At 35.4% G+C, this 144179-nt stretch overlaps 8 protein-coding genes, 2 long non-coding RNA genes and 2 pseudogenes across 14 annotated transcripts in view; 5 read left to right on the forward strand and 7 right to left on the reverse strand.

Annotated features, from left to right (window-relative positions):
• Nucleotides 1-16310, reverse strand: part of LOC118348722 — a 17828-nt gene extending 1518 nt beyond the window's left edge. The window contains exons 1-2 of the long non-coding RNA XR_004801705.1: nt 16238-16310; nt 16109-16155 (exon numbers count right to left, since the gene is read on the reverse strand). This is a non-coding gene — a long non-coding RNA (uncharacterized LOC118348722). The remainder of the gene's footprint in view (nt 1-16108; nt 16156-16237) is intronic.
• On the reverse strand, nt 1757-12108 carry LOC108987629 (probable protein phosphatase 2C 12). The gene is made up of 10 exons (XM_018960564.2): nt 11933-12108; nt 11191-11484; nt 10151-10322; nt 9501-9654; nt 9360-9423; nt 5084-5191; nt 3277-3402; nt 2908-3143; nt 2512-2714; nt 1757-2415 (listed from the first exon to the last, which is right to left on the reverse strand). The coding sequence occupies exons 2-10, from the start codon at nt 11386-11388 to the stop codon at nt 2390-2392; spliced, it is 1287 nt and encodes a 428-aa protein (XP_018816109.1). The 5' UTR covers nt 11389-11484; nt 11933-12108; the 3' UTR covers nt 1757-2389.
• Nucleotides 16311-25109: 8799 nt separating the features above from the next.
• On the reverse strand, nt 25110-30278 carry LOC108987634 (putative dihydroflavonol 4-reductase). Its single transcript, XM_018960569.2, has 6 exons — nt 29775-30278; nt 29484-29612; nt 28128-28292; nt 26579-26884; nt 25852-26002; nt 25110-25385 (listed from the first exon to the last, which is right to left on the reverse strand). Exons 1-5 carry the CDS (start codon nt 30048-30050, stop codon nt 25862-25864), a joined length of 1017 nt encoding a protein of 338 aa, XP_018816114.1. The 5' UTR covers nt 30051-30278; the 3' UTR covers nt 25110-25385; nt 25852-25861.
• Nucleotides 30279-36090: 5812 nt separating this feature from the next.
• On the reverse strand, nt 36091-39971 carry LOC108987630. Its single transcript, XM_018960567.2, has 7 exons — nt 39573-39971; nt 38629-38686; nt 38185-38265; nt 38015-38050; nt 37530-37769; nt 37306-37447; nt 36091-36864 (listed from the first exon to the last, which is right to left on the reverse strand). The coding sequence occupies exons 1-7, from the start codon at nt 39749-39751 to the stop codon at nt 36377-36379; spliced, it is 1224 nt and encodes a 407-aa protein (XP_018816112.1). The 5' UTR covers nt 39752-39971; the 3' UTR covers nt 36091-36376.
• A 5615-nt stretch (nt 39972-45586) lies between these two features.
• LOC108987612 (origin of replication complex subunit 2) lies at nt 45587-48430 on the reverse strand. Its single transcript, XM_018960546.2, has 6 exons — nt 48192-48430; nt 47999-48105; nt 47419-47551; nt 46898-47186; nt 46069-46296; nt 45587-45989 (listed from the first exon to the last, which is right to left on the reverse strand). Exons 1-6 carry the CDS (start codon nt 48336-48338, stop codon nt 45790-45792), a joined length of 1104 nt encoding a protein of 367 aa, XP_018816091.1. The 5' UTR covers nt 48339-48430; the 3' UTR covers nt 45587-45789.
• A 2432-nt stretch (nt 48431-50862) lies between these two features.
• LOC108987631 lies at nt 50863-52882 on the forward strand (annotated as a pseudogene).
• Nucleotides 52883-64036: 11154 nt separating this feature from the next.
• On the forward strand, nt 64037-66866 carry LOC108987632. Of its 3 annotated transcripts, none has more exons than XR_004801645.1 (3): nt 64037-65123; nt 66380-66727; nt 66778-66866. It is a non-coding gene; the product is annotated as an uncharacterized LOC108987632 (long non-coding RNA). The 3 variants fall into 3 exon arrangements; XR_004801646.1 differs by having other exon boundaries at nt 64037-64228; nt 64314-65123; nt 66380-66839; XR_004801644.1 differs by having other exon boundaries at nt 66380-66839.
• Nucleotides 66867-68128: 1262 nt separating this feature from the next.
• On the forward strand, nt 68129-69346 carry LOC108987614. The gene is made up of 2 exons (XM_018960548.2): nt 68129-68509; nt 68678-69346. The coding sequence occupies exons 1-2, from the start codon at nt 68339-68341 to the stop codon at nt 69140-69142; spliced, it is 636 nt and encodes a 211-aa protein (XP_018816093.1). The 5' UTR covers nt 68129-68338; the 3' UTR covers nt 69143-69346.
• Nucleotides 69347-70384: 1038 nt separating this feature from the next.
• Nucleotides 70385-72813, reverse strand: LOC108987625 (succinate dehydrogenase subunit 5, mitochondrial-like). The gene is made up of 4 exons (XM_018960558.2): nt 72571-72813; nt 71254-71564; nt 70981-71166; nt 70385-70707 (listed from the first exon to the last, which is right to left on the reverse strand). Exons 1-4 carry the CDS (start codon nt 72737-72739, stop codon nt 70651-70653), a joined length of 723 nt encoding a protein of 240 aa, XP_018816103.1. The 5' UTR covers nt 72740-72813; the 3' UTR covers nt 70385-70650.
• Nucleotides 72814-77347: 4534 nt separating this feature from the next.
• LOC108987628 lies at nt 77348-83700 on the forward strand (annotated as a pseudogene).
• A 1260-nt stretch (nt 83701-84960) lies between these two features.
• Nucleotides 84961-91746, reverse strand: LOC108987627 (co-chaperone protein p23-2). Of its 3 annotated transcripts, none has more exons than XM_018960563.2 (7): nt 91574-91746; nt 88889-89043; nt 88039-88222; nt 86318-86477; nt 85897-85928; nt 85754-85799; nt 84961-85278 (listed from the first exon to the last, which is right to left on the reverse strand). In XM_018960563.2, exons 2-7 carry the CDS (start codon nt 88927-88929, stop codon nt 85226-85228), a joined length of 516 nt encoding a protein of 171 aa, XP_018816108.1. In that variant the 5' UTR covers nt 88930-89043; nt 91574-91746; the 3' UTR covers nt 84961-85225. The 3 variants fall into 3 exon arrangements, with proteins under 3 accessions (XP_018816108.1, XP_018816104.1, XP_018816106.1); XM_018960559.2 differs by having other exon boundaries at nt 84977-85278; nt 85754-85802; nt 91574-91745; XM_018960561.2 differs by having other exon boundaries at nt 84977-85278; nt 85754-85802; nt 91548-91745.
• Nucleotides 91747-115904: 24158 nt separating this feature from the next.
• LOC108987610 (probable carboxylesterase 2) lies at nt 115905-121821 on the forward strand. Its single transcript, XM_035690583.1, has 2 exons — nt 115905-115975; nt 120583-121821. The coding sequence occupies exon 2, from the start codon at nt 120623-120625 to the stop codon at nt 121604-121606; it is 984 nt and encodes a 327-aa protein (XP_035546476.1). The 5' UTR covers nt 115905-115975; nt 120583-120622; the 3' UTR covers nt 121607-121821.
• Nucleotides 121822-144179: the final 22358 nt, after the last annotated feature.

Genomic DNA, 144179 nt, shown 5'->3' on the forward strand with positions numbered 1-144179 from the left:
CTCCTAAACAAAATAATCCTCCTCTAGAGAATTTGCCAAAAGATCCCAATGCAAAGACTAAGAGTCCTATTTATAAGGATTACAATTTGAAAACTCTCAATAGGTCCCTTGGAAAATAAATAATTAAAATAAAATAAACAATAAGTAATAACATAGTTGGCATGGGCCAAGTTGACTCATGACATGCATGAGCCCATGCGTGGGCTAGGCTGGCCCATAGCATGGGCCATGGGCATGGCTGACATTGCTAGCAAGGCTGCTGGCATGTGACTGACATGACTAGTGGCTTGGCCATGAGCCACAAAACATAGGGTCCTACCATTATTCTCCACTAGTGCCATGTATCGACCGCGAATATTTGAACATCACTGTGCTATGAAGTTGCGATTTCCCTCCCTTGCCATGGTGTAGAAGTCTTTTCTTCCTTCCTTTAGACATTCTTCCAGAGTTTTAGCAACCCATTGCACCATGGGCAGCCCCAACCTCAACTCCTTCACCACCTTCCAACTTTTCTCAGTAATACATAGAGAACTCCCTTCGTTCGATATTGAAAAAACCTTGGAGTCTATCACTACATGTTTAAGGAATCCCATTATGAAAACACCTATAACTCTTAAAAACAATCACAATCTCACCGTTGTAATCACCAAAACGTTACCAGAAAAAATAACTACCATTTTTCAACATCAAACTCATGCAATTTATCATACATTTTGGTTGTTCTTTATATCTGGGATTCAGTCTTCACCAATTGTAAATTTTTTTATCTTATTTTAATACAACATAATGCTATTTGCCTAGAAAATAAAAAGGAAGCAAGCTTGGTATCGTATTGGTTGTGTCAATTACTATAACATTACATAATTATGGAAGTAAAAAGCTTTGCTCTTGTTCATCCCCATTTGGTTATTAAACGAAATTAGTATAATACATACATATATATATGTAATGAAATTAAAAGTTATATAAGTTGGTAGTTTTCATTTAAAATTAGTAGAATCTAGTTTTCCCAAGTGTATATTTTTGGTTTTCTCAAACCATGCCTTCTTAGTTTGTAATGAACTTATTCATAGAGTTCTTTTTTCTTTTCTTTTTTTAATCTCTCTTCAATCAAACAACGTTTGTGAAACAAAAGAGCAATTGAAAAGAAGAAAAACAAAAGGAATGACAAGAATTTTGAGGATAGTAAATAAACATGACGAGCTCAAAACTCCGAGATAGGTGACTCTTCTTGTATACATGGATGTGTATTTTCACTGGTTGATGAGATTTTAGTACTTATAAAAAAAAATGGGAAGAGAAAATCTAAGTGCTTAACCGTATTTTGCATTGATGGTCATTTAAATGTTCTAATTATTGTATAATTGCTCACAATATGCTAATTTGGTTACATATGGTATTTATCATATAATTAGCTATTCCAGTACAACTAGGGTAGCTACAATAATATGAGAGAGAGAAGAGAGAGAGAGAGAGAGAGAGAGAGAGAGAGAGAGAGAGAGAGAGAGAGAGAGAGAGGACCAACTAGCTGGTTTGAGTGCCTTGACAAAGTGTGGTCCAATCAAACTTGTCAATTGATCCAAACAGTTATTTCATTAACAAATTAGGATAACATTTGGTGGCTCACTTTGAATTTGATGGTGGCAAGAAAATCAAAGAGACAACTACTGTCAATTACAAAGAAAAGTAAACAGATATCTATTTTAGCTTTTAAGAGTATTCAAGTCAGTTATAGATCTATCAAAACAAAGAAAAGTTAGCAATGAGCAAGACATTTCTCTTCCAAAAAAATCAATGATAATTTTCTATTCCACAAGTTCACCTTCCTACTTGTCAAAGAAAGGATGAAATGTTATGCTACATGAACCCATTTCCTTCAGAAAGCTGGTGAAACAAGTTTCCCAAATTTGGAATGAGTCTATAAGAGGTCTCATCAAACTTCCTATATAACAATATATAACAATATTACAGCAAAGGCTCTTTCTTTAATTGTTACTCTATGAAATGGCAGAACTGGCATAAAGGAGAATGGATTCAGAAAGAAACGAATTACCTCCAATGCATCGGCTATGCACTGGTGAATTTATCAAAGCTTCCATAACTCTTTTAACGGAGGCAGGCACTAGAAAAGTTGTTGTGGAAGTCAGAAAACAGGTCTTCAGAAAAGCAAACACCTCTAACTGTGATCTGCTGACTTGAAGGAATGAAACATTAAAAAAGTGGTCCAAAAAGATTCTGAAGTGAATGCCGAATGGACCCAAGAGCCGAACACCCTCCATGAGCAATTGAAGGGAAATAATATTTTCAGGAAGCTTCAACTTTCCGTTAGGATCAAATTTGAAACAATTGTTAGTGATCTCAAAATATAAATATGGCTGAGGAGAGTTGACTAGTCACTTCCACTACTATGTCCATCTGAAAAAGAACAAAGCAAGATTTAAATTTAGAAGCATAAATGCTGTAAATTTTTTAAGCAATGTAAAGGATGAGGAAGATGGAGAGCTGTCATACCTCCTGATTGTCTTTTCCCTTCCATGGCTTCTTTCTTCTCTTGGCAACTTAAGCAAAGAAAAGGGCCATCCCATGGACGAAACCTTTGTGGGCTTGATGAGGCAGAATGAATTGAAATACCCTCTCCATGCTTCATCTCAACTTGACAGACTGCACATGTAAACAACCTAAACATGTTGCAGAGTGGGTACTTCGTATTTAACCTGCATTCCACATAAGCATATTTTGCGTAAGAAGCTATAAATTTACATGAACACTTAAAAGTGATTGTGCCACCATACTACACTTGTATGACAAAAAGGACAAAAAAGGAAAGCATTAAATGACCACTGGTCACATGATGCCTGACATATAAGCACAATTCAGATTAATAATCAGGGTTTTCGTAGCACCAACCTCTCTGAAAGCATAGCAGATCCTTCCTCAAATATTTCCTCCACCATATCTGGCTCAATGTATTCTTTTTCAACACAAGAAGATGATTCCGAGGACTTCCTACGAAACATAGACTTGAACACACCTTTTCCCAGTTTCTTTGATGGTGGCAAGGGAGCAAGAGGCTTCTCCTGTGGCAATATGTCAATTACAATGCAGGTTGTATCATCACGTAGTCCTTTTGCTTGTAATGATTCCTGAAATGGAACAAAAAAGAGTAAGATAAGCAGTAAAAGTAGGCAAGCAGGCATAGTCTGAAATGTAGGAGTCAGTGATGCATATACTGTGGTCTAGAGGGGGAAAAAAGTTTATATTCTAGTTGTAGCATACTTTAACAATTTGCGCAGCTGCAGCATCTGGCGGCATCCCACGACAACATTCAAAAGCTGTCTCTGCAGACAAAGCATCCCAAACACCATCGCTTGAGAGGATAAGCCTACCACCCGCCGTAGATAGCTGCAAAAAAAGGATTTAAAAATTATGAAAAAGAAAAGGTCATAAAAAACTGAACATCTCGAGAATTACTGGCAGATCACAAGAGAGTTGGTATCCATGTTCTTTCATTGTGAGCTTGAATGTTGCAAGGTGACCTTGAGCCGAGATTCTGATATTCTCATTCGACCTTAAAACTTTCTTGTACAGTTGTTTAATTTATTGTATTTCCTTAAAAAGGAAATTTCCAATGGTAATAATTACTGCATTGCAATGAAAGTGAATAATAATTCACCAGGGTACCAGAGAATTGGCGTGAACTCTACTTTCTCCTAAAGCTGTCTCTTCTAGTTCATGTTGTGGGGAGAGAAAAAGTAATCCCCCCAAAATTTTTGTGTTTGCTCAAGTTGATAGAATTGACTGTCTCGCCTAACAAGGTGCATATCTAATCCCATTGTTTTCAACAAGCTGTGTGAAGGAATGCAGGTGAGATTAACCACCTAATATGTATACCATGCTCTAAAGCTCAATTTGAATGCAGTTACATAATAACTTTAGTACAACTTGCATTGAAAGCCAAAAAGCAAAAACTAGCAGCACAAGTAACGGTAATGTACTAGTCATGAACATCTAGGGAGCATATTCAGATGGCTACACGAAGTTCTGAGAGAATTAGATTCCAATAATTTCTAATAATTAAAACAAGAGGACTCAAATAGTCTAAATATTAAAAATGTTCATGGTGAGCAACGTAAATCCTCTGCACTACGCCCATTCAAGATGATTATGTGCCTTATCTACCCAATAGTTGATGTATGACTAAGCACCAATCCCTAGAGAGCAACTCAAGGAAAGCCATGTTTAGGGGGTTTTTTGTGGTGCACTGGTGAATGTAGATAAAATTAACAGTAGGGTTTTGAGGTGAAAGCAAAAGGAAAATGCAAGTTTTGAACTACTGTTTGTTGTACTGAGAACTATATAATAAAATTTCCTGTAGTTTAGAAGCTAATTGAAGGACAATTGCTAGTTTCTTAAAAGGAAAATAGAAATAAAAGCAGATAAATCTAGGCGTCATGTCTACTTTCCTAAAAAATGGACACAGGGTAGGTCACCGTCATTCCTCAGAGAAGGATTGCAGTACACAAACTTGAGCAAAATTCTGCAAAAATTTCTCTCTGTTGAATTGGAACCCTTGCAACAACACCTATAGAAACTACACTTAATCTTGTAAGGACTTGGATTCCATGCACTTTCACTACTAAATTAAAACCAGCTGCTAACAGCCTGTGTTAATAGTCCAACAAAACCTATTTCACTTCAATCGACTTCAATCTCTATCTATCTCTCATTTGCTTCTCAACCTCCCCCCTCCACCCTCCCCCCTCCTCCCTCATCCTTGGGACATCTTGAGTGAATCAACACCCAGAACTTTATATTGCAATAGTATGCTGCAAACAAGGAAGTTCAAATAAGAAGTTGCACAGAGGGTAGATCCTCAAACATAAATTATACGATTGGAAATTTCCAGAAGTAAAGAAAAGATATGCTTACATGTACAATGGGATGCAAGAAGATTGTAATTACAAATGGGAATGTAAATGTGAATGTAAAGTCGTCACAAACCATGCAGTAAATATTTATAAAAAAGGAAATTGGAGTGAAAAAAGAGAGGAAGATAAAGAAGAAGAGAGAATACAACACAAACCTTCATTTGCTTTACATAAGGAACAGGAACAATAAACTCGCCAACATCCATATCACCAATTGATCGAGAGAGACACAAACCACCAGGCCAACACCTCAAAGGACCAATCTAAAAATGAATCATTAAAACAGTTATTTACCAGCTTTATTTCATGGATTAAATAAAATGAAGAATTATTCCATGTGAATGTTTGAAGATTCCAAAAAATTCAACAGGAGGAGAATCGATCTATCATCTTATACAGGCAGATCAACATCATCGGTTTATCTAAACAGAAAATATTATTGGGAAAGTTTGTAAAAGATTCAATAATCAAATCTGCTAAAATCTAGAGATACATCATCCTAAAATTCACATCAATCTTAACCAAAACAATCTGGTTCTTTGGGCAGAATTCCCATGTTTTAAAAAATTATTAAAGTTGACCTGGTTTTCATTCAGATTTTCACATCTGGAATCAAAATAATGGACAACAAAAACAAAGAATTACGATGCGAAGGAGGGGAGGGGAGTTGTGTGCGGGAGAGATTGAAGGAAGGGGGGGGGGGGGGGGGGGGTTCATTTTTCTTTTGAAGCCTAAGATCCTATCTTGGAATGCCCAAGGGCTTAGTGATCTCAATAACTGCCTTCAGATTAAGTCTATATTGCATAATTGGAAGGTTGATATCGTGTGTTTACAAGAAATGAAGTTAAGAATTATTGACAGAAGAATTATTCATAGTTTGTGAGGCTATTCATATGTGGGATGGTCTTATATGGTGTCTATGGGAGCTTTGGGAGATGTTTTCTTAGGCCCCATTTGGTTGTTAAACTCATCTAAGTTCAACTCAGTTCAATCTAATTTTAAGCTAAGTCTAACATCCAAATACCCAACTCTCAAATTACTAAATTCATCTCAACTCAAAACCTCTTTACACATGAGACCCACAGCCTTTTTCAACTTCCCATAAATACATCTAAACTCATCTTAACATCCAAACACATTTAAACTCATCTCAGGTGGACCCCACAAAACTCATTTTACCATCTCAACTCACTACTATTCATAAAGAACTCAACTCAGCTCAATATCCAAACGCTACCTTAATGTGGGATAGAAGAGTGGGGGATTCCATCAAGGAGTGTATTGGGAACTTATCGGTTGCTTGCACTTTCAAAAATGTTGAGGATGGGTAGGGGTGGGCTTATGTGGGTTCTTACAGGCCAAATTTGGTGGACAGTAGACTTTTGTGAGAGGAGCTGGTGGGCTTGTATTATCAGGGGATTTGCTGTGATTTATGAATGGGGATTTTAACATTACTCTCTTTCTGAGCGAGAGATCATTGAAGAATGATTTAAAGAAGTAGAATGTGGAAGTTTTTAGGAATCTTGATAGTCAGAAGAATTCGCTTATGGAGGGGAGGTGCATGACTTGGATAGTAGGGAGGAGAATGGGGTTTTTTCTTGAGAAGGTTTTGTTGAGGAAAAGTTCGGTGGCTGCTGAACTTGAGAGGTTGTTGTTGATGGAGGAGATTTCTTGGAAGCAAAAATCCAAGCCACTATAGTTGAGAGAGGGTATAAATGTACTAAGCTTTTTCATAGTGGTTAATTCCCATCGGCATAATAATGCTGTTGAGATGCTTCATTCAGGCAATCATGTGCTAACCCTTTCGAGATGAAGGACCATATTGTGCACTATTATGAGAATCTTCTTACCCAACAAGCTACATGGAGGCCAAATCTTGATGGTTTGGCTTTTGACTCTTGATCCCCATACCACGAGATGGTTGGAAAGACCTTTTGACGAAGATGAGATTCATCCCGTGATTAGTGGGATGACAAAAGACAAAGCTCCCAGTCCTGATGGCTTTTCTACGGTGTCTTTCTAAGCTTGCTGGGAAATTTTGAAAGATGATGTGATGAGGGTCTTTCATGAGTTTTATTCTTTCAAGTTCGAAAAATGCCTCAATGTAACTTTCATTGCTCTCATTCCAAAGAAACCTTGGCTTTGGGGGTTAAGCATTTTGTCCTATTAGTCTTGCTAGTGGGGTTTACAAGATAGTTTCAAAGGTTCTAGCCAACTGTATGAGTACGGTAATGGAGCATATTATTTCCAAGCATCAAAATGAATTTGTTCGGGAGAGACAAATTCTTGATTCGATACTCATTGCGAATGAATGCTTAGAAAGTAGAATAAGAGAAGGCATTCTAGGAATTCTTTGTAAGCTTGATATGGAAAAGGTGTATGATCATGTGAATTGGGAATTCCTCATTTATATGCTTGGGAGATGTGGCTTTGAGGAGAGGTGGTGTTTGTGGATCAGGCGTTGTCTCTGCTGCTCGGTTTTTGGTGTTGGTAAATGGCATCCTTGCTGGGTTTTTTAATATCTCTCGTGGTTTGAGGCAAGGAGACCCTTTGTCCCCCTTTCTCTTTGCTATTGTCATGGAGGCACTTAGTCGAATGGTGGAGGCCCCTGTTGGTGGAGATTTTCTCTCTGGTTTCCTAATGGGACATCCTAATTTTGGTTTTCTCATACTTTCTCATTTTTTTTGAAGATGACATGACACTCTTCTTTTTTGTGACGAGGACCATGGCCAATTCAAGCATTAAGGGCCCCTTGTTACGTTTTGAAGTTGTTTCCAGTCTCTAGGTGAACCTTGGAAAGTCTGAGATGGTCCTGGTTGGTGTGTGCACAATATTAATAGCTTGGTGAGTCTTTCGGGTTGTAAAGTTGCTTCCTTGCCTATGAAATATTTGGGTCATCCGTTGGGGACTCATTTCAAGGCTAAAGCCATTATGGATGGGGTTGTTGAGAAAACTGAGAGAAGGTTGGCAGGGTGGAAAAGGATGTATCTATCAAAAGGGGGTAGAATCACTTTAATAAATAAGACTCTCCACAATTTCCCCACTTATTTTCTATCCTTGTTTCCTTTGCCTACAAGGGTGGCCAATCAGATTGAGAAGTTAATTTGTGCTTTCTGTCCAATTTCTAATGGAAGTTTGGGGGTTCGTAATTTGAGGATTTTTTTTTTTTTTTTTTTATATGAGTTATAATTTGAGAATATTTAATAAAGGTCTATTGGGGAAATGGTTAGGGAGGAATCAACTGGAAGGGGAGTTGCTTTGGAGGGAGGTAATTGACAATAAATATGGAAGTACCTTTTCTTTTTTTTTTTTTTTTTTGGGGTTGGTTCTAGTGAGGTGAGGGTATGGTGTGGATTTATGGAAATGTTTGAGTGAGTTTAGCCAGTCAATTATGTTTTGCACTTGGAGAGGGTTCTAGGATAAGATTTTGGCATGACATTAGGTGTGGTGATTGCGCTCTCAATAGGGTGTCCTGGCCATCACCTTGCTTCTGATTGGGATGCCTATGTGTCAGATCTTTTGATCTATTCTAATGGTTCTCATCAGTGGGATGTTCGTTTTACGCTGTTCATGATTGGGAAAATGAAGATGTTTCTGCATTTTTCAGTCTCTTATATTCTATGAGATTTGGTAGCAATGAAGGGGATAGGATGTTTGGAGGTCCAATGGGAGCAAAATGTTTACAGTTCGATCTTATTACAAGGTTTTGGCATCACAGAGTCGTATTTCTTTCCCTTGGAAGTGTATTTAGAGGAGTAGAGTGCCTTCCAAAGTAGCTTTCTTCATTTGGACTGCTGTTCTTGGGAAAATCTTGACTATGGACAATTTGAGGAAGCGTGGTCTCATTGTCATGGATTGGTGTTACATGTGTAAGAAGAATGGTGAATCTGTGGATCATTTACTTTTGCATTGCAAGGTGGCAAGGGCATTATGGGATGAGATTTCTAGTAGATCTGGCATTGCTTGGGTAATGCCTTCGAGGGTGGTGGATCTCTTAGCTGGAAAATGGTCTTCACAGTTGTTCTCAGGTGGCTATAGTTTGGAGGATGATTCCTTCGTGCCTTATGTGGTGTATTTGGATGGAAATGAATGATCGGTGCTTTTAAGATAGACAGCGCCCTTTAGATTAACTTCGAAATATTTTTGGGTACACTACTACACCTTATTGCTTTGGTTTTCTGCCATTGTGCTTAATGGAACTAGTGTTCATGATTTTCTTGTTTCATTTTCAGGTTCCTAAAATGAATTAGGTGTTTTCTTTCATATACCCCATGTACGTGGGCAACACCTATTTCATTCTTATTAATAAAGTTTTTTTACTCATAAGAAAAAACAAAGAATTACCACTTACGCATCTTGATGTATTTACAACCTACTCACTGGTTAGTTAAGTTCAGAAATTAATTCAAAACGAAGTCAGACAAGATGTACCTCTGCACCACCACCAGTATTAAGCCGACCCACCTCTCCCCCACTTGCAGTGATACGCTCCCTCCTAATAAAATTAAAAAGGTTAGGCCTAAGACGGTCATCATTAAGTGAGTCACTACACATATTATATTAATAACTTACTCTTCTTCATTGCATTCAAGTCTGTGATCTGCCGACAAATAATAAATACCACCTTCAGCAGGTTCAAGTATGCAACGGGAATCACCAACAGATGCAACAGTTATGACCCATCCTTCTATCATCACAAAGGTGACTGTTGTTCCCGATGTTTGTGCTGAGGTCAACATAACAAATATATCAAAAGCGTGCATGCAAATTGTAGCACAAAATATATAAAATAGGGATATTATAGTATGAGATATAAAGCTACATAACAACTGTCCGACACACAGACCTTTCTAAGAAGAAAAAGAAAGTTAATAGTTGTTACTGATCTTGTTGCACATGCATACATTAGCCACCAAACCTATGCAACTTGAACAATTAAATAGAACACAAATATAAATACAGGATTCCAGAGCCTTTTAAAGTGAGGAGGTATGCCTACATAAAATGCTCCACAAGCAACAAATATGGAAAAACCTGAACTTGCAAACTTGACAAGAGTGACAAAGGCGTTGATTCATAGTGTTAATAAATAGGGTTAAATTGCAAAAGCCAACTTGATTATATGCTGAACTTGGATGAATATTAAAAAAATGGACACTATGCACACTTATGAATAAAAAGAACCCCGCAGAAATTTACATTTGAATTAAAAATACGCATACCTCTGTCTTGAAAGTCTTTATCTGTTTTAACAAAGCCTGCAACCAAAGCCCTTGGAAGTGCTGAAACCCATTCATCTCTGTTAAGATCCAAAGGAATAGCACCTAGCACATTATTGAGGAGATTCTCCTTAGAGTATATAGCAGCAGCAGATCCATTATGTCCATCAAATAGCTGTAAAAAATAGTTTATTAAAAACAGCCCATAAATGATGAAGTAGAATACAACCAGTACAATAACATAAACGGAATGCAGCCACCAGTGTTCCAATGGTTTTCAAACTTTAAATAACTTTAATGGCAGTGAAAAGACACCAATAAACCAAAATAAGCCAGATACCACAAATTAACAAGAACAAAAATGGATGAAATATGAAAAAAAACTCGTGTAAAACTAACTGATGAATACTTTGGCAAAGCCAAAAGGCAAACCTTTGAATGCCTTTATGGCTTATGATATTGCGAAGACCAAGTCAATCTTTGGTAGAAAGTAAAAACCCTAGTAACCGAAAATTATCCATCCCAGCTAAGAGCCAGAACGAGATGGACCTAACCTTGGCTTTTCCAAGAACTTCCCATGATTAAACTCTTTATTCCAGTTCCTTTGAGCTATCAAGTAGCAGTCATATAAATCGAATCTAGAAATGAACGTAATGGGATTTGACACTAAGAAATTAAGGTCAACCAAACTAACCAATGAACTTGATCAAAACAGTAGCAATACCATTATTTTCCCTGATTCCGAGTAACCGTTTTTAAAGTTTTAGTGGCTCTAAATATTTGGTTTCTAAACATCCTTACTCCTGCCTTTTATAAACCTGTATTCCATTCAAACTGCTAAAAAGATCATTTGTTGACATCTTGAATGTAATCAACCCACATCTCGAATGTAGTCAACTGACAGATTATACGAAACTAACTCGCGTTATTTTTTGAAGGCAAGCACCAATCAATCAACATATCAAACAAGAACTAGAAATTTTGATGCAATCCATCACAGTGGAAATAGTCAACACCGATACTTTAAAACGGAAAAACCATACCCCAAAAACGGAGTAAGTAGAGACCCCATCTCCAACCATCCTTTGGCATTCCGTTTTCAGTAAGGTAAAATCCTCCCCTTTCTTGCTCTGGCTGGCCTGACCATGGATAATTTCCGGCCTCTCAATCCTCTCGTTCGCCAATTCACGCTTGAGCAGCACCGAAAGCGGCACCGTGTGATGCTCACTTCTCGAGGACATTGTTCTCTCCGATAAAATCCCAATATAACTTCTCGCCAAAGAATGTACCCCCTCCCTCACCAACCTCTAATCCTCCATGCGTTATTAGACAAAGCCCTGAAAAAACCAGCCAAATTTTCGAAAGTCAAACACTTTACATAAATAACATTTTCCCAAGATTTCCTACTTCGATCGGTAAATCACCGATTTCCATAGCTTGACAGCCATGACAGAGACGAAATTGATCTTCCAAAAAGATGGAAAAGCATAGAATATGGACCAAAGGAAAAAAAAAAATACTACGATCAGAGATTTTATTCATTGCCAAAAGTAATTTTCCATAACGAAACAAAGTAATCCATCGTGCACTGATCGCATAACGCAAATGAGAAAATGACAACGAAAACCCACGTAATGTGGACAACGTAAAATTCAAAAAAATATTGAAACAGGCGAAAAATCACAAATCCTAATGGATACAATCATAGAATCGAGAAGATGAGAACGAAACGAGGAAGAAAAACACCAGAGAAAGAAAATGAGATGAAAACCAGACGATATTTACGGGAAAATGGGAATATCAGCGACGGGAAGCAAGATGCGATTAATCGAAACAGTTGCTGTGATCGAGAAACCCGGATCCCGGCGTACTGCAAAAATTCTATTGTCGAAGAAGAAGCTAACAAAAAATACCCACGAAACGCGCCAACGGAAGCTGTTCTTCTCTTTTTATTTTTATTTCTTTTATTTTTATTTTTATTTTTTATTTTTATTAAGAAGCTCACATGGCACTTAAGTTCTTAACGCAACGTTTCAAGCTTGCTCGGTGCCTCCGAGCTGAGCCGAGCCAAGAGTAGTGGGCTCCACTCAACCCCACTGTCTTTGCGCTTGCGTATGCTGTACGTTTTAAATATAGATTAGATTATGATGAAATAAGAATAATTATAAAAATAAACGAATTGTAATTAATTTTATTAATAAAATATTTATTGTAAAAAATATATATTTAAAACGTATAGTATCAATCAATATAATTAAAGACAATAAATTTTGAAATTAAGAAAAGTATTCCTATAAAAGTATTTGACTTTATAAATGAGATGAGTTGAGATTAAAGTTAAAAGTTGAATAAAATATTATTAGAATATATATTTTTAATATTATTTTTTATTTTTAGATTTAAAGAAGTTAAATTATTTATTTATTTTATTTTATGTGAGAATTTTAAAAAAATTATAATAATTAGATTAAATGATTTTTTTTAACTTATTTTATAATTATAACAAACAATATCAACTTATAGTGTAAATATTGTTAAAAAATCAGATCCTAAAAAGAGTAATTAAGGTTGGGACAGTTATGGTTGTCGGATTGGTGTTAATTAAATTGAGAAATGGGTTGGCGCAACGCGTGTTTGATTTTTTCTAATGTCCTTGTAACGTGTTGGACACATTGTGTGGAAAGGTCAACTTGACTCAGTCCCATTTCTTTCTAAATAATTTTCCACCCCTTAGATGACGGCAATTAAGACATATAATTTAGAAAGCGATTTATTTTTAAAAACAAATATTAAAATAAATAAATAAAAGATATCATAAAATAATTTGTATAATATTTATTTAAAAAAATTATTCTCATCAGCTACTATTCACTCATAGAGTATGAAAATAAGTAGTGACTGATGTATAATATTTTTTATTTAATTATCTCTAAATAATTCACACAGAAATAAATAAATAAAAACTCATAAGCACTTATTAACTATAAAAACAGAAGATATTTTGATTTATAAATAAATAAACACTATCAAATTTCAGTGAAATAAAGAAAGATCTTATAAATATTATTAAATATATATTTATTTTTATGTATATATTTCTCTAATTTTTGTAATGGACAAGTTTATAAACTTATAGTGTCTCATTTGTATTTAAAATTCACTTCAACTAATCTCAACTCATCTTATTTTATCATTATAATTTTTTAAATTTTTACACAAAATATAATAAACAATTTAACATTTTCAAATTCTAAAATAATATTTTCAAATTTCTATTTAAAATATAATAAATAATTTAATTTTTATTTTATTATTCACAGATCATTTCAACTCATCTTTAAATCCAAACTACTCCCACACACAGGCCCACATGCAGTCATGAACGCGCATTGATAAGTTCTACTTCTACGCATAACAAGTCGAAAAACTAGCATGCAGTCAAGAATACGAAAAGATTCTAGACGACTAGAAGCTGCGACGCTCCCTCGAGTCGATTACTACAACTGACCGCAATCCCACCACGAAATTTAGAGTTATTTTGGTTCACGAAACCAAAATATCTAATCTCACCTTATTTTATTACGTATAATTGTTACAATTTTTTTAAATTTTTACATAAAATATAATATATAATTTAATTTTTTAAAATTTTAAAATAAAATTTATATTAAAAAATTATATTATAATAATATTTTATTCAATTTTTAACAAAACATCTCATCTAAACTGTGTAACTAAACGAGACTTAATGATTGCTTAAACAACTAATACTAATGGAATATTTAGAAAATTTTCATTTCATATCATCCCATCTTATTTATTTCTTAAACATCATTTAAATATAAATATTTTTAAACTAATCATTACAATTTTTTGAAACTAATCATTACAATTTTTTTAAATTTTTAAATAAAAAATAATTCAATTTTTTTTAAATCTTAAAAAAAATATTATAACAATATTATAACTTTATAATAATTTTTATTCAATTCTTTCACTAATTTTCTTTTTTAAAATCTAATAAATACTTAATTTTATTAAACTATAAGATAGTTTAATAAAATTATCATCTTATCTTATCTCATCCTTCGAATATCTGCTTAGGATAATATATATCTGTTTTCAGAAAACTCAGAATGTAGTACGTGTCAAACCATTTGGGAGTAACCCAAAAAATCATTGAAACACCGCCTTGGTTCTCCTAATGGTTATTATCAGACAAAGCACTTGATTAAATTATTTATGCATACATATACGATGTAATATTATATCAAACGACTTTAAATTTTTTTTAAATATAGTTCGTTAATATTTGAATTAGAAAAATAATAAACACATATCACTTTTTACAATATATTACATAATTATGTTTAAAATAAATAGTATTTTAGTAAAATATTATATAAAATTTAGTAAAATATTGTATAAAAATAACATCACTTTAAAAAAAAATAAAAATAATACTTCGCCCACTTCATTTACCTCTTCATTTTGATACCTTATGTATTTTAATTTTTTTCTTTACTTAATAATTAAGAAAGTAACTATTAATATATTAATTTTTTTTTATATTTTTTAAAAATATTTTAAAATAATAAAAAAATATATGAATAAAAAATATTGAAGAAAAATAAAAAATAGAATTTTGAACTAATGGTAAGATAGAGCGGTATACTCTGAGTAACAAAGTAGCAATGCTCTTACAAAAATATTCATACTTTAAAATAGTGAAATATGTTATGAAATATATTACGTGAATATCATTGCTCTTTGAATATGGTACAACAAACTACCATTGTTAGTAATGTTACATGTAGTTATAGAGTATGTAAGTGTTGTACAGTCGCTTTGAAAAAGAGTGGAGTTCACTATTAAAAATTAATTTTTTTCATTTGAATCTCGTATTTATTTACTTTTTTAAAGTGATTGCGCGACGCTTACACAATCACACCTACAAGTATAATTTCTCTAATTCTTCTAGGGGTAGTCGGCCCTTGCAAACGGTGGGCAGTCGGCTGACTTGGCATAATTGCCACGTAAGCCGTTATATTCTACTAAAAAAATAAAAAATAAAGAAAACAACGAACAAATAATGGTGGGAAAGATGAAAATGTTGGCTTGTTCTTCGAGTTTCTGAATGAGCTCTACGGAAAAGTGGAAAAACTGGAATGTGCTCTTCTTACTTCACATTGTGCTTTGATTGTTGAAAGAAAGTGAAAAAAAAAAAAAAATAGGAAAAACGCTGAGTTCATCATCTTCTTCTGCATTTAGTCTTCGGCATCATCGTCTGGATTGGCTTGGTAAGAAATTCCTGTTTAGATTTCTTTTGAATGTATTAGCTTGAAGCTATATTTTCACGTCTAAAAATGGGTTTCGATTTCTCACAATTGTTTTTGGATGAATGTTTGTGTTTTTCTCATGTTGTAAGGTTAAGGCGCATGCCCACACACACCTCAATCCTATTTTCCCCTTAATTTTCTTAGTGCATTTGTTAGACATCTTTATAAAGAATCTTATAGTTTTTGTTATTCATTTGAGAAATTTCATTTTATTCACTATATGTAATCATCCAGCTTTGCCCTGTCAAGTAGGACGCAGTTAGTTACTCATACATTTTCTCTGTAAGTAATTAGTATTCATTCGATTGCTTATCCTTCTACTTAATATATCCATGTGCGCGCAATATCTTTGGTATCTAGAGAGCCAAAGTCTGCAGATCAACAACACATACCTGCGTAAAAGTCCTCATGACCAAGCAAAAATCGAGGCTATGCTATTGGTGCTGGTTTCATACCTTGTACTACTCTACCAGATATACCATCAAGAATCTTCAATTTGAAAATTAAAATCCAAGCCTGAAAAAAGGGAATAAATCTTATTAATATAATGAGAAGAAATCTAACACAGTGCTGTCATAGTTCTTGCACGCCCATGCATAACCTCCTTCACTCTTGAGAGCACTCTTGAGAGCATAAGCCACCATATCATCAATGAGTCGGTGCTCGTACCTTGTAATTCAATTGTACAACTAAACAAAATGGTCATCTGCATATCAAATGATTTTTAAATAAAAACTGGCAGAAAGCTCACCATATGCCAGCAGCCTCAAACTTCGATTTCTAATTGGCCTCATAAACTTCTTGAAATATGTCCTTGAATCTTCATTGAGTTCTTTGTGCTAAGATAAAGTGGCCACTTCTTCTCATAGGCAGTGTTCATGGAAGCCTCATCAAAAGCATGGATATCAAGTTCAATGTGATAGGTGGTAAATTGGTGTCTTGCTTCTCCTGTTTGATGCTATAAGGGTTTGCTCACAATCCACCATCCTGATGTTGGAATCAAGTTCAATCTCATTATAAATTTCTCCAAAAAGAACCTCCCTTAAATTATTGTGGGAGCTTGCTCCTGTATTTCTCAACTTGCCATTGTTATGATAGACATTATAATTCTGGTTGTGTACATGAAATAATTAGTTTTGGAAGTAAATCAAATGTTTGAATTGTTGCAAAAAGTTTAAAAAAACGGCTATTTTTCAAACATGTTGAATTCTCTTAACTATTTTGCTCATATAAAAATGGTTGTACAATTTTTTTAATGCAGCAAGTCAGCATGGGAAAAGGGGAAGAAAACTCATCTCTCTCAACACCATATAGCTAAAATCCCTCAACCGCGGTATGTTATATGATTGTTAACATTTGTTAGGAGTTTGTCAACCTCGTACTTGCAAATTATCATTATTATTGTTATGTTAGGACATCCCAACAACTTCTCCAAACTTTCCAAATTACAGGCACGATTACCTTGGACCAAGGCCTGCATGGTCACCAACTTTTACGTCATACCAAATGCATACCAATATCCAAGCAACATTCAGATGATGATGCAACTTAGTTTTTTTTTCCTATTTTTTGGAAGTTTAATTGCTTTCATTTTTAGCAGAATGCTGGTTACCCATTTCAGTATGGGATGAGACCTTCGACTCCTCTCATGGTACAAGCTCCTGAACGACCAAAAGATTTGATAAAGAGGATACACCCGGGTGTAGAGAAACTGAAGCGCCATGTTCCTCCTCTAGGATTCATGAACAAGGTGAAGAAGATATGCCAGATTCAGGAGAAATTGATGATGGCACTGCTGGGACACCTCCATTAGACCGAATGGATGGTGGTGATATGATTGAAGAGCCAAAAGCGGGGATGAAGTTTGATTCTTTTAAGGAATTAATGAGTTATTATAAGCTATATGCTAAGAAATGCGGATTTGGATCCATGACACAAAGGAGTGAAAGGGATGACGAAGGGAGTGTCAGATATGTCACTCTTGGTTGTGCTCGTGGGGGAAAAGTTCGGAATAAGACGATGAATGTCACCAAACCACGCCCAACAGGAAAGATTGACTGTAAGGCAATGATTAATGCCTTAAAAGTTTATGGAAAGATGCGGTTGATCATAGTTCATAATACCCACAATCACGGACTGAGTTCACAGAAATCTCGCTTCTTTTGATGTAATCGCAAAGTTAGTGAGACCGTAAAAAGAGTACTACATACTAACGACCTGGCTGGCATTCGAATGAACAAGAGTTTTGAATCTCTTGTTCTCGGTGCGGGAGGATTTGAGAACCTCCCATTTTTTGAAAAAAAATTGTTGCAATTACATCGATAAGGCAAGACATATATGACTTGGAGTAGGTGGTACTAGAGCGCTACGAGACTATTTTTCTAGAATGCAGTACAAGAACCCCGGATTCTTTGCCTTGATGGATTTAGATGATGATGGGAGGTTAAAGAATGTCTATTGGGCAGATCCACACAGTAGGGCAGCTTATCAAGATTTTTGGTGATGTGGTAACATTTGACACCACGTACTTAACAAACATATACGGGATGCCCTTTGCTCCTTTTGTTGGTGTAAACCATCATAGGCAGTTGATTCTCTTGGGAGAATGGTTAATTTCCAGTGAGAATACACATACTTTTATGTAGTTATTTTAGACATGGTTGTAGTGTATGGATGGAATAGCCCCGCCAGCTATTATTACTGACCAAGACATAGTAATGAAAAATAAAATTGCTATTATATTTCCAAAAAACCGACATAGATTTTGCTCGTGGCATATACTAAAAAAATCCACGAGAAGCTTGGCTCCCATTGTGCCTACAAAAGTGGCCTGAAAACTCAGCTGATCAAATGTGTGTATGACACTTAAACTATTGAAGAGTTTGAGAAATCGTGGGAAGAGTTAATTAGCACGTTCTTGTTGCAAGAGAATGTCTAGTTGTAAAGTTTGTATGCTGAGCGCACACATTGGGTACCGATATTCCTAAAGGAGTATTTTTTGGGCTGGCATAAGTACAACACAGCGGAGCGAGAGCATGGATGCATTTTTTAACGGATATGTTCATGCAAAGACAAACTTGAAGGAGTTTGTTGACCAGTTTGACAATGCCTTGAGAAATAAAATCGAGAATGAAATCAACTCGGACTTCCATTCATTTAGCGTTACAATTTTATGCAAATCTAGATCTCCAATTGAAAAGAGATTCCAAGAGTTGTACACGAATGCAAAATTCAGGGAAGTTCAGAAAAAAGTTATGGGTGTGCTCGATATGGATCCATATCTACTTAGACAAGAGGTGTGAAGAAGACCTACCTGGTAGAAAATGAAATTCATGTTGAGGAGTTCACAAAACATGTTACATATTATGTGGATTTTAATGAGGAAGATTGCGATGTTAAGTGTTCATGTGGGTTATTTCAGATGAAGAGGATACCGTGTAAGCACATGGCCGGCTCAATGGTAAGGCCAGCCTAAGGCCTCCCACATTATGTAAGGCCCCCAAAAATAAAATTAAAGTTTTTTTTTAATTTTTTTTAAATAAATAAAAACCATTTCATTAAATAAAATTTTAAATAATCTTTATAGTTTTGAATGTATGCAATGCCCCATAATACTAAATTTAATATTTAATACAATGTTTTTTTTATAAGTAATACAATGAATTATTTATATTTTAAATAATTTTTTAAGATCTTATTAAATTGAGACATAAAATCTACATTGAGACCTCATTTTAAGTTGTTGTATATATAAATTCACAAAAACTGTATTTAAAGATTTTAAATAAAATCTCATTTTATTGAAAATTTTGAAAATATTCCATATAATAATTTATATTTTATTGTATTATAATTACAAATGACTCACTTAAATTTTGCATTAGACCTCAATTTGTATTAAGCCGCCCTTGTGTAAGCATGCCTTGACCATATTCAAATGTAACGGGATAAAGTATTTGCCAGATAGGTACATTTTAGATTGATGGAGGAATGACATCAAACGGAGATACACGTTAATCCACTGTACCTATGACACAGGATATCAGTAGGAATATACTAACTGATATTCAAGTCTGTTTAATATTTGTTATCAAATGATTACTCATGCAGTGGGTTCAAAAGAGCATATTGAAGATGCAACTAAAAAGTTATATGTAATGATTGATTTATATCATGACAACCAATAACCCCTTCAATGACCCAAACAGGTTCTAATGTTGGTTTAACGACAAGGACACACCTCCAATTGGTAGTTCGTAGCAAGTACTTAATCCACGAATTGTGCGCGGAAAAAGCAGACCTCCATCTCTGAGGAGAGCATCCAGGATGGAACAAGACATGCAAAAAATTAAAACGAGGACGAAGAAAGCAAATGTAAAGGGTAAACGTAAAGAAGTTCGATATTTTTAATAACAAGAATATTTGCCACATACATGTTTATTTAGGTTGATTTATTTATGCAAATATTGTGTTGACTTAGAGTTTTTACTTGTTACTTGATTATTATCGAGATGAAGGAGATACGCCAACCCAAAACACATGTAGGAATTTATTTGAGCCATCCAAGATAGATCTTGTTGCTGAACGAAACGTGCAAGTATACATATTTTTGTTGCAAAATTGCTGCCTTACTTGGAGAAGTAAGTCCTACACATGCGATAAACTTATATTTGCCATATTTTTGTTATTATCTATCTATCACTAGACTGTTCCGGTTAGCTCAGCTATTGACATTAGTGGAATCCAAAATATGGTTGGGATTCAAGAAAATGTAATATTTCTAAACTTTCGATAGATTTTAGTAGTCATATTGATGTCACATTAATATTTGCTAGCTATTCTTTACAAATGCAACTTGGAGTGAATGGATCACAACCTTTGCAACCTGGGTTGGATGGATCACAACCGGTACAATGATATAGTTAAATTTTAATTTTTGTTTATATTTGTTGAGACTTTATAACTTATGATTCAATTTTGTGGTATATGTATAAAAAGTATGTGCATATAATTGTCTATTAGATATGACTTACCTATATATATATATATTAAAACAAAAAAGATATGACTTCTCATTAAATATTTTTAATTTAGCGAAATGTAGAAGTATTGTTTGTGGAGGCAGATAGTGCTACTTAGGACACTGTTGAAAGCTTGGAAGAAGAAAGTTTGTCAAATGATAATTTTTGTAATTATTTTTGGAGGAAGAAAGATTGGTAGGACTATAGTCCTAATGAGTGTATTTGTAATGATTTTTAGAAGGAAGAAAGCTTGGTATACCTGGAAGGAAAAAGTTTTTGTAATGACTTACCTATGTATTGATAATAAAATGCCCAACCATCCATTGTAGTTTTGAACTTGGATACTTTGATTGAAGTATTTTATATTCTGTGATTGATTGTTTTCCAGGAATTGCTTATCAATGTTCAAGAGCATGTAGATTAGTGGGACTCACTTTTTTATAAAGTGCTTGTATCAAACTTGTCTATGTAAGACTTGCACTTAGCAATACTCTTCTCATATTAAAGTACATCACAAGGAGCTCTTTGAAAGAATGATGTACCATCTCATCTCATTTCTCTGTATGAACATATTACACTTTTGCAGGCAGCTTATGTACATCAAAGGAACGATTTTAGGAGTGAGAAACGTCAAATTCTCGTTTCATTCCACATTAAGAGTTGTGAATAGGGGATAATTCTAACGTTTTGAAAAATGAAACGCTTTATCAATAAAACATGGGAATGGTGCAAAGTACAGACGAGTGGCTGATAACAACTAGGAGCATGCTTGCCTCCTTTCTCTCAACTTCATGATTCAGATTGAAAGAGAAGCACTTCACCATGGAAGACCCATATTTTGTTGCAACGTCTGAAATGAAGAGAGACAGGACACTGGAGAGAGAACAGTAAGTGCGGGACAAAGTGCCTGGCAAGGTTCTAACACCTGCATGTGCTTAAGAATAATAGCACTTTAGTGTACATTACCACTAACTCTTACCCCATTCTGAGCCCTGTTCCTCCATACCAGACTACATTTTACCAATAGTTACTTCTCCATCTCATACCTTGAACCAGGAAGCCAATCCGATTCATATTCATCCCTAATTTAAGTGAGAATACAAGGCATAAGAAATTCTGTCCCGGACGACGCAGCATGGGCAGGAAAGTAAAGCTACAAGATAATCTCTGTTTAGATCCAAAGCCATGCCATTATGACCAATCTGCATGCATCTTTCGTTTTTCTCATTTTGAAGCAATGTACATGAATTCAGGAATCGTTTCGTTCTATGCACAGGTTTGATTCAGCAATGGTTAAGCACCAATACAAATATTTTGTAAGAAATGTGAAATGGTAGTTTATTAACACCATCCATGACTTGGAAGTGGCATTCAAGTGAGGGTAATTGACATGCGCACGAGCAAACCAAAGAAAGTCAGATACCTAAAATTTCATATGCTCATCACAACAATAGAATTGTTTCCCCAAAAACAAAACTACATTTGGCATGTGAACCATTTCTTTTCACCAGTTCAACGACATTGCATTAAATTCCTGGTTCTAACTAGGGCTCAATAATTTAATTCCAAAACCTTCCACTGTTGCTGAATATCCAACCTAAAATTTACCAATAAAGTCAAACGAATAGCAGCCAATGATAGAATTTGCAATAATATATCACGAAACTTGTATGAGTTCATACTCCTAGCCAAGGGCCTGTGCACCCCCAGGATTAGTCGGGACTTTTTTCTTGGACACCCGGTGCCAATAAAAAATAAAATCTTCTATGAGTTCATAATAAAAAGCAGGAGCCCTTTGTCCAAAGAGCAGGACAGTTTTGGAATCCATCTAATTGAAAACGCCCTTAAAGTACTCCCAATACTCTCCATAAAGATAAGAATGGCGTTCTAACACCATAAGATATAGCACCGGTACTTATAAAATAAAATAAAAAGATATAGCACCGGTGTGCAGAACCAACAGTCTATTCAAGTACCTACAACACAGGAAAAGATTAGAACATTGATCAGCAGAAGGAATCCATATAATTCCAGTTACATGCAAGCATCTTCACTAGTACCTTCACTAGTAATTCCAGAAGTAGTAAGTAGTACCTAGATGTAATTAGGCTTCATGAGCTGTTTGTATACTTCTGGTGTACTCTGTTACTATTGTTATTTCAATAAAATTTACTTTTACCTAAAAAGAAAAAAAAACACTACTCCTCTACCAGTAAAAAGTTTAAGTTATCAAGGAAGCTAGGATTATAGTTAGTTCAGATTGAAGTCAAATACCACAGCTATTCAGTTTGTACACAAGATTGAAATCCTATTCCTAATTCTAAAGATTTGAGCCAAAATATCTGAATAAGAAGATTTCTAAGATATACATTTTTTTTTGATAAGTCAGATTTCTAAGATATTTAAGAAAATGAATATGATCAATCATTTTGGAGTGCTTAGGGCAACCAGGGTCAATATTATCAACTCCATCTCATTCAGTTCATTAAAACCACTTCCCACCTATTTAGTTCCTACCAAGAAAAAAAAAAATTCCCTATCATCAGGCGCAACTTAAAAAAAAATTAAAAACAAAAGAGCAAATAAAAACTCAGTAAGGGGGTTCTCACTTCCAATATCTAGAGGGAGACACCAATTTTCACTTATAGAAGTTTATAGACTTTTAAAACCAAGTCAACCAATAGCTCCTGGCAAGCTGTCCCTAATAACCAATTGTACCATCAGGCTTGTTCTATTATATGTTCATATATCTACTAATGGTAGCTAATTACACAGAGCCCCATCTCGATTGTTGATAAAATAATAAATAAAAATCCCAAATTTTCGGCATCATGGCTCTCAGAATTACTAATGGAAGAAATGCAAAAAAGAAAAAAGAATTGCATTTCCTGCAAACTAAAGTAGATCCTTCAGCTAATGCAACCGAACAATTCCCCATGCCACTTAGTAATCTCAAAAACGGGGCTAAGGATTTTCTTCATGTAAAATAAACCTGACATTACAACAGCCACAAATTGAGTAAGCCCACCGAAGCCAACTCTTACACTAACAAGTCTAACAGAGACACTTTTAAACAATACCTAACCCGGCAAATCTTAATTATACTTCTCAATGATAATTCATTCTTGCAGAAGATACCAACATTTTGTAGAATAAATTGGTAAATAAATGAACATGTTTATCCAAAATTGTAATCCATCGTTATAAGCCTAATAACACATACAATTCGTTGCACATACATGTATATATGTATGTATAATACCAAAAAGACTCGCAATGAAAAGGGAAAATGAGCGAGCGATCCTGTAAATTACGAACCCTGAGACAACTCGCAGAAAGCGCGCGCCTGGATGGAGATGTGTGAAGTGAGACGAGCGACGTGCAGCGGCACCAGCGATTGAATGCACCCCATCTCTCCCGCCATGGTCCTTCCGATTCACAACAAGGTAAGAACATAATCGATTTTTTCTTTTTGGGTTTCAATTAAAAAAGACAAGCCGAGAGGAGAGAGTGGGAGACTCACCTGGCAGTGGAGAAGACTGGGCGGCGGTGGGGCCGAGGTGGAACCGGAGGCCGGAGGAGGCCGGGTAGGGATGATGCAGAGGAGGATGAGCGTCGGATTGGGGAGGTCCTGCCGGTAGAGAGCAGAGATCTCGAAAGGGATCCGGAGCGCCAAGCCATTGTTTTCGACTCCGAGTAGAGTGAATCCCCCAGCAGCAAGGGTTTAAAGGGATGGGATTCGAGGGAGAGAAAAAAAGAGATAGAGGGAAATCGTCTTCGAGGGAGAGAAATGTCGAGAAGGAAGCATCGTCTTAAGAACAATTTCTGCTGCACCCACTCCTGAGTCCTGACTCACGGATGTGATGAGAATTCGTAACTTGAAAGGCCTCAAGTAAGCCCAATGATTCTGATAACCATAGTTAAAATTTCTAACACCTGATCACGTATTGGATGTTGCAAATACTGATGTGATCAGAATCCAATGTCCCAAAAATCAGATTCACAGAAAATTACCTTCGTCAAGGGTCGTCGTTGGCTTTTAGAATGGGTATTCAAAGAGGATTCTTTTAAGGGTGGAACGCCGACTATAAGATTTTCTCAAAAAAAAAAAAAAACTTCCAAAATATTGTATAGAAAAATCATCTGTATTTTTTATTTGATAAAACTCTTTTTTTTAATTGACGTGTCCAAAAACAACGTCCCGACTAATCCAAAAGTATACGGTATTTGATGAAACACTTAACGGGTTCAAGTTTTAATCAAATTAAGGTGCAAGATTATTCGATAAACTCTAAACTTTAGATCCACCCCTAACGTGAATATTAATTTTAGCTATCCTTACTGCCTCCTAAGGGGATAATGATTCGTCTCCAGTTCAAGTGAGATGGATAGTATCCATTTAAAGAGTAAAACATGAGGTACTTTAGTCGTTTAATATGAGACGAGAAATTCTCAAAACTTCTCATAATTTTTTTTCTAAACATTACTTAAACATAAAATATTTTTCAATTTTAAATATTCAATTTTTTCATCTAATCATTACAACTTTTTACAAACCTCAAACCAAAACATGAAAACCAATACAAATTTTTTATATTTCAAAACAAAAATAATATTAAAAAATTATATATTCAAACAAATTTTTAACTTTATACTAATATTTTTATTTAATTTTTTATCTATCATTTCTCAAAATCCAATAAAGCATCTTAACCCAAATTATTTCGCTATTATTCGCACACCATTATACTATTCACAACATTACGAGATACTCGTTCTTGGCACTGTGGACAATTCCCAAACTTTCTGATATTATGAAAGCCTTGTTTCTATGAGATGGCTTGAATATGTGTATTAAAAAGCTGCAGACTATTCGACCTGCAAAGAATTAAAAAGTATATATGTGAGCAACAGGTTAAAATTATGAAAGCCTGTCTTTTTATGACAAGGCTTGAGATAATACATGTGGAACCTATAAGCCGACGACCCGGCAAATTATCTGAATTCCATGGGTACATCTACTTTCTAGAAAAGCCACTACACGTTCATAATAACTAGACACTTCAGGAGCTAATGGCCCTTTGACTTTATGACACATCCATCCATCCATCCATCCCAAGCCTGGAAAGTCCAGGCGTCCAATCCCACTAACCCAGTTACCAGAAAAAGAAGAAGAAACCAGACACTTCATAGGAGTCGATGCATTGTCTAAGAAAATAACATAGAAAATGGCAGGATCATTTCAATTGATATTATCAATTTAACACTAGCCAACCAATTAGCGCTAAACATAGCGGTAGAAATCATGCACGTTTCAATATGAGAGAGAGAGAGAGAGAGTTACCATATCGCTTTCAGAATTTTATCAAGCCCAAGTTCTTCAGCCAGAGTAGCATCTCTGCTAGCCCTTCCTTCAAGCCTCTAGGGTTGTAATCCAAATCTAGTTTAGCCTTCTCACAGGAATATGCCCACTGATGTCTTAAAACACGCACAGTCTGCTCCATATTGAACAAAAGAGAAATCGTAAGATCGCATTGTATACTAATAGGCCGGTGGCCAACAGCCTTTTGGCCAAGTAAAACATTACTCACACGAGACACCTTTATACATGAACAGGTGGCGGGTAAGATCATGGTTCAAGTCCAGTGGGATGTGCAAGTTGCTTTCAAACCCAAAGAGAGAGCAGAGTGACAGGAAATAGATGTGCCTAAGCTGAAAAATTCCATTTACAGAACCTAATACCAACCACCCATGGTGTGAGGTAACAAAGGCAGAGTGGAAGAGAAGGCATTTATCCTTGTTTAAGTGGATTCCATAATTGACTCAAGAGTAATTCCTAAAATCATCTGTTTTGGATTTGAGAACTTAAACCCATATATGCTATGTAAAAACAATCAGGCACTTTCTCTTCTCAGTGCAGTGAAAAATATATTGATAATAATTTTCAGAATATTTAACTATACCTTAGATAGTTCAACATCAGATGCTTGGTTTGAAGAATTCTTTAAATGATCAACTAAGCACTGATAAAGAAGGTAAAAGTAAAGGCTAGCTCGAAAACCACAGCTTACCGGAGGGCTGATCAGAGGAAGCCGTCCCGTAATTCGTGAGAAAAGAACTGAGACCCAGCCATATCCCTCAATCACCCAATAAGGGATATTAAACAGAGGTTTTTTTGTCTCAGTGATGATAGCAGATAAATCAAAAACATGCCTGAATGATGCATTTTCTCCTGTCAGTAGATATCTTTCACCAGGTCGTCCTTTGTTCATTGCCGCAATATGGCCCTCTACTACATCATCAACATGGCTAAAAGAGAATTTATCATTTCCAGACCCTATATAGCCAGGTAACCGCCCATTAAAGCGTTCGACTAACTGAAAGGAATATAACAAAGTCAAATGGGAAATTATTAAGAAATATGCATCTTGTAGGTGAACGTCAAGCAGTAAAACAATAGCATTTTCGATAGAGATTCCCACGAAGCTGCAGATAATACCCTCCACAACTTACACCAAAGCCCAGAAACAAGCAAAGTAAAAACACAAAGCCTTAGCCATTAACACGTCTTTTTTTGGGTTAATGTATAGTAAATTCACCAGGTATTTCTTACCTGTTAGAAAAGGCTCCAAAGCAGGGCTCCTAGCAACATGTCTCTAAGACTTGTTTGGATGCAAGAAAATTTGAGACCTTTTCCAAAATTTCTCATAACTTCATTCCCAAACATACAAAACACAAAACATCTCACTCAAGAACTTTTTCACTTCTTCAATTAAAATAACAATATCAAACTAAGAATCGGGTGGCCACAGGACCACCACAGGGTGGTTTGTTGTGGCCAGCTACAGCAATGGCCCAGATCCTTGTGGGCTACCCGATTCTCAGAGTTTTTCAGATTCAAAAAAGAAGATTATATTTTCAGAATATTACTCGCAAACTTTTACTATCCAAAATTTTAATGAAGTGAAATATAATTGCATCTATTGTGAGTTTCACAGACTGATGAAATCACAGGCTTTGCCTTTGCACAATTTTCAAATTCAAATCCTAAAAAAACACTCACCAAAGTCCTCTTCAAATTCAAATCTCTTGCGCAAAGGTCTGGGGAAGATGAACATGACCCCAGGGAATCATGTTCAAAACTCATCAAGAGAATCACCTCGTTAACATGATCAATCAAATATCCATATTCAGACACCACAGAGGGAGGGGGGAGAAGGAAAACAATGCAATTAGGAACCTCTACCGGTACATAAAAATCCCCAAAACCAACTTTATCGGCCTCAATATCTGTCGGTGAATAAGCTCTTGGATCTGGCTGTTATTTTTTAATAGACATAGTACTAAGTACTATTTCGAGCATTGACTTTATTGATAACATACGTGCCTAGGTCAACACAAGAAATCGTGAAATTTCTTTACACAAGACCTCAATCATGCAACAAATGCCTACACTCCCTCATGAATCATGTAAGAGGACAATGAAAAAGTCCAACTAACTTCCACCAAACTGCATAATCCTTCATCCTTGTTTAAGCATATATATAATGCTACTACTACTAATTTCAACATCATCTTTCGCCACAACAAAAACTTAAGCAATAAAAAAGGCAATCATACCATTCGGGCAACAATGTTTCCAGCGGTGACCTTTCCCGGTCCATAAATAACTCCGGGATAAACTGCCACTATTGGAAGCCCATCGGATGCTGCTTGCATTGCGACCTTATCAGCTAAGGCCTTCGATTTCTCATATTCAGTACAGAAAAAGTTCTCATGATGAACCTGCCATCACAATTTTGTATTCAGAAACATTCCAGAGATAGATCAAGTGACCGGGGACAAAGCCAGGATTATAAGTTTGGAGGGGCAGGATATTTTTACGCTGGAATAGATAGTTCAATTGGAATTTTTAGGAACCCCATTAGCAAGAGATTAAAAAACTATATGAGTAAAAAATAAGAAAGAAAAAAAAAAATCTAGATATTGCATGCTTCCAAGGATATTGATAATCTTACGTGAGAGCTTTTCATTTATTGCAATTAAAAGAACGGGGCTGAACCATGGAAACTAGCTCTTCGGAATGATGTATAGCTACCCAATGAATGTGGGTTTTTTCGTTAAATATGTTCTACCCAGATAATTACAAATTTCAAAAGAGAAATAATATAAAGTGAGATATTAAGTTCTAATTTGCTTGAAATAAAACAGAATAGAAATAACAAAAATAGTTACGATATAATTTTTTTTTTTAATTGGCACCAAGTCCGAGAACAACGTCCCGACTAATCTCAAGGGTGAACAGGCAAGGAGATTTCTGCAGGTGTACTTCAAATAATTCAAGGGAAAAACCTCCCGTCCAATTGCCCTTAGAGATTGTTTGCATCCAGTGGGAACCTTGGATTTTGGATGGAGCATACCACCAAGACCAAGGCCTTTACCACTTGAGCCAACCCTAGGAGTTAATTATCATATAATTTTAAGTGAGACCAGAAGCTAATTTGATGATAATAAAAGGGTTTTACTAGATACAAGCGAGTTCGTGCACCATATCGCGTACCGATGATTTTTTTTATTTAAAAAAAATTTTTAAGAGAAGAAGAAAATCTCATATATCATAAAAATTATTTTCATCTTTAATTCACATTATTTCGATAAACATATATATTATATATCAATATTGGTCCACAAACTTACTTGCAATTAGATTTTTCCATAATAAAAACAGGCCCACCTAAAAAATTGAGGACAATATGCATTAAGCACCCAACTCTGCATATGGCCAACCGAACATATAGGATCAAAACAGTCAAAAGCTAGGGAAGGGAGGCATACAACTCTGCATTAAGCACCCAGTTAAGATTTCGTTTCTTTCAGAGCCATGGGGGGGGGATTTGGCGGCGGCCCTGGCATTGCCCTTTCATTATCCACAACATCAAATCACGTAAGATTAGGACAGAAAGTAGTAGATCATACTTGATTCTCATCAGCAACATATCCATCGGTTGGTCCAAGAGCGAAAAAAGAGGACGTGTATATAAGCTTTTCAACGGTCTTCGTCTCTCGCACTGCCTGTAAGACATTCTTCAACCCTCCAACATTCACCTAATAAAAAACACCCAATCATCAACAAAAAGAACTAGATTTTGTCTAAATTCAAATCTCGAAGGTCCTGATTGGTAGCAAGGGGGAAAAAACTAGCGGAACATTACAAAGTTTTCTCGGAAACCAAACGGAAAATGAGATTTAGCGGCCACGCGAGCTTACTGAGAAGAACTTAGAAGGATCAGGAAGCCAGGGTTCGACAAGGCCAGCTACGTGGAAGACGACTTGACAGTCGGAGCAGGCAGCCAGGAGGGACTGGTGGTCGGTCACATCACCACAGACGATTTCGAAGGAAGCGTCGCCGTCGGTGGGCGGAGGGAGAGACGAGCAGTCGCTGGTCCGGCGAACCAAGGCCCGAATGGTGTGGCCTTGTCGGAGCAGGGCGTGGCAGAGTCTTCCGCCTAGGAAACCGGATGCACCGGTCACCAGTACCTTCATACTCTTCTTTACAACTCCAAAGTCAAAACAAGTAAGAAAATCACTGTGTATGAGAACGGTTATAGATAAGATATGAAACTGTTTTGACACGATACCAGCTCTTGGGTGTCGCGTAAAAAAGAAAAATTCTATTCCTAGCTCAAAAAGATAAGTACTAGAGAATATTCACTGTGTATGAGAACGGTTATAGATAAGATATGAAACTGTTTTGACACGATACCAGCTCTTGGGTGTCGCGTAAAAAAGAAAAATTCTATCCCTAGCTCAAAAAGAGAAGTACTACAGAATATTCATTGTAGCGGTGCATACAATGCACATATTACGTGAAGACCTCTCATCTATTTATTTATTTTTTTCTTCCTTCAAACACAGCGGCTTCTCTCATCTCCCATCTCTCTCTCTCATCAATTCTCTCTCATCATCTCCGCTCTCTCTCATCTCTCTCTCATCTTTGCTATCTCTCTCTCTCATCTCCGCTCTCTCTCTCTCTCTCTCATCTCTGCTCTCTCTCTCTCGTCTCGCTCGCTCTCTCTCTCTCTCATCTCGCTCGCTCTCTCTCTCTCTCTCTCACTCTCACTCTACTCTCTCTCTCGTTTCTGCTCTCTCTCATCATCTCTCACATCCATCTCTAATTTTAAATTTAACAAATGTGTGGTGTAGATTTTGACACATAATGTGTGCAAAACTGGCTGCTATAAACAGTGGCTTCTATATATAATATTTCTTTAAAAAAATAGTAAAATTTATTATTAAAAATTAATTTTTTTTATGTGAATTTCATATTTATTTATTTTTTAAAAGAATTGCACACCACTTACGCACTCCATAATTTCAAATATTATTTCTTTTAAAATTTAGTGGTTTTGACGATTATAAAAAAAAAAAAAAAAATTCTTTAATTATAAATAAAAAATAAATTTATAGATTGATGTGAATTGATATAATACGTTAGATTGTAAAATTATTTCTATAATTATATTGTAAATTAAATCTAATATATCATGTAAATTCATGTCAATTTATATATTTACTTTAGTGTGATTTCTTTGTACCTACAACACTTCTCTTGTAAAAATGTATCGCATTGATTAGTAAGATTAAAACTAATAAAATATAGAATAAATAGCCTCATTTTTCCCTGCTTAAAATTTAATGCCGCTATAAATTAGACATCATTTTGATATAACATTGTTGTTGATGTCGTGTTCGTGACATGGGCAACTCCACGTTGTTGAACTCGGTCTGGATCCTGTTTAGATAGAGAATGGAGAATTGGGGGCCGTGGTACCTCCGATACTTAAGTTAATTTTAGAGATAGGGTGGTAAAATGAGCAAATGAGTAAAATATTCAAGATCAGAGAGAGAGATTCCCCAGAGGGTGTGAGGGGGTATTTATATACCTGGCCAATATGATCTTCTGACAAAGGAGATTTGAAGAGGTGTCATTCGTACCTGTCAGCCAGGTCGTGGGGGTGTCACCCACGCCCCTCCTAGCGCGTTCTATGTTAGCCTTCCCTCAGGTGGCAGGAACCCATGCCCCGATCGTGGCAACCATTGACACCTTATTCCAGGTCGCGTCGTGCTTGGTGTCATCTTCCATTTAATGCGGTGTGGCCATGTCAAGTTAGCCCGCCGTCAGTACCTGAGTGTAGGGGGTTGTCCCTGACACGCTGCTCCTGAATTGTCGGCGTTTTCGTTTGTGCAACCTTCAGTGCCTTGGTGTCAGTGTCCTTCCTGACACCTTGATTTGATCCTGACACTTTGATCGTTGGTGGTCAAGAGAAATCTGTACTCCTGACTGGTCCCCACACGAGGCGCATCTTCTCCCCCTTCCTGCTATGGGCCTTTTGGACTAGCCTGGCCCATACCCCAAGGCGACCTGGGCCAATTCATTGGGCCCAGCCCAAACCCAGCTCACAATTCTAATCAATTTTTATTTTATAATGATTTTATTTAATGATGTTGTGATCCGTTGAGATTGTCCCTCCCATGAGGAATACAATGAATGCCCCAACCATCCATGCATGAATATTTGCGTACCATTCTTACTATGTTGGGGGTGTAATCATGAATGATACGAGACACAACAAAAATGCTATTTGGAAGCCCTTGTTTTAAGTTTTAACACACCCATGCACACCCTCCACGTCAGCGTATATAAATTGTCTATTTTGTCCATATTTAAATTGAATCTCTTTACTGTTTGATTCTTCTCTAATGAAAGCCAAAGCCCTCAATGTATGTGAGGCTTCCGAATGTACTCCTAGGGCTCGACGGAAACCACCTATTCACTGTCGATGGCAGCTTGCTCAACGGAAACCAATTAGGGTTCTTCACGTTCGTCAGAATCTTCACCTAGGATTTTTCACGTTCGACGGAAACCAGCTTTAAAATCTTTATCGACGGAATCTCCACCTAGGAATTCTCTCTCACCACGCTATCTCTTTCTCATAGCTTGTCTCTCTCACTTAGGGTTTCTCTCTCATTGACGGAATCGGATAGAATCTATAGCAAGAGATTTTATAGTGTTACTAATTTAGGTAATGATCTCACAAACTGTTTTCTCCTATAGTGTTTTTCATTAGCACTTGCTCAAAGTGGTTTAGTCTCTTCAAAGGCCCCTATGTTTATATGCCTTGCTTCTACAATGTCGACTGAAATCTTTCCCTTAAGCCAATGGTGATGTGATTATGAATTTTTTGTAGATTATTAGGAATTGGGTCTGTGTTTTAGAGCTGATTTGTGAAAAAATCCAAGTCTATAGTGTTGATGCTCTAGTTTTGTGTTGAAAGCCAATGGAGATGTGATTTAGAGTTGGTTTTTGTTTGGGTCTATGATTATAAATTTTTGGTAGATTATTATGCATTGGGTTTGTGATTATTATGAATTGGGTGTGTTTTTAGAGCTAGTTTCTTAATAAATCCAAGTCCATAGCTACCTAGAGCATGTCTAAACCATTTCTTTCCTATGTGGTTATGGATGGTTGCCTAGATAACTTGTTCCTAGGCGCTAGTAAGTGTTAGGTAATGGAGCCTGTCGATTGCTGCTGGATAGTTTTCCATACTAGATGGTTGTGAATGAGATGTTGAATGCAATTTTGTAAAGGAACCACTTTTGGAATGTGTAATACTGTGGTGCTTCAGGCACTACTCACGTGAACACCATCAAGGGTTTTTTTCCTTCATTTTAAGCACTTTGTTGTGCAGCACATAAAAGGAACATCCCCAACCATATTCAAACCATGCGCTCCATAATTAGCCCATTTTTAAATCAGATTTACATACTACTATATCATTTTTATGGGCTTTTCAAGTTTTAAGTTTGCTAAAAACATTCAAGAAAAAACAGATTTTACATTTGCAGAAACCCAAATATAATTAAAATATTTCATATTTTATGCAAACCTAGAAAAAAAAAAAAAAGACTAGAGTAGGCCCTGTTTGGTTACAAAGATGGTTTCATCTCATTTCATATCATCTCATCATTACAACTTTCTTAAATTCGCACACGAAATATAATAAATAATTAAATTTTTTCAAATTTCAAAATAATGATAATATTATTAAAAAAATAATATTCTAACAATATTTTATTCAGCTCATCTAAAATCATTTCATCTCATCTTATTTCATCTCAGTATCCAAACGAGTTATTTCTGTTATGTCTATATTAAAAGTTAATTTAAATCTTTGTTTAAACCCTAATTTATTTATTTTTTATTTAAAAACTTGATTCTTGTAGTTCTTATAAACACTAAATTTAATTGTTAGTATTGAATCATTAAAATTAACAACTACTAATTTACTTGTATTGGATTATGTGTAGTTTAATAAATTATAACTATGAAAAATTGCTCTATATATACAATTACTCACCATTTTTCTAGTTGCATACTATTATACTAAAATCTAGATAATAGGACTTACAATATATACATTATACATAGTACATGACTCACTATTATCTAGTCAAATTTCATCTATCATAACATATGTAATATATATGTAGTGATTCTATGATGTATATATATATTAGACTATTAGTCTATTAATATTATTCTATAATAATTAATACATGCTCGTAAAGTATTGAGTATAACTATATAAGTTATAGGCTTTCAATATGAGTATATATAATTACTATATAAATAATACATATTTTATAACCTATTTATACTAATATCGAAGTCGGAGCTACAAGTTGGGGCGAGCTCGATGTGGAGTTGGAACCTCAAATCGGATTCAGAGGTCGAAGCCAAAGTTGGAGTCGTAGGTCAAAGTCAATCTAAAAACAATTCCAGCTCCAACTCTGACTCTGTTTTCTCGAAGCTCGAATTCGAATAGTGTGGAGTTGGTGTCGGAGTCAGATAATCAAATATTTGGATAACCCTACTAGTTGGCATTACCAACCTTTTTCATCTTTTGACACCTTTCTTGTTCTCTCTATTTTAAATATGTTCTATTTATGTGTTTTTCTGTTCTTTTTTTTTTCCCTTTTGCTTGATTTTACAAGAGTTTGGGAGCTACAAGTTGCAACCATCCACCATTATCCACCACTCGCACACCATGGTGGCAGTCTTTGGTATCTATAAGGCTACGTTTGGGTAGCAAAATTTTCTCAACACTCTTCAAGTATTTTCGTACTTATGAAAATACTTCACATGCCAAACAACTTAAAATACTCTCAATGGGACCCACAAACCCACTTCAATCTCTACTCATAACTATTCACAAACATTCTATAATATTTATCACTATTATATATAAATAAAAAAATAAAATTATTATAATATTTATCACTATTATATAAATAAAAAATAAAATCACTATAATATTTATTACTATTATATATAAATAAAATTACTATAATATTTATCACTATTATATATAAATAAAATCATCATTAAAAAAAATTAATCATTGATAGGACCCATACATTTTTCAATTATCTGTCCAAAAGTTAACAACTCAACATACTTCATACATCCAAACAACTCAAAATACTCTTAATGGGACCCACAAACCCACTTCAATCTCTATTCATAACTATTTACAAACATTCTCAACACTTTTCAGGTATTCTCACTATTCAAACGTAGCCTAAATCCACTACCTTCGTTTAGAATAAGGCTATTTAAATGCTTTTATATCATACATTATTTAAATAGTATGGTTTGATTTGTAAAATTTAAAATTTAAAATTTATTTTTTAAATTAAATTATGTTAGTATGTTATATAAAAATTTTCAAATAGAATTATTTCCTTGACATCCCGTTTTGACTATCAGGTGTGAGATATGCTTCGCGAATCTCATCCTGCTTTATTGCCTTTTCCATCCTTAATTTTCAAAACTCCATGCTCTTCCTTCAAGTAGCGTGGATGTGATATTCAACATCTGCTTCAACCGGGAATTTTCTTTTTTATTATATTTTATCTTTTAGGTTCTTTTCTCAAATTTCTTTCAACATCTTTCCTTATAAATAATGTTGAGCATATGATTCTTTTTTAAAACACTTTAACCCCAACATAATTTTATAAAAGTAAATTCACAACGTAATCAATGATTTGATGTGATATATCATATTATAAAATTATATTTATTGTAAAAAATATCTAACAGTTCACATGAAAGATGTTAGCATGTGAATTATTATTATTATTATTATTATTATTATTATTTTGTCTCGAGTCTTTCTTATAATAATTTTGGTAATATATTTTACACAATATAGATTTTGAAAAATGACTAAAAGAATCTAATTATTTTAAAACTAATTCACCCCAAGGATATATTCCTGAATTCACCACTGATCACAACCAATACTAAAGCAGTAAATTATACCAATTTCCCCAATAACATTATTGGGTCGTCCTATTTTACTTTTTTTTTTTTTCTTCTTCTTTTCTTTACATTTTTTAACATATTTAAATATTTTTAAAAAATAAAAAATATATTAATACATTAATAATCACTTTCTTAATTAGTAAATAAAAAATAAAAAAATAAAAACATAAATGGTAAAAAAGATGAGACAAAATGAGACGGCGTAATAGCATTATTCAACATTATTTGCATAAGAAAACTAACGCCAAACCTCTGTATAATTGTTAGGACTCTCTGGTCAAAGTAGAAACATTTTATGTCCAATAAAGGCAAAAAGCTTTAATACTATCCCACATTGTTATTGCCTACAAACAGCACATCCGCTCTCTTAGCACCTCCATTATCTCTCTCTCATTTTTGTTGTTGTTGTCTATCGGGGGCTCTTTGCTTAGTCTACAAGCAGAGTGCTTTGAACCAAATATCAGTGCAGCAGAATCACAGATTATAGTCTAGAGCGACGTATGCATTTGATGGGATTGAATGCAGTGTGCCTCCTTGTGGGAGTAAACCGGCGGCCATTTAAAGGACTTGATTTTATGTCCCAATCTTCAACTGTCTTTGGAACACAGACGTCGAAAAGAATTTGACCAAGAACACCATGGGCACTAATGCTTGGCAGACTAGGCAGGTGGATCAAACCTTCCTTGTGTTCATCTTGCAACGAATCGATACCTTTACCATCGTAATACTCCATCGAAGTGGGCAAGAAGTAATGGTCACTAGGTCCGGTGGCAACACCGTGAAAGCTATGTGCATTGTTTGTTGCTTTCCTCAGGTCACAAATTGGCTCGGGGATCGCATCCTGTGTTCCCTCTATGCCCATCCTATCCCCTTCAAGTCGACGAATTCTTTGAGAATAAACCTTCGCTGCCTTACCAAGAAGCTCGGTCACAGCAGCTTTGTAGTCAATTGGATAATGCCGATAATGACCTGGGACAAGATTGAATCACATAATTTCATTTGAAACTATTTATCGTCAATTAATCAAAGCAAAACAAAAGAAATAAAATTTAAAATCATAACACAATTTGGCGCACACTTGCTACACAAGGTTGCATAAAATCATGTCTTCCTTGTGAATGTACAACATAGGTTCGTTCTCTTCCCAATTTTTAAGCATAAACTCAATTAGTGGGTTACCGATCAAAGATGTGTTCCAAGTACCGGTAATCTGTGCATTTAACATGCTTACAAAAAAAAAAAAAAATCTGTGCAGTCAGCATTTCTCCACCACAACTGGGAAAGATTGAAGTGATGTCAATTATGTATTTGAGTGTGTAGACAGGATGCAACTAGGATATAGCTTCCATGGCATTTAATACACATAAGAGGGTATATATTAACACAACGTTATTAAGTTTTGGAGCAGACCTACGTGTGGAGAGTCTTTCCATTTCACCAGCTTAACGTCACCCCCAAGATCTTGTATTCGTTGAGTAAAATTGAAGATAACTTCAAAGGGAGCAAGATCGTCATTTTCAGAGCACAAAACAAGATATGGGGCCTGCATGCTCTGGAGAAAAAAAAAACTCTCAATAAATGTAGAAAAAATTGAAGTAAAAGCTTTGAACACTAGGAAGCCCACGTCTACTTACAATAGAAGAGTACAGAGTTTGCCAATACTCAGCACGCTGTGATTCAAATCGGCTGAGGAAGAGGGTATCAAGACCGGAAGAAATGCTGTGGGCAATCCATGATGCTAATCTTGGTGGATGGGACATTTTGAGTACAGTTGGGTGAAGAACAAATTTAGTGCCGATATCGCTGGTAAAATCCACAGGACTGGAATCATAGATATGACCAGATATACAGTCTCTAACCAGTTGGAAGCCATCCTTCACGAGAAAAAAGAAATAATAACAAAAATTATGTCTGGATGCTGAAGTTCTTAAATCATGTGAGCTTTAGCAAACATGAGACAAAATTCTTTTTCCCCCACCATACCAGCCTGCTGGAAAATAAAAAATAATGAGTTTCACCTCAGTATGCAATTTAATGCTATATGTGATAGAATGGAGATTATTATCTGCTTAATTGTAAAAGGGAAGGGGGGAACATGGGGAGAAGAAAAGAAGCATACCAAAATTTGCTGTCCTTCACACTTTCCATCAATTATCTGCCACAAAAGATGAATCTATTTACATATATCACCAAAAGAAGAAGTATTCTTTTAATACCTGCAATGATATCTTACAAAGAAACTCTGTAAAAGCGACATATACATGCCGCCTTAACTTTAGAAGAAATTACCTGAAGGACCTTGTACATGCAAGCTTTAGGACCACCAGAAAAAGATGCAAGAACTATAGGGCATGGCCTAATCTTTAGTTCCTGCCAATTAAAATACCATAAATGGCTAACTTTATTAGCTAACTTTATTCAGTGAATGAAACTTCCAAAGACTTGAGCATTAGCACTAAAGCTGTACTTGTGGAAAAGGAACAGGGAGAGTTCTGTCTTGGTTTAAAGGAAAAATTTGGAACTGGAACCTAAGAATACAGTATGCAAAAGGTAAACAGATGTTAAGAGTCTTTGCCTTCTACATTTCTTTTTTTTGAATTTTGGGAGGCCCCACCCAAAATGAAGGCATTGAAACTCAAGCAGGAATTCCAAAAGACCACAGTTCACAAGCATTCATTAAGAGTAGGTTAAAGAAAAAACTCTTATAGCAAGATGACTACAATAACCACTGACCTGGGCAAGTTCATTGAGAACATTAGCTGCTAGAGCCGCGGCCTTCTCAGGGAAGAACCTGCAGAGATGACAGAGAAATTACAAAATTGCATCTTTAATTCTGATAACGGCAACTGGATATGAGGGAGAATCTGTAGTCGGTCCAACATATCTAAGATAGTCAAGTCAACAAGCACGAATCCTATAGTTATACAAATGCAATTTTCAGAACAAAGTCACTAATACGGCTAGTCAATACAGTTAGTTTGACATGATTGGAGATTCATTGAGAAACCGGTATTCCAGTGAGTAAATTGTACACAACAATCATGTAATCAGAAAGTCACAATTGAAGATCCCATATATGGATGCATATATTCCAGATGACTACGATTCTAGCTCTATTTGTTTTCTGAAGCAAAAATATTCACAAGGCTAAGTTTGACAAATTGGAGATTGATTGTCCAAAGAGATGCAGATGCCGCTACTCCCGCGAGTAAATTGTACAGTACAATCATGTAGTCAGAAAACGCCAATCAAAAAGAGGAAGGAGAATGCTAGTCATCTATTCTCATTAGGGATTTCTACCCATGTCTTAAGGAAAGATCAGGCAGGTGCACAAGCAATATCGCTGTACAAATCGAAGCTACCTTTATTTACGTAATTGATATTGAATAAACTGACAATAAGAAGACAGGACCAGAAAGTAACACAGATCCGAACCAAAGACCCAATTTAGAGTTTCACCCATAAAGCTTAAATTTAAGGTGGGGAAAAAATGGAAGCCATCACATCCAATTAATAATAAGCAGATTAGCTAAGTTTCATTGACCCAAAATCAAACACTAATTCAGCATCAAGATGAAAAATTCCCACCAGAACCCTTAATAATCCGACAACCAAAACCAAAAGTTCAATCTTTCAGACTCCGAGAAAAAACCCAATCAAATCAAGAAAGAACTCACGAATTGAGAAACTCGGAATGGCAGACGAGAGAATTCCAGCCCAAAGACGAGTAGAGCTCTACGTAGTTCCTTACGTGCCTCTCCTCGCTCGACATCCATGCGAATACCACCACTATCCCCTCTACTTTCCCACCCCTTTCTTTTCTTCCCCAATAACACCTACCCCCAAATCCCCACATTTCAACCCTTCTCTATTTTTCCAGGAATTCGAATTTCGGGAATATGTTTCCCGATTCTCTGTAACTGGACTTTAAAAAATCTGGGACTTCACGAGAATTCCTGGGAAAGATCGCCCCTTCTTATACCAAATGAATCTTAAAACATGGAGGAGAGAGAGAGAGAGAGAGCGCGCGCGCGAGAGCGAGATTGGGCAGAGTAGATATATATGTGATTATGTGAGTCGTGAGCTTTGATTTTGTTTTTATTTTTTCTGTAATAACAAAAAACTACGCAGCTTTTTCGTAAGGTAGTGACAAGTGATCAAGCTGGGTCCAGGTTCGCCGCTGTCGCATAGGTTGTAATTTTTCCTGCAGTCGCCAAGTTCCACCAATTAAAATTTGCCACAATATTCAAGAGATTTCCCAATCAAACTTGCAATTACTGAGCTACCCTTATGTTCACGCCGTGTTAGACCGTATCCACCGCCGCGAGTCGATGCACTTCGGTAGGGGTGCTCCCGTCCCTAGCAGGCGGGTAGTAGGGCCCTGCATGGGCTGGGGGTATGGGTGGTAATATACATGACACAAAATTAAAGGGTTTGAACTTGATATAATAGGTTCGGCTCACGACGGATTGACACATTAAGATACGATTTATAAATAAGTCAATAAAAGATCAATCCATTTAATCCGAAATCAAATATTTTAGATTTTATTTCAAAAATATAATTTTATTATTGTTAAGTTGTAATATTGATATTTTCAGTATGCTTATATTTTTATTATTGGAATTGTAATTTTAGACCAATGTTATTATTTGTTATTGTAGAGTTTGTAATATTAGATTTATTATATATTAAAACTTAAAAAATATTGATATTTTTTGTTAGTAGGTAGTCTTATTTTTTTTATTGATATTTTAACTACTAATCAATATAGATTTTAACTTTTATGTGAAATTATGTTAATAAAGTTAAATGAGTTATGTGTGTTAGTTCAGCCAATTTACATAAAACAGGTTTAAATGAGTCATGTCTTGTTGACTTATTTCTAATTATTATTAAATGGGTTAAAACGGGTAAAACGACATCACCCGTTATCGAAATGTGTTGGGTTAAGATTTAGATACGTTTAGCTTAACAGGTCGAGTTCGGATTGATCTATATAATCGAATATTCATAATTTGACACGACACAAATATGATTTGAAAACACGGTTTGCCACCCTTAGTTGGGAGTGAGTTCAGCGCCCACGCCCTGGCCCCATCATGCTTGGGCGGGTGCCCTCGCCCAAATAACAGGGGCGGATCGGCATCTGGGGGCCCACCCATGGGTCTCAATGGGCCCTTAATTTGTTTATGGGTTTTTTTTTTTTTTTGGCCCATAATCCCTTTTTTGAGCTAATTTTGGTTCAAAACCTTTTTTTCACTTCAATTTTGGGCCAAAAACGTGTTTTCACTTCAATTGAAATAAAATGTATAAAATAAAAAATTTAATGTTATCACTAAATATAAATAAACTTAATAAAGTTGCTAACTAATTTTTCTAACCTAATACAAGTAGTATAAACTATTATACACTAATTTAAAACTACTAAAAATTTATCTAAAAATATTATAAATTATCAAATAACTTGAATGAATAAATTACAACAATTGAAATACAATAATAATAATAATAATAATAAAGAAATAAAGGTAACAACATCATGTAGCAACTAGCAAACATTTGCTAACTCCAAGTGACAATATAAAACTTGAGAAAAAAAAATGATGATATGAATCATAGGGTGTCTCAAAAAGAAAAGAACGTCAAATAGAAAAAAACAATAACATATATACAAACTACAAATAATTAATTAACAAAGTTAACAAACCAATTATGTATTAAAGTCAAATTGCAGCCGATGTAGATTGAGATTAAGCCTATTTCTCTGAAGTTGTCCCTACAACAATTAAATTTGAAATTAAGTTTGTCAATAAACTAAACACAATCTATTCTAAACAAAAGTAAAGTAGTGAATTAAGATTGATTACCGCTTCCAGAGTAATCAACATCCTCCTTATAGCTCTCCACAGAGTTTACCATCTCCTAAACCCGAATTGGTTTCCATTTGATCCAATTCTGAATGCAAATCAAACCATCTGCATTGCTAGGAGACAATGAACTTAGAAATTGATCAAATATCTGCCTCTTAAGTACTAAATGTGGATTATGTGATTGCGATCTAATATTCCAGACTCCACTGTCTTTCCAATGGTATCACCTTTGTGATTGATGATTAAACAAAATTTAAGAATATTTTTGTGTAACCTCCAATCACTATCTACAAAATGAGTTGTCGAACATATGTAGTTCTGTTTTGGACCGATGTCCATATATTAGTAGTGAGGCAAACTCTTTGACTATTCAATAATTTTTTTTTAAAAATCTTTCTCCAGACTGTATAATTTAAGAATATCCTTCACAACCGTGTGGCGAGAAAGAATGTTAAACCTAGGTTCCAAATTCTTAAAATAGGCTTGGAGTCCTTGACCCTGCACAAATCGAAATGGTAGCTTATTTATTATAGTCGTATGAGCTAAACTTGTCCTACAACTCTCTGGGTCAAATTTACAAATACCTTCAATGTACTACTCTCATTATTCTCATCCGCCATCTTCTTAAATCCAATCTCCAATCTAGATGGACTCTTTTCAAGTAATGAACGTCTTATCGTACTCTTCTTGCACTGTTATTCTTAATGATTTTTCAATTGGAATGTACCATGTTGTTTATAGTAACATCCATAAACAACACCACAATGATTACAATTTCCTTATGGGTCATTGGGGTCACTACTCTCTAACTTGGCAAAATGTTCCTACACGATAAAATTTTTTCTTTGGTTGATCCATGGGTGTAAGTGTAGGTATAGGGGTAGGTGTAGGAGTAGGGGTGGGAGGTAGAGGTAGGGGTAGGGGTAGGTGTTTGGGAGGTAGACTAATGCTAATGTTTAGACTTGATGCACACAAAAATTAAAATAATACAAAAATCACACAATCTAGATTGGGGTTTCAATCTAAATTGGTCTCAATTAATTCGATACTCCAAAACAATATAGGGTTTCAATTTTGAAACCCCAAAATAAATTAGGTTTGGGGTTTGGATTGAACCCTTAGATTATTTAGGGTCTCAGATTCGATACCCCAAAATTATTTAGGGATTCAATCTGAATCGCCAAATTCGTTTAAAAGTTCGGATTAAGCCCTTAAAATTTTCACAAAACAATATGTTCAAACACCCAAAAATTTAATTCCATAGCATTCAAAATACAACCCCATTTTTCATTGAAACAATCCAATCCTCTATTACAAAAAATAAAATAAATGGATTTTAGAATTTCGAAGAACTTAGGGTTTCAAGTTCAAGATACACTTACGACTACAAGGTGAGATGGAGAGAAAAGGGTTTTGACGACGGTGTGAGTTGTGGCGAGAGAGAGAGAGAGAGAGTCGAGACAAGGGGGAGGGAATTGGATTTTATTAAACCCTTGTAATAAAACGACATTGTTTCGTTACAAAATTATTTTTTAAATACACATATATATTAGGCCGGTTGGTCGGGTGAAATCCTGGGCAAGTCGCGACCCAGACTTGGCTCCCAACATCTCCTTAAGGCAAGCATCCGTCCTTCCGCCCGCCCCAGGCAGGGGCCGAGTGAGCGGGGTACAAATACCCGACCCCCAGCCCTAATGTTTGGTGTCATACAAGTCAAATATTGTTAAATTGTGTTACCAACTGTGTATTTACATGATTTTGCTTAAACGAGGGATGAGTTTGCTGTAAATTCCACATTTTTTCCCAATACGTTCTCATATTATATATATATATATATAGAGAGAGAGAGAGAGAGAGAGAGAGAGAGAGAGAGAGAGAGAGAGAGAGAGATCAAACGATCCTTGCCCAGTTCCACTACGAGGAAGCTGCCATTTTTGTTTTTCTGTAGTCCAACTTGTTGACTACGATGCCATGAACAGAAGCCGTGATGGAGGAGGTGTGCTGCATCTTGCTGTGTTGAGTTGATTTTTTCAAAAACAAAATGAACAAATAGGATGTTACTGACAGTCCGCTGCCGCCCACCCCAGTCGGCGTTTGTGGACCATGCGCATTGGAGATTGTCTTATTTTGATAGGATATGGAAAATCTCGTCCTGCTCATCCTTTTGGAGCTGCACGTGTAAAAAAAAGACACTTCAGTGCGGCGACGGGTGAGCCACATGTGCTAGTCATTTGGCTACACTTCTCCAAACTTTTGAAGGAACGGCAGTCGGTGAGTTTAGAGGAACGTGTGTAGAGTTTTGAACACAGAAAGATAGTAAATTGAACTATTTTGGAGTATTGGAAGAAAGAAACATAAACACATTGCGAAGTATAGACCGGTGGCGGTATGGACAAAGGGGATGCAGGGTGGGGAGGGGAGGTTAAGAAAGTGGGGTTTCATTGGTTGCGTGGGTGCGTGGAGCTCTAGGAGTTTTTTTTTTTTTTTTTTAAGCAAACCAAAAAAGAAAAAAAAAAAAAAAACTCTATACTTAACTCCTAACTATTTAGGTTATTTTTAAATTTTTTTTTAAATAGTACGTAGAGTGTAAAATTTATATCTAGATTTTTTTTAAAAAAAATCAAAGTTATCAAACCCACCTATAAAATTTGGAAAAAAGGGTAGGGTGCGTTTGGAACATAAATTCATCTCAACTCATCTCAACTCATCATTACAATTTTTTCAAATCTCAACATAAAATATAATAAATAATTCAACTTTTTCAAATCTCAAAATAATAATAATATTAAAAAATAATATTCTAATAATATTTTATCATCTCAACTCAACTCAACTCAACTCACTTCAACATCCAAACTCACCTTATTTAATTATTTCCTTGTAACATTCTTTTATTAAACAATATGTTTACTGTTTTCACCCAAAAATACATAAACAAAAAATTATGATTGATCATATTAACTTTTTCAGCATCAGATCCATAACTCGAATTTAATATGTATGACTTCAGGCCAGGTTTTTTTTTTTTGAGAAAATATATTTACAATCGTGAATTGTGCAACCGCCGCGTAATCGTTTTGAAAAAAGTGAATAAAACATGAGACCCACATTAAAAAAATTAATTTTTTAATAGTAGACTCCACTCTTTTTCAAAGCGGTTACGCGGCGTTTACGCACTTCACGGTTGTATGTAGAATTACTCTTTTTTTTTTCTTTAGAACGGCTATATGTATAAAAAAAATTATATAAAGTAAACTTATAAACTGATGTGTTTTTATGAAATCTGTTAGATCTATTTTAAAATAAAAGTGACTTTACATTCTGACGTATCACATCAAGTCACATTAATTTGTAGATTTATTTTTGTGTAATTCATTTGTGACTAAAGTATTTTTTTTTTTCTCTCCTATTTCTTATTTTTAACATTACTTCAAAACATATTTCCCTACAAACAATATGCATACGTACGTGCACACGACTGAAAAAAGAAACATAAGATTTCAAACAAGAAGACATAATTTTCCATATTATCGGTCTAACTCCTATCCAATATTGCATTCTTAGAAAGAAAAACTCCTGTATTTATAGAAAATTATTTATTTTAAAATCGACAGGATAACTTAATTTGGGTTTACCAAATGAATTGGCTCTATCATTGTTGTCGTTTTCATGGAGCATTAGACGTTAATCCAATGGCGACACGGCATGGCGAGCTTGGTCTGATAATTGACGTAACGTAACAAACTCTCAAGATGGATGACGGAATGATGGGCAGCTTGCTCAAGCAAGCAAGAAAAAACTGTACTAACAGTGCGCCGCAACAAAAAGAATCAGACTTTTCCTTTCCCATCCAAAAGTTTATCATCGAGAATATCCAAGAAAATGCGGGAAAATTACGCACAAGCATGTATTGATAGGCATGAGCATGCACATGTTTGGCTCAGCAGCCTAAAAACTTAGTGGCATGGACCACAAAAGTTGGAAGTTGGGCTAGTTTACTTTGTATAGACAACCAAATATCTTATTGACTAATCTCAGCTAATAGTTTTACAAGTGCCTCAGCTGTGAGAGGAATGTACAAGCAATCCTGGCCATCCGAATGCCTTCTGGTCTTGACCAGCTCATGATCTTTGAATTCTGTCAGATGGGAGTTCAGTGTAACCTGGCTACTGACGAGGAAGCGCTCCCGACAGTTTGTGTATAAATCGTTGATAGGCATACCTGAAAAGGGAAAACTAGACTGATGACAAAGAAACTAAAATCCAGAGCATAATTCCTTGAAATACTGAGAGCAACTTGCCTTCTTCATCAGGATGAGACAGTTGGTGTTCTGCAAGTACTCTGAAAACACTCTGGGCATTGGGCGTCAAACTCTGTAAAACTATGGCAGCTGTTTTGGCAGTTTGAGCGGTACTGCCATGTGCGAGAATCATAGGAAAGAACATTCCTTCAACCCTGTATGGGGCAAAGGTAGGAACATGATACCAGCACCAGTTAAACTGAGTGTGAACCATCTTCTTGTCCCACACTGTCACCCACATCAGTAATAGGTGCAATTAGGCTCAAAGAAAAAATAGCGTTTGGCATAATTTTATCTATGTGAGGCTACAAATCAGTATTCCTTTCATGCACAGTTTGTTACGAAGATGTAAGCACACCAATCTACAGTGCTGAAGAGTTGCATAAAGATTCGGTTCTCCATTTTTAGGGAAGGATCACAAATACACAAGTACACCTATTGGTGGCTACCACCGGACATGAGGGAATGAATTCAGTGCCTGCCTTAATCAGAATCACAAAGCAACTAAAAAACCAGCAACCTTCCCTCTTGCAATGAAAGAAATTCAAACATTTGAAGAATAAGATCATAAAATACATATAAAATACTTCAAAGCAAGAAAAGTTTCAATCGCAAAAACACATTTAATCTTAAAATAATAGAAAGCTTCAGCCTATACCACACTGATAGAATTAATAGAAAAATTGATGGAAGTAGTTAACAACACGAAAGCACAATGGATGAGTAATAAAATGCCCAGTGTCAACTAATTTATCCTATATCAAATAATCGGACAAACTTAACAAATTCAGTGCTATCTACTTATTTCCCCTGTGACAAGATTACTTACGAAGAGCTGAATTCACATGGTCGATTGAAGCAATGATACGAATACAGGAACATGCAGCTATTTGTGAAAGATACTGTTGAGTTTCAGGGTCTCTTAACCCAGGCCCATCAATGTTGTGGACAACAATACATATGAAACAATCCTTGTCCTGTGTTTGTGAGCCATTCAGAAATGCTAGAAGATCATCCATGGATCGAGAATTAAATGGCTGTTTAGACAAGTTTCCAGAAGTATTTGCTCTTTTGGTTCTCAATTGATCCGCTAGAACTTCAGCCAAGGATATCACAACCTATATTAAAACAGCAGGGGTTGGTAATGGAGCACTTGGGGGGAGGGGGACCAAATAGGTCAATATAAAGTTTCTAGCTTCCTAATTTTTTATTGTGTAAATTGTGTTCCCCGTGCAACAGTAGCCAAAACAACTTTCAATAAGTTTTCGTTGGTCAATAGATACAGTGGTACAAAGAACAACCAGTAAAATAAGCATGTATCGCTTTGGAGTTTATCTGAGCAGATGATACCTGTTTTACATTAATTGTCTGAAGGTAGCCATTGATTACTACTACAGAATACTCGGTCAATGCTGTTGATGCAAAATCTTCAATCAAGGATTTTTTAGATCCAAATCCATACATTAGAAGCCCAAAACCACACCTGATACATTAAAAAGAACAGCTAAAAACACACAGATATTTCTAATAACAACTAAGTACGAGTCAGCAAAAACTTTCCCAACAAAACACTACTAACTAGGGAAGAAACAACAGAAGCAAGATGCCAACAACCGAGACAACAATATTAGAACCCTTGGAGATTCATATATATTAATCACTCTTTATTAACCAAAAAATGACAGCAAAAATGTTTTCACAACAATTAAAATCTTAAATACCAACCAAATACCAAATCGGATAGTACACATAAAAGAATGAAACACAAAAACATGTAACAAAGCTTGTCTTAAAATTGACATTCCCTTTCATAAGTGAAGTGCTTTCAGTTCGCATATACACACTCGAGTTTGCACCGCATATAAAAAACACTTGTCTATACCGTAACTTATTAAATAAGAGCAAGTATTCAATTGCTTAATTACCATACCTTAACTCGAAAACCCATTTGGGGTACAAACTCTTGTAGCTGTTCATCAAAGCCACAATCTCTTTCTCATGCTTGGGTTCAATATTAGATGCCGCTGCTCTCAGCTCCTACACATGATGTTTTTTCTTTACAAATGTACTTTTGTTTTGTAAGATTATGAACCTAGATGTCAAACAGGAATTTAGGCAAGCACCTGTTCGTCAACGAGACCAATGTCTGAGAGCTTTCGCGTTGATTTCTTCCCCGAGCCGCCCAATTCTTTTGCGAGGAAATAGTTTCTCGAGAATCCGAACTCCTCCTCCTCCAACTCCTCATCTTCCACGCCGTTGTTTATCTCCATTGACAAAATTTTTCAAACTGAACCGGATTATTGAAACGCTAAGAGCCGCAACAGGAAATTCAGAAGAAGGAAAACGTAAAGCTGGAATTGCTCACCAATGAGCTCATGGCTTTATTTGTGCCCTAGTGGATTTTCCCGCGGTTTTGCCACTCGGGTCGAACAGCGGGTAGAAGACTCGCGTTGGGTTAGGTCCACATTTCAGTGATCCACTATTATGTTGGCCCGTTAAACTTCGAACACCCAATTCCGAATAGGAGAGCTATGAGAGCGAGCTTCACCATTTCAAAGGTCGTCCTACTCCCGTTTAGTTATTGAGTTGAGTTAAAATGAATTAAATTTTTATAAATAATAGTAAGTTGAGATAATTAAATAGGTTTTGTAAGATCCACTTAAAATAAATTAGATCTGTTTGAATGTTAATGATATGAACCCGTGGAAATGCAATCCTTTGAACCCACAATCAATTTAAAAACTCTTCAAAAAAGTCAAAATCAAGTCAACAGATAAAAAATTAAGACCCGATGAGAACTCGTTTCAAGAACTTAAATTACAAGAAAGAACGCTACAAAGGTTGTGATTTACCTTTAATAAGTTCAAAAGTTCAATCAATAACAAGAGAAGTAAAACTCAACTCACAATGAATAAATTCATCAAATTTCATAAACTAATTAAAATGAGGTTACAACGAGTATTTAAACCAAAACTTAAGTAAAACCCTAGCCAAAATAATGTCTCATCTTTCAAAAATACCCCTGAGTGAATAGTGCCGCAGCTACAGTAATTCGACTATAATACTTCTGAAAACCTAGTTTGCTACAGAACTTCTTGAAACCCTAGTTTAACAAAAATAATAAATTTTCCAACATGCCCTTGACTAGGCCCCCCTTAAGTCATTCTCATAATTAAACCCAATAATTCTAAACTAATAAAATAAGTCATTTAAATGAATTAAATAAATTGAAAGTCTTCAAGGGCCCAAAGCCTTTAAGTCATGTTGTTGCCCTCTTCCATAGCTTATAAAATGAATCAAAATTGGATCTTCCTCCTTCAAGTCCATCATGAGTGTTGGAGTCTTGCTAGCTTCTTCTCAAGTGGATTGTGTCAATCATTGCATTGCCTCCTTGATCTTCTTGACTCTTGATCTTGTAATTGATCTATCTGAAACTTGTAAATGATTTTTAAGATTAGGTTCATCTTGGTGCCCATCAGTTAAGATAAATTTAGAAATATTTATGGAAAATTAAAAAATATTACGAGTCTCGTGTGTAAAGAGGTGTTGAGTTGAAAAAAGTTGTGGGCCTCACGTGTAAAGAGTTTTTGAGTTGAGATAAGTTTAGTAATTTAAGAGTTGGGCATTTAGATATTAGACTCAACTTAAAATTAGACTGAAATCTACATTCCAAATAGAGCCTAAATGAATTAATCATAAAACTCAATCAAATACAAAATTTTAAGAATGAAAAAATAAAATAATAAGATTTACATTGATTTAAAATGAAAGGGAGAGATTATTTTTCAATTTTCAGAATTTATCTTTTTCGCTTCATTTTTTTCAATTTTTTTATAATTTAAAAAATTAATTGTTTGTGTTTTTTTATGTGAATTTTAGTCCTGTCGCATTGTCTAGGATTTTAACCAAAATCTAACACGATTATTTTTAGCCATATCATATAATCTAGGATTTTTTTTTTTTTTTTTTTTATGATGGATCTTATTTTTTTAAATAAATAAATAAATTTTATACACTTTAATACCGTATCAACTCAAGAATTATTCTAAAACTAGAAAATTGAAAAACAATGACTTGAAAAAAACTCTTGCCTATTTGATTGTGAGGAAAAAGTGAGGTAAAAAAAGGTCAAGCTATGCTTATTACTTATCTGTGTTATATATATATATATATAGTACTTTCAACTGTCTCGTTTGTTTTTACAGAGGAAATGAGTTGAGATAAAAGTTAAAAATAAAATAAAATATTGTTATAATATTTTTTTAATATTTTTTATTTTGAGATTTGAAAAAGTTGAATTGTTTATTTTATTTTATGTAAAAATTTAAAAAAATTGTAATGATTAGATGAGATGAGACAAGATGAAAATAAAAATAAGCTGAATGTATAATGTATGAGCCAAGAAAAAAAACGTATTATGTATGTATGGAAAACTCCGTCAAAGACTCAAACCGATGCATCAACCGGCTCTGCTAAAATGTGCATGCAATTTCAATGGTTTAAGCGTTAGATTAGCATACAAGATTTTAGCATCACCACAATAGATCTAAAAAGCAAAGCAAAACACCTACATTTTCACTGATCTTTGTAGCAAGCTAAAGGCGAGTTATCAATCAAAGAAAGCAAGTTTTTGAGAGATTCGTGCGATCCAGAGTCTATCGATATATCATATACCCAGTAGAGGATAAATATGGATCTTAGTGCAGAGAGATTTTAAAGAGAAAGAGAGAGGGAAGGAAAGAGATGGTGGAATGAGGCTGAAGAACGAGGAGGGAGAGAGAGAGAGAGAGGGACATGGCGCAAGGGAGACTGAGGTGCGGATGTTCGCACAGGAAAACCACTTTGCTTGTTTGCTTTATAAACACTGTAGTAGCTCTCTAAATTCTTCGCTTTCTTTATTCTTCTCTTTACATCTACACTGGTAACATCTCCAGAAACAGTAAGTCTCTATTTTCACTTCAATTCGCTTGAGCTACAAACAATTCTTCTCATTTTGGCTTTACCCACTTGATGTTTTGGAAATTTTGAGAAAACCTAGTTCCAAAGTTCTAATTTTTTTTTTTAATTCTATTTTTCAGTTGTTAATTATACGTCGGATCAGATTAGGAAGATGAAAGAATCGATTCGGATTTGGAGAGCGTCCGAACCATTGAAGATTGTTAAATTGGTAAGATCCCTTTAGCTGGATGCATCTATTTGATTGGAATGCGAGGTATTGGTGTGGTTTGAGCTATTGCTGCTTTCCTGGTTTTCCCTGAAATTCATTGTTGTGGCCAAAAGGTGAAGGAACTAAAGGAGGGGCTTTCTAGAGGAGAGGTTGTGGTTGAATTGCCACAGCCATTGAAACAAAAGATAACCGATGAGATTTTGGAGAGATTGAAAAGCTTGGATGCTGGTGCCAACGTTACTGAGCAGCAAGGTGGGTGCACTCTAACTTCATGGTAGTGAAGAAATTGTTTTCATTGTGGCACTGGTTGATAATATTCTAAAACATTTAGTCAGCTATGTTTAAGATGTGGCGGTATGTTCTTTAAAACATTCAATATCTTGTAGTTTCAGACTCTTTTAGTAAAGCGATTATCCAATGTTTTACTAGTTTTACCAATCTTGGCTGTTCTAACCCTTGAGCCTAGTCAGTTCATTCTTACCAATATTACTTACCTCTTCCTTTCTACCAAGCACCTATGTTATTGCTATCATCTTTATCACCTTTGTCTTGACACCAGCAGGCTTGATCGCGTCCATCATCGTGATTGGCTGACATATGGCATTGAAATATGAGAAATGATAGTTGCAGTCGTGAGTGTGCAAGTGCCTCGCAATCACTGCACAATCATTTTGAAAAAAGTGAATAAGTACGGGACCACACATGAAAAAAAATTAATTTTTTAATAGTGGACCCCACTCTTTTTCAAAACAACTGCACGACACTTGCGTACTCAATGACCGTATCTAGCATTACTCTTGAAATATATACACTGTGATTTTATTACTATAACTATGAGGACTATCACAATCCACCCAGACCATAATATGCATCGTTTTGATAAGAATAATAAGCATTGTGTTAAAATACAAATGGTCACTTTTGTAATCTGTTAAAATTTGCAGCTTTCATTATGTTAGGGTTAATATACTTTGTTAGTTTCCTCTAGTTTGAAGAAATCAAGGTGTGATTAAACCCCAAGAAAACCGAAGTTTTATTTTTCCTTTTAGGAAGCTGAAAATTACATGCCTCTTGTTTACCATATATCTAAAATGCATTGTATGTGATTTTGGTTTGATAGAGATGTATAGTATCATTCACCGAGGTATATTTTCTTTTCTCCAGAGGACCAAATTTTACCCGGTAGGCCCATTCCACCTGAATGCCATGTTGAACTTCATACAGATTATAATGGTGCAGCTGTTAGATGGGGCCTTACACACCATAAAGAAAGTGTAGCTGATTGCTGTCAGGTTTGCTTGGATCGTGCTAAACTTGCCAAGCCCGGTGAAAAGGGATGTAATATATGGGTTTATTGCCCGTCTGAGATTGGGTGCCATTCTCCAGATATCTATGAACACAAACATCAGGAATGCTGGTTGAAATATGTAAGTAAACCTCTTCCTTAAATTGCAGTGTTTGCTCACTTACATTGTGTTGTCTTCCTGATTGATTCACTCCAGTCTAATATTATTGGTTTTAACTATCAAAATGCAGGCAGAGAAGCCCAAACTTAATTTCAAGGACAAGTATATTGATTCATATAGAAATTCACATCCAATTGTTCCCTTGGTTGTATCGTGGGTTTCTGGTGTTGTTAGTTCTTGACTAGATAAGATTTTTTCTAACATTAATTTGGCAGACAATTAGCTTAGGATTGTGAGCTGCAGCATGTATTACCACTGAGAACAATCATGAAGCTCCACCGAATTCAGGGAAAGAAAGGAAATAGGTAGAAGAAAAGAGGACATGGGTGGTGATGGTATAGTTCTTTCTGTCAACAAATTTTTGTAACATTGGGTGAGGTTGTCTTGGTAGGTAGATAACCATCATGACTTGATTTTTTTTTCTTTCTTTCTTTCTTATCCTCAACGTTTTCCTATTCAAATTGGTTTTCAAAATAAATAAAATTGAATTAAAGTTTGAAGTTAAAAAGTGATAAAATATAAGAAATTATGTAAAATAACATTGCTATTTGTCACACTTTAGTACATCTATAAGGCTGGACCGTAGTCTTTGTGGGCTTTGGTTTGGGGCAATAAAGATTTAGAGGGTCGGGCTAAGTGGCTTCTATAGGCTTGGATGGATAATGTCTTTCGCATAGTTTTATTGTATTTCTTTATGTAGGCTAGGGTTGTGTTACTTAAGCCCATTTGCTTATATCCACATTCAAGTTTGTTTACTGTTAGTTTGGATTTAAAAGGCCCATTGCCTCTACTTAGCTTTCTATAGGGTCTTCATGAGAGTATATGTACTCAGCTGAAGAGTGTAATGAATTAATTTTTTTTATTAAATTAATTCATTACACTCTTCAGTTGAGTACATGATATAACCTTTTTATGTAGTTCTCTCATTTTCCTGGAGGAGCTCTCCTCGAAAAGAGCAAATCAGTGTTGTCTACATTAAGTTCCTGAGTTGTGTTACAAATTGGTATAAGAGAAACAATGGTCTCTATGCTATCATGGAAGAAATTCTTGTATCCTTCAACAAAATCAGAGAATTGGTAGAACAAATACAAGAAAATCTCAAAATTCTCTAGCAACGTGTAATTGATGGCAGGAAGGATTTTGAAGAAAAGTTTAACCATCTTGAGTAACATCTTCGTGCATTGCAAGAAGAGGAAGAACAATCCATAGAGGGTGATCTCGACGAGATTCCTCTTCCCATGTTTTCTGAAATTCGAAATTATTTTCTTCATTTTTAGACCTTATTTCTCCTTCAATGGACGCACTTAATAAAAATCACGCCATGGCTGGAAAAGGAGGAGACCCGGCGTTCGGGATGGATCGCGGCATCACATACTCATGCGTGAGCATGTGGCAATAAACATGAGATGGTCATATGCTGATTTTTGTCAAAATACTCAAGTTTCATGGTTTAGGTTGAGGGAGTTTGACCATGGAAGTTTTATATTCTGGCACACCATTGCACAAACTTGAGCTAGGCAAAAGGCTTATCATATTCATCGCCTTCGATGGCCTCTTGTAGATTTATCCCGCAACCAACCCTCCTCCCTCAAGGTCCAATCTCTCTCTCTCTCTCTCTCTCTCTCTCTCTCTCTCTCTCTCTCTCTCTCTCTCTCTCTCTATTCATATTTCATGCACCAAGACTACAACAAAAGAAACCCAAATTGCGTCTGGTAATGGAAGCCCCTGCTATGGTAATTGACCCAAAGCTTTCGTCTGAGCCATTGCCTTCATTCCTTTCCACCAAATCAGACCTTTATGGCATCTTGATGGACTAGACCTCCAACAAGGACGACCTTTACAGCTGCCTAAAGGCATTGCAGCAGCACTTGGAATCCTCCCACCTTGTCTTCATTCTTGTAGCCTCATTGAGTTTTGCGATGCCGCCCTTAACCACCATGCCAGCTCTTTCCACTTTGCTCTCAACGCCGATCTCTCGCGCATGGTTGACATCATCCCACCCAACCAATAGGGCCTTATCTTCACTAGAAAGTAGCTCGAGGATGGTCGTACCCTAGCTATGGTGCAACAATTTAAGATTGAGCAGCTAATGGCTGTAAACCAGTACCACCCAGACATCCCGATCCTTTCCTCCCATTTTTATGCACCCCTTTCCCTCCTGAGAGTCTGATGTAGGACAAGTAAAAAATTCTCTAGAAGATTTACGAAGATTTCTACAACTGGCTACACGATTTCAAGACATTAAGATCCACCATATTTGACTCGATCTCATTTCACTTTTTACGCCTGTTATCAAGCTATTGGTTTTCATTTTATTTAATATTTCCATTTTTTTCTCATAATTGATTACTTTATAAAAGGTCAAGGTTGTAATAAAAGGGAATATTGATTTTGGAGATAAAGAAATTGTTCACTTTTCTCTCGATTCATGTTTGGAAGACGTAGATTTTCTGTACTTCATTTCTTTGCACTTTTTGCTACGCCAATTGGTATTATGAGCCTAGTCTCGCCTGATTTGATGGTGGCAAGAGACAATAATGAAAGCAACCAGTCTAGCGATGAAGGATGTGGAGTGCAAGCCCTATGGACAACTATTCATACACAATAACAACAGTCCCAACAAAGGTTTGAAAGTATTGAACGTATCCTCAAGGAGATACAACAAACCATCAAAGGCCTACGTGTTGAATGCTCCAGTAACCATGACGATTGACTTGGCCAAGATCGTGGGTTTTTGCCACGATGTGAACGACATGAACAAGTTGATTCTTCTAGTGATAAGGAACTCGAAGGATATGTGGGGGGAGGCAACGATAATAAAAGAGGTCCATAGAGCACCAACAACTATTGCATAAAAATTGACTTGCCTTACTTTAACGATCACCTTTATGTCGAAAGCTTCCTCGACTGGCTTTTTGACGTAGAGAATTTTCTCGACTACATATAGATACTGAAAGCATAACAAGTTAAACTGGTAGCATATAAATTGAGAGGCGGTGTTTTAGCATGGTGGGCACAAATGCAGAATAATTGGAGACGACAAAGCAAACAAACGGGTTGAGCATGACCAAAGATGAAGCGCTTGATGAGGGCTAGATTTTTACCACCAGATTATGAATAGATCTTATATCAGCAATATAATAATTGCTGACAAGGAAATCCCATTGTCACTGATTATACAGAGGAATTTTATTGCCTGAACTCACGGAACTATTTGTTGGAGACCGAGGGGCAACGAGTTGCAAGATTCATTGGAGGCCTTCGGCTTGCTATCCAATATCAGGTTACGTTGCACATTGTATGAGCATTAGCAGAACCAGTTAGTTTGGCTATGAAAATCGAAATGCAACTAGCTAGCCCATCCACCAACCAGTGCACAAAATTTCAAAACCATTGAAACCAAGTACCACCACACCAACAGTAGCCATCCACCAGCTGAGCACAAAAGTTGAGTGTCAATACTCAAAACCCAAAGCCCACACCCACTCTAACCCAAAATAAAAGGAGCAGCAACAACCCATACGCCAAACCCACATAAAGTAAATGTTTTTGGTGCAACCAGGTCAGAGATCGTTCAAATGAATGCCCCAACTGTTGAGCTATTAATATCGTGGATACAAATGATGAAGGGGTAGAGCTAAGTGAAGATGAAAGTGATGATGATGACAAGGGTGAGTTCGTGGAAGGAGATGAAGGGGAACTTGTCAACTGTGTAATCCAACGATTACTACTCGCACCAAAGCAAGAGGAAAAAATACAGAGGCACAATATCTTCAAGATTCGTTGCACCATTAATCAAAAGGTATGCAACTTGATCATCGATAGTGGGAGTTGTGGGAATATAGTTTCAAAGGCCCTAGTATTCACCTTGCAATTGAAAACAAAGAAGCACCCTCACCCTTACAAGATTGGCTGGATAAAAAAAGGTGCCGAGACACAAGTAACCACACTTTGCTGCATCTCTTTCTCCATTGGCAAGTTTTACAAGGATGAAGTAGTCTATGATGTAGTAGATATGGACACATGCCACCTATTATTGTTTAGGCCATGGCAATATTACAAAGATGCCACATACAAAGGGCGTGACAATATCTACATGTTTTGGTGGCATGGGCGAAAGATAGTATTAGTACCCATGAGTGACAAGACACGTCCCAACACCATAGTGGAGAAGAAGGACTCCTTCCTTGTAGTACCTGAATCCCAATTTTTAGAAGACATGAGAGGAGTTGGGAAATTGATGACATTTGTTGTTAAAGGAGAAAAGACTCACCAAAATTTTGAGATCCCAAATCAAGTGTCGAAGCTATTAGATGACTTCTTAAATCTTGCACCACAAGAATTATCGGAAGGACTACCACCCATGTGGGATATTCAAAACCACATCGATTTGGTCCCCAGAGCAAGTCTTCGAAACTTGCCCCATTATTGCATGAGTCTTGACTATCGAATCTTGCAAGACCAAGTGAAAGACTTAATTCACAAAGGGTTGATCTGGGAGAGTATGAGTCCCTGCGCCGTGCCTGCATTATTAACACCAAAGAACGACAAAAGCTAGAGGATGTGCATAGACAACCGTGCTATCAACAAGATAACGATAAAATATCAGTTTCCTATTTCACTACTAAATGACATGCTAGATATGCTTGCAGACTCTAAAATTTTTTCTAAAATAGACTTGCACAGTGGATACCACCAATTTCGAATTAGGCTGGAAGATGAGTGAAAAATGGCATTCAAAACAAAGGAAGAATTATATGAATGGTTGGTGATGTCGTTCGGCCTCTCTAATGCGCAGAGTACTTTTAAACGTGTAATGCACCAGGTTTTAAAGGCTTTTATTGGAAAATTTGTTGTCGTATATTTTGATGATATTTTAATTTGTAGCCAAAATGAACAAGAGCACATGGAAAAGTTACGAGAGGTTCTAATAGTTCTACAGGTCAAGAAGTTGTATATCAACTTCAAGAAATGCATTTTTCTCATTGATCGCCTATTATTTCTTGGATTCATTGTGGGTCCTGAAGGTGTTCATGTGGATGATGAAAAAGTGTGTGCAATCCATAAGTGGCCCAAACCTACCACCATAAACCAAGTCTAGAGTTTTCATGGGTTGGCCACCTTCTATCGATGGCTCAATAAAAATCTCAGCACCATAGTTGCACCGATCGCTAAATTCATGAAGAAATGGCTAATCTATTGGGGAGAAGATCAAGATATCAGCTTTGCAATGATTAAGGATAAGTTATCCATAGCTCTTGTACTTGCTCTACCTAGTTTTGAGAAACTCTTTGAAGTGGAATGTGATGCCTTGGTAGTAGGCATTGGTGCTGTCCTATCCCAAGAGGGGTGAGCTGTTGAATTTTTTAGTGAGAAATTAAATGAAGTAAGATAGAAGTGGACTGCCTACGAGTTAGAGTTTTATGCAATTATATGAGCCTTGAAGCATTGGGAGTCCAACTTAATACAACGAGAATTTATATTGTACAGCGACTACCAAGCACTGAAGTTAATAAATAGCCAAAAAAGTCCCAACTAAATGTACACTAGGTGGATTGCGTTCATGCAGAAGTTCCCCATGGTGCTCAAGCATAAGTCAGGGCAACAAAATAAGGTGGCTGACGCTTTTAGTCGACATGTAGCTTTACTCGTGACCCTGCAACTGAGATTGTTAGTTTTGAGCAACTAAAGATTTATACATTGATGATGCTTATTTTCAAGACATATGTCGCAAGTGTTTAGCTCGAAAACTTGCTTCATATTTCCACATTCAAGATGGGTACCTATTTCGTGGCAACCAACTTTGCATCCCCCAAACTTTACTATGGGAACAACTACTGAGGGACCTTCATGGTAGTGGATTGAATGGTCACGTGGGGCATGAAAAAACCATATTTTTATTGGCTTAGATATATTTTTTTCCTAAACTAAGACGCAATGTTGGGAAATTTGTACGAAAGTGTCCAGTTTGTCAAGTTAGTAAGGACAAGCTCAAAACATAGGGTTATACACACATTTACCAATGCTAGAGAACATATGGGAAGACTTGAGCATGGATTTTATATTCAGATTACCACGAACTCAACGAGGAATTGATTCTGTTTTTGTTGTCATGGATAGGTTTTAAAAAATGACATATTTTATACCATGCAAGAAGACATTAGATGTCTCAAATGTTGCTCACTTATCAAGGAAATTGTTCGCCTGCATGGTGTTCCCAAGTCAATAACCTCGGACCATGATGTCAAAATCCTCAATCATTTTTGGATCACTCTATGGAAAAAGTTTGATATTTCCTTCAAGTATAACAACATTTGCTACCCCCAAAACGATAGACAAAACGAGGTCATCAATCGCACACTTGGTGACATGATCAGGTGCGTCTCCGGTGACAAACCCAAGTAGTGGGATGTAAACCTTCCTCAGATAGAGTTTGCTTTTAATAGTATGTGCAACTGTTCTACTAGGAATGCACCATTTGGGATTGTCTACACCAAACCTCCAAAGCATGCTTTAGATTTGGTTCCTCTTCCCAAACTCCTTAGCTTAAGTTCTCTAGCAGAAAGCATGATAGAGAAAGTCCAACAAATTCATGATGATGTTCAATGGAACTTAGAGCAAGCTAATGACAAGTGTAAAGCTGCAGCAGATAAGCACCAAAGAGCCAAGATTTTTCAAGAAGGTGACTTAATGATGGTCCATTTGCGCAAGAATTATTTTCCAGCATGAACTTACAATAAGTTGAGGAACAGGAAGTACGAGCCTTTCTGAATTGTAAAGAAAATCAGTGATAATGCTTACGTAGTTGAACTTCCTGAAGACATGTCCATTTCTTTGACTTTTAATGTATCAGACCTATTTGAGTACCACCCAGCTGATGAATCGCTTTACCCAAGCAATAACTTGAGGACGGGTTATGTCTTAAAGTAGGAGAAATATTGATGTAAGACAAATCAAGAATTCTCTAGAAGATTTACGAAGATTTCTACAACTAGCTACATGATTTTAAGATGTCAAGATCCACCATATTTGACTCAATCTCATTTTACTTTTTATACATGTTATCAAGCTATTGGTTTTCATTTTCTTTAATATTTACATTTTCATATTTTAGCTGATTACTTTATAAAAGGGCAAGGTTGTAATAAAAGGGGGATATTGATTTTGACAATAAACAAACTATTCACTTTTCTCTCGATCTATGTTTGGACGACGCATATATTCTTTACTTCATTTCTTGGTGCTTTTTGCTACGTCAGAGCCCCTCTAGTTGCTGAGTCCTCATCTTGCTCGATGATCTCGCACTAAATTATTCTCACTCTGTTTACTTCAAATCCCTCTAGTCCTGCGGGTTAGAGCTCGATTTCAAGCTCGTCGATGACCTCAAGATCGGGCTGTAGCGTTACAGCCAATATCTATACAACTGCCTGATCTTGTTTTGTCCCACAATTGAGTGTTTTGGAGGATCTATTGATTTGGTTGCTATACTGGATTTTGTTAATTTTGGTCATGATTTCATTATCGCGGGTGATAACAATACACTGGATCTAATAAGAGAAATTGCCACTGAGTGTGGAGTTTATTTTGATGAGGACTAGGCATATATGGTTGAGTTAACGGTGGAGGACTTGTTTTACAAGTATGGAATCAGAGCCCACATCGATTTGAAGGTACTACCTAGGCCCTTAGGTTATGATTTTGTTGAGTTTGAAGAAGCTCAAGATGTTGAAGATGCCATTGTGGTCGTGATGGCTATGATTTTAATGGACATCGGCTATAAGTGAAATTTGCACATGGTGGCCGTGGGCATCCATAATCAAGAGATCGTTATAGTAGTCAAGTAATGCGTGGAGTGGACGTGGTGTAGTATCTAGGCTCTCTGAATTTCGTGTGCTTGTCACTAGATTGCCCTCCTCCTTCAAAGTTATGATTTCGGGTTATGATCAAAAGGGATGACCATCTATGGAAATTGAGCTATTCAAAGTTATGATTGTTTCTAAAGACTCAAAACCAGATGAGGTGTCTATGATGGGTGTTTTCTCAGTTTGTTGACATCTTGGGGGCGTTGAAACTAGGTATTTGGGTTGTGAACATCTTTGTTGAAAACCACATTAAATTAAGCATCTCAAGTTACAATTATTTGATAGTCATGTACTTTAGAGGTGGAAGCGTGGAAGATGCCAAGAGTATATTCCTTAAATGGTGACAAGAGATGTTGTTTTCTACTATCAACATAACTTACAACTCATTTCCTCTTTGTTAGAGGAAGGGGAAAATGACTTAGGGAAATTATTTGGTGAGCAAATTTTGGAATAATGTATTTCACCTCATTGGTTTTGGTTTGGATTTTAACGGGGTTCTTCATGATGATGGAGTAGAGCTGTTTGAGTTCAAGACAGATGATGAGCAAGTTATTGAGGGGCTTGGTAGAGCTGTGATGACAATGAAGAGGGGTGAAATAGCCTTGTTGACTGTTGCACCAGAATATGCATTGGGCTCTTCTCAGCCTCAACAGGTATTGATTGTGGTTCCTCCTAACTTTATTATTTACTATGAGGTTGAGCTCGTATCTTTTGTCAAGGAGAAAAAATTATGGGGTATGAACATGCAAGAAGAAATTGAAGCTGCTGGTGCAAAGAAGGAAAAAGGAAATGTGTTGCCCAAGGCTGGTAAATTTGCCAAGGCTTCCAAGAGATATGAAAAGGTTGTGAAGTATATCGAGTATGATTCTTCCTTTAGTGAGGAGGAGAAAAAACAGGCCAAGGCAGTGAGGGGTGCCTAGAATTTGAACAATGTAACTTGCAAGTTAAAGTTAAGAAAATACAAGGAAGCTAAAAAATTATGCACCAAGGCGTTAGAACTTAAAAAGAGTAGACAAATATTTGATAAAATTGTTGATATCGCTAAGAGGCGGCTTCCATGGAACATCATGATTGGTGCATATGTACATAATGGTTTCGTTATAGAGACACTGATTAATTTTCCCATGATAGTGGAGGACTCCCCATTCCCATTCCTAGAGACGCTGAAGAAGAAGGGCTTGAGGTCTACTATAGGCTAGTTGCCATCGATGTGTATGTTGTTGGTCAACTCAAGAAATTTGAAGGCAAGAAGCTTGTATTAACTACAAATGAATGATTGAAGCATAACCACATCTTGTGGGCAATGTACTTCAAAGGGAGAGAATTTGTCACACTTTAGCACATCTACAAGGCTGGACCAAAGTCTTTGTGGGCTTTGGTTTGGGGCAATAGAGATTTAGAGGGTTGAGCTCATTGGCTTCTACGGGCTTGATGGATAATGTCTTTTGCTTAGTTTAATTTATTGCATTACTTTATATAAGTTAGGGTTGTGTTAGTTAAGCCTAGTTGCTTCAATCCTCACTTAGTTTGTATGCTATTAGTTTGGACTTAACAGGTCTAGGGCCTCTACTTAGCTCTCCGTTGGGTCTTTATGGAGTATATGTACTCAGTTGGAGAGTGCAACGAATTAATTTGGAATATTATAGAATATTCTGTCTCTTTCTCTTATTTTTCTTCCTATCGAAGAGAACAAATCAATGTTATCTTTATCAAGTTCTTGAGGTGTGTTACACTATAGGTTAAAAGCCTAAAATATTGAAACAGGCTAGAGTTACCAAAAGACAAAGAATGCAACTCAAACCTAGGCAAAATGAAGCTAAACCTTAGGTGAATGGGCTCGTTAGTTGTTTGTACTTCAGTTTTTTCATTTTTATGGATAAAAGAGTGCATGGGCTCAAAAAATAACCCATTACATAAAATCTAATGCAAGGAAAGAGAAATTAATTAGTCTTAATAAAAGAGACGATTTCTCGAATGCAATATAGTTAGTGGATTACAAAATCTTGGTTGTGAGTCACGTAAACAAATGAATGACCTATTAAATTATTAAATATTGATTGAAATTCAGAAAAATTAATTAAAATAGAGAAAATTAGTAGGTATTTCGAGAATATAAAAATATAAAATTAATACCAATATAAGATAATTTGATATTATTGAAAACATATTTACAAGGAAATTAATTTTGAAGAGTATTAACGGCAAAGGACATGAAGATATGATTACAACGGAGGAAATTTAGAAATTTTTCGAATAAAAAAAAAAAAAGGAAGGAAATTGATTTTGGGAAGGTAAGGGCATAAAATAGAAAGGATTTTTCGAATCCCTTCTTTCAATTCTTCAATCTCGTTTTAGTCTCGGTTTGAATTGAGAAATTTTTTCGTTAAAGTCATCTTCAATTCAAATAATAATTACTTTTTTTTATTAGAGATGTTTTCACATGGATTCACTAACGACAAAAAGAGTATTGTGCTTTTCACCTTTCCAGCTTCGTTTGGTTAGTTAACTACTCTCAACTCATTATTACAACCTTTTCAAATTTCAACATAAAATATAATAAACAATTCAACTTTTTCAAATTCTAAAATAATAATATTATTAAAAAATAATATTCTAACAATATTTTATCATCTCAACTCAACTTAACTCAACTCACTTCAACATCCAAACACAACCTCAATCTGATTTTATTTTTACAGATGAAAGAGAAAACCCATATCCAGATGAAAGAGAAAGACTCCTTACATGATCACAGTACCAATTTCGTTAAATAAAAATGTGATATAAAATCAAATTAAAGTTAAATAAAAATATTAATATTTTTTATTATTAACTCGAGATTTTATAAAAGTTTGATTTAAATATTTTGAGTTAATAATTTTTTTTAATTTGATTTTATAAAAATATTATCATCTTATAATATTATTATGAATTATATTATAAAAAAATTGGGTATGTAATTTAAAAAAATATTATTACTTATTTTATAAATATTATGCAATTATTTGTGAGACCCACGTCCATCTCTTCTCAAACAATTTAAAATCATTTCATCTTATTTCTAATCTAAAAACACAAAATTTTCAGAACTTATCCCAACTTACAAATTTCATTATTATTTATAAATCATTTCAACTCAACTCATCTCATCTTTCAATCTAAACGAAATCTTATGGATATTGAAACAGTAAAAACATATAATAATATAATAATAGATAAGTCAGATAAAATGATAATTGACGAGATCGTTTGTCCTAGAGCATCGACTGGAACAATAAAAGTAAATAATTGTGATTAAATAATATAAAATTACTTATATAAAAATTATTTTTATAACATATTATCTTATATTTTCACAACAAATTATTAAATATCATATATCCGCATTCCGAAATTATGGAATAATTAGTGGTTAAAAGGAAAGGAGTATATTACATCCGCCTAATGATTATTTGCTTAAGCCCAAACCAGACGTTACGGATTACGGTTTCTGTCGCTCAATCAGACGGTCTCTCTCTTCTTCAAGAATGGACTAGGAACTTGTCCCATCTCATCTTTGACTGCTAATCTAATCACGCGAGACAAGAACAGAGCTATGATGTTGGAGCAGCTCTCTCTCACGAATTCAAGAAACCTTGGAGGACGCCTACTTCTGACTGCCTGAGGTATCGCTTTCTCTTTTTCTTCTACCTCAGCTTCAACCGTTCCCAAAATTAGAGCTCAATCCTTTTATTTTTGTTTTTCAATTAGGATCCAAAGGGAAAGTTTCAATCTTTGGATGAGAAAATGTGCTATGATTTCTGGGTGACAAGGAGATTGGGACCCTTTAGCCATCTTTCGTTTCTGAAACAATTTGTTCATTTCTAACGAAAATTAGTTAATTTGGAAAACAATTCAAATATCATTATCTGTCAATAGAATGTCCTTCGCTATTCCAGCTCGTAGTTTTCAGGGTTGAAACAAGTCAAACATCATTATCTTTAAGGTTGTATGGGGGCTTGTGCCACATACATTTAGCTAACTAGTTCCGGGGTTATCCTGCTCAAACTCTAGTTTTCTGATCATACACGGCAACATTGACAAAGATGGGGGGGGGTTAGGTTGTCGAATTATTGTGTGTGAACATGGCTGGGGGTATTGAAGTTCATAGGCGACAAAACTAGAGATGGGTTCAGAACAAAACTACCGGTGGAGCGTTTTCGATGGGATTAAGGTCATTCCCTCAGCGCCGGAGTCTCTCCTGGCGGAGATTGATACAGCCATTTCTAATCTTGAGTATGCTCGGGCTACTGCCTGCCTCGATTCTTCGCCTTCGTCCATTTTAAAGAATAAAAGCTCGGATTTCAGTCAGAGGCTTAAGTATGATGCCCGAATGGCGGATGAAGCTTATAGGGCGGGATGTGCAGCATTGGCTGCCGGCAAGCTCGACGTGGCTCTTCACTCTTTGAACATTTCTCTGTCTAAGTGTCCACCTGATAAGACTGCTGCCGTAGCTAAGCTTCAGTCTCTCATTTCGCTCACGTCTCAGCAACTCCTGAAGTCTCCCAAATGAACTTCTCGGTACTTTTCTATACTCTTAAATTTTGTGAATTTCGTATGTTTATCTGTTGACTTAATTGGAAGGCTTTCTTGATGTTAATGACACGTCTTTATGAACTGCTTATGAACAATGAACCCTGTGATTTTGATATTATGATCAATTTACTTTCTCTTTCCTTTCCAAAGAACTAATTCGTTGATTCTTTCATACCTCCTTCCTCTTGGCACAGCAACAGCAAGTATAGAAGTTCTTAACCATGGAATGGAATCTGATTTCTTAAGTAATTCAGCAATTTCCTTTTCCTTTTTCTTGTACCTCCTTCCTCTTAACAATGAACCCTGTAGTTTTGTTGTTTTGCTCAGTTATCCTTGTTTCTCAGCATGTGGAAAATACATATAAGTGCTTAACCATGTTTTGGAATCTGATTTCTTTAGCAATTCAGCAATTTCCTTTTCCTCTTTCTTTCCCTTTCCAAATAACTAATTTCTAGGTTTTTTTTGTACCTCCTTCCTCTTAACAAAGCTTGTAGAACTATAAGTTCTTTACTTGATTCAATAATTTAAGTATTAGTTTATAATCTTTCAATTTAAACTAGCAATATGTCACGACCAAGGTCTTCTATATGCTTCCATAATCCCACAATAAGAAGTTATGTTCTATTAAACAATGCAAACATTAGAGCAATTCAGTGAGTAATCTACTTGAAAATATAGCGAACATTAAGGGGAGGTTTGGATAGTAAGTTGAGATGAGATGAGATGAGATGAGAGTTGAAAGTTGAATAAAATATTGTTAGAATATAATTTTTTAATATTATTTTTGTTTTGGATTTGAAAAAGTTGAATTGTTTATTATATTTTGTTTGAACGTTTGAGAAAGTTGTAATGGTTAAATGAGATGAGATGAGTTGAACTTTGTTGATCTCATAGTAATAAGGGTAAACCTTGACTTAAAATGATTAACCTGGACCGTGGCCTTGGCTAAGCTGAGTGCTCATCTCTCTAGCACCTTAGGAACTCCATAAATCTCCCTACTGAAATAGTTGTTACCATGATACTTTAACATTGAGGTGTGATGTTTTAACTTTCTGATGCTACTTTGATTGGGAGATTACTTTGTGTTATATGAGATGTTTCTTTGAACTAGCTATTAACACACCATATGTTAGTTTGCTTCCTGTTTAATTTATACTTGAATGGCACTTTGCCCGTTATTCATTCATCTCTCCCTGGAATAACTTACTTTTTTTGGTATTTACGAACTTGATAAATTGTAGATGTTGGCTGTCAGATCTTTTTGTGAAGAACCCGTGCAATTGATTGGACAACACTCGTTGACTTACTAGTGGGAGAAAGATGAGAGGACCCTTAACATAATGGTGCAGGATCTAATTGCTTGAAGATATGGTTCGTTTACTCGCCATTCAATTCACTAGTGGGAATCCTGTTTTGCTGCTTTTGTGGATATCAGAGTCAGACAGCACGCCAGCTTGACGAACTAATCTATATTTGGGGATTTATTGTGGGTACAGTTTGTAAATTTGTGATCCTGATACTTGGCCATTCTAGTACTGAAACAGTCGTGATAGCTCAGATCATAATGGTTCCTTGCATTCCTCTCTTTTGTTAAATGCTTCTTTTACAAGGACTATCGCAGTCTACAGAAAGATGCAAGAATAAATTTAGTATTTTGCAAAGATATTCCAATTATGAATTGATGAAATGATAGTTCTTTCATTTGTTAATTGATAGTAAGCTTGGTTTTGGTTGTTCCTATGATAGCAGTTCAAGCCTTTCTATTGTGTAGTAGAACCATCCACCAAGCGATACCCTGAAGAAGTGAATGACATGTCTTCTTGAGGAAATTCAGGTTAACTTCCGAGGCTAAAATAATGGAAGAGATGGACATTGTTGATGATTGATCTGTTTCCAAAACTAGTTACTTATGAGTTTGACTACTGGCTCTTATTGCTGCAGTGTCCTCTCCAATCAATTGGGAGTTCTTCTGGGTGACTTCCCCTCCAAAAACCGGCTGGCAAGAAATTCTGTGGATTGAACAATAAGAAATTTGTTGTTTCAGTAATTGGAATCACGTGGATCTAATGACAACCATGCCTCTATCTAATTGGAGATTTATATAACCAATCTTTTAGTTCTTGGCTTGCCATCCAGCTAGAAAACTTTAAGGTTTGTAATGGAAAAAGAAGCAAACTCACGAGTGGGCCACTAGAAATCAGATTTCTTTTGTAACATTATTGAAATAAATCTTCTGTTCCTGTGGCTTCTTGTTTGAGCTCCGGTTTGAATTGGAAATTCATCTTATTATTACAATTTTCTTAAATTTTTACATAAAAAATAATAAACAATTAAAATTTTTTAATTCTCAAAATAATAATAATTTAAAAAAATAATATTTTATTCAACACATTTAAAATTATCTGAACTCATCTCTGAATGTGGCCTGCGCCTGACATTATTGAAACCGTGCTGTAGTTGTCTTTTCTTAATGACGTGATAGTTGAAGACCCACCAAACTTCATTAATGGAGGAAAAGTGTGCCAAGATGAGAGGAAACGAACTAGTTTCCAGATATGGTAGCGGGTGAACTGATCTCAATAAATGGGTTACAATTTTCTTTTCTTTTCTTTTTTCATTTTCTAAAAACTCCTCCTCTTGAACTTGTTTTCAGTGTAATTTGAATTTCTTTTCCTTAAAGTCGTGAACAATTATTAATCGTAGGAAATTAAATACAGAACTGGAGCCCAATGCCACATAGTCGCTATTGGTTTCTTTGTTGTTTTCCTCTTGAAATAATAACTTAAAACGGGAGGACTGTCATTTTTAGCAAATTTGTCAATCAATCTTTGGGTTTAGGTAACATGTCCAAGATCACCATGTCTTAAGGCTAAAGTGACCCTTAAAAAACAACAAGTATAGACATCATCTGCAGGAAAAATGGTGCTAGTTAAAGATAATAGCAGTCTAAATCAGCACTGGAATCTCAAATGGGGGGGGATTGTAGTGTGATTTGTTGGAATGTCTTGTGCCCTTTTTACCTTTGTCTTTACACCAACGGATGCAAAGCAGTATTATGAGTAAGCTGCAAGGCCACTATCAGAAAAAGGCAGGTCAATTTGGACATCAACATGTTTGTGAAGTGTATAAGGTTTTAGCTCTGTATATATGCTTTCATCTGACAGATAAACCCACAAACTCTACCCTACTTGTCTACCACCATGAGCGTCTTTTATCACGAGGATCCACCACCAAATTCTTCCAAGATATCCAAATTTCTCTCTGCAGCTTTGAAGGATGCTTTCTGCAATTGCCATAATTTTGGTGGACGGCTGCCGACTGCAGTCCGGGAAGAGGAGTATCCGACAAGTGACTTTGATGATGAACAAGAGGTAGTACTTACTATTCTCATATGCATCATATATTGTTGCATCAACGTTGTTTATAGCGGGTTTTGAGTTGATGTTATTAGTGATTGATTGTCTCAAAAGATTAAGCTGGTGGTGATCAGAAACGAATTTAACCATTTCGTTTATATTCTGACTGATATTTTTCCTCAGGTAGTTGTTTCAGCCATTAGAAGCGGAGCAATGGAGAAGCTTCGACACAGGCCTAGCCTCTTGACGGATAGCTTTTCCTGGGTGTACTATCCGAGGACCGGAGAATTGTACATGACTCCCAAGGCAGCCAAAGGAAAAGAGAATTATGATGGTGATGAAGATGAGGATGATGATGATGATGAAAGAGAAGAATTTGTGTCTGCTGCAAGTTATTTCTCCTGCTGTTCCAGTGCTATGAGTAGGGAAGCTTTCTATTCAGTGAAGACCAACTTTTCACGTAGTTCAAGCTTGAATGGGATTGATCTTCCAGAGTTTTGGAGGCGCTCGATAATACAGGAGCTGTGCCATTGTGAGGGCTGGCCATTTGGTCTCTGCAGGAAGGCTGTGCTGCTTCCACCCCTACCTAAATCTCCCTCTGAATCCTGGTCATGGCGTAAAGGCACTAGAATTCTTAAGATGCCTTGATTTTCTAAGTTAATCTCTATCACTCTCTCCTACTACTTCTTTCTTTTCATTTCTTTTCTTTGGGCAAAGGGTTCAAAAGAGTGACAGAATAAAGGGAGAGGGTTTACAGTTCAATTTTCTTATTCTTTTTGTTTTTTTTAACATTTCTCAATCTTTTTGGAATGATCTAGTGAAAATATCATTGCGTGCAAGCGAAATTCATTCCTCCGAATATGTTCTAAGCGTAATATTGTCTGCGATTGGATTACCATGAAAAAAACATTTCTTGAACCGAACAACGAATAGTAATTGAAGACTAGATCCTTTTGAAAGAACCAAGGAAGGAATGGATTTGTCTCCATCCACATGTTAAGCAGCACATAGTTTTCCCATCTCTTGTTAAGGGATCATGTCATTTCTACATAGTTTTCCTATCTCTTGTTAAGGGATCATGTCATTTCTGGTTGCCAGCAACCACAACAAATAAAATACATTCTTAATAACATTTAGATTGCGTTTGGATGTTGAGTTGAGTTGAATTGAGATGAAATAAGTTGAGTTCTTTATTAATAATAGTGAGTTGAAATGGTGGAATAAGTTTTGTAAGATCTACTTAAGATGAGTTTAAATGTATTTGGATGTTAAAATGAGTTTAAATATATTTATGAAAATTTGAAAAAAGTTATAAGTCCATCGTGTAAAAAGATGTTAAATTAAAAAAGGTTATGAATCACACATGTAAAGAGGTTTTGAATTGAAATGAGTTTAGTGATTTGAGAGTTGGGTGTTTGGATGTTAGACTTGGTTTAAAATTAGATAAAACTGAGTTAAGCCTTGTTTGTTTTCACAACTATTCTCATCTTATTTTATCATTATAATTTTTTTTTTAAATTTTCACATAAAATAAAATAAACAATTCAATTTTTTCAAATTCTAAAATAAAAATAATATTAAAAAAATATATTCTAACAATATTTTATTCCACTTTTAACTTAACTCATCTTATGTCACCTCGTCAACGAAAACAAATTAGGCCTTAGAAGAGATGCTTGTGCCACAAACAGCCACTTTTGGTATCGTACAAAAGCTTAGGTTCACAATGAACCATAAACCTTTTGTGTTGCAGCAGGCAATTAGAACACAAACCTTTTGTATCAACTAAACTCAACCTTTCAAACAATCACAAAACTTACTTTCTCCCCCAAAGTCATGCGCAAAATGCAGTGTTAAGTGCCAAGTTAAACCAATTTATCAGAATAAGCATAATGGAACAGATCAAACTGACATTTCTTTAGAAAGAAATAGAACTGACAGCATCATGTAATCAGCTCAGAAGAAAACATTAGAAACACGATGCCACATTGTTCCTTCAGTTTTAATTGACATCGATTACTCTTATTTAACTGCCCTAGAACCTCGACCATAAGGCGTTTAACGAGGGACTACACCAGCCAGTCTCCAGATATTGAAAAAAATTATTATAAACACAATGCTCACAATTACATCGAACTTATCAAAAAACTATGGTTCTAAGCTCTTTGCTCAACATATGACCCAGAGAGTCCAGAAGTTCCAAGAACTGTAACCTGCAATCAAGGGGGAAATAGTTATACTAGGGATTAATCTACATGACCAAGAGCATCACTAGATTTTTTATAAAATGAATGATCTAAAATTTGTCAACAAGCATCTACACTCATTGCGCTATATAATAAATTTGGAGAAATGAAGCTTCTTATGGATACCAAACCATTGAATAAGTTCCATGGAGTACACAAGTCAATAGAACCTATGGTGAATATTGTGACTAAAACAGTTCAGTAAACTCTTAAAAGGGCAAGGGTGAATGTCATGATTACCTTTCCCCAATCAGAATCCAGGCCACTGCATCTCATCTTCAAGTGTATCATCTTTGTTCCCAACTCTGTCTCTACTTTCTTCCGCAAATAGGTTTCATCAGGCCCAAATGCATCCAAATAAGTAGTGTAGCGCTTGTGAACTGTATGAAGTGCATTCTTAAGCTCATCTGACAAGGGCTTTACATCCTACAGAAAATCCGAGATAATCATACTACAAGAAATAGACAGCCAGATGAATAACAACTCCTCAACAGCTCAAACAGATTACAATACCTCACCACTCATTCCAATGGAGTCATCAATTTCCATCTTCAAATTCACGAGAATGTCGCCAAATTCCTCAACTGCTTCAGCTGCACGGAAAACATTTGCCACGACCTCCTTGCCAGTTGTGTCATCGGTGCTTTTAGACAATGCTGCCTTCACGTCATGGATGACATGGTTGGGAAGCTCATCCCAACTATTAGCCATTAAATCCTTGAAAGCGTTGTAAAGCTTGGGGTCTTTTACGACTGGCATGTGACTTACATCTTCACTATAAAACCGCTTGCTTCCTATGCCCATTGAAAGAGAAGACAGGCAACCTGCAGATTTGCACCATGAGAAACAAGTTCAGAACACAAAAGCCATCTCAATGTTTATAGCAATCAAATAGTGAGAAAAATTAAAAGCTAACACACTACACCAACTGTATGCAAATACGGCTGCAAATGTCCATATGCCGAGTAGGTCACACAAGTACCGCCATGAATAAATTCGTTACACACCACAAAAAATTTGTCCAAACAATGCAAATATAATTATATTTTGTTAAGTAACCGAACCAAATATGGTAAAATCTATAACTTATGAGGGCATGTCCCAGCCCTTGTTTATAAAGCTCATACATTCACATGCGCTGGAGATCAGTTTTATGCTATACTCCAACACATACATCTTTCCTTTACTGTAGAAAAACACAAGCTTGCTTGTCCAACAAGTTCAAACACACAAACACAACTATATATAAATACCATAACAGGACAAAAACAGCTACCCTAATACGTCAAACTCTTATTGAAAGGCGTCTGCATCCCTGGCAATTTCTGGTCTAGCATCGCGCATACAAAGAGGAATTATCAAGAACTCAACAATCAAGCGTTAAGTTAAAAGTTGAAGTACATATTTTCAAGGGATAAACTTGAAATTCGGACAACTTTTCTGGGATTAAACATATACCTTAACCTTAAGTGAATAAAGTAGCGGCATTGCAGGGTGGAAAACATATCTAGGAATCAAAATGGGTTTAGGTGTCTAAAGCAGAGACCAGCTATACGATATCACGCAAAGGAGCTCCTATACATTCAGGTTTTTTTGTTTATTTAAACAGCCCAGAAATCATACGTGCGTCAGGTGTGAACACGTATTCATCTACCAAATACAAAGACTCCAAGAAAACTATGCGAAAAAATTTTACTTTTTCAGTATTTGTACTGTCGTACGATCATAGGAAAAACTTGGAATTCAAAGATCCGATTTCATCAAACAAAATTTTCAAAAAAGGACATGACTCATCGGAATAATCGGATCAATGAAGAAGGCGAGAAGTACCAGAGAGGGGGCGGTTCGGAGAGCCTGAGAGAGATGGAGATGAGAGATTGAAGAGGCTTCGAGAAGTCTGGTGCTGGTGGCGGAGAAAACTGTGGCTGACGGCGGCGACATGGTAAGATCTGGAGCAAAGCGAGCGGTATAGCGATCTCAGAACCAACGTCTTCTCCATTTGAGCTCTCTCTCTCTCTCTCTCTCTCTCTTCCTGTGTCTGTGAAGAAGAGAAAGGAGGAGGAAGAAAAGGAAATGAGGGAGGCGAGTGACGAGCAGTCTTATTGGGCTTCAAAGTTGGGATCCGGAAGCATTGGGCTAGGAAGAGGCCCATTCAGATTCAGCGACTTTAGATATTAGGCCCATTTCTTCAACTTTTTAACGGTTCAAAAGAGGCATATACATCCTCTTCCGACAAGTCATAAGAGGGGAGCCGCCGTTGGCGGATGGAGAGATTTCCCGTGTGCATTGGGGGAAGAAATCCGCCTCAGCACACGGCCATCCTTAGAACTATGGTTCAAGGAACTTTAAGAGGGCAAACTTATATTGTAATAATAATTCTTTTATTTATATATTTTATATGTAATAATACAACAAGATCACTATAAAGTACCATTCAAGATATATTCAAATATAAATATATCCATCAACTTAAAGATTTTTAATGTGCATTAGGGGTGCTATCTCCCTACATGGGCGGGCAACCACCCCTCCTGCACCCCGTCCTCGCCCTCTTATACTCCCTAGCCTCGTTTGTTCAATGGGCGAATTTGTAGCTTAGTCTACCATTCGCATCCCCGCCCCTAGCGCCACCATTACACTGTATCACAACCAAATAACATATTTCAACCACCGTAGCACAACCGACAAAGCAAAAAATATATAGGGGAAACCACCAGAGTCATGCTCAGAGAGCCACTGTTGTGGCTCTTCATGTGTGAAAACCACTAGATCCGAGCATCGAGAGTTACGACTGTGGCTCTCCATGTCGGAAACGACCAAAGCCATGCAAGACAAAGGCTAGGTTGGAATTTGGCAAGGTGAAGACACCCGAGATGAATCGAGTGACCCATTGCCATGGTTATGAAGAGGAGGAGAAGAGCAGTAGAAAAAGACAAGAAAGAAAAGAAGAGAAGCATGGGAAGAAGACATCAAGATTAGAAGGAGAAGAAGATTGGTTGAGAGAAGAAAATAAGGGGAAGCGCTCACAGTTACCATTGGCAAAAGAGAAGAGGGAGAGAATATGTTAAATGAAGATGATGGTTTTTTCCCCCTTATATACTAGGCATGCAAGTGGCCGGGTTAAAAACCGGGCGAATGGGATGATACCCACTTGACACTCGCCCACCCATTACAAACTTTATTTTATATCTGCCTGCCCTGTTGCTTAATTCGGGCAGATTGTCCTGATATAGTGCGAGTGTGGGTAGATCGCTCAGGTGTGCCAGAAGTGGGGGCCTGCTCAGTAGGCCTAATGTGCATCATAGTTGTAACAAGTCATGAATTACAAATTATAGTTTTATTTTCTTCAATGAGAAATGCAATATTTTAATTCTAGATATAGTCATGCAGATGAGTAAGAGAGATCATATTGAAATGAATAAGAGATAAATGAGAAAAATTATATATTCTTGGAATTAGAAAAATACATCTTTTGACTTTTAAAAAATTTTGCCAAAAATACCCCTGAGTGAACAGAACCGCAGCTACAGTACGACGCTACAGTAACTCAACTATAGTAATCTTTTGAAACTCTAGTTCCTAAAAAGTAACTTTTCAAATAAGCATTTGGCCAAAATATAAGGCCTTCTCAAAAACCAGCCCATCTTGAATGTTGGGCTCTTGCTAGACTCGTCTCAAGTGGATTGTATCGCCTCATTGATTTTCTTGGCTCTTGATCTTGTGATTGACTCATCTGGAACTTACAAAAGATCTTTAAGACTAGGCCCACTTTGGTTCTCATCAAAGTTGGTTATTGAACTCAACTGAGTTCAACTGAATTCAGTTTAATTTTAAGCTGAGTCTAACATCCAAACACTTAACTCTCAAATTATTAAACTCATCTCAATTCAAAACCTTTTTACACATGGGACCCACAACCTTTTCAACTTAAAACATATTTATATGTGGGACTCATAACCTTTTTCAATTTTTCATAAAAATTACTAAACTCATCTTAATATCTAAACACACTTTAAACTCAGTTTAGATGGGTCCCACATAATTCTCTTTACTACTCAACTCATTACTATTCATAAAGAACTCATATATGAGCATCATATGTGACATCCATACGACATCCATATATGAGCATCGTATGTGACATCCATATATGAGCGTAACTATAATAACACCCTACTTGGTAGCGCTTAATTTTAGTATTTAATTGCACTAATTTCATCTGTATTATTAAGGTGCTGTTTGGATAGTGAGTTAAGATGAGATGAGTTGAAATGAAATTTAAAAGTTAAATAAAATATTATTTTTTAATATTATTATTATTTTAAAATTTGAAAAAGTTAAATTATTTATTATATTTTGTGTAAAATTTTGATAAAATTATAATAACGAGATGCGATGAGATAAGATAAAACACTTCTTATATCCTACTGAGATTTAAAACATGTGTGACTCCAAATTAATGTCACTGGTCAATATGAGTTTTCCTTTCAAAAAATGTGGTCAAAGACTCAAAACGTATGATAATATCTTTTTTTTTTTTATGGAAACATACTCGTTTCATTAATAAAGTGAAGTTACAAATGTGACTTATATATGAAAAATCCAGACTATAAGCCAAACTGCGCATCAGATCTGTGGCTTCCCTACACACAAATTTCTTTGTGGCGGACATTGTCTTATTCAGCTCCTCCCCCCTCATCTCTTCTCCCTCCGATCATCGTATAGAAAAATGATATATATATATATATATATATATATATTACATTTTACAACACTTTACACAACAATATTTTAAAAGGAATGGTATTTTTGTTAAATATTTTATAAAATTAACATCATTTTATAAAAATATCCTTATTTTTAAATATGTATTGTAAAATATGTTATACAATACATATTTTACAATACATATGTATTGTAAAACATTTCCTTTATACATGGATTCCAAGTAATGTATATTCTTTGATAAAAATCAATTTAGTAAAGGAGTAGCTCTAGGATTTTGGGACACAGTAACTTGCATTATTCTCTCTCTCTCTCTCTCCAAATTTCTCTTTATATTCTCTTTGCTTTTTATATTTATTTTCGTTCTCAAATATTCAATTTTTTCAACTTATTTATTTTTTAAAAAATCTTTTATTTATGGTGGAGGAATTTGGTAATCAAATAACATGATGATTATGACAAAGGGTCATACAAAACTAAAGGGAAATGCTCATAACTACCGAAAAATAAATGAAATTGCAATAAATTATGATGGTTTGAATGTTGATCGATGTCCATCAAATTGTCGTGGCAGTTCATAATTAAAATGCAATGCCTTTTGGGTTTGTTTTGTATTTTTTGGTTATCAGTCTTTTTGGGATGAAGAAATTTAGGTGGAAGTTCATATCACTGCCTAAATTACATGATCATGAGATGACAGATCATAACATTAAAGTCTTGTTTTGTTATACAATTCAGATGAGATGAAATGAGATATTTTGTTAAAAGTTGAATAACATATTATTACAATATAATTTTTGTTTTGGAATTTAAAAAAGATGAATTGTTTATTATATTTTGTGTGGGAGTTTGAAATTTTTTTAATGATTATATGAAATGAGATGAGATGAAATAAGTTAGTTCTATGTAACCAAACTAGCTCTAAATTAAATCAATGAACAAGGCAAGTGCATGCACTAATCCAAAGCATAATGTCAACATCCATGATCCTTAGGCCCTGTTTGATTGTTGGATTCTACTGAGATCAATTTAGTTCAGTCTAATTTTAAGCTGAGTCTAACATTTAAATACTTAACTCTCAAATCACTAAACTCATCTCAACTCAAAACCTATTTACATGTAGAATCCATAACCTTTTTCAATGTAACACCTCTTTATATACGGAACTCACAACATTTTTCAAACTCTCATAAATATATCTAAATTCATTTTAACATGCAAATATATCTAAACTCATTTTAAGTAGATTCTACAAAATTTATTCTATCATCTCAACTCATTATTATTTATAAAGAACTTAATTCACTTTAATTTAACTCATTATCCAAACACAACTTAAAGATTATTGGGTCTATGATTTGACTACTAAGAAGAACAAAAAATGGCAAGTGCATGCACTGGCAAATGTCAACAACCATGATCCTTAAAGATTATTGGGTCTCATGGTTTGACGACTAAGATTAATGACCCCTCAACAAAATTGCCTAACAAAAGAAAAAAAAAAAAACTTATTTGCTTTATCTTTGTTGAAAGTTAATTAACATTGATATTGCTATTGCTATTGATTAATATATATTTTTTTCTAATTTTTTTATTTAAATATTTTTCATAATTTGAAAAGGAGAGAGAGACAACATATAACATGAATTGCATTAAATGTTATTAGTAGACAATGTGGATCCCAATTAAATATAATGAGACCTTTACAACATTGGAAAGGTCCAAGCCAAAGTACGAATATAATTTGCAACATATTCGATCCCTTGCGTGCAAGGGCTTAAGTGTAAGCACTCATGCGCTCATCTACAAGTGCAAAGGAGTGGAGGAGAAACGTCTCAGAGCATCTTCTCTGTTACATCTCTGTTCAAAGACTCCAAGCTCCATGGAGCCAAGCAAACCAGAAATAGCCCATGAGTTTCCTGGAATGATACGAACCTATAAAGACGGCCGCGTAGAGAGACTTATGGGCACTGACTTTGTTCCGGCATCGATGGATCTCAAAACAAGCGTCACGTCCAAAGACATAAAAATCTTGGCAAAATTCGACCTCTCTGTACGCCTTTTCCTCCCAAAACTTGCCAAACCAAACCAGAAACTTCCTCTTATTGTCTACTTCCACGGCGGTGGGTTTTGCATTGGGTCGCCGTTCACTACCAGATACAACAATTACCTCAACGCTATTGTGGCTGAAGCTAATATTGTTGTAGTCTATGTGAGCTGTAGGTTAGCTCCTGAGAACCCTCTTCCTGCTGCGTGTGAGGACGCTAGGGCTGCGCTGTAATGGGTTGGCTCACATTCTGGTAATGTTTCTGGGCCTGAGGCATGGTTGAATGAGCATGTGGATTTTGAGAGGGTGTTCTTGGCCGGTGTGAGTGCAGGGGCCAATATTGTTCATAACCTGGCCATGGTTGCTGGAGAGGTAGATTTTGGGTTGAAAGTAGGCATTCTTGGAGTTGTCTTGGAATACCCATACTTCTGGGGATCAAAGTCTATTGGATCAGAGGCTCATCTAGATCTAAATAAGAAAGCATTTGTAGATCGGTTGTGGCCGTTGATCTGCCCGTCCTCACTAGACAACGATGATCAACAGATTAACCCGGAGGCCAAGGGGGCCCCTAGCTTAGTGGGGCTAAGGTGAAAGAGGGTTTTGGTGTGTGTGGCTGAGAAAGATGTGTTGAGGGATAGAGGGTGGCTTTACTATGTTATACGGCAGTTCAAAGGCATTGATGGCTACCAGGGAGTCATAAGCTGCATTTGGGTGACGGCATGAAGAGGAAGGCAAATGATGCGATACATGAGGAGAAGTAAATTAGGGTTACTTTCGGATGGGCCTTTGGGCCGGGTACGCTTCACTTAATATTTCCTTTAAGCAAGAGTTATGTTAATTGTTCAAGAGTATGGGCTTGGCCCATAGTAGTTATTGTGAGCCCATTTATAAGGCACATTTATCTGTCATTTTCATTACTGTGCTACTAGGTAGCTTTATCCTTATCTCAAGTTAGTTACAGATTTACAGCATATAGCGTCTGTGTATGGAGGTGTCTCCACTTATCAAACAAATCAATACAAACAGAATACATTTCCTTTATTCTCTGGAGGCTCTCACCCTCGAAGTGAGCTATTTCTTTTATCCTCAATTTGGACGTATAACAATTGGTATCTAGAGCTAGGCTATCCTTGGTTGATTCATTATCAATGGCGGAAGGCACTAGAATGAACCAGTTGGCGGAAGGCTTGAACGGACTGAAGAACTCCACATAATCTCAGTTTAAGACCTTAGAGACGGAGATGCTGGCACTGAAGAGGCAATCTGATGCGGTGGTCCAGCAGCTTGCGACATTGACTTTAGAACTGCAGAAAAAGAATGCTGAACAACATGAAGATTCTTCATCAAGAAACCATCACAGAAGGGAGGACACAGGGGAGAACATTGGTGAGTTAATCTCAAAGTCAGTAAGGTTGGAATTTCCCTCTTTCTGTGGGGATGACCCCATAGGTTGGCTCTACAAAGCCAATCGGTTTTTCTTATTTTATAACACACTACCCAACCAAAAACTCAGATTGGCCTCCTTTCACATGGAAGGTAGGGAAATGGTTTGGTTTCAAGATATGGAAACCTCAAGATCTATAGAGGATTGGGAACGATTTGTTAGGGCCTTCCTCATTAGGTTTGGTCCTAGCACATACGATGATCCTATGGAGGCTTTGACCAAACTAAGACAAACTGGGTCAGTAGAAGAGTATAAGGTAGAGTTTGAAAATTTGTCTAATAGGCTGCATAGATTGTCGGATCCACACAAACTAAGCTGTTTTTTGAGTGGATTAAAGGATGAAATTAGACTGTCAGTTAAGATGTTCAACCCACCTGATCTTTTAACAGCCTTTAGTTTGGCTAAAATTCAGGAGGAACTTGTGAGAGTGGGTAAAAAAGTTTTCAGAAACCCTTCAATAGGGATGGGGGAATCTAGTCATTTTAAAGGAAGTGGAAACCAAGCTGGACATAATGTTAGTAAGGCTATTATGCCTGTGCAGAAAATTAACTCAGGTCAAATGAAGGAGAAAAGGGAGCGAAGACTGTGTTATTATTGTGATTCCAAGTGGAATCCGGGGCACAAGTGCAAGAGTCCCAAATTATTCCTCATAGAAGAGGGGGAGGATGAAGAAGAAAAGAAAGTAAAGGAAGAGGTAGTAAACTTAGTAGAGGAAAGAAAAGAGCTATTAGAGGTTACTGAAGTAGGCATGAAACCTGAGATATCCTTACATGCCTTAATTGGGTCCAATAATCCGAAAACTATGAGAGTGAAGGGTAAATTGGCTGGTCAGTGGGTAGTTATTTTGATTGACTCAGGTAGCACTCATAATTTCATTGATACCACAGTAGCAAAAAGATCTCGGCTGACAGTTTGCAAGGAAGACACAGTGAAAGTAAGGGTGGCTAATAGTGAGCAGTTATTGTGTGAAGGCAGAAGCAAGGGGATCCAAATTAAGATCCAAGAAAAGTCATTTACTATGGATTTTTTCTTACTGGAACTAGTAGGGTGTGATGTGGTTTTAGGTGTACATTGGCTACAAACCATAGGCACTATTTCATGGAACTTTGAAAAACTTACCATGCAACTTAACCATCACAGGCAGAATGTTGTGTTGCAGGGAATAATGTCCACACAGCTGTTGGAGGAGAGTTCCTGTAGCAAAATCAGCAAGTTAGAAAAGAAAGGAATAATACTACAACTAATCAATGAGCCGGAGATCATTACTAGTGTGCAGAAATGTCCTAAAAATGTGCAGAAAATGTTGGATCAATTTCTTGATGTTTTCAAGGAACCCAAGGGATTACCACCATGTAGGGAGTAAGACCATTCAATCAACTTACTGCTAGGAGCACAGCCCGTGTCAATAAGACCCTACAGGTATCCTTTTTTCCAAAAAGATGAAATTGAGAGAATCATTAAGGAGCTTCTGAATTCTGGGGTGATTCGCCCAAGTCAAAGTCATTATTCATCCCCTGTTTTGTTGGTAAGAAAGGCCAATGACACATGGAGAATGTGTGTAGATTATAGGGTTTTGAACCAAGTAACCGTAAAGGATAAATTTTCCATTCCCGTGGTGGAGGAGTTGTTGGATGAATTAAGTGGTTCTAAGGTGTTTTCTAAGCTAGATTTGAGGTTTGGTTATCACCAGATTAGGGTGAAACCCGATGATGTACACAAAACAGCTTTTTGAACCCACGAAGGCCATTACGAATTTTTGGTTATGCCATTTGGGTTGACCAACGCCCCATCCACTTTTCAGAATCTGATGAATGAAGTATTTAGACCTTTTCTAAGGAGGTTTGTGCTGGTGTTTTTTGACGACATTCTAATCTATAGTAAGGATGAGGAGGAGCATCTACAGCACTTACAATTAACCTTAGAAACTCTAAGGAAGCACCAATTATTTGCTAAGGAGTCTAAATGTTGTTTTGCATGCTTGGAAGTGGGATATTTGGGCCATTTAATCTCGGCCCAGGGAGTTAGAACCGACCCTGAAAAATTGGCCATGGTGGAATGGCCTCAACCCAAATCTATTAAGTCTTTGAGGGGCTTTCTCGGGTTGACAGGGTACTATAGAAGGTTTATAAAAAAAATTATGGAGTGTTGGCTGCCCCATTGACAGCTCTATTGAAAAAAGATAATTTTAGATGGGGGGATGCAGCAGATGAGGCATTTTTTAGGCTGAAACAGGCTGTAAGCAGCCCACCAGTGCTGGCCCTTCCAGATTTCAACAAAGCATTCGTGATAGAGTGTGATGCTTCGGGCAAAGGGGTTGGGGCTGTACTCATGCAAGGTGGCCAACCCATATCTTTTTTCAGTCAAGCACTCAAAGGTAGGGCCCTCTCCCTATCTACTTATGAAAAAGAATTGTATGCCTTGGTCACAGCTATTCAAAAATGGAGGCCATACCTTTTAGGCAGGTCCTTTGTGGTAAGAACTGATCATTATAGCCTAAAATACCTCTTGGACCAGAAAATTGGTACTCCCATGCATTAAAAATGGTTAAGTAAGATACTTGGGTATGACTTCGTAGTGGAATTCAATAGGGGAATAGAGAATAGGGTGGCAGATGCTCTTTCTAGACAAATGGAAGAAGATGAAGTTTCTATGGCCCTGCTGTCCGTGCCAAGCTTAGAGTGGTTGGAAGATATTCGACAAGGCTATACGAGGGATTCTAGGGCATTGGAGTTGCTATCTAAGTGTAAGGAGGGGCAAGCACCTCAACATTATTCTATGAGGGAAGGAGTGTTGTATTATAAGGGGAGGATTTATGTGGCTGAAGATATCTCACTTAAGAATAAACTCCTAGAATTTTTGCATGGAAGCTCATGGGGGGGTCACTCTGGAATGGATAAAACCATTCACAGGGTAAAGAGGGAGTTCTACTTGCCTAAGATGAAGACTGAAGTGAGGGCATTCATCAAAGGATGCCAAACATGTCAGCAGCAGAAGACAGATCATAATTTCCCTAATGGTCTACTACAGCCTCTCCCCATCCCATTACAACCATGGACTCACATTACCATGGACTTCATCGAAGGGTTGCCTAATACCAGTTGTTTCAGTACTCTATGGGTGGTGGTTGATCGCCTAACCAAATACAGTCACTTTGTACCCTTGGGTCACCCCTACACGGCTAAGTCAGTGGCCCAGCTATTTGTGAAGCATATAATCAAATTGCATGGGTTACCACAGTCTATAGTGTCTGATCGAGACATCACTTTTACTAGTACTTTCTAGAGGGAATTATTTAAGGTGCAGGGGGTTAAATTAGAATTTAGCACAGCTTTTCACCCGCAGACGGATGGGCAATCCGAAGCTGTGAACAAGAGCCTAGAGACCTATTTGAGGTGTTTTGTAGGTGATCGACCAAAGGATTGGGTCAAGTGGGTACCCTTGGCAGAATGGTGGTACAACACCACTCAACACACCTCTACCAAGCTCACTCCATTTGAAGCCTTATACGGGTATAAACACCCGAAGTTAACTTCATACATTCCAGGAACCACACAAGCAGAGGAGGTTGAAATAGAATTGAAAGACAGAAATCTCATCATCCAACTTCTTCGTTACAATTTAAGCAAGGCTCAAGAGAGAATGATCAAATACGCAAACTTGAAGAGGAAAGATCGAAACTTTACCGTGGGCGACTGGGTATTTTTAAGATTACAACCATACCGACAGGTTTCAGTAGCCCAACGCCATGATTTGAAGCTTGCCCCTCGCTTTTATGGGCCGTTTCAGGTGGAGGCTAGAGTGGGCGAAGTCGCATATAAGCTGAAACTGCCCGAAACATCCCACATTCACCCAGTATTCCACATTTCTCAGCTAAAGAAAAGAGTTGGGGAGCAAATCTTGGTATCAACCATCTTACCTCCAGTGAATCAGCGTGGAATTCTTCAACCCGAACCGGTGGAGATCTTGAATCGACGTATTCGACCCTTAAACAATCGGCCAATGGTGGAAATTTTAGTAAAATGGCAGGGGCAAAGCAAAGAGGATGCTACTTGAGAAAATTACTACAAGTTGAAGGAATCATTTCCACACATTGCGGGCAAGGTGCTTTAAGGGGGGGAATCTGTTATACGGCAGCTCAAAGGCATTGATGGCTTCCAGGGAGTCATAAGCTGCATTTGGGCGACGGCATGAAGAGGAAGGCAGATGATGTGATACATGAGGAGAAGTAAATTAGGGTTACTTTCGGATGGGCCTTTGGGCTGACTATGCTTCACTTAATATTTCCTTTAAGCAAGAGTTATGTTAATTGTTCAAGAGTATGGGCTTGGCCCATAGTAGTTATTGTGAGCCCATTTATAAGGGATGGTTATCTGTCATTTTCATTACTGTGCTACTAGGCAGCTTTATCCTTATCTCAAGTTAGTTACAAATTTACAGCATATAGTGTCTGTGTAAGGAGGTGTCTCCACTTATCAAACAAATCAATACAAACAAAATACATTTCCTTTATTCTCTGGAGGCTCTCACCCTCGAAGTAAGCTATTTCCTTTATCCTCAATTTGGACGTATAACATACTATGAGGCACTAGGTAGGAGCGGGTGGAAAGGTTCGATGGAGATCAAAGAGACAGAAGGAGAAGACCATGCGTTTTATTTGAATGATTTGAAGAGTGAGAAAGCCAAGGATTTGATCAAACACTTGGCTGCTTTCTACAATAATAAGGACATGCCTCCATTAATTTGATTGCTCATGATTATAGTTCTTGTTGTTGCTACTGTATTATGCTACGTTTTGTACCATATCAGGCAATAACATGTACTTATAAAGCTCATACTAGTTAAGCTCACATTGATTAATGCTTTTCATCATGTTTGTATGCAGAAGAGAAACAAAAAATAAAACTTTTGACAGTACTTATGAAATGAATAAAAATCACAATTTTTAAAACTTTTGGCATGATCAGGCCGATTAGACCTGTATAAAACCCCAAGTCATATCCATTAAATCTTTCCTACCTATTTTTAAGAGTAGTACGAACATAAAAACCAGCTCCATGTTACTTGTCAGTAGTAACTGTTGCTAGTTTCCTCTTTCCTTTCCCAAGTCAGGAAGATCTGTCATGAGTGCATTACCCTTCCATATCAGAGCGGATGGTGAAAACATAAAAGAAATTTAGGCTCGTTTGGGTAGTGAAATATGTATTTTGAGAACACTCCACTACTATTCATTATTTTATCATTATTTTTCATTTAATTTTCACTACTTTTTACTACCATATCAGGCAATAAATTTTCTTAATAGATGAAATGACATCATTTGATCTCGTCATTTTGTGTACGTCAAATCCGATTATCCTGTTAGAATCCAGATACTTGGATTTTTATAACCGAGTATCCGCCTGATTATAACCGGGTTAACTTGGACAATACCTTAACTGCATTATAAATTGAGATGCGGGTCCAGGTATAGCCGGGTACTTGAACCCGCATCCGGATTTACACTCTTACATGAGAGTTTATCTTTAGATGCCCAAGTTTTGGAGGGATTTGTGGGTAGGGTGGGGCTCTTGATTTCTGGGCATTTGAGTGTAGAAAATTTTGTTTATGTGGGTAGGAGGTGAAGGTTGGCCATACAGATTTTATTTATCTTTTTCTTTCCTAATCAGCTATTTAACCAATCCTACAACTGCAGACGGAGGTGGGGGCCTTTCCAAAGGTTTCCCTCCACCCTCTTTGGGTGCAAAGGGCCACCCAAGACAACACCGAATCTCAACATTAAATACAATAGTCTACATGCAGTATCTTATCTCTAGCAAAGTGTAGGAGTGGGGACCTTTCAACACTCCTACCACTTCGGAAGGGGGTGAGGACCTTTCTGATGGTTTCCCTCCACCCTCTTTGGGTGCAGAAACCGAATCTCGACATTAAATACAATTTGAGTCTACGTGCAGTATCTTATCTCTAGCTAAGTGTCGAAACTATTTGGATTGGAGAATTCTAGGAATCTTGGTCTCTTCAAGTGAAGAAGGGAAACCACTCAGCAAACCCTTAGAACACCATATTATCAGATTATAAACCCACTCAGGTATCCAACTCCAAGCATGCAAGCCAGTTAAAAGTAAATATGAAAATTAAAAGGTGCTGCTGTTTTTTGGGCATCAGGAAAATCAGATCTGTATACAAACCCCAAGTCATGGCCATAATTCTTCAACCGTTCCTACCTATTTTGATGAGTAGTCGGAACATAAAAACCAGCTCCATGTTGCTTGTCAGAAGTCACTTGTTGCTAGTTTCCTCTTCGCCTTTTCCAAGTCAGGAAGATCTGTCAATGCATTACCCTTCCATGTCAGACCGGAGGATGAAAAGAAAAAGAAAAAAATATTCAAAAAATCAAAGAAAAAAGAGAAAAGATATAGCGTTATACACACATGAAGCAAAATTAGTAATGACCAACACATATAATAACATCAATACACAATAATTTGTTCAAACTATGCATTCAATTAGCAATGTGTTAATAGAAAATGGAATGGTTGAAATTTCAAAATGCAAACAACTGAGACAAAGTGCTTGTATGTTTAACAAAAAGAAAGACACATTTCTCTTGCAACGATGTAGACAACAAATTGACATCTCTAAAAAAATATGCATTTCATAGTTTACATAGTACATACACAGGAATTTTCACTATGCATATAACAAAAATTAATTTGAGAACACACTTAATGTTGTATTGAATTGAATTGAGATGCAATTCAATACAAAATTCCCATAAAAGAGAGAAATTTTAGACTCACAGAGCATTCCTTCGTCATCGCTGCTTCCATCATCTTGACCAACATACTGCTGCATAAGAACAAAATTCTTGGCACATGATTAAGTCAAAGTGAAAAATTAACTACATTACTCACTCTTCAGTAAATAGAGGGAATCAAATTACCTCAGCAGTGTCATCATCAGAGGCCAAATCAGCTGCAAAAGACCAAAAAATGAAAAGAAAAAAAAAGAAAAGAACTCAGCCTCAGATCAAGCAAGCTACTGTCTACAAGAACTGAAATCTCATTCGACCTTGATAATAAACCATTAGTTTGAAGAAAATTATAGAATAGCCTGAATGGCATAGAATGCTATCCACAAGAAATTTTCAGGCACTTGATACACCACCCAAGATAAACTGCAAATTAAATGCTAGCCAGAATCCTCAAATATAATACGATGGAAGAAAACCATAACACAAGTGGGCACAAATCACATGCATAATATAATATCTCAAATCCAAGCCTGGTGCATAAACATTGTCAGGGACATGAAACTGCTCGCATCATGAAACCAAACACCTAGAAACTGTTATACGAACTTACAAGCTGACTCTTCCTCATCCTCATCGCACCATTTATTCCAATCAACCTTAATGTAAGGAGCAGGTTTTTCTTCTGACTTTAATAGCCTTTTCCACCAACCTTTCTGCTCTTTCTGGATTGAGCATAGAATGTTCCTCAACCCAACTTCAGTTTTGCAACCCTGCACCATGAGGTACAAAATTCAATACACCTATGTAATGCAAAAAACTCTTGAACTATTAACTTCTCACACTCGAAGGTGAGAATATACAAAGCTTATGTAATGCAATATAAACCACCAACTTAACACCTACTACATTTCTTTATTTTGGCAAAACTCCAAGCATTAGACATCCTTCAATGTTTGAACAATACCATTAGCACTGCTGCGTTGCTTTACATACTTAAATGCTGCACTTAGACAACCATGAAAAATCAAAAGCTAGTCTAACTGTGTTGTTTTTTCCCCTACAAGTAATAAATTTCGTTAAAAAGCACAAGATGTGCAACCTAAGTACACATGACACATACATGACAACATTACAAGCACTTATCTCATAGGGCTTTGGTGGGGCTGGGTTCACTGGGTCAGTGAAAAGTCAGGTACTACCGGGCAGAATAATTTTGAAGGATAATACTCTGGAGAATGGTGGTGTCCCAAGTAGAGAAAGGGAAGTGGAGGAAGCCTAGTATAGTGGGAAGGAGACACAAGACAGCATCCTTGATTTGATACTAGAAAGCAGAATAGGGCAGTCAGAACAAGGCAGAAATTTCAGGCTTGTATTACCTAGAAACGTGATTCTATGCACGGGTAATGAGGAGGCTTATTGTGAGCCGACAGAATTTAGACATCCACTCCCCTTAAACCAAGGTTCCCAATTTGGGTATTACAAAAAGTGAAAGAAATTCAACACTGTGTGGGAATATCGTGCGGGCACTTTGAAGAACAGTTTATTGCTTAAAAGGGAATAGATGACTAAAAAGACTGAATTAGTGTCTAAATATGCCGTTGAAAGTTAAAAGTCACTACAATGTGGCTGCTTCATGGTAAACACATAGCCTCATAGGTGGCAAGTGGTAGTGATGAAGTTGCAACAGGATCAGTGGTTGAGGGGCAGCTGTGTACTTAGCACAACAGCCATGAAGTAAAAGGTGGGTACAACAGAAACAGAAGATAAAAGGGGTTGAAGGGATGTTACCCATGGTTGCAAAATAATGTTAAGGTTGTGCTTAGCGATGGGATGTGTGAAACAAATATTTAATGATATTGACAGCAAAGACAAATCAAAGTATAAGTTGGACCTCCCTTCACTATAGGATAGAAATCTGTTTGGACAAGGTAGTTATGTTCTATGAAAATATGATCAAGTTAGGTACTTCAATACTCTGCACACTTGAGCCGCTTGAGAAGCCTGATGACATAATTACCAAACATTATTCTCACCCAGGAATAACAAACACCAGGGGAAGACCAAAATGAGATAATAAAGTTTGAATCAATTTCATCCGAGAAGTAACGTAATCAGCAGGATAACATGCCTTATGAAGCAAAAGTCACTTGTTTATTTCCCCCTTCGCTTCACTTGAAGCCAAACTCAGTCATCCAAGAAAATAACAAAAACTTTTTTGGATAATAACAAAGATATAAAATAATTTACAAGTAGGTAAGCTATATAAACTAAATAACTGGTAAAATCAATGATATAAGATGAAAATAATCAAGAGACTTTTATTAGTCTCACCTCGGGCACAATTGGGCCATAAAGTTCCAAACTGAAGTCAAAGGATTCATCTTGCAGCCCTTGAGCAACAAAACTAAACAGCCCCTGAGGCTCACATTTCACAAATACATCTTTTGCATCAGGCAGGGCAACAGTCAGATAAACCTTATCAGAGCGTTGGGCCCAAAGAACCTCTGGGTTGCGGCTGCATTCAAGATATATAAACAATTTAATATTTCAAAACCGCCACTAAAGTTCCAAAAACCACAACTAAAAGATAAGTGGTAGTCAGTACAAACCTCTGGTTGAAGACAACCACTAATGGTCTCTGCTGAAGGGGAAATGTAAAAAGTGGCTTATATTTTAATTATAAAAACAAGACCTATAATCTTAGTAAGAAACCACCAGTACTTTTTAACTTATTGTTGCGGTTACTAACCACCACTTTAAGAAAGTAATTACAACAGTAAAAAGCTGTCACTTAAAACAACTCAGCGGTGATCATCTTACAGTTGGACGGATTATCATGGCTTTATCTGCTTTTGCCAAAAGCTATAAAACCCCCACCGTAAACACAAATAACCACCAATACCTTAGTGGCAGTGCCAAGGAACGTGACATTCACTAACTAGTGCCCTCAGAAAGGGGCTTTCATAATACCCAAGTAATAAACAAATATTGCCAATGTTGCAGGATCCTCCAAAACTGAAGGAGAAAGGGGTGGCTTTCAACAATGCAATGCACAAGGAACTCACTGAAGGACCACCAAATGACTAATAATTACAATCAAGAAGAAGAGCACCTGAACATCTCATCCAAAAATTTAAAGGAAACAATTACCCAAACTACCGGAGAAACAGGTGAATCTTACTTGTTCAATAGTAAGTTCTGTTTAGAATCGGTACTTTTCATTATAATTTTCCTCGATTGCCTTCTTTAGAAACACCTTCAGTTAGTGGAAGAGAATCCTTCTCAAGACACCGAACTGTGCCCGAAATTTTTTTTTTTTCTGATAGGTAACTGTGCCTGAAAATTAAAAAGTCATCAGTTACCAAATCCAACAGAATTAGATAGTTAGGAGAGGGATGCAAGTGAAATGAAAAAGAGTCATCATGAGAATAAGAATGTCTGTCACAAGCTTACAGCAAACTGCTCATTTAAGGCTCCATGAAATTGCCTCTAATGTTACACAGGTGAGAAAAATAAAGGCAAACACTTGCATAGGAAGCTTTCCTATCTTTCCAATTCTTACAATTTGGGGCAAAACTACAAGTTCTACTTAATGGTCCAATGGTTAGACCTAGCAAGACATAATGACTTGGTCTTTGGTTAATAATTAATTCGATGCAAATTCAAGGAATGAGATTTTATATATTTATCTTGGATCTACTAATCAATCAAAAGAGGCTACATAATATAACATTGCCACATTGCAGAATCCAGGCTAGAATACCCCCATCACTGCTAAAAGACAGTCCCTCATTCAAAATGATTTTAACATCCAAACCATCTTCAATGGCTGATATCCAGCTGGAAAATGCAATTGACATGGTAAAATTTAGCAACATATGGAATTTGAACACTGAGAAAAGAACATCAGAAAGAAAGAAGAAGCCAACTACATCAAGGCAAATACAGAAAGCCCATCAATCTTAACTTCTCAACAACACCAGCAATAACATTTGATAATGCAAAAAGAAATTATGCCAATTCAAGGAAAGCTCAAGCCACATATGAACCAAAAGTAGACAATCCCACAAAAAAACTCTCAAGAAAAAGATTTGCTGCATCTATACTCTAAAAGGAATAGTCAATGATAAAAATGAAGTGCCTTGCAATCATTATAAACTATCATAACTTCTCATTCCTAGGCACTATGGGATCACATTCGCCACCATCTCTTACTAATTCCTGGGTTTTACAACTTCTTCCCTTTAAGTCCCTACTGCCCTCATCAGGTCAATATGTTGTAGGTGGCATGTCTCAAGTCCTACATTTCTAGTTGAGATTGGCTTTGATGCTATTTGAAATGACCCAAGGAGAACTTGAGCCATGTTTGTGCTTATACTCCGGAATGACGAACAAATGTTACGATTAGGGGCCCTAAGAATCATTATAGAATGCAAGAACTTCTCCTTTCCATGCAATATGGGGCCTCATTCGTCAAAATCTCATACTAATTCGGGTATTACAATAACATAAATTAGAGAGTCCCACAAACATTTGGAAGAAAGCTATCATCTTGCGTAGTTAAACTCTGAAGGACTTCCATCCATGTCAAGGTTTATCTTCCAGAATGGTGATGCAGTCATTTTTAATGCACTTCACCATTGGATGATGGCCAGTTTGCGTCTTTCTAGTTTTGGTTTTTAGAGTTTTTTTGCTCTCCTCTCTCTCTCTACCCCCCCTCCCCCCGATCCCCCAAAAAAATGTACCTCTTATTATTTTTGATAAGTAAGAATAAGGTTTTATTAATAGAAAGTAATAGGCATAGCCCAAGTACGCTGGAAGCATACACGAAATCAACAAAATGTACCTCTTTTGTTGATAATTAATAAAATTCTTTTTGTTGATCATTCATAAAACTTATCTTACTTCTGTAATAAAAAAAATCTCTAAACCTGCTGCAGAATAACAATTTGATAGAACTACCAAATTGCAGAAGCACCAAAAAAACATTAGCATCAATTGACAAGCGAAAATAACAGATTTATGCAGAGATAACAAAAGGAAAATCCCATGCTAATTTCCATCGACCAGTTGATTAGCCATCAAAATGAAAGGAAAGAGAATAAGCTATCAAGATCCCCTAACTGTTATTTTCAACAAAAATCCATTCATTTTATTAGGTTTAAAATAATTATATCACAGCACAATAATTTCCAAAAGTATATAGTAAAACTACAACTGCTTATTTGAAATGAAGACAATATTTCAAAACACTCATCATCTTCAAAGCAAACATCAATGCTACTAAAAACAGTACGTATTCATCCATGCACTAAAAAGCTTTCTAACGATGATACTCTTATATTCTTAACATTAAAACAGTATTTATTCATCCAGCAAGACCTCTACTTTCAAGGAAATAAAGTTTTTCAGTAGGTGTGAATAAATTAATCAAATCTAATGGCTTCGCCTAGCAAGAAAAAAAGTTGGCATAGTCTACAAACTCCTTTTTCTAAGCAATAAACAACAAAACAAAGCTCCAAATGTACAAACAAATAATGAAGAACAAAGCTCCAAATGTACAAACAAACGAATAAATAACATTTTCGAATAGAAGCAAATAATGAAGAACCGGAAAATGGAACCGAGTGCACGGAAAGGAATCCAGTTTGGAGAACAGATTTCGCTCAAAATTTTTTATCAGTAAACATTAATAGCAACCATTCAACAAACTCGAATTTTTGTGAAAGTACTATCGGAGCAAGGGATTTTCCCTACCAATCTTGTTCTTTTCAGTTTCAAATCCAAACAAAAGAACAAAGAAGAAAGAAAGAAAGAAAAAATAGCCTGATCTCCCCCACCTTTTCCCTTCTATACTAAAGCTTACCCGTGAGAAAAATCTCTGAATACCTCCCCGTTCTGTATCTATAAAGATTATATCATCATCACTCAAACACCGTAGTGGTAGCCAGTGAAAGATAGAAAGCTTCGTCTGTAGGAAAGGAATGACGTGTTGCGGGACGAGGAGCCGTGTTTGGTTGCACGGTAAGTCTCGATATCATCCAGGTTTGAGGGAATCCCTAACCCCACTTGTGTTTTGTTTGGCCTGTTTGTTAAAAGTGTACCAATTTGGATCTTTAGGATTGAGAAAAATTCTATTATCCACTCGTTGTGAAGAATGTATTTATTAAAATATTTATATGATATAATTTAATTTTAAATTTGAATCTTACAAATAAAATATTACATTTAAAATAATATAGATGGTGTAGTCTATACAGCGACTTAAAAATAGAATAATTCAAATGGCGTATAAGTAAGATATTCATTGATGCTAGCTAAAATAAGAGGCCTACTACTTTGTATGCTTGTAATATCTCGTGACATTATTACAATGTCATAATATTTATCGAGTATTTAATATTTTAAAAATATTTATTTAAAAAATTATAAATTTTATAAATCTATTTATATTTTTCTCAACACTTTAAGTTTAATAAAAACTCGAGGAGATCTACTCGCAAGGAGGGGAACTAGATTAGTATATAAAATCTACAAAAACTTCTTACAATGTAGGCGACATGATCGCACTATCGTTCCACGATGATAAATAACTCTTGCAACACCCAAGTCCATGGTTTCACAATGGGAGGTGTGTTTACACCAGCGCATCTGCCAAGAATCAAAACAAAGAAGTGATGTTATATATAATCATAAAGTGCGTAAACGTCGCGTAATCGTTTTGAAAAAAAATGAGGTATATTATTAAAAAATTAATTTTTTTTTATGTAGACTTTATATTTTATTCATTTTTTTCAAAATAATTATGTGACGATTATACAATTTACGATTACAAATATCTTTTCTAAAAAATTGTTATCTCCCTTCTCCCTTCTCAGCTCCTCCCTCTCCACTCATTCTAGCTCCACCTTTATTGTTGTAATATTATAAGAAAAATGATTTGTACAAGTGTCAAATAGACAAGCTTCATACAAGTCCTTATAAAAAAGTAGACTTCACCTTAATAAAATATAAAAAAACTATTATTTATTAATGAGATCTATTTTTTTACAAAAAACTTATATAAAACTTATCTATTTAAGACTTGTATCTAACATTACTCTTATTATAAATCTTGATTGTCCTCCATTTTATTTTCTTTACTATTTTTCTTTCTAGGTTGAAAATATTATATCTACTACTTTTCAGCCACCTGACCTAAGATATGCGCGCACCCCGCCAGTGGATTCAGAGGTTGCTGATCTACAACCTTCCAAAGTAGCATTTCCAAATGGAGTTGCACGTGAGCCATACATGCCCGCCAAAGTCGCGCATGCTCCTCAAGCACTGCCGCACATCCGTGTGTATAATAAACAGTACAAATGTTGTATCGTGAGCCCCATGCATCGAAATAGTGCAGTGCGCTAGCTATCGATGAGCTACCCGTGACCTTGTCATTTTGACTTTAGATACCTGGCCATGTTCCCACTTTCCTGAATGAGAACATGGAGGTAGTGGACATGAGACATCCAACAAACGAATGGTTGCTTGTAGTGCTCCAGTCATGGCCTTTGAAAGCAAACTTTTCAGTCCACTTGTTGGACAACACCAAAACGCTTAATGCGGTCCCCTCTTTGACAAAGGCCAAGGAACAAGGGCTTGAATCATTCGTCTATTATCTATTTTAATTTAATGCAATTTGCTTATAAAAAAAACAAATAGGAACTTCTGGAATAAAATAATGGATATAAGTACAAGAGAACAAGATTTAAGGCCTCTTCCTCCTTTACTTCTTCATTATTCTTACTGATGCTAGATTTTGGCCATAGTACTGATAGAGGAGACAAGCATTTGCAAACATGATTAAATAAAGAAAATGCCTGATAAAAAAGGAGACATGAGTTTCTACCTGAATTTGCATTGGTGTCTATTTCCATAGGATTTAGTGGAAAATTTTCATTATAAAGATGTTCAAAGTTCATGTTATTTGTTTTTGTTTAAGATTGGGTAAATTAAAAGAAGATAAGTGCTATAGTCACCAAGAAATTTTACAAAGGTAAACCTACAAATTAACGTGATTTCATATGATATATTAAATATATTTTATAATAAAAATAATTTTACAATCTGATGTACCATATTAAGTCACGTCAATTTGTGGGTTGAATTTTATGAAATTCTTTTGAGACTAAGACATTTCTCAAGAAGGAACCCCTCTGTAGATTGATGTCATAGCCCTCTTTTGTAATTCCCTTTGTTCATCTCGACGGCAGTTACTTTATCGATAGGACTTTTGCTATAAAGCACACTACATTTTAACACACTGGCCAGCGTGTACAGTGACATGGATTTAAGTGTGTTAGTGAAATTCACAATAATAAAGTGAAAAATTACAATAAAATAAAAAATTCAAACGAAATCAGCTTGGATTGAGGCACAGAAAATTCGCTCTCTTTAAGGAGATTCAAGCCCTATGCAGTATGTAAAATTTCAATTGAACCGGTACAACAAATCTTTTCTTGACTTGTTTCCTCCAGGATATAATAGCCCAACTGATCGTCGTATAGCTCGAATAAACTCTGTACAAGATATTGAGCTCAAAGCTCCTCTAAAAACAACACCTCTCTTTTGTTTGGAAACTCTCAATATCTCGACACTCTCTTAGGTTCTTTTTCCTTCTTTTTTTTCTTCACTATACATAGCAAGCTGAAGGAATAACTTTTTTCTATGTATTGTTGTACATGAACCCAGCCACCTTTATGTAGAACTTTTTTAAAGGCAAAAGCTAAAGGTTTTTTACTAGTCCTCCGAAATAACAAGAATTTTACTATATTACGGAACCTACTAGCATAACTGCTCCTAAATTCTAGTAACTGAAGAGACGGCTAGTTTCCATCCGTTAAGGCCAGTATGACTAGCATTATAAGCACGTGGGTTGATGGAGTCAAAGATATCAAACCCAGATTTTGGCCTATTTCGAAATTCAAAACAAGAATGAAAAAAAAAACAAATAACAACATAAACGGTTGAAGGACAAAAATAATATTATCTATTAAACAATATCAACATTCCCCCACTATTTTTTAATAAAATAAATAAATAAGAGAGATAATTTCAGACAAAGAAAGATTATTATACATCATGAAGGTATGCTCTGCATTGAACCCTCACTTAGTGAAACAATAATTTTTACTCCAGAGTTAGTAGTAGTCTCAGACTTGAACTATAACTTCTAAAGGGAAATAAAAAATTACTGCTCATACATAACAATTCAGGTTTTGACATGAGCTTTATTAGCTAGCACATTACGGCCTTGTGCTATTCCCGGTTTCATGAGTGTATTTGAGAACAAGTCCAATTCTCATAGAAAGCGGCCTCACTTTCACACTCACATAGGAGAAATCTGTCAAGGGTGCTCCTGTAATGCTGACACCCTACTCATAAGAGCTACAAATTTTCATTAAGAGTATTTAAAACAACTCATCATCTCAATCATTACAGAATAAACACACTTAAACCATAGGAATGGAAAAATTCTCAATTAAAAAAAATTGTGCATTTCTTACGACCACCAAATGATTCGTTCTTCCCATTGAACCCAGTTCTCAGAATCTTTGATCTCTGGGTTGGGTATCCTCATATGTGGTTCATGATTGTATGGACTTTAATCTCATTCCCCTCGATGTATTCGAGACTCTTTCTCTTATTAAGGTTTTTTCAATAGATCTGCTAGATTATCACATAATTTAACATAATCCACGTTAATAACACCACTACTCAAATAGGATCTCACAGTACTGTATTTTCTTCTTATTGATCTGAATTTACCTTTGTAATAACGATTTTGTGCTCTACCAATAGTAGCAGTACTATCACAATGAATTAGTATGGGTGGAACTGATTTTTCCCACAATGGAATCTCATGTAGTAGATCTCTCAACCAGTTTGCTTCCTCACTCGCTGAAGCCAAAGCTATAAGCTCGGCTTCCATATTTGAGTTAGCAATAATAGTTTGTTTTTTAGACTTCCAACATACAGCACCACCACTCAAAGTAAAAATATAACCAATAGTTGAAATAGAATCACCTGATAAGGTATTTCAATCGGTATCCTAAAGCTTTCAAGTACAACAGGATATTTTCTATAATATAAGCCATAATATTTTGTACTAGATAAATATTTCATTATCCGATCCATTGCATACCAATGGTCTCTTCCTGGCTTGGTAGTAAGTCTACTTAGTGCTCCTATTGCATAAGCAATGTCAGGTCTAGTTCAATCAGTCGCATAACGTAAACTATCAATCATGCTAGCATATTCCTTTTGATTAATCATATCATCATCATTTTCAATAGAAAATAAATGAATACTAAGATCAAAAGGAGTAACAACATGCTTGCATCCAACATAATTAAATTTCTTTAATAATTTTTCTACGTAATGCGATTGATCAAGAAAAATACAATCACATGTTTTGGTGATTTTCAGACCCAAAATAAAATTAACCTCGCCAAGATCTTTCATATCAAAATGGTTTCTAAGCATGATTTTTGTTTCATCTATAACATGCAAATTAGAAGCAAATATCAATAAATCATCCATATATAGGCTAATAATAACATGAAAATTATCCCAAGATTTATGATAAATACATTTATCATTTTCATTTGACTTATAGCCATTTTCAATCATGCAAGAGTCAAATTTCTCATGCCATTATTTAGGGGCCTATTTTAAGCCATATATGGATTTTGTCAACTTACACACTTTACTTTCTTAGCTAGGCTCTACAAAGCCTTCGGGTTGATCCATATAAATTTCTTCATCTAAGTCCCTATTCAAAAAAGTTGTTTTAACATCCATTTGATGAATTTTAAAATTATGGATTACTGCAATGACAATCAATAATCTAATGGATGTTATTCTTGTAACCGGAGAAAAAATGTCGAAAAAATCAAGATCAATTTTTTGTTTAAAACCTTTAGCGACAAGCCTAGCCTTGAACTTATCAACAGTTTCATCCAGTCTAAATTTTTTTCTAAGGACCCATTTACACTCTATGGTTTTGCAACCTGGTGGTAACTCAACTAATTTCCAAGTTTTATTAGAAATTAGTGAATCCATCTAATCATTCACAGTCTTTTTCCAAAACACAGAATTAGGCGAAGATAAAGCTTCTTGTAGAGTATTTGGGTTTTCTTTAATATTATAAATATAATAGTCGGGACCAAAATATTTTTCAATTCTAGTTCTCTTACTCCTTAATTCAAAATTTTCTTCATTTTCTGGAGGAGTAGAGGAACTAGTTTCAAAAAAAATATTTTGTCTAAATTCTTGACTCCCACTATTTTTAGATTTAAAAGGAAATTTTTCTTCATGAAAAATTGCATCGCCTAATCGAAAAATCACTTTATTTTCAATATCAAAAAATCTATAGGCTGTGCTATTTTTTACATATCCAATAAATACACAAGTGGTAGTTCTAACACGTAATTTGGGCCTTTTAGGATCTGTTAGCCTCACAAATGCCAAACAGCCCCAAACTTTAAAATATTTCAAACTTGGCTTATACCCTCTCCATAATTCAAAAGGTGTAGTTTTTAAATTTTTATAAGGCACCCTATTTAAAACATGACAAATAGTCAAAATTGCTTCCCCCAAAAAACTTAAGGGAGTGCCTGAATCAATAAGCATGACATTCGTCAATTCAATCAAAGTTCTATTTTTCCTTTCAGCCACACCGTTTGAAGTAGGTGAATATGGTGCAGCAGTTTCATGAATAATTCCCAATGACTGAATAAAATAATTAAACTCATTTAAGTCATACTCTCGACCTCTATCACTTCTAAATCTTTTTATTTTTCTACCAAATTGATTTTCAATTTCATGGAGGAATTCTTTGAATTTTTCAAAAGCATCATTTTTATTTTTTAATAAATAAACATACTTGTATTTTAAAAAATCATCAATAAAAGTGATAAAATATCTATTTCCTCCACGAGTTAAAATTCCTTCAAATTCACAAAGATCAGTGTGAATTATATCTAACAATTTGGTATTCTTTTCAACACTTTTATGAGGTCGTGTTGTAATTTTTGCTTGACTACAAACTTCACTTTTTTGAAAATCTTTTTTCAGTATGGGAATTAATCCTAAACTACTCATGATTGCAACATATCTACTATTAATATGACATAAATGTGCATGCCAAAAATTTAAATAAGAAAGCATATAAACAGAAACATTCGATGCTTTATTATCAACGTTCAATTTAAACATTCCATCACAAACATAACCCTTGCCCACAAAAACTTCATTTTTAGTAATAACATATTGATCAGATGCCATAGTTTGTTTGAAGCCAGCTTTGTTGAGTAGAAAGCTTGACATCAAATTATTCCTTATAGATGGTGTATAAAACATATATTTGAGCGTCAATATACGTCCAGAGGTGAATTTTAGCTCGACCTCACCACTCTCAAGGACTTTTCAGTCCACTTGTTGGACAACACCAAAACGCTTAATGCGGTCCCCTCTTTGACAAAGGCCAAGGAACAAGGGCTCGAATCATTGGTCTATTATCTATTTTAATTTAATGCAATTTGCTTATAAAAAAAACAAATAGGAACTTCTGGAATAAAATAATGGATATAAGTACAAGAGAACAAGATTTAAGGCCTCTTCCTCCTTTACTTCTTCATTATTCTTACTGATGCTAGATTTTGGACATAGTACTGATAGAGGAGATAGAGGACACAAGCATTTGCAACATGATTAAATAAAGAAAATGCCTGATAAAAAAGGAGACATGAGTTTCTACCTGAATTTGCATTGGTGTCTATTTCCATAGGATTTAGTGGAAAATTTTCATTATAAAGATGTTCAAAGTTCATGTTATTTGTTTTTGCTTAAGATTGAGTAAATTAAAAGAAGATAAGTGTTATAGTCACCAAGAAATTTTACAAAAGTAAACCTACAAACTGACGTGGTTTCATATGATATATTAAATATATTTTATAATAAAAGTAACTTAACAATCTGATGTACCATATTAAATCACGTCAATTTGTGGGTTGAATTTTATGAAATTCCTTTGTGACTAGAACATTTCTCAAGAAGGAACCCCTCTCACTACAACAAAATGTGTCTTTTGTGACAGAGGAAACTGTCACAAAAAAATGGCAAACCGTCACTAAAGATATTTGGTGACGGTTTCAAATCGTCACCACGACTGTCACCTAAAGTGCATCACAGAAAAAATTTGGTGACTGTTTACTGTTCAACCGTTACAAAAAATATTTTTAGTGACGGTTGGAAGTGTTCCGTTTGGTACAACGTTCAAACGTTCCTTTTTTTGTAACGGTTGGAAACTGTCACAGAAAGTCACGTTCGGACGTAAAATTAAACGTTCGAACGTTAACCCAACCGATTGGCGTTCGAATGAGAGAATTTGACGTTCGTTAATTATCGTTCGAACATATCATATTTACATTTGAATGTTAATGCGTCCGAACGTTAATTACAATAAACGTTCAAATTTTCGTTCGAACGTAAACGTAAATGTTTAAACGTAATGCGTTTAAAGTTCGGACGTTATTTCGAATGTAAACGAAGGAGCGTTCGAATGCAAGTTCTTTGTTCAAACGTTAATCGCTTTACGTTTGAATGGTTTGTTCGTTTTAGTGTGAGGACGTTCGAACGTAGAGTTTGACGTTCGAACGATCCAATTTATGTATTTACATTCGAACGTTTGTTCGAATGTGAACCAACGTTCGAATGATTTTTATTTACATTCGAACGTACATATCAAAAATACTAATTTCATAAAATTTAAAAATATAATACCAATTGTATCATATTACATACCATCAATTAACAAGTAACAATGTCTTATAAAAGCATAAAATTAGATATTAAAAAAAGCCAGAAATACTGATAAATTTTATTTCTTCTTTTCCCCTCGCCCACCGCGATTCTGTTGCAACGACATAACACGCTCCATTTGCACTATCATCTCCCATTGCACTTGCTCTTGCACTTCACTGTGTATTCTTTCCTCCTGGTCTCTCTGTTAGTCATGCAAACGCGTCTCTAAATGAGACTGTCGTTCTAAGAGAGACTCTAACTCTTGCTGTCTCGACCTCATATACTCATTCTCATGCCGTGCAGCTTCTAAATCTGCCGTAAGATTATTAATTTGTGAAGCCGATGAGGTTGAGGACGATGAACATCTATGCTTGATAGATCGTCTCAAACCTCTTGCCATACTAGACTGCGGCCTGAGCATTTGCGTGAATGTCTATGTCACCAGGAGAAGATTCCTCAGAAGCTGACTGCATCTCTATCATTTTTCCCTGCAATTTAAAAGGTAATGATCGTAAATAATTATTAACGTATTAAAAGAAATAGAAATAAGAAATAAATTATTCAAATGTTATATAAATAATTTATTTAACAAAATTAACACTGCTTACATAATTATCTGCAGCAACATGATACATCCACTCACTATACTCATTAGTGTGAGTAACAGCATAGACATGAATGAGGGGAAATTTTTCAGGATCATCATGTTTCTAACAAAGCGACATTAACAATTTTAAAAAGATAATGTTAGTACTTAAATAAAAGAATATCAGGAAAATAAATGAATTCTATAATTTTTTAATTACCATTTTTTCAACAAGACGGTGGAATGACCTTGAACCTGCAAGATGATGGACAGTCAGAACGGATCTATTCTGTGAATTTGTAGAACTCAAGTGCTACAAAATATATTAAGAATGTTAATTGTAATATGTATACATATAATATATAGAACGAATATGAATGTAAATAATTAAAAGATATAAATGTAAAATACCTGATAATCTGGAGATGCGAAAAGATCACAATTCTTTCTCCAGTCATCTAACTTCATCTACTGAAAAGGAGACTGTGCAGCCTCTTCCAACATCTCAAACTTCTTGAAGTGGTCATGACATCATCCTTTGTGACGACGAAATAGTGTAGCCATCAACTCATTCACGGTTCTCAAATCCTCGCTACGGCCAAAGTTGAGGTCGAATTCATCATAACAAGGGAATCAGGTCAAAAATATAATATACTAATCTAGGTGAAAAAAATGTACTGAAAAGTAAACTCACCAGCACACGACTTCGAATGTGTTCCTAATCTCATTCGGAACATCTCGCCATGAGCGCACATAAAATGGAGTATAAGCTCGAACTACTGTGCCAATATAGGAGGAAAGCGCTACTGCACTATCATCCACTCCTCCAGTAGAATTATCAGGATTTGTGATTTTCAGTTTTCCGTGCCTTCTATTTTTTTCAAGAGAGATTCCACGTATATAGTCACAACCGCGACGCGCAGATGCATCAACTACATGACAATAGATAGTATAATTATAATTATATAGTTATTGAGACAAAAGTATTAACTATATATATAATTATCAACGACAATATTTCCTTATTGGTATCTGTCGACTGGCTGTTGTTCTCTTCTATGTTAGCTTGATCTTCAGGAACGAATTCCTCGAGTGGGGAATCCTCAATGGATTTAGGACTTGGACTTGGCGGAGGTACATTTCTTCATTGTCGTTTTGGCGGCATTCTTGAAAATAATTAATTATATCAAAGAAAATCAATTAGAAGAAATTATGAAAATTCAAGATATTTTATAGTCACCTATATGAATAAAATATTTAGTACTTTTATTCTTCATCTTCAGATGAATTTTTCATGCTTGTTTCAGAATCTCCATCAATAACATCTTCATCATCATCATGCACCTCTTCTTCATCGTCCTTATCCACCTCCTGCCCGGATTCTGATTCGTCTTCATCTTCTGACTCTTCTTCTTCTTCTTCCTCCTCACTTACTTGAGTTGAATGATCATTTAATACAGACTGGTCGAGATGGACGGGTGGGACATCATCTCTACACAAGGGGAGCAACTCGAGTGCACCGAGGTCAACAAACAAGTTAATACCCTCTCCATCTTCCTGGTATGCTTCTACAATCGGAGTGTCATCTTCATCTCCACTATTCGCGTAATCTGCACTCGTTCCTGCTTCATATATATTTCAAAGAACAAATTTTTGTACGACTCGCCAAGTTATCTCTTCACTATCTTCATCAGCACTTTTCATTAGATCAATCAAGTAATGGACTTGGGTAGCTTGACAAGCCAATACGAATGGATCATCTTCATACCATTTAGATGCAGTATTGACACTCGTAAAGTGATTATCCCTATGTATCGAAACCCGACCACCGCCTAGATCCCACCAATCACATTTAAAGACATATGTTACAGACCCACCCAGATATTTCAATCCAATAATATCACGTATGATACTATAATAGTCAATATCATCTGTTCCATGACTCCCCTTGACCAACACACTACAGTTTTGAGTCTTTCTATTACGTTCACGGTCTAAAGTATGGAATCTATAATCTCGAACCGTGCATGCAGTGTATCGAAGTGCTCTATTTGAGGGACCACGGGCCAATCCATACAATTCAAAAGAAATTGATCCGGGATCACGAGCACGTTGTTCCAAAATCTAACAATTGAAATAACATATATTTATTATTTCATTATCCAGAATTAAAAATTTCAAAATATAACATATATATAATTTTAGTTCATACACGTTCTTCAAACCATCTGGGAAATTATTCCTCGTGCCTTGCCTCTATATTTTCTACGTCTTCCGTCCTAAGTTTGTCCACGTGCTCACTGTTTTAATATGTTGCAAAAGAAGTATATTTTGAGCACAACAATTATAGTTAATTTTAAGAAAACTATAATTATTCAAAGCAATGAAAGGACATACCTAAGATAATCATCAATCTCCAGACAATTAGTTAGCACATACCACCAAACTTTACCCAACTCTCCATCAATTAAATCGTAACATGTTTGTGCACCCAAGGGTCGTACATTCTGGGAAAACATTGATAGCTCACGAGGAGGCGGAGCAGCAAGATCAGCATTTCGCTATTGACGATTAAATCGTGTCTCAACACCACGAAGATATATAGAGCAAAATGCTAACCATTCATCGTGTATATAGGCCTCTGCTAGTAAACCCTCAGCTTTGGCTTTATTCCCAACAATGCGCTTCAGTCGACCTAAATATCTTTCAACTGGATACATCCAATAGAATTGCACCGATCTACCCAGAAGTACCTCTCGCGGTAAATGTATTGTTAAATGGATCATGACATCAAAAAATGATAGTAGAAAGATCTGCTCGAATTTACATAGTATAGTAGCAATGTCTTCTTCCAATTTCGACAACACATCTTGATTTACTACTCGAGCGCACAAATCCTTGAAAAATATATAGAGTTTAGATATGGTGACACGTATATTAGATGTCAGCTTCCCACAAATTCTCACAGGTAATAACTTATGCAAAAATACGTGACATTCATGACTTTTCAATCCATTAAGTTTCCAATCATCAGGACTCATGCATCTACCAATATTTGAAGCATAACCATCTGGCAACTTCACACCTTGCAACCATTTGCAGAAATCCATCCTCTCCTCCCTCGTCATCGTAAAACATGCATGTGGCATGACCACCCTATTGCCTTCCACCCGCAAATGCAGATTATGTTTATTTTCAATTCTCTCAAGATCTTTCCTCGTCTTGATAATATCTTTCATCTTTTTGTTAATACTCATCAATGTACTCAGTATATTATCACAAATATTCTTCTCTATGTGCATTACATCCAAACTATGTCGCAACTTGCATGACGACCAATACGGTAAGTCAAAAAAAATACTACGCTTTGTCCAATTCAATTCTACTGCGCTTCGTTTTCTCTTGTTCTTGTCCCGACTTTTGTCAAAACTGTTCGCTCTAACATGTTGCAATTGTTCCACTATTTCTTCTTCAGAAAACTCTTTTGGTGCAATCTTATCCTCTACTTTCCCATCAAACTTGGCACATTCTCTTCTCCATGCATGATTTGCTGGTAAACAACGTCGATGACCTATGAAACACAACTTCTACGAATATTTTAGTTACTCAATAGCAGTTTCTTTATTATTAGAATTTGAATAATAATCATATTCTAATTAAATTAGTATAAGTATATTTTATATACTTACTCCATGTTATATATTAAATTTTATATTATTTGTATATTAAATGTTTTTAATCTTCACTTAAAATTAAGATCATAAACTTATAGTTTTGTTGTTAAACATATTTAATAAAAATTCAAAAACAATAATCACAATATTTTAAATCCATATCACAGAATATTCATAATATTCTCACAACAATATTTATACACATATTAATTTATCAATGAACACCATAAACTCACGAACTATTCAGAAAATTCACAAACAATAATCACAATTATTTCAAGAGTAAATATAAAATCACAACAACATGTATAAACATATTGCTAAATTTTAAAAATATAACTAGCACTCTCAAATTCAAAAAAACAAATTAATCTAATTGTCAATAATATTATATAACATTATAATATATAACATAAACATTTATAATATAATATATTATAAATAATATTTTGGAAAGTAAATTGACAAACGTTCGAACATAATAATAATTACGTTCGAACGTTCTGTATATATAAGGCCAAAACCGAACATCGAAATGACATTTCCAATACCTCCATCGTCATTCTGTTGCACGCCGCCACGCCTCCGTCATCACCGTCGTCAAACTCTGCCACAACTGTCACTAAAAGGTAGGCATTCATCTTTTATTCAAATAACATGTATTTTATTGATATTTGGATTGAGTTTTGTTTAAAACGAGATAAGTTGTGGTTGGATTTTCAACTCCATTTTCCGGCCACCACGGTTTGTCATTGGCCGAATAGTTACCGTAGAAATGTTTCTTGAAGTGTATACTTTATTTCTACGGTGACATTTTGGCATTTAGAACCTTGTAGAGAAATTTTCAAAATTTCAATAATAGCTGAGTCGACTCAGCCTGTGTCGTCACGTTCGAACGTTTCACCAAGACGTTCGAACGTATGAAGTTTCAATTAAATAGCCGTTATGGCTTCTACGTTCGAACGTTCATTGTCTTATATTCCGACGTTATTTTCATCAATTTTACGTCTAAACGTTTAATGTATACGTCCGGACGTACTACTTTTTAAATATTATTAAACGACATACGTTCGAACGTTAGTATTTTACTTTCGCACGTAAATCACATACGGTCGGAGGTTTAATTATAACGTCTGAACGTAGTGAATTTCTACTTTATTCATGCTTCAACATTCGGACGTTCATATTTACGTTCACACGTAAAACAAATACGTTCAAACGTATAACATAAACGTCCTAACATATGTCAGCCAATATTTATTTACTGCTTATGTTCGAACGTCTATGTTTTATATTCGGACGTATATATTTTACGTTCGAACGTCTAATACATTATTTTACGTGCAAACGTATGAAATAAACGTCCGAACGTTTTATCTTAACATTCGAACGTTTATTTTGCTATGTTTAAACGTTAATGCAGAGCAGCTTAAAATTAATACAAAAAAATGCATTAATGTAAATAATTTTTTTTCCTTTTCTATTTTCAAGATATGGCTCATCTACTGCATACAAAGAAATGAGGGAGGGAAGGAGCCACTCAGGACACTGCTCGTATCGGGGCTCGTACTGTAATGGTAGAGCGAGAGGTCCTGATTAATGAGTTCGACGAACTCAAATAGCAGCAGACGAACCTGAGAGATGTTTTTCTCAGTAGAGGCTGGGGAAATATCTGCACATTGAAGGGGAAGGTATACCCCTCAATGGTTCAGGAGTTCTACATGGGGATGTGTGACATGCATCAAGACCCATCCTCTCACACCGTGACTGTACGCGGTGTTTCTATTGAGGTATCACCAGATGTCATCGGCGAGCACCTTGAGATTCGTCGAGGAGTTGAGACATTTGCACACTCAACACCCCATGAGGATGTAGGCACTTCTACATCATCTACCGGCCGCCCATTTGAGCCAACATCAGCCAGAGATGAGGACCAATCAGAGGCGGAGGATATTGGTGTCGAGGCTCGGGATGATGACCGAGACGAGAATTTCTACATCCTTACCGGGAGGGACCGCATGCAGATCGAGCGGAAGAACGCCTTCAACCAGAACCATTTGTTGCATTTCTTTCGCATGTTGCACCTTATTGTTGCAACAAATGTCGATCATGTGGCACATAAAACCACATTTAGTCGGCTTCGGGCACAGTTTTTTATACGAGTGGCACGTGAAGATCCTATAGATTTGCTACTGCACATCTTTGAGAGGATCTGTTACTAGGCGAGCATCATCTCCATGGATAATCTCCCATACGGTATCGTAATCAGCCGACTATTAGTTGCATGGGGAGTGCCAACCCAGCCAGAAGAGCGGGTCAAAGATTAGATGAGCCCCCTCGACATGACCACGCATCGACGTAGCATTGGATAGGCGAGGGGACGTCAGCCACTCCCTGTAGAGGATTTAGTTCCTCCAACGCAGCCTGAGCCAGATCATGTGGGGAGTAGTAGTCAGCATACGCCGAGTACATCTGCAGGAGATGCACGGCCGGTTGATGCGATCATCTCACAGCTAACTGCGCATATCGATCATAAGATCGATCGATCGCTCGAGGCTATATCGGCGTCTATTGCTGAGCTCACCCATTGTGTAACTATCCTCAACGACAAGGTTGATACTTTGACTGAGGAGGTACGAAATTCGACTTTCGCGGACAACGTTATCATCTGACTGTTGTTTACTACATTCTATCAAATTTTGTATTTTATTTTTAATATTTGTAAAGAAAAATATTATTGAATATTTCTATCGTTTTTTAATTTCAATTCTTAATCTTCTTTGATGTTATATTTTCTAACTTTAATACTAAATCACTGCATTTCAAATATATATAAACATAAATATATATTTATATATTATAGATTGTGTATATATAAATATATACAAGTCAATATTTTAGACTTGTTCACAAATTATGCACAATAAACGTTCGAACGTTATTAATTTTTATGTTTAATAAAAATTAAACAATGAATGTTATTAAAATTAATAAAAATTAATTTTTACGTTATTAATTTTGACCACATAATTTTTGAATTAAAGTCATATTTAATTTAAATTTACAATGAACGTTCGAACATTATTAATTAACGTTCGAACATTGGTGCAAACATTTCACGTTCAAACGTTAATTAATAACGTTCGAACGGTTGCGCCAAAACATTTTACGTTCACACGTAAATAGTCACAACGTTCGAACGTATATGTGACGTTCGAATGTAAATTTCTCATACGTTGGAACGCAAAAAAAATCTCATCTATCTTTAGTGACGGTTTCCATAAACTGTCATAGAAAATGCCTTTTAGTGACGGTTTAGGGACTGTCACAATTTCCTAATCGTCACTAAAAAGCAATTATGTTGTAGTGTCTGTAGATTGATGTCATAGCCCTCTTTTGTAATTCCCTTTGTTCATCTCGATGGCAGTTACTTTATCGATAGGAGTTTTGCTATAGAGCACACTACATTTTAACACACTGGCTAGCGTGTACAGTGGCATGATTTAAGTGTAATAAAAAAATACCCACAAACCAAGAGCCAAAAACACATGAAAACTTGGATTTTTCCTTTGATTTTGTTTCAAAAGAGTGAAAATTAAGTTGTCCTAATAAGGAGCAGGTTGCAGGCAATGAAACTCACCAACGAAAGTTTCCCTCCTTCCTTCTATGTTGAAATCGAATCTGTGCATTTCGTCCACTATATCTACTTTGTATTTCTAAATTTTTTGTATTTGCATTTCGAAATTTTTGTATCTATTTGTGTTTTTAATTTTTTTTGTGTGTAATGAAATTTTTGTGCATTTATCTTTTTGTATATTTAAATTGCTAGATTCAAAATTTTTGTGCATTTACTTGTCAGTGTATTTAGTTTGTTTGTGTTTATTGAAGGCATTTATCTGTATTGTTTGTGGTCATGTTTGATTTCTTCTTTTCCACAAAATGAGACTTTTGTTATGGTTTTATTCTCTTGTGAGGACAGCAAAAACTTTGGGTTCCCTAATTTTGAATTTTTTGCATTGCATTTGTGATTCATTTAATTTAATCTGTTAAGCTCAATGAACATATCAGTATCTAAACAAATCACTTGCTACAACTCATTGACCAAAAAGCATAATGGGCAAAGGAGAAAATAAACAACCTCTAAACCATTCATTGAAGACATCTTTGAGTGAATGGTCAAGTTCTACAAAGACAAGAAAATTACAAATTTTTGTTTGGATTTGCCCACATTGTTATTGTTGATGTTAAAGTACTATTATTTTTATTATTAGGCTTATTACGTATCTATGACGACTCCATTTTTCAGGCTTCTACCCCAATATACGCCTCCAACAGCCACTACTCATTTAAATCCATATGACCTAATGACTTCTCACCTCTCTTCATTTCAGAATGCTACCCTAAATTCCTATGGTCCAAACCCCTACACTTCTACTCCAAACTCCTATGTGACTCCTCCAAACCCCTATGCTTCTACTCCAAACTCATATGTGCCTCCTCCAAAGCATAATGCTTCTGCAACTACTTCCCCTACATATGGGGAAGTCAGATAAATTAATGACATGAGTTATAAATGATTACGGAATATTATTATTATTTACACTGGATTTTTTAACATTGTGTAGCCCCCTTATATCCAACCATTTGGGACTCAATTATCCCAATTCATCTAGCGCGGGAACTTCAAACAAGGTTGAGCACTTTGTAGAAAGTGGAAAGGCGAAGACTTCAAAACCAATAAATGAGAGTGGAACCGAGGAGCTTGTTGGAACTAAATAAGGTACCCCTATAGACTCAACCGAGTGTTGTACTGAGCAACAAACAGACATTACTGATGGAAATGGTTGTCATTTTTTGCTCTCATTTATTCAGTAAATGTTGATTGTTTCATATTTGTTGATTAGAGAAATGATGTCATTATTGTGGCATGAACCAGAAGATGATCTTGATGGGGAGGTTAAGAGGGGTATTGATGATGGGAAGAATGAGGAAACATATGAAGTTGAGGTGGTTGACACCTAGAAGTCTGGAATGACTTTTAAGGATGAGCATGAGTTATTGAAGCACCGAGCAAAGCAAACTTGCTTTGGTGTACTGATCCAGAAACCAACTTATGAACGGAACTCAAATTACATGCACAAAATCGAGTGGGGAGAGAGAGAGAGAGAGAGATATTCAAGTATATTCTAGGAAGGGGAAACACTTGGTGCCAGCAAGGAGGTCACGAAAAGTGTTGAAACACTGGGTGACGGAGGCGAAGCAGGTCATAGAGGGGGAAGTGGAAAGTAGGAAAGGGGAAGGAGAAGCCTTTCGGTCAGTTTCTCATTTCTCAAAATGTGGGTTTTTAGTCTTTTCCACTTTGTCAGCACGAGAAGTGTTCATGGTGCATTAAAATTAAGGATAAAGCATAGATTTTTCCAAATTTAATTATGTGGGATAGACATACAAAAGTGGTGTCACCCAGTTTGGACTGGCAGCACAATGCATCATATTAGACACACTTTGCACAATTATTTTTTGTACAAAATTCTGTCCATATATATAAACTAAATAGTTCTCTTTTGGTTATTGATAATTTTATTTTTGAAACATTTGTAACTATAATTAATGTTTATAGTTTCAAAGTTTTATAACTGCTATTTTAACAATCATTAGCCATCTTTTTCAATTATCACTTTGCTGATATAAGTCTGTATGTATTATTTCTATTTTCAAAAGAAAAATAATTTAGTCATAAAGAGATCACATAAAAATAAATTTATAAATTGACGTGACTAGATATGATACGTTAGATTGTAAATCTATTATTATTATAAAGTAAATCTAATATATCATACGTTAGATTGAAAAAAACTTATTCCGTTTCTCTCCAATATCATGCACGGCTTCAAAAGAAAAGGTAAAGCATTTTTCTCTTCTGCATCTCCCGATCCCATTGGCATAATTGCCTTTTATATACAAACTAGCAGTAGGGTAACGTCCAAGGGACGTTTGCCTATTTTTTATTTTTTATTTTTTATCTAGTGATTGAGGAAGTGTTTTTTTAATGATGTTGTAAATTATTTATTTATTTTTTAAATGTTTATGATGATTAAAAAAATACATGAAAAAAAGAAAAGAAAAATAAAAAAGTGAAATACACATTCAGGACATATTTTCATACTACATTTTCATTAGTTGTAGCAGTTTTCTTTTGTTAATTAATAATATGATCATATTTAAATTTGTTAAAACTCTAGTTATTTATATAGTTATAATTTTTTAAAAATATTTAACAAAATGTCATCATTTATTTAATGATGAAATATTAGTATTTTATAAATTAAATTTGATAATTTATTTATGATATGATATTTATATGTTAATTATTTATTTTAAATTAATTTAAATCAATATTTAAATTTTTACCATTTGATCAAATTTGGAGAGTTATGATGAAGGGTTAGATTTAAATCCTAAAAAGTTTCCTTTTCGTCTAGCTTTCTCTTTCTCCCTCTCTCACTTTTTTTTTTTTTTTTTTTACCTAGTGATTAAGGAAGTGTTTTTAATGATGTTGTGAATTTTTTATTTTTTTAAAAAATGTTTATGATGATTAAAAAAATACATGAAAAAAAAAGAAAAGGTTAATTGGCTTCCTAGTATAATAAGGTCGGCAAGGACAAAAGCGTCAGATCGGCCAGCCGACAGTAATTAATTAGTTCATATTTTATTATTATTATTATTTATTTATTTTTTCTGTTTGTGCTATTTATTTGATTCAGTTATTATGCTGATATCTAGAATGAGTTTGATTACTTTGAAAATGGTGGTACTTGTGTAAAATCCTATATGACATAAGATTTTCTAATTGATAAAAAAAAAGCACGTTTGACACATTTGCCAAATTGAAGAAAAAAATAAAGTGTAATTTCGAATATTAAAATAGTTTAATGTATAAGAATAAAATTATTATTTGTTTATGTTTATCATTTATTATGAAATTTAAATTATATTAAAAATTCAAATTAAATATATAGTTTTTTTTCTCTTAAAAATGTACAATAAAATTTTATCATTTATTTAATGATGAAAAATTAGTATTTTATAAATTAAATTTGATTTTTAGTGTATGATGTAATATTATTCTCTTAAAAATGTTCAGTAAAACTTTATCTTTTATTTAATGATAAAAAATTACTATTTTATAAATTGAAGTTAATTTTAAGTGTATGATAGAATATTTATATTTTAATTATCTATTTTATGTTAATTTAAATGAATATTTAAACTTATACCGTTAGATTAAATCTGAAGATTAAAGATGAAAAGTTAGAATTTAAAACTCAAAAATCAATATTTTTTCCTACTTTTTCTTTCTCCCTCTCTCTCATTCCCTACGCACAATTGTGGTATTACGTCGCATATTAGCATTCACAGGGATGAACCCAAAAAGAAACAGAAAAACCAAACCAACATGCAGAAAAAAAAAAAAAAAATCTCTTTACTGTTCATCATTAATGCTGATGAACAGTAATAGGGATATGCGAAAAAAACAGTTTCTTTACTGTTCATTACTATTGATGAACAGTAATAAGGATAGTATGCAGAAAAAAAGCTTCTTTACTGTTCATTACTGTTGATGAACAGTAACATCAACAGTAATGAATAATAATAAATATAGGCTCTTTTAAGATATAGGAAAATATATAATTACAACTTTTCCATCAATTAAATATTATAAGTTTGTCATTAATTTATTTACAAAAGTGCCACTAACGAGATACAAATATAAAAAATTGACACATCTTCAATAATAATAATATTGGGTCAGGATTACCTTTTCGTTAGTTGTAGCAGTTTTCTTTAGTTAATTAAGAATATTATCATTTTTAAATTATGTTAAAACTCTAATTATTTATATAGTTATACTTTTTTAAAAATATTTAACAAAATTTCATCATTTATTTAATGATGAAATATTAGTATTTTATAAATTAAATTTGATAATTTATTTATGATATGATATTTATATGTTAATTATCTATTTTAAATTAATTTAAATCAGTATTTAAATTTTTACCATTTAATCAAATTTGGAGAGTTATGATGAAAGGTTAGATTTAAATCCTAAAAAATTTCATTTTCGTCTAGCTTTCTCTTTCTCCCTCTCTTACTTTTTTTTTTTTTTTTTACCTAGTGATTAAGGAAGTGTTTTTTAATGATGTTGTGAATTTTTTATTTTTTTAAAAAATGTTTATGATGATTAAAAAAATACATGAAAAAAAAGAAAAGGTTAATTGACATCCTATTATAGTAAGATTGGCAAGGACATAAACGTCAGATCGGACAGCCGACAATAATTAATTAGTTCATATTTTATTATTATTATTTTTTTTTCTGTTTGTGCTATTTATTTGATTCAGTAATTGCGTTGATCTCTAGAATGAGCGTGGTTACTTTGAAATTAGTGGTACTTGTGTAAAATCCTATATGGCGTAAGATTTTCTAATTGATAAAAAAAAACACGTTTGTCACATCTGCCAAATTGAAGAAAAAATAAAGTGTAATTTCGAATATTAAAATAGTCTAATGCATAAGAATAAAATTATTATTTATTTATGTTCATCATTTATTATGAAATTTAAATTATATTAAAAATTCAAATTAAATAGATAGTTTTTTTCTCTTAAAAATATACAGTAAAATTTCATCATTTATTTAATGATGAAAAATTAGTATTTTATAAGTTAAAGTTTATTTTTAGTGTATGATATAATATTATTCTTTTAAAAATATTCAGTAAAACTTTATCTTTTATTTAATGATGAAAAATTAGTATTTTATAAATTGAAATTAATTTTAAGTGTATGATAGAATATTTATATTTTAATTATCTATTTTATGTTAGTTTAAATCTAAAAATTAAAGATGAATGATTGGAATTTAAAACCTAAAAATCAATATTTTTCTCCACTTTTCCTTTCTCTCTCTCATTCCTCACGCACGATTGTAGTATTACGTCGCATATTGGCATTCAAACGGACGAACTCAAAAAGAAACAGAAAAGTTAAACAAACATGCGAAAAAAAAAGCCTCTTTACTGTTATTTCTGTTCATCATTACTGTTGATGAATAGTAATAGAGATATGCGAAAAAAAGAATATCTTTACTGTTCATTACTGTTGATGAATAACCTGTTAATTTTTTAAAATATTAAAATAATATTAATATTTTATTAATATTTTATTCAACTTTTAATATTTATATAAAATCATTTCATTTTATGTCACTGTCCAAACGGAAACTTTGTATGCTTGGGTAGTTGGGATGTTGGAATTCCCCATTTTATTGATCTATTGATGGCTGGAATTCGGGTAAAAAATAGATATTAGGTTATTTACCCAACCTCATCTGATACATCTCGGAATAAAATCAGAAAACTCTGCTTCCGATTCGTTTCATCTCAAGTCTATTATTTTGAGTCGAGTCGAGTCGGTCAAGCAGTTTTCTTGTACACTCCTAATTCATTCGTTTATAACTATTATGATTTTTGTCTCGTTTGAATATAAAAATAATTTTATCTCATTTCATCTCATTAATATAATTTTTTTAAATTTTTACACAAAATAATAAATAATTTTATTTTTTTAAATCTTAAAATAATAATAATATTTTAGGTAACTTTTAATTTTTATATAAAATAATTTCATTTTATCACACCACCGTCCAAAGGGAGACTTTGTGTGCTTCGGTAGTTGGGATGTTGGAATTCCCCATTTTATTGATCTATTGATGGCTGGAATTCCCTGTTACCTAACATGAAAGTGCCATGCATGAAAGCACTTTCAAATAAAAATTAATAAGCAGCCACTTATTTTGACCCTTAAATAAAGAAACGCATGCAATTTAATAAAGCCAATATTAGTTGGTGGGTACGTACTTAATGGTATATTCATATAAATTGGAAGAAATATAGATAAAAGAGCGAGCTTTCCTTCATCAACTCTCACTCACCAAACCAACAACAGTTCTTCAATTTTATTTTATTATTTTTTTAAATCTAGATTCAATGTTTTAAACAAGAAATATAGATACATAACGTAAATTTTTCCGGATTTATTAATTTTTATATGAACTTTTTTAAAACATTAAATATCTAATAAATATTATAAATTTTATTTAATTTTTGCAAGCAAGTTTGATATCTCAACATACTACCTATATATATATATATATATATTATGGATCCCGTCAAAGCACAATAGTACTTATTTAGAAAATACTATTTAATCCTTTCAATGTTATCGTTTAAAGTTACCGTTCAAATATTTTATTCTATTTAGTGATTAAAAAAGTAATTATTAATGATATTGTATAATTTTTTTTTAATTTTTTTTAATGATTAAAGATATTTACAAAATATTTACAAAAAATTTAATAAAAAAATAAATTACATATTTGTGCTAGGCCCGCTAGCACCACCCTACTTTTTTATTGCTATGAAATGCTGTATAGAGTTAAGATGTGCACGACCTTGGTAATCCTTTTGAAAAAAATAAGCCAATTGTGAAAAATATTTTCTTTTCTTTATGGGAGTCTTTGGCTATATTTGAGTGTTGATATGATCTCAATGATTTGAATTAATTTGTAAATAATAATATTTTATAAGTTATATTGAAATGTATTGAAATATATAAAATATGTTGAGATTATATATATTTAAATATATAAAATAAATTGAGATATATTTAATTTTTTATAAAAAATTTAAAAGTAAAAAGTTTCATTAAAAATCTGTTTAAGATAAATTAAAATGGGTTTGAAATCCGAACATGTCCTTGAGATGCTTTCTTCTATTGTCTTAAAAAAACGATTGAATTTAAAGATGACTTGAAATAGATTGTGAATAGTAATAATATAAGTTATGAATAATAATAAAATTTGAGAGTTAAAGTTATTGAATAGTAATAAATAATAATAAGATGAATTGAGATAAACTGAGATGAATTTCAAATCTAAACATCTTCTTAAAGACTTGTTCGATAATAATAATAATAAAATAATAATCATATATCTGTACCCTCACATTCCAATAAAAGATGATCTGTAGAGAAAAGTCAACTATTGTCGGTGATAATAATCAGATCTCTCCATCTAACGTCAATTATCCATGCTTAGTAGGGGTGTAAGGTTGGAGATATTTTAAAATCGAATTGATATATATAGATTTTGATCTGATTTTTTTGATATATTATGTAATATATATAATATAGAATATATATTAAAAAAATTCTATTTACAGTCTTTATTTAAAAATTATATTTGTAAGTTTTTTATTAAATGAAAAAAAATTATTTTAAGAAAAATATTTTTATAATTTTAAAAATAAAATTACTTAAAGTTAATATATCGTCCTCAAATGAGGACAGTACGTAACACTGCTCGTTGTTCGTAGCGTTGTAATTTTCTTTCGGATCGTGCTACAGCCCCCGCTGGGGGCTCCGCTGGAGCTGTAGTGTATTTTTATACGTGTTTTTTTTTAAGTTGTTTTTTATATAATTTTTTTAATATTTTTTAAAAAATAAAATAAATTTAGAACATTATTAAAAACACTTTCTTAATTAAGAAGTAAAAAAAAATTATTAAAAAATACTTCCTTAATCACGAAGTAAAATAAAAAATCATATAAAAATATTTTATATTTTACTTCGTGATTAAGTAAGTATTATTTAATAATATTATAAATTTTTTTATTTTTTAAAAATATTTAAAATTATTAAAAATATCTATATAAAAAAAAGAATTAAAAAATACACATAAAAAAATACACTAAAGCTCCAGCGGGAGACCCCAGCGGTAGCTCTAGCATTTTCCTTTTCTTTATATATCTCTCTTTCTGACTCCGATCTCTAGGAAAACTCCTGCACACAAAAGACACGCGCAGTACGTACAAATGGATCCAAGCCATCTAAAGCCAGACCCAGATCAGATAGCTCTTGAGGTTTTTCCCTACCTTAGAGTATTCAAAGATGGAACCGTGGAAAGGATCGCCGGGACCCAAGTCGTTCCCGCTGGCGTCGATCCTCAAACGGGTGTTGAATCGAAAGACATAGTCATCGCACCAGAAACCAGCGTCTCGGCCAGACTCTACCGTCCAAATCTTCTGGGAAAGAACCACAAAAAGGTTCCTCTAGTTGTCTACTTTCAAAATTTTAAATTATCTATTTTAAATTAATTTAAATCAATATTTAAATTTTTACCATTTGATCAAATTTGGAGAGTTATGATGAAGGGTTAGATTTAAATCCTAAAAAGTTTCATGTTCGTCTCGCTTTCTCTTTCTCCCTCTCTCACTTTTTTTTTTTTTACCTAGTGATTAAGGAAGTGTTTTTTAATGATGTTGTGAATTTGTTATTTTTTTTTTAAATTTTTATGATGATTAAAAAAATACATGAAAAAAACAAAAGGTTAATTGGCATCCTAGTATAGTAAGGTCGGTAATGATAGAAGTGTCAGATCGGCCAGACAACAGTAATTAATTAGTTCATATTTTATTATTATTATTATTATTTAGTTTTTATGTTTGTACTATTTATCTGATTTAGTGAATGCGCTGATCACTAGAATGACCTTGGTTATTTTGAAATTAGTAGTACTTGTGTAAAATCCTGTATGACGTAAGATTTTATAATTGATAAAAAAAAGCATGTTTGTCACATCTGTCAAATTGAAGAAAAAAATAAAGTGTAATTTCGAATATTAAAATAGTCTAATGTATAAGAATAAAATTATTATTGATTTATATTCATCATTTATTATGAAATTTAAATTATATTAAAAATTCAAATTAAATAGATAGTTTTTTTCTCTTAAAAATATACAGTAAAATTTCATCATTTATTTAATGATGAAAATTTAGTATTTTATAAATTAAAGTTGATTTTTGGTGTATGATATAATATTATTCTCTTAAAAATGTTCGGTAAAACTTTATCTTTTATTTAATGATGAAAAATTAGTATTTTATAAATTGAAGTTAATTTAAGTGTATGATAGAATATTTATATTTAATTATCTATTTTATGTTAGTTTAAATCAATATTTAAACTTCTACTGTTAAATTAAATCTGAAAATTAAATATAAATGGTTGGAATTTAAAATCCAAAAATCAATATTTTTCCCTATTTTTCCTTTCTCGCTCTCTCTCATTTCCCACGAACGATTATGGTATTACGTCACATATTAGCATTCACACAGACGAACCCCAAAAGAAATAGAAAAACCAAACAAATATGCGGAAAAAAAAAAAAAAAAAAAAAAACTCCTTAGTACTGTTCATCATTACTGTTGATGAACAGTAATAGGGATATGCGAAAAAAATAGTATTTTTACTGTTCATTACTGCTGATGAACAATAATAAGGATAGTATGCGAAAAAACATGCGAAAAAAACAGTTTCTTTACTGTTCATTACTGTTCATCAATACTGATGAACAGTAATGAATATATGCTCTTTTAAGATATAGGAAGATATATATAATTACAACATTTTCATCAATTAAATATTATAAGTTTGTCATTAATTTATTTACAAAAGTGCCATTAACGAGATACAAATATAAAAAGTTGACACATCTTTAACAATAATAATATTGGGTCAAAAATATTTTTCTTTTCACAAAATGGATACGAGAAATTAAAAAAATAAATAACGAAAAGGCTTTTCAAGTTCTAAATAGCTAGCAAAGCAATAAATTTTCGATAAAATCTATAAGTCAACTTTATTTATTTCTTTCATATTTTAGGTCATATATCAGTTTAAAGAAATCAAACTCTAAGAGTATTTTCATTAGTTTGATCAAATTTATCTTTAAAATTTAGTCAATATCATATTTTTTTATATTTACCTATTCTATTTAAATCCAACCCCCCACATTAGATTATTCATTCATTCTCTATATAATAATAAAATATTATTAATTTAATAATTTTTTTATTTAATTTATTTTTATCATATTTTGTATCTCTACCAAGTAAATGTTAATAATAATTATATTTTAATTAAATTAATATTAAAAAAAATCATATTTTCAAAAGTCATTTAATGCTAATTAAAAAAATATTTGATCAAACTCATTTAAAATTCTATCTAAATTTGTTAATTACAAACCAAATAGTATTTTTTATTGGAGTACTGAGAAACTAATATTTTAATACTTGTTTGGAGTGAGAAATTAGTATTTTAATATGTTGGTGAATCAATTGTGATTTTCTATATTTGACCAATCATTGTAACAAAAGTCTAAATTATTTTAGATTTACCCAATTTAATGTAGGATGTTTTTGACATCAATTATATAAATTTTAGCCAATTTTCTCATTTGGTCAAGCCAATGAGAATGCTCTAAATGATTCTAAATTTTTCAACCACTAAAATATATTCAGATAATTAAATCGAGTTTTAAAGCCAAATAACATGGTTTATTTATTTATTTCATATTTTAGTACCCCCACTTTTTCTAGTCTTGCACATAACTGATAATCGATGCCATTTAACCCATAATTCGGGTAAAAAATAGATATTAGGTTATTTACCCAACCTCACCTGATACATCTCGGAATAAAATCAGAAATCTCTACTTCTGATTCGTTTCATCTCAAGTCAATTATTTTGAGTCGAGTTGAGTCGGTAAAGCGATTTTCTTGTACACTCTTAATTTATTCGTTTATAACTATTATGATTTTTGTTCCGTTTAAATATAAAAATGATTTCATCTCATTTCATCTTATTAATATAATTTTTTTAAATTTTTACACAAAATAATAAATAATTTTATTTTTTCAAATCTTAAAATAATAATAATATTTTATTTAACTTTTAATTTTTATATATTTCATTTTATCTCACCACCGTCAAAGGGAGACTTTGTGTGCTTCGGTAGTTGGGATGTTGGAATTCCGCTTTTTATTGATCTATTGATGGCTGGAATTCCCTGTTACCTAACATGAAAGTGCCATGCATGAAAGCACTTTCAAATAAAAATTAATAAGCAGCCACTTATTTTGACCCTTAAATAAAGAAACGCATGCAATTTAATAAAGCCAATATTAGTTGGTGGGTACGTACTTCATCAACTCTCACTCACCAAACCAACAACAGTTCTTCAATTTTATTTTATTATTTTTTTAAATCTAGATTCAATGTTTTAAACAAGAAATATAGATACATCACGTAATTTTTTCCGGATTTATTAATTTTTATATGAACTTTTTTAAAACATTAAATACCTAATAAATATTATAAATTTTATTTAATTTTTGCAAGCAAGTTTGATATCTCAACATACTACATTTTTATATATATGTATATATATATTATGGATCCAGTCAAAGCACCAATAGTACTTATTTGGAAAATGTGCTCGCCATAAAAAATTATTTATTTGCGACCAGTTATTTCTTACGAAATGATTATTTCTAATTAAAATAAGTCTATTTTTATCCCAAATAATCATTTTGTAGCAAAAAAATAGTTACAAATATTTGTTTTTTTTTATAGTGACTACTTAATCCTCTCAATATTATCGCTCAAACTTACCGTTTAAATATTTTATTTAGGGATTAAAAAAGTAATTATTAGTGATATTATATACTTTTTTTAATTTATTTTAATGATTAAAAATATTAAAAAAATATTTATAAAAAATTTAATAAAAAAAATAAACTACACATTTATGCTAGGTGGCCCGCTAGCACCACCCTACTTTTTTATTGCTATGAAATGCTGTATAGAGTCTATAGACTAAAGATGTGCGCGACCTTGGTAATCCTTTTGAAAAAAATAAGCCAATTGTGAAAAATATTTTTTTTTCTTTGTGGGAGTCTTTGGCTATATTTAAGTGCTGATATAATTTCTGATGATTTGAATTAATTTATGAATAGTAATATTTTATAAATTATATTAAGATGTATTTAAATATATAAAATATGTTAAAATTATATATATTTAAATATATAAAATAGATTGAGATATATTTAATTTTTTTATAAAAAATTTAAAAATAAAAAGTTTCATTAAAAATCTGTTTAAGATAAATTAAAATGGGTTTGAAATCCGAACATGTCCTTGAGATGCTTTCTTCTATTGTCTTAAAAAAACGATTGAATTTAAAGATGACTTGAAATAGATTGTGAATAGTAATAATATAAGTTATGAATAATAATAAAATTTGAGAGTTAAAGTTGTTGAATAGTAATAAATAATAATAAGATGAATTGAGATAAACTGAGATGAATTTCGAATCTAAACATCTTCTTAAAGACTTGTTCGATAATAATAATAATAAAATAATAATCATATATCTGTACCCTCACATTCCAATAAAAGATGATCTGTAGAGAAAAGTCAACTATTGTCGGTGATAATAATCAGATCTCTCCATCTAACGTCAATTATCCATGCTTAGTAGGGGTGTAAGGTTGGAGATATTTTAAAATCGAATTGATATATATAGATTTTGATCTGATTTTTTTGATATATTATGTAATATATATAATATAGAATATATATTAAAAAAATTCTATTTACAGTCTTTATTTAAAAATTATATTTGTAAGTTTTTTATTAAATGAAAAAAAATTATTTTAAGAAAAATATTTTTATAATTTTAAAAATAAAATTACTTAAAGTTAATATATCGTCCTCAAATGAGGACCGTACGTAACACTGCTCGTTGTTCGTAGCGTTGTAATTTTCTTTATATATCTCTCTTTCTGACTCCGATCTCTAGGAAAACTCCTGCACACAAAAGACACGCACAGTACGTACAAATGGATCCAAGCCATCTAAATCCAGACCCAGATCAGATAGCTCTTGAGGTTTTTCCCTACCTTAGAGTATTCAAAGATGGAACCGTGGAAAGGATCGCCGGGACCCAAGTCGTTCCCGCTGGCGTCGATCCTCAAACGGGTGTTGAATCGAAAGACATAGTCATCGAACCAGAAACCAGCGTCTCGGCCAGACTCTACCGTCCAAATCTCCCGGGAAAGAACCACAAAAAGGTTCCTCTAGTTGTCTACTTTCATGGCGGAGCATTCTGCATATCTTCGGTCGCTGATCCTCTCTACCACCACAGTCTCAACATGCTGGTTGCTGATGCTAACGCCATCGCCATCTCCGTGGAGTACAGTCGGGTCCCGGAGCATCCTCTTCCTGAGGCATACGAGGACTGCTGGGCTGCGCTCCGGTGGGTGGCTGCCCAAGCTGTGGGAGATCATCACGAGCAGGAGCCATGGCTCAAGGATTACGTTGACTTTGGAAGAGTATTCTTGGTGGGAGACAGTGCCGGTGCTAATATTTCGCACCACTTAGCCCTACGAGCCATGAACTCCAAACTCCCCGGAAACCTAAAGATCCTCGGCATCGGCTTAATCCATCCCTACTTCTGGGGAGAAAGCCCCATCGGTTTGGAGGTCACAGAATCGGTGAGAAAAGCAATGGTGGACAACTGGTGGCGCTACGTATGTCCATCTGAGGACAAAAGCTGCGATGATCCGCTCATCAACCCCTTTACCGACGAATCTCCGAGTCTCGCCGGCTTGGCCTGCGACAAGATACTCGTCATCGTCGCCGAGAAAGACATCCTGAGGGATAGGGGAAAGCTTTACTATGAAAACTTGGTGAAAAGCGGATGGAGAGGGTCGAAAGATATCATGGAAACCCAAGGAGAAGATCATGTCTTCCATATCTTTGATCCCAACAGCGAAAAGGCGAAGAACTTGATTAAACGCTTGGCTTCGTTCATCAATGAATGATATTTATTATTATCTTTCCAGTCGTGTGAATGTGTAGATTTTCTAGGCGTGGAAAATTGCTGCTGTCACTGTTAATTGGCTTTGTTTATAGAAGAAAAATAAGCAGACGTAAAGCGACCTTTGCGGCAGATCATATCATCATAATCTCTTGCTATATTTGTCTTGCTTTGAATTCTGGGGTTACTAATATTAATCCATATTTTCTGATTCTTTTATGTTAAATTTTAGTTTTGCGATAAGTAGTCGATGTATTCACTTATAGTTAGATTCAAAATAATTTAAAAGAAAATTAAAATATCAATAATTCTTTAGCATAGTTCATATGGAAAGCTTGTACATCAGAGTTGAGGGTCTAAAAAATAAGACTTAAAAATAAATTTTCTCTAAAATTTATCATCTCCATTCATGCTGAGAATAATATATTAATTGGCATGACTTGATATAATCAAAAAAATTAGTCTCCATGCATCCAACCTTTTAGGAAAAGAAAATTTTTATTTTCAAATCGATGTGTAGATCATAACTAATAAAGCACTTACAAAAATAAATTTTAAAATTTGAATATTACAAATTAAATCTTATCATTTAAGTGATCAAGATGATGTGTTCTATACATCAGCCTAGAAAATAGAATAACTAATCTTATGAGAAATATTAGTGCAATTTAAAAACATTTACACCTCACATCATCCATATAACATGGCTTGATTAATTATAAGATTCAAATTTTAAAACTTATATTTCTAATCAAATTATACCAAGTGGGTGATAGTGTATAGAGTAAAGATTTTATTCTTATTATACACTACACCCTTCTGCACTATTATATTATTATCTTATATCTTACATATGATTAATATGATAATCTCGATCAGTCATTTAATTTATTATTTTAAAAATAGGAGTTATTGTAATGGTTGATGAAGAAGTTGATATGAGTATGATGTGACAAGGGCAAGTCAGTAGGGGACCAAACAAACTTCCAGAATTCCAAACACCCCAAGTCAACTATACATGGCATCATCCCAATACAAGAAACTTTTGCCCAGAACCTCACGGTCCCCCCAAACATCTCCAACAAGCTGTCAATAGCATGTCTACGAATCAAAGAGGAAATTGATCAGCTTATCAGCCAAGCAAAAGCTCTTTCATGGAAGGACTTACAATTGGGACCACAGTTGGGTACAACAAATCTTTTCTCCAACTTAATGTTGATAGGTAAGCTTATTTCATCAAAGCCTCTTACCAAGAATACCTTCCATGTTACTATTAAGGCTGTGTGGAGTTTTGTGATGGGTCTTATGATCGATGACATTGAAACAAACACGTTCCTCTTTACGTTCCCATTAAAGCAAGACAAGGAACGGATTCTGGATAACAGACCAGGGAATATTAAAGGTTTCCATATGGTTCTTAAGAATAGGCTATCTGGTCTTAGTATACAGGGAGTGAACCTCAAAACGTCCGTTTTCTGGATCCAGACACATGAACTACCTTTAGAAATGCTCACCAGTCAAAATGTTGAGAGAATAGGTAATGTGCTAGGAAACCTTATTGAAGTTGACAAAGCTTCAATTTTTGGGATGGCCTTAAAAAGGTATCTACGCATAAAAGTTGAGATTGACATTGAGAAGCCACTACCAGAAGGTTTTGACTTGAATTGCCCGGGGAGAATGGCAAAAACAATACTAATCAAGTATGGAAGGCTGTCTGATTTCTGTTATGCGGCATTTTAGGTCATGTTGGTCAAGCATGTTCATCACATGCAGTTGTCCCAGAACAATCAAGGTACGAGCCCTGGATGAGAGTAGAGCACTCAAATTATAGGTGTACCCCAAGACAATTGTTAGAGCTAAACCTAGTCGTAACAGGTCTGCTGCTGGACATGCAACTACCATCTGCTACAGAGGAAATAGTGCAACATCCAAGGCAGAACCTAGTCGTAGAGTAGGGCGTTAATATCTCCAAGCCAACTAATAGGACAAGACCAGAACTAGTAGTTCTTCCACCAGTACACATAATGGAAGGAAGGGCAAGCATGACACAAGTGAGAGTTTCCACAGAAAAAACTTTCTTTAGCAAAGGTAAGGGGAAAATGTTTGTTGATAAAGTAAACTGTTACTCCAAGCTAGAAAATAGTGCAAATACCATCAATGTTTTTCTAGCATCTCTAATGCGGAACCATGGAAAAGCCATGAGGGATGGCAAGCTGCAAAGGGAGTTGATCTTTAGATGAAACAATTGAAGCCGTGTGGAATGGATGATGAACAGTGGGCCAAGACAAACCCTGCCAACCCAATTAATTCCACCAGCCCTCACTAATTGCCCTGACAAGCAATCCACTTTGAGCCCTTCATCACACTTACCCCACAAGATCTTCTGCAATGTGCAATAGGCCACTTCAGCAATTAATGCACAACACATGCCACTCCACCGAAGCCTACTAAAACCAAACAAAGCTTAGCATATCCCATCCCCACTACAAAAGCCCAATAAACACCTAGCCTCGAGCCCATCAATTTATCACCAAATCCTAAAAAATTTTGACTTTCTTGGAGGCTCGAATTTCAGTGCTCAATCAATCTCACCTCAGAAGCCGAATGATGATCCAACAGTAATTAACCAAGGGCCTGTCTTAACTGAAATAATGAGCCCAAAATCACTTAAAGAATTTTCCCCTAAGAGCCATCCCAAAAACCCCACACTTCAGGCTCGCTCTCCCAAACACATCTTTAACACCCCTGCAAGTGGGCTTGATGCAATCCTTCAGACATAACCCAAAGATCTAATACCCCAAACCCACATCACTGATACACTCTCACAGAACACATCACCATCTTTATCCCTAGTCCCAATAGCGTCAAAACTGATCAAACCAAATCCTCTTCCTGCGAACACCCCCAACAAGATCACACCGAAAAATCCAGTGGAAAATTAGGCTGAAGATCCCTCTAAAGAAAATAGCAGTGGTATTACGTTCTATAGTCTCTTGCCCTAATTCACATTCCGAGATTGGGAGACATTGGAGATGCAGACCAAACTGTGGTAGCAAAGAGACGAGGACTTGGAAGGATAGAAGAAGTGGAGAAGCCTACACAAAGTTTGGCAGAGGATGGTAGCGAAGCTGTTGTGGGTAAAGAAGTAGCGTCTGGTAATGATCCTCTCTACGCTACTCAGAAAGAGATTTTTGTTGATGAAGAGGCAAAGGTGGCGAGCCCAAATCTGCTACCGCCCCAGACATGAGACTATTATCTTGGAATTGTAGAGGTTTAGCCCGACCTCTAACAATTCGTAGTTTGAGGGCTCAAATCAGGAATCATCATCCTGATTTAATTTTCCTTCTTGAAACTCTATTAAGTGATAAAAATACAGCTGATATTGTAAATAGCTTAGGGTTCTCTATGTATTTGCATGTCCCTCCCCCGAAGAAATGGGGAGGTTTGTTGTGTATGTGGCGTCTGGGTATGGATGTAGAACCTATGCACGTTGGGAGTAATGTAATGGCTCTATTAGTTTACTTGGATCCTATCCATATGCCATGGTTACTACTACTAGTTTATTGTCCTGCACAACCACATGAGAAACAAGCTTTCTAGACACTGGTCAACTCCATTCCTGCAAAAGTCCAATCCTAGGTCTAGGGGATTTTAATACTATGCTAAGCCAAAAGGAAAAGATAGGGGGGATGAAGAAATCATAGCTACCATTAAGCAAACCCCCCTCTTCAAAATCTCATGGCCCTGAAGGTTTTACTGGTTTTTTATAAACATTACTAGGAGGTAATCAAAGAAGATGTCATTCATACTATCAAGCATTTTTTTTCTTACTGGTCATTTTTTGCAAGAGCTTAATCACACGCACATTGCATTGATTCCAAAGACTGATTCTCCCAATATTGTTAATTACTTTAGACCAATCAACCTCTCTAATGTGTGTTATAAGGTCATAACAAAAATCCTAGCTAGTAGGCTTAAATTGGTCCTCAATAGATTTATCTCTCCGTACCAATCTGCCTTCATTCCTGGTAAAGTCATTCAGGACAACACCATTGTTGCTCAAGAAATATTTCACTTTATGGAAAAAAAAAAAAACCAGGAAAAAAGGGTCTAATGGCTATAAAAATTGATATGGAAAAAACTTTTAATTTTATGGAATGAAATTTTCTTCTTAGTGTCATGAACTGTCTAGGTTTTCATCCTACTTGGTTAAACTGGATCAGAAATTGCATCACAACTGTCTCCTTCTTTGTTCTAATAAATGGTGAATCCTGTGGGCATTTTCAGCCTTCCAGGAGATTAAGATAAAGTGACCATCTTTCTCCTTTCCTTTTCATTATAGGAAGTGAGGTATTTTCAAGACTAATGACTAGGGAGGAAAGTCTGGGTAACATAAAGGGTATAAAGATGGAAAAGCAAGGCCCTCAAATTACTCACCTTCGTTTTGTCAATGACCTCATCCTCTATGGAAATGCCTAAATTAGAAATGCAATTTTCATCCTAAAATGTCTTCATAAATATTCGGCTTGGTTGGATCAAAGGATTAATAGAGGCAAATCCTCTATTCAATTTAGTAAACCAACCCTTTCATCCACATTTAGAGAGAATGGGTCAATAATGGACTTCAAATTATCCTAAAAAAAATCTCAAGTACCCTGGCACAAATTTGAATCTAGATAGGAGTAACAAAAATCTTTTAAGGAAATCAAGGAAAAGATTCAGAATAAGTTGGCAGGTTGGAAAACCAAGCTTCTTTCCCAAGCAGGTAGAACTACTTTGATTAGGTTAGTAGCTAGTTCCATCCCAGCTTACACGATGTCCAGTATTCTCATTCCAAAAACAATTGCCTGAAGCATTGACAAATATTTTATAAGATTTTGGTGGGGTTTTGATCCAAAAAATCTCACAATTTCACTCCCAAATCTTGGAACTCTATTTACAAACCAAAATCAATGGGAGGATTATGCATCAGGCTCACCTCAAGTTTTAACAATGCTCTCTTATGCAAACTAGGGTGGTCCCTTCTTTGCAAGGACACAAGCCTTTGGAAAATGGTTCTTTTAAGCAAATAGTTGAATAATAATTCTTGGCTAGAGGCTCAAATCAAACCAAGTCACTCAAAAGTTTGGAAAGGATTGATAAAACAAAGAGAATTTCTTGCCTCTAGCTTATGCTATTAGATTAATAATGGAGTAAGTATCTATGCATGGAAAGACCCTTGGATCCCCTCTCTGTCTCCACCTTTTCCCATTCCATCTTCTCTAGTTATTCATAAAGATCCTACTCTAAGGTTTCTGAGTTAACAACTGAAGAGCCAAGAAGATGGAATATTTTAATGCTTCAGGCCCCCTTCTCTAAGGAAACAACCAAAGAATATTGTTATTGAAGCTGACTCTCAGGTGGTAATTTCAGCTTTGGAGCATCAAAGCCACATGAACTCAGACTGGATCACAGAAGGCTTGATAAGAGATTCACGAGTACTACTTACAAGCTTTGAAAACAAGAAAGTAGTTAAAATCCATCGAGCTCAAAATCAATGTGCACGTTCCATTATGCAATGAGCATCCTCAAACTCTGAGTTTGGAGAAATACCCAGAATTAAAATACCACAATGTCTACTAAATTTTCATAGTAGGAAAAACTCACCAATCTACTCTGTCTATTAGTTAGATTAAAATTTAGTAAGCTTTCAATCAATGTATGTATCTGGATTAGTTTCATCTTGTATAATGAACCCTTTGAAGTAATGGAAGTTTATCGGTTTGGAAGATGAAAAAAAAAAGAGCGTAATGTGACGAGAACAAAATAATAATAGCGTATAACATAACTCATGATCATCTCTTTTATAAAATTTGTTTCAATTTTCATGTCGTATGCGTGCACTAGGGGTGTAAATTTAAACAGGTAAACCGGCCCGGCCCAGACCGAACCGGACCGATTGGTTTAGTTTTGAACTGATCTGGTCCGGAACCGGTTCCTCTATTATGAAAACCGGTCGGATCCGGTCCGGTTTCGGTTCTGTAGTTTTCGGGACCGGACCAGACTGAACCAGACCTGTTTGAAAAAATATATATATAAAAATTAATTTTATATATTATACAAAATATTTATATATATATAAGTTTTATATATAATATAATTATATATTAAATTTTTATATATAATATATAATTATATATCACATATGAAATAATTTCATATTATAATTTATAAATTATAATATAAAATATTAATCTTAAATATGAATATTTATAATTTATTTGATTATATGTTATTAATATAATTATATATAAGATAATGTTATTATAATTTATAAAATAAAAGTTGAATCTAAAGATGAAAATTTAATTGATCGTATGCTTTAAACATAATATATATTAAATTATTAATAATATTTTATTATATTTTTTTTACATTTTAAAAAAATAAAAAAATCGGACCGGCTCGAACCGGAAACCGGTAAAATCGGAAGTACCGGTTTATAAGAATAATCGGAACGTAATTGGTTTTGAAAAATACAAAATCGATATATATCGATTCGGTTCTAGATTTTGTCCAAAATCAAACCGAATCGGATCAATTACACCACTAACGTGCACGATTACGCGCGATTGAATTACTTCTTGTTTGTTCGTTTGTGATTTAAATATTATTATTTCTTAGTTGCACATGGTTAATACCTGGCCAAGGATATTTAAAAGACATGCAATTAATATTATATGCACGCTGGTTGACTAGCTCGATACCTGCCAAACATCCAAATGGCACGTGTGTCTCCATATAAATATATATATATATATATATATAAATAAATTAATGTGTAGTTATTTTTATGTATTTTTTATATATTTTGTTGATGTAATTGTTATGTCAATTTTTTTAATATAAAATAATTATTTTAATCAATTATATTATTAAAATACGTAAAAAAATATACAAAAATAACTATATATATTTATATAAATCCTAAGCAAGTTTGAACATATATCGTCCTTTTAAATATTATAAGATAAAAGCACAATTAAAATATTTACCATTTCCCAAAACTTTTCATAGGTATTTCCCGGCACTCTCCCAGTTTCTGTCTGTACCGGCCATCATATATGAGAAGTTGAGAACGCCCTTCGTGATAGAATGTTTGGAGAATAGATGAGATAATAGTTTAATGAATAATAATAACATAATTTGTGAATAATAATAACATAATTTGTGATAAATATTTATTGAATTTTAAAAAATAAGAGAGAAAAAATTTAATAAAAATTATATAAAGTTAAAGTATTGTTAAAATATTATTTTTATTTTGAGATTTGAAAAAAGTAGAATTGTTTTTTATGTTTTGTTTGAAAGTTTGGAAAGTTGTAATGATTAGTTTGCATGTGTTTGTGTTTGAGTGATATTTGAGAAAGAAATTAAATGTGATGATATAAGATAAGATGAGATGAAATGAAAATTCTTTCTGAACAACCCCATATATAGAGTGTTGATCTAAACCTATTCCAATTTTTTAAAGTCCGTATTTTTCAAAGTTTTGAATACTTTTTTGGTGACCATTTTAGTTAAGGTACTTGAATGAAATATTTCTATATCAGTACTGTTTTGGATACCATTTTAGAATAGTTTATATATAAATAAATAAATTATATTTCAAAATAACATCAATGCAAGTCTTAAAAAATTAAAACATATATTTATATAATTCAATAATACTTCTAAATTCTCCATCTAGCTATTAAACAAAATAATCACTCATCTTTGTCACAAAAAGGGGAGTAGGAATTTGATTTTCAGTTTTCGAGAAAATTGGATTAAAAAAATTAAAAAAATACTTTTTAGATGTGAGAATTAGAGTAAAAATTATGAAAATTTATTGAAAATATAAAAATATAAAATTTCGGTCAGTACACCAAAAACTTGCTGGTATTGTTCAAAACGTACCGAAATGACCGATATTTAACCCGGTATAAAATACTTATCTCCCCCATACTGGAACAATTACCGGCACAATAAAAACTAGCCGTATCAACTGATATGATATTCAAAACATTGTTATTTTTCCCCTTCAACAATATAGATGATGTGCAGTTTACAACACAATATGGGCTTGGGTTTCGAAGTCTAGTCTTGGGCTCAAAACTTAATTTTCTGAAACAAGTTCCCTTACATATAGTTAGACTGGTTGGGCATATATATTAGTTAGTGAGCATCAAGTACTTTTGGGATTGTAATATTTAATTATGGACTCGACCAATATCATGTCCAGTAGCCGGCCTTTTAAGTGTTTAGGATTTGGATGATCTTCTAGCTAAAAGTGCCAAGTATTAAGCTTTGCAAATCACTCAAATTTGGAATTTATTACAGCTTAGTTGTATTGTACACTCCTATCTTAGCTCCCTTTAGATTTTCAACGCTTAATTAGGAACAATGTGATTTATTGAAGAAATATGTTACAAATTGGAAAACTTAACTTTTATATATACCCTCCAATCAAAAGCTGACACGAGAACGATCCCGCGTGAGGTGGTTTACAGTCATCTCACGCCGGGTGGCAAGAACAAGCTCAAACGGGTGGCTTGCATTTGAGATAAGTTGTCAAATGATAAAGTGATATAGATATATAATATGATATATATATATATATATATATCATATCATATTATATCTTATAAGTATTACTTTATCATATTGTACATATATATATGATTATATCATATAAGTATAATAGACAATATGACTATATCATATTACTAAATTATCAGCGTGATATATCATGAGCTATATCAACGTGATATATAAACTAACTAATAATAATTAAATGTTCGGACAACTATGCATGATGTTCGAATACTTTTAATCAATGTTCGTACGTAAAATAAAGGTGGTAATTATTCGTTCGAACACCACCTATATTTGTTGGCGCCTCACAACTTCTAGCATGATGTTTTTGGCCAAGCCCTCAAAGAATGTGTAACCATTTGAATGGTTATTTATTCACGTTCGAACGTGACGACCCTGAAATTTCACAAGCGGGAAAAAGTTGGCACGCACAAAATTTTCATGTTCGAATGTACTTTTAAAACCATCCAAACAAAAAAAATTCAAAATTGGATGCGTAGGTGATGAGTTTTGCAAGCGTGATAAGCTTTATTTTAAGTTAAACGATGTCGTTTCGTGTTTGTGTCGCTGTAATAACTCTAAAATCTAATTCTTCATCGAGACACGCCCAAACTTACATATAACCGTCTCTTTTTCATGCTTTCATTTGAAAACTTTCTATTCCTTTATTCATGTAATATTGTTTTTTTTTTTTTTAATTTCATAATTTCATGGTATTTACTAAATGTGGTGTAGGTGATCATTTGTGGTATATTAGGTCGATTTGAATCTGCATCTAAGGTTAATATTCCTATTTATCTAAACTGTTGTTTTGGATATATAAATATTGTGTATGAAATTAATTGGCTTGATTTTTTTTGTATTGGCTTAATTACTTTGTGGTTTATTGGTATGTTTATAGTCGAAATTTCAAAAGTAATTCTAGTATTTGTTTTGTGATGTATACAAAATATTTGTGTTAATGTGGAAATAAAAGCCTTAATTGGTGTATGTTGGTTATCTGTTTGGCAGTCTGGAAACTGGGTGTAAACCGTTCGAACGGTATCTACAACTATTCGAACGTGAGACAGAGAGTTCAAACAAAACTAAGTCCGTTCAAACCAAACCAAGGTCCAATTAAACATTAAGCCGCACTACAGACAATGATGTAACTGTAGTAATAAGGCTTGAAGATTACACCCAATTTGATTTATATATAACATACTTAGATTATAAAGGGAAAAAAGTATATAGTTAATTATAACACCCAATTACGTTATAAAACAAAAATATAACATACTTAACCAAAAACGTTATTTATAAATACTTTATAACAAAAAAATACATTCATATTAAAAGGGGAAAAAAAGAAGTTGAAAACTTGGTAACACCCACTTAGATTTTAAAACAAAATTGTAACATACTTAAGAACATAATTAATTAGAAAAAAGTAATAGTTTCTAACAAAAAAATACATTCATATTAATAGGAGAAAAAAAGAAGTTGAAAATTAATTGCAACACTCAATTAGGTTATAAAAAAAATTTATAACACGCTTAACAACATAATTAATTAGAAAAAAAAAATAGTTTATAACAAAAAAAATAAAAAAAAAATACATTCATATTAAAGGGAAAGAAGAAGAAGTTGAAAACTAAGAAACACCCACTTAGATTTTAAAATAAAATTATAAAATATTTAACAACACATATTAAATACATTCTAATTTATCATTTCTTTCGTTTTTACTGTATTGAGGATGTATTTCACCGCTACACACTCTCGAATTCTTGTGACCAAAGAGTAAGAAGGCTTGGGGATTTGAAAGGGTAACCTCTAATGCCTAAGTTAATAATGATGCATATAATCTTAGAGCCAGAAAGTTCGAGACCTTCATTAGCATACCTGACCCCTTTAAATAGAAGATTCTTTTTCTTGGGATCATCTAGATTAACGGCCTCATCCACTATTTGAAATTTGAATTCTAGTTCTGTTGAGATACCCTTCTGTTTTGAATGAGTGAACATCTTAACGATCTCGGGATAAATAGCTGGGCATTCCCTTTGGCGATTCAAGCTGGACCATGTTGGGTCAAGGGGTGTTTAGGTTCGAAGTGTTTTGTTGGGCCATGATGACCCAGGTCCAGGGTAGCACCCCGCAGGCCCCTATAGTGGTATTAAAGCCCTTCTAGTTATCCTATGAAGTCTCGTTACATATTGTGTTATGAGACTTTTATGTTAAGTGTCTTTAGGCTCCCTTGGTTGACTTGCTTTGTTCTTCTCTAATTACCCTGCGAGCCTTTATCGTGGGTCATTGAGGCTTTTAAATTCATGAGGCGTTAGGCCTTGTGATTTTGCCTAAGCTCTTTCTGGCTATCCCGCGAGTCCCTGCCAAAGTGTTCCTAGGGCGATGTTTGGGGTTCTGCTTCGTAATTCCCCCACGATGTCCATCAGAAGTCGATATGCATTCCCCCTTATCACCTTCCATCAGTATTTATTGCGAATTGTTGCTTACTTTTGTTTTCCTCCCTTCTTATCTTTTCACGCAAGTTTCCTAACTTCTTGCATCCAACCTTTGGTGCCCTCCAGCTTCCTTCTTCTTTTTATTCTTTCGCACACTTCTGTGTTTAGTGCTTCCATGGCTTCTAGCAAAGACCAAGTCACAGGCTCCTCTCAAGGTGGTGATCCTTCACGTCCCCACGAGCATTTTGCCCCTGGTGATGGCGCCGCTCTTAACCCTAATATTGAAGGGGGCGTATCTCATTCTATCTTTGGTTGCCACTACTGGGTTTCCTCCCTCTGTTGTCGCGAACTAGATGGTGTGAGAGACCATTTTAATATCCTTGACTCGGTAGGGTTGATGTTGCCTGGCCAGCGGCAGGGAGCTGTTGTCTTTTACTTGGCTATGTTTTCAATGGGAGATCCGTTTGCCTTTTGTGAGGCCTGTTCGTGATGTCTTAGATGTCTTAGGTCTTGCTTTGGCCCAACTGGTGCCCAATGCGTAGCAAATTTTGATGGCATGCTACGTCTTGTAGCGGAGGGTTCTGGAGCCCACTATTGATGATTACCTTGATCTCACTGCTCAGAAATTCCTTTCCCTCCATGGGTTTAGGTGTTTAGATGAGAATTTGTGTAGTTATAGATCACGTAGTAAATTGATGCAGCATGAGCGTAAGTATTCACACGCCAAGGATTGGCAAAATAAGTTTTTCTTTGTTTTGGGAAGAGGGTGGGAATTTTTGGGGGACGAGGTCCCACACTGAGAATTCCCTATTTGAGCGTCTTGGTCGCCCATTCCCGAAAAACGTGACGTTGAGGTTTCATTGTCTCACCGAGAAGAAGCCCACATTAGCTTGGTTCAATCTTGGGCGATGGCTAACCTTAAGTCCACCTGGTCTGATGCCCTCTTGGAGCCCTTTGCATGTGGGGAATTTGAAAAGAGGACCACTTCCCGAGGCGAGGGGAAAGAAAAAGAAGGCTCGCCTCGTGATGAAGTCATTGGATGCGTCCAGCTCTTCCAAGGGTGTTCCACCCCCTTTGGGAGAGCATAGGGGACGGGTCGAGAAACCCTCCTTTACCCCGATCCAGTTTGCTAAATGCCATAATGGACCAGACGGATGCCAAGTTGGAGTTTATTCTGGAAGCTGAGGCGAACCTGAGGTCAGAGACTCCTTCTTTAAGAGAGGTTGAGCCTTCTGGGCAAACAGTCACTCCTGAAGATGCCTCTCCTCATGAGGGGGATCATTTTATCTGTGTCATGAACCCAGACTTCCTTAACGCACCTCGTGTTGGTGACCTTCCTTCCATGTTGGATGAGTTTGGGGATCGTTTCCTCCTAGAGATGCTTGTGAGCCATCTCTTACTGGTTCAACTGCTACGGGCGAGGACACCCCTGAGCCGCCCTTTGTTTTTCCCAATCTGTCTTTCGCCAGAGGGAGCAGGGTATCGATTGCTTCCCCACCCTTCACACTTCCCCAAGGGGGGTGGGGAACCTTTTCCCATCTTTCCCGTCGGCGATCGTCAAGCAGAACATCTTGCCGGGTCTCCATTCCAAGAGGATGACATTGTTTCCCCAGTCAACCAAGCAACTAGGACATCAGCTCTAGCGACTAGAAACCCGTCGCCTCCTCCTACTTGGGAGCCATTAACCCCAGAGGGTGTTGCTGGGATTGCCTTCAAGATCCCAAGTGCTCAATGCAGTGCTTTTTCTTCTCAGCCTGATGACTCGTCTTCGGCCTTCAAGTCACACCGTGATGAGGCATTTCGCTTCACCGTCCTCAACTTACGCAACATTCTATCGCCAATGAGTTTTACTTTCTTTTTAGTTTAATTTCTCATGGATCATTATTGTCTTATTGGGCTATGACTTTCCTTGTTATGACTAGATCTTTGCAGGGAGTTTATAAATTGGCTGCAGTGTTGGTGGAAGATCGTATGGAGCTCGAGGAAGAAAACAATTCCATGCACTCATTCATCGGTAAAGCCCATAGGCTATTGTTTCTGCCTGGGTAGAGAAAAAAAAGCTAGTTGGGGAGCTTTCCCGGGTTGAAACCACTTATCAGGAATAGATTGCCTCCCTCCAATCTCAGTTGGCGAGCGCATTGGGAGAAGCTACGTTGTACAAGACCAGCACTGCCAAGAAGGAGGCTAAACGAGGCAGCCTGGCTGCTCGCCTAAGTGAGGTGGAGAAAGAAGTGGAGGACTTGCGGATGGCGAATATCGACTACCTTATAGGCCTAGTTGCTTCCAAAGAGGAAAGGCGAGAAACCAATATCCAGCTGAGTATTGCTCAAGGTGAGAATGTCAAAGCAGAGTAGGATTTGACAGCAGCCAATAGTGCTCTTAAAGAGCACAACCGCAATCTCTTGACGCTGAACTAGAGTTGGGAGACTAACAAGAAAACTTTGGTTGCTTCTGAAAAAAAAGTCTCTGAGCTGAATCAGAAGCTGGGTCGCTTGTAGGAGCAAATTGATCGCCTTATTTCTTAGATTAATTCTGCCCGTGCAATTCGGTATTGTGCTTTTGGCCTTGGTTTCAAACTTGGTTTTAAGCAACTGAGGCAACTTTTACTTGAACATCCTAAGACAAACCTTTGCAACTTGAAATGGAGGGAGATAAGAGTTAGTCCTGCCGCCTATCATTACTTTGACTCTATTGGGCGAGATGTGATGCCGGATGCCTTTCCCCCTCCTCCTCTCCCGTGATGTTTTTATTTTTAGTATTTCATGATTATGTTGAAACTTGGGGCAAACTGCCCCTTAGTAATTGTACATTTTGGCACTCTTTGGTTTTGTCGAGCAATATTAACGTTTGCAATTAAAGACTTTATTCCTTTGTTCTAGTAATTGCGTGGAATTGCATATTTATGGAGTGTAAACGTAACTTGTTACAGTTTGAGTCAGTTTAATGAGGAATAAAGAAAGCAAAGGTGAAAACGGAATTAACTTATCTAAAATTTAGTCGTGTGGTTTGGCCAGTTGTGTGGTAATTTTGCTTGATCACATAGCCTGGGTGAGTGGATTATGGTGAGAGAGTTGCTCGACTGTTTAATACTGGCGAGTGGCATAACGGGAGGGTTCCTTGATCGTGTAGTCTTGGCGAGGAGGGGTAGTGGGAGAGCTGCTCGACCGCATAACCTTGGCATGTGGAGTATGGCGGGAGAGTTGCTTGACCGTTTAATCTTGGAGAGTGGCGTAATTGAAGGATTCCTTGACCGTATAGCCTTAGTGAGAAGGTGCAGCAGGAGAGTTGCTCGACCGCGTAACCTTGGCTAGTGGAGCGTGGCTTGGAGAGTTGCTCGACTGCTTAATCTTGGCAGAAGAGATGCTTGACCGCTTAATCTTGGCAAGTGGCGTAGTGGGATGATTCATCGACCGTGTAGCCTTGGCGAGAAGGTATAGTGGGAGAGCTGCTCGATTGTGTAATCTTAGCAAGTGGAGTGTGGCGGGAGAGTTTCTCAACCGCTTAATCTTGGCGGGAGAGTTACTCGATTGCTTAATCTTGGTGAAAGAGTTAGTTGACCACTTAATTTTGGTGGGAGAGTTGCTTGACCGCTCATTATTGGCGAGAAGGTGTAGCGGGAGAGTTGCTCGACCGCGTAATCTTGGCAAGTAGAGTATGGAGGGAGAGTTGCTCGACTGCTTAACTCTAGCAAGTGGCGTAACGGGAAAGTTCTTCGACCATGTAGTCTTGGCGAGAAGGTGTGGTAGGAGAGTTGTTCAATAGCATAACCCTGATGAATGTATACAAAATACTGAAAATAAGAGAATGATATGAATAACTTTACCAAAGATAAGATCCTTGGCAAGAATAACATTACGTAAAAAATGTCTTAAGCATAACAATATTATAATGAAAATTTAAACATAGAATTTGCTTTGATGTTCAGCATTCCACGGGTGAGGTAGTTCACGCCCTGCCATATCTTTTAGGCTATATGCTCCCTGACAACTGGTTCCTATAACCACGTATGGCCTTTCCCATCTTGGGCCCAGTTTTCCTTTTTCTACAGTGGTCACCCTGGTCTCATTCAGCACTAAGTCGCCAACTTTGAAAGACCTGGGTCTTACTCTCTTGTTGAAATACTACTCCGTCTTCCTCTTGTAGGCAGCCACCATTGTCTCAGCACTTCCCCTAATTTCTTCTAGCTGTTCTAGATGCTCTTCCAATTTCTTTCCATTTTTATCAACTTCGAAGTGGAGCTTTCGATGGCTTGGTACCCCTACTTCTACAGGTATCAAGGCCTCGGTTCCATATGCTAAGGCAAAGGGAGTTTCTCCTATTCATGTCTTGGGTGTCGTCTTGTACACCCATAACATCTCAGGAAGTTTGTCTGCCCACGCCCCATTCTTTTTGCCCTTATTCTTTAGTATCCCGACTACGATCTTGTTGGTTGCCTCGACTTACCTGTTTGCCTATGGGTGTCCGGGAGATGAGTATCTGGCCTTGATCTAGAGTTCTGAACATCACTTATGATAATGCTCTGAATCGAATTGTTCGCCATTGTTGGAGACTATTGCTTTGTGGTATCCCGAATCTGCACACGATAGTCTTCCATATGAATTTCGTCACATTTTGAGTAGTCACCGTCACCATCGCCTCTACTTCTGCCCACTTTGTGTAACAGTCGACAACTACGATGTTGAACTTTATTCCTCCTTTACCCAGGGGCATAGGGCCAACCAAGTCTATCCCCCATTAGGCAAATGGCCATGGGGCCGTCATTGACTTCAATTCTTCTGGTGGCATGCTTGAGACTGGGGCGTTCAGTTGGCACTGGGCACACTTTTTCACGAACTCCTTTAAGTTTCGTTGGGCATTGGGCCAATAGTATCCTGCCCTCGTAGCTTTTGCTGCCAATGACCTTCCCCGTGAATGGTTCCCACAAACGCCTTTATGCACCTCCCTCACCACATACTTGGCCTTTTCTTTTGATATGCATCTTAGCAATGGGTTAGAAAAATCCCGCTTGTATAACATTTCATCTATCAAGGTGAACCGAGTTGCCTTGTTTCTTACTTTCCTTGCCTTATCCCGAGAAGCGGGTAACTCCCCATCCTTTAAGTACTTGATAATGTCATTTTCCCATCCTGGCAAGCTTCCATTGATCCCAAAAATTTCCTCCCTTATTGCTGCCACGTCTACAGTCCTAAGGGTTACTTCCTATGGCAATGTTTGCTCCTACGCTACCGATGCTGCTTGTGTCAGCCGATCTGCCTTCCAATTGTCCCCTCTAGAATTTCTTTCAATCCGAAAATACTGGAACTGACGAAATTTCTCTTGGACATGATGGAGGTACCTTATTAGTTTTGGTCCCTTTGCTGAATATTCTCCTGTGATTTGGCCAACTACCACCTGAGAATCTGCTTTCATTGTTATCGACCTTTCTCTTGAGATTTCAGCTATGGCCAATCCCATGAGCACCGCCTCGTACTCTGCTTCATTGTTTGTTACTTAGACAACGTCAAATGACTCCACATCATTGTCCGCTATTACATGCACTAGCCACGGTTTTGTCTTGGGCATCTTTGGCGTCTCCTCGGGAAAGTTCGTTAGTTCCGTCACAAAATCAGCCAAGACTTCTTCTTTGACAGTGGTTCTGAGAACATAACTGATGTCATACTTACTCATCTCGACGGACCATTTCACCCGTCGCCCCAATGTGTCTGGCCTTTGGAGCACCTTCTGCAAGGGTGAGGATGTGATGACCCTTATGGGATGGGTTTGAAAATAAGGGCGTAATCACTGTGATGGCGTTACCAAGGCGAAGGCAATCAACTCTATCTTTGGGTGTCTCTTTTTGGCCCCTCTTAGGGCTTTACTGACGTAATATACCGGCCTTTGCTCCTTACCCTCATCTCTGACTAAGGCGGTAGAAACCACATCTGAGGTGGCGGCCAGATTTAGTGACAAGGGTTCCCCCTGCTTGGTTTGACTAAGCAGTGGTGGGTGGGTTAGGTATTCCTTCAGTTGTATAAATGCTTCTTCACATCGTGCATCTCATTCTTGAGCCTTCTTTAAGACTTAGAAGAAAGGGATGCACTTGTCTGTTGAGCGAGACATGAACCTGCTGAGGGCCACAATTCTCCCTGCCAGTTTCTAGACCTCATTAAGAGTGGTGTGCGGTTTCATTACAATGATTGCCTTGAGTTTCTCGGGATTCGCTTCAATGCCTATCTTAGACACCATGAAGCCCAAGAAGTTGCTCGAACGTGCATTTAGTTAGGTTGAGCCTCATTTTGTACTACCATAATACACCGAAAGCTTCCTTCAAGTCTTCTAAATGTTGCCCAAACTCCATCATATTTACTAAAAGGTCATCCACATAAACTTCCATGTTCCGGCCTATTTGACTCTTGAATATTTGTTAACTAGCCTTTGGTAGATTGCTCCTGCATTCTTCAACTCAAAGGGCATAACTATGTAACAGTACAGGCCCCAGTTGGTTATGAAGGCCGTTTTTTCCTAGTCAACATGACTCATTTTGATTTGGTTGTACTCGGAGTTGACATCCATGAAGCTTAACACCTTGTGACCAGTCGTGGAGAGGGAAGCTATCTTTTGGGCAGGCTTTGTTGAGGTCTGTGAAGTCTACGCACATTTGCCACTTGTCGTTGGACTTGTTTACCAGGACAACGTTTGACAACCATCTTGGGTATTTAGTCTCCCTAATAAACCATGATGCCAACAATCGATCTGTTTCCTCTGCATCAATTTATACTTCTCGGTGTTGAAATTCCTCTTCTTCTGTTTAACTGGCCTTGTGTCTTGGTTAACGTTCAGTCAGTGCTCTATCACCTCCTTGCTGATTCTTGGCATGTCTTGATGATTCCATGCAAAGATGTCTTTGTGCTCCAAGAGGGGTTATATTAGCTGAGTCCTTTCCTCCCTTGCCATCGTAGTCCTGATCCTTACATTGTTACTTGCTGAGCTAGATCGAACGCCATGAGTTCCAACGGCTCATTGACTTCTCCTTACCTCAGCGTCTCCTCATCTCTCATTTCTACTTCTGTCATGAACACTTCTGGCGGAGGTGGCGGGTAGGTCTCGTCGCCATTTTCTCGCATCTCTACCATTTTTACATCCCACTCTCCTGCTTTTAGTTCCTGCATATAGCACTCTCGGGCAAGTAACTGTTCACCACGCACCTCGCCAATTCTCGCTTTTGTGGAAAACTTCATTTTTAGATGGTAAGTGGACGTGATCGCTTTCAAGGCATTCAATGTTGGTCGGCCTATAATGGCATTATAAGATGATTGGGTTCTGACCACCAAGAACTCAGTCATTATGGTGGCGAGGTAAGGATCAGTTCCTACTGACACAGGTAGTGTGATGGATCCCATGGGTTGGACTACGTCTCCTGTAAATCCCTTCAATGTAGTTGGCGTCGGACGAAGTTGACTCGTATTTAATCCCATCTTTGCAAAAGCATCCCAGAATAGGATGTCCGCCGAGTTCCCGTTATCTATCAATAACCTCCTTGTTGTGTAATTTGCTACCACTAATGCGTCATCGTGGGGGTATACCACCCCTTAGGAGTCTTCCTCGCCTAAAGAAATTGGGGGTGAGGTCTACCCCCGCGCCTGTTTAGTAGTCATCCCCACATTGTGAATTTCATCATATCCTGCCCATCTTGCATAGGCTTTTCTTACCGACGGAGTTGGGCCACCTCCTGGATAACCCTTTACTTTGGTACGAATCTCTCCCAAAGGCAGATTCCGCCGATTTGCATCTTGCCTGGGTTGGTGATTTCTCGGTTCCTGTGATCTCCTCGCCCTTTTAGGTGATTCTCCCCTCCTCGAGCTCTCACTTTGTCTAAACTTACGCTCCTGTCTCCTGTTGTTTGAATGCCATGGTGGTGAGGTGTTCTCTGCTACAATGTGTTTTAGCTATCCGTTACCCTTCAATTCCTCAATTTTTTGTTAGAGTGTATGACAATTCTCGGTCTGGTGACCATTCACTCGGTGGTATGTACAGTACCTTTGCGTTCGCCGCCTGCAGTCTTCATCGCGCCTATTTTCTTTCATTTTGTCCTAGTCCTGCACACTGGAATAATGTACATGGCTACTATCATATTGTCCCATGATCATTTAACCTTTTTTCTTGTGCTGATTCTTTCTTGGCCTTAGACTGCTTTCTTAGGTCTTCCTAGGGCCTTCCTTCAACATACTCTCCTCCTTTCGCCCTAGCCTAGTGGTGAGGGCGATCAACATGTCTTCAACATTCACAAAATCATTCGTTCGATCCATAAATTCTCGCAAAGTGGATGGGGTTTTCCTTGCTAACTCAGTCATGAAAGAGCTCCTTGGCCAGATTCCCCCAAGTAGTGCTGCCAACATGATTTTCTCGTCTTGGTTGTTAGCGGTCATTCTTTCCTTATCGAATCGTGTCAAATATGCTTTCAAACTCTTGTCCTCCTGTTGCTTCACCATCAATAGGTATGCTGCTTGTCGTCTCCTTCGCCGACTAGCCATAAATTGGGTGATGAACAGCTTGCCTAGTTCCTCAAAACTCTCAATGGGTGCTCTGAAACATCCTCGGGCTACTCCTTTTAACATCAAAGGAAAAGCTCTGCATGCGATCTCTTCCGGGAACCCATGGAGATTCATGTGGGCCTTAAAGGTCTCCAAGTGCTCCACCGAATCCTTGGAACTACCATACATGTCTATTGATGGGACCTTAAATTTTGGTGGAAATGGTACCACCATGATCTCTGAGGTGTATGGTAAGTTGGTGCTGGTTAGCAGCTGATCAACTGAAGATGAGGTCCTTATCTTCTTGGACATTTCCTTGCACTTGTCCTTTAGGCTGCGCATATCATGGTGTAACTTCTACGTTTCCTCGTTCTCCTGAGGGGCTTGACCTGCGCCCACGCTATGAGCCTCTGTCTCCACCATGTCAGCCTAACTGGGCGTCGTGTCTTCTCCTGACGGCTTGTTCTTTGCCTTGAGAACCTCATTCTCCTTTTGCAGTGATTCAACCTCGGTGGTGAGCCTCTTCACTATTTCCTCAATTTTTGCAAGCCTCCCTTCCATGTTTTGTGACATCTCCTCTTGATCTCCAGTTGCCTAAGATCGAGTGGTGGTGGGTATGTGAAATGCACGCTGATTGCAAGATAACTGAATATCCCACAGACAACGCCAACTATTGATAATGTGTTTCATCGCTACACACTCTCAACCTCCTGCAACCAAAGAGTAAGAAGGCTTGAGGGTTGAAGGTGTACCCTCCGGTGCCTAAGTCAGTAATGATACATATAATCTCAGAGCCAACAAGTTCGAGACCTTCATTAGCATACCTGACCCCTTTAAATAGGGGATTCGTCTTCTTGGGATCATCGAGATTAACAGTCTTTTCCACTATTTGAAATTTGAATCCTGGTTCTGTTGAGCTATCCATCTGTTTTGAATGAGTGAACATCTTAACGATCCCGGGACAAGTGGGCGGGCATTCCATTTGGCAATTCAACTTGGACCTTATTGGGTCAAGGGGTGTTTAGGCCTTAAGTGTTTTGCTGGGCTGTGAAGACCCAGGCCTAGGGTAGCACCCCGTGGGCTCCTATGGTGGTATTAAAGCCCTTCTATACTCTAAATATGATTTTTTTTAGAGCTAACAGTACAATCTCGTCTAGGTCGAGGCACTAGAGGCATCGCATTGAAAAAATATCGTAAAGTGAGTAAGATTAAGGTTAACATTATTGATGATCACACTGAAGGTGAAGGATAACCAATGGCTTAACTAGCTTGCTCTGCATATGGGTGCTCTACACGAACTTATGCACATTTGGCTATACGTTCATGGCATAAAGTCCTCCAAGATGTCAAAGACCTTAACAAGAAGCGCTATTTGGTAATACTTAATTTATTTCTCAAATTATTTAATATATAGTAGGCAAAATATAGAATATACAAATGACTTGTTTGTATAATAAGTTTTTTAAGGAAGACTTTGAAATAAATTTTGCCAGAGAGAGGAGCGTAAAACTGTTAATTAATGAGTTTATGGGTAATGCATTTTGCAAATATAAGGCAAGGTGTCATAAGCTTTACAAGCAGTTCGACAACTAGGACGAGAAACACCAGCATCCTTTTCAGGATGTCCAACCTTGTGACTGGGAAAGAATTTGTGACATGTTTGAAGATCTTACATATAAGGTAAACGATTTATTTTATGTGTCATATTTTATGATTTTCTCTTACTAATATTTACTAATTATTTGTGGGAGCGAAGTTATATAAATAAAGCAAATAGATCGAATTTGAAGATTCATCATCATGTAGGTTCAAGATCTTTCTATCGTTTCTCTAGGAAATTGGTAAAGCTATTTTATATAATTGGTTGCTCAAGTTTGTTGTTTGTCATATTCTAATATGCTTATATCTATAAAATATGTATCTTGTAGCAAGAATCATATACTGATTATGATCTGACAAAATTATATGATGCATTATATACTGATTGTAATGGAGAGTAGACTCTTCCCAATGCACGTGAAAATTATGTAAGTATACAATTATATATATATTTTTTTATGGAAATACAAATATTTGTTTTAATTAAACATATTTGTATATTTGCTGCAATATTAATTATTTCTCTTTTGTGTAGGAAAAATTGTTGCTCTTCGTGTTGAATCTGCATCTGATCAAAGTTCCTTAACAAGTGATGTTTAAATTTTTACAAACGTTTTGGGTCCACGTTCATGATATTTGAGGAGTTTGGGTCGTTGTGTCAAACCTTCTAGCTTGTCCTCATCATCCAATAATGCCTCCAACACTTTTAGAGGTTTAGAGGAAGCGAGGTTTGAGATCGACCAATTGAGGAGAAAGTAACATGAGTTAAAGGCTCAACTGACACAACAAGCAAACTTGGGGATGTGACTGAAACAATAAGAACATTAATAAGAGGAGTTCAGAAGAGAGATGCAACTCCAAATACAGATTATGATGCAACAATTAAAGCCTCCTAGCAACTGATTTAATAATTTACCTATTGTTTGTGTACGTATGAACAATGTTTTCATTATTTAGTTTGTACTTATGAGAGTACTTTTTATGTTTATTGAACAATTTTTTATGATGTTATGAATGAGCATTTAAGGTTATTTAATGATAAAAAAAAATTCATACTTCTCAAACACCCAAAAACCGTTCAAATATATAGTTAGCCTAACCATTTGAACCAGTACATAGACCATCCACTACAAGAAATTTGACTTTTAGGGACGAAATTTGTTAGGGACGAAATAAACCAGTACATAGACCATCCCTAAAAGTCATTTTTGGAGACGAAATTTACCTTTCGTCTCCAAAAATGTCTGAGCTACTAAATTCATTCGAACGGAAAAATATCCATTTGAACAAGATATTTTGTGACGAATAAAATCGTCTCAAAAAAGGAAAACCGTTCGAACGGAAAAAAATAGATTCGAACATGGAATTAATGTCCGTTCGAACAGTATATAATCTGTTCGAATAATAATAT

Source organism: Juglans regia, chromosome 6 (assembly GCF_001411555.2).
Source record: "Juglans regia cultivar Chandler chromosome 6, Walnut 2.0, whole genome shotgun sequence".
NCBI lineage: Eukaryota > Viridiplantae > Streptophyta > Magnoliopsida > Fagales > Juglandaceae > Juglans > Juglans regia.

Bases quoted from the DNA above. Each gene is read 5' to 3' on its own strand.
- LOC108987629 (XM_018960564.2), bottom strand. From the start codon at position 11,388: ATGTCCTCGAGAAGTGAGCATCACACGGTGCCGCTTTCGGTGCTGCTC. The intron at 9,655-10,150 runs GTATGCGTATTT...TGTTGACCTCAG, and splicing joins TAAAGACTTTCAAGACAGAG to CACAAACATCGGGAACAACA. The intron at 3,144-3,276 runs GTATGCTACAAC...GTTCCATTTCAG, and splicing joins CAGCTGCGCAAATTGTTAAA to GAATCATTACAAGCAAAAGG.
- LOC108987627 (XM_018960559.2), bottom strand. From the start codon at position 88,929: ATGAAAAGTACCGATTCTAAACAGAACTTACTATTGAACAA. The intron at 86,478-88,038 runs GTGAGACTAATA...CTCATGGTGCAG, and splicing joins ATGGCCCAATTGTGCCCGAG to GGTTGCAAAACTGAAGTTGG. The intron at 85,929-86,317 runs GTAAGTTCGTAT...GGTCTTTTGCAG, and splicing joins GGATGAGGAAGAGTCAGCTT to CTGATTTGGCCTCTGATGAT.
- LOC108987625 (XM_018960558.2), bottom strand. From the start codon at position 72,739: ATGGAGAAGACGTTGGTTCTGAGATCGCTATACCGCTCGCTTTGCTCC. The intron at 71,565-72,570 runs GTACTTCTCGCC...GCAAATCTGCAG, and splicing joins TCCGAACCGCCCCCTCTCTG to GTTGCCTGTCTTCTCTTTCA. The intron at 71,167-71,253 runs GTATTGTAATCT...GATTTTCTGTAG, and splicing joins CCATTGGAATGAGTGGTGAG to GATGTAAAGCCCTTGTCAGA.
- LOC108987612 (XM_018960546.2), bottom strand. From the start codon at position 48,338: ATGGAGATAAACAACGGCGTGGAAGATGAGGAGTTGGAGGAGGAGGAG. The intron at 47,552-47,998 runs GTATGGTAATTA...TTAATGTATCAG, and splicing joins AAATGGGTTTTCGAGTTAAG to GTGTGGTTTTGGGCTTCTAA. The intron at 47,187-47,418 runs GTATCATCTGCT...GTTTTAATATAG, and splicing joins AGACAATTAATGTAAAACAG to GTTGTGATATCCTTGGCTGA.
- LOC108987630 (XM_018960567.2), bottom strand. From the start codon at position 39,751: ATGTGGGGATTTGGGGGTAGGTGTTATTGGGGAAGAAAAGAAAGGGGT. The intron at 38,051-38,184 runs GTAATTTCTTCT...CTTTTGTGGCAG, and splicing joins GCATGTACAAGGTCCTTCAG to ATAATTGATGGAAAGTGTGA. The intron at 36,865-37,305 runs GTCTGCTCCAAA...ATCTTGTCCCAG, and splicing joins GAAAGACTCTCCACACGTAG to GTCATTATCGGCATTATCCA.
- LOC108987634 (XM_018960569.2), bottom strand. From the start codon at position 30,050: ATGAAGGTACTGGTGACCGGTGCATCCGGTTTCCTAGGCGGAAGACTC. The intron at 29,613-29,774 runs GTAAGCTCGCGT...GTTTTTTATTAG, and splicing joins ATCCTTCTAAGTTCTTCTCA to GTGAATGTTGGAGGGTTGAA. The intron at 26,003-26,578 runs GTAAGCTGTGGT...AATATGGAGCAG, and splicing joins TTCCTCTGATCAGCCCTCCG to ACTGTGCGTGTTTTAAGACA.
- LOC108987610 (XM_035690583.1), top strand. From the start codon at position 120,623: ATGGATCCAAGCCATCTAAATCCAGACCCAGATCAGATAGCTCTTGAG.
- LOC108987614 (XM_018960548.2), top strand. From the start codon at position 68,339: ATGAGCGTCTTTTATCACGAGGATCCACCACCAAATTCTTCCAAGATA. The intron at 68,510-68,677 runs GTAGTACTTACT...ATTTTTCCTCAG, and splicing joins ACTTTGATGATGAACAAGAG to GTAGTTGTTTCAGCCATTAG.